At 54.0% G+C, this 103,063-nt stretch overlaps 5 protein-coding genes across 5 annotated transcripts; 3 read left to right on the plus strand and 2 right to left on the minus strand.

Moving 5' to 3' along the window:
- Positions 1–306: 306 nt before the first annotated feature.
- On the minus strand, positions 307–3,488 carry ODF3L1 (outer dense fiber of sperm tails 3 like 1). The gene is made up of 5 exons (XM_037835077.1): positions 3,368–3,488; positions 3,237–3,320; positions 2,468–2,578; positions 1,475–1,588; positions 307–901 (listed from the first exon to the last, which is right to left on the minus strand). Exons 1-5 carry the CDS (start codon positions 3,486–3,488, stop codon positions 420–422), a joined length of 912 nt encoding a protein of 303 aa, XP_037691005.1. The 3' UTR covers positions 307–419.
- A 9,648-nt stretch (positions 3,489–13,136) lies between these two features.
- Positions 13,137–48,892, plus strand: CSPG4 (chondroitin sulfate proteoglycan 4). The gene is made up of 10 exons (XM_037833344.1): positions 13,137–13,276; positions 32,155–32,318; positions 33,788–37,324; positions 38,605–39,087; positions 39,408–39,584; positions 41,045–41,243; positions 41,354–41,488; positions 41,628–41,794; positions 45,685–45,868; positions 46,163–48,892. Exons 1-10 carry the CDS (start codon positions 13,189–13,191, stop codon positions 48,007–48,009), a joined length of 6,981 nt encoding a protein of 2,326 aa, XP_037689272.1. The 5' UTR covers positions 13,137–13,188; the 3' UTR covers positions 48,010–48,892.
- Positions 48,893–63,335: 14,443 nt separating this feature from the next.
- Positions 63,336–75,223, minus strand: SNX33 (sorting nexin 33). The gene is made up of 3 exons (XM_037833345.1): positions 75,052–75,223; positions 72,575–74,613; positions 63,336–64,944 (listed from the first exon to the last, which is right to left on the minus strand). The coding sequence occupies exons 2-3, from the start codon at positions 74,043–74,045 to the stop codon at positions 64,691–64,693; spliced, it is 1,725 nt and encodes a 574-aa protein (XP_037689273.1). The 5' UTR covers positions 74,046–74,613; positions 75,052–75,223; the 3' UTR covers positions 63,336–64,690.
- Positions 75,092–88,386, plus strand: LOC119532753 (translation initiation factor IF-2-like). The gene is made up of 3 exons (XM_037835078.1): positions 75,092–75,302; positions 75,363–76,095; positions 88,182–88,386. The coding sequence occupies exons 1-3, from the start codon at positions 75,092–75,094 to the stop codon at positions 88,282–88,284; spliced, it is 1,047 nt and encodes a 348-aa protein (XP_037691006.1). The 3' UTR covers positions 88,285–88,386.
- Positions 88,387–92,439: 4,053 nt separating this feature from the next.
- IMP3 (IMP U3 small nucleolar ribonucleoprotein 3) lies at positions 92,440–93,621 on the plus strand. Its single transcript, XM_037833346.1, has one exon. The coding sequence runs from the start codon at positions 92,510–92,512 to the stop codon at positions 93,062–93,064; it is 555 nt and encodes a 184-aa protein (XP_037689274.1). The 5' UTR covers positions 92,440–92,509; the 3' UTR covers positions 93,065–93,621.
- The last annotated feature ends 9,442 nt before the right edge of the window (positions 93,622–103,063 follow it).

The raw sequence follows: 103,063 nt of genomic DNA on the forward strand, positions 1-103,063 counted from the left end.
ACTCGGTCCAGAGGGCAACCCTGAAGCCCAAAGAGGGGCAGGAGTTGCACAAAGTCACACAGCACATGAGTGTCAGAGTTTAGGAATCAGATCTCCACACTCACCACCCAGGGTTCCTGAGAGGACATGCTGCTGCCTCCCCCAATGGACAAACACAAAACTCCTCGAGGACAGAGACCCACACAGCGCCTCCCGGTATCCCCCCTCACCCAGGGCAGGGCTCAGAGGAAGCAACTGTGAGCATTTGCGAAATGAAGGAATGAATGAATAAATAAATAAATATATTTATTTAGTGACTTCCATGTGCTAAACACCCAGCAACACCAGCTCTGCTACTCCACATTATGGTCAAGTTGTTCAATTCAGTGTAGAAAAATAGTATCTGCAGGATGAGGTGGGTGAGTGCCCCCAGAGGGCCCTCAGTCCCGAATGTGGACGACCAGCAGGCACAGGTGGGGCGAGTGCTTGACACCCATGGTGAAAGCGGGGATGCGGGGCTTGTGCAAGGTGACCTGCTGGACCTCGTGGGAGCCGGGGCCGGGCCGAGGTGTGTGGTCCACCGGGTAGGCGAAGCGTTTGGCCAAGCTGTAGCTGGGGCTGCGGTGCTGGTAGACGGACGGCTCGGGCCGGGCGTGCGTGGCGGGTCCAGGGCCCCCAGCCACATCCTCCTTGTAGAACCAGTTCTTGTCCGGGGAGGACAGGCCATAGCCAGGGGCGGCTCGGTTGGCGGGGACTTTGAGCCCTAGCAGGAGCGGCAGCTGGTAGTGGTTGGGGGCTGGGTTGGGGTCCTTCACTCTGTATGGGCACCGGTAGCCAATGGTGTAGCAGGGAGCCCGGCGCTCCCCAGGCGGGGGGATCTTCTCCAAAAAGTAGTGGGAGGGGGATGGGGTGGGGCTTATGCCTGAAAGTGGGCAAAGGGAGGGAAGGGGTCTCAGGGCTGGGCCAGGCCACACCCCCTGGCATCCAGCTGAGGTCCTGTCTAGACCGATGGACTTCAGTAGAACCACCTCAGACTCAGGGCAGGGACGTCACGACCTCTGCACAGGGCCATGGGACAGCAGGGTGGTGGCTTAGGCCATCCTGACATCAGGATTCAAGAACCACAGGTGTCACCATAACATAACCCCAAGGCTGTCCACATCCTGGCATCACCCCGTGGCAGCACCATGAAAGCATCCTGAGATCACTATAGCTGTGTCATGACAAGACCATGACATGAGCCCCGTGAAATTCTCATCATAACATCACCCTCATGACATAAATATCATGACGCTGGCTTCAATCACAGCATAGTGACATTGGTGTCTTGATGTGACATTGCAGGAAGAGGCCAGCATCCACAGATACAGCTGGGGAAGGTGGTTGTGACCCTTTGCCCCTCTCTCTGGTCCTAAGAGTGAGCCCCCATGCCCGCCCACCCCCCCATCACCGCTGCACTCCCCTCGCTCCCTTCCCAGCCCCAGCCCCATCTTACGCATGTTGGAGAGGTGCGCCCCCATGGGAACCTGCGGGCAGCTGGACATTCCAAACCGGGTTATTTTGGGATCCAAGGAATAGCAAGGCCCAGGGGTACACACATCTTCAATCCCTGTAGGGTGGCCAAGGAGAGGGTTGGGTTGGCCCCAGAGGCCACCCCATGGTAAGCCTACCCTTTCCTTCAGGCAAGATCCCCCTCCTTGTGAGGGAGGAGTAAGGGCTCCCTTCTGATCCCTTTGGCTCTTGGGTGTTTGGGGACCCTTGATCCCCTTACCTGTAAGATGAGGCTTTTAACAGATGACCTGCCAATCTCAAGAACTTGTGCAGAGGAACAGACAGCATTTTGGTCATCCGCCCACCCCAGCAGGGACTGATGCTAAAGGGTGACAGCAGCCACTGCAGCTCCTGTTGTTATTAGGAAGAGGCCTAGCCGAGGGCAGGGCTTCACCTGCCGAGGGAGGTGTCTCCCCAGGGAGGGGCTTGGCAGGCACTCAAGACCTAAGGTTCCCAGATCCACACCTCCCTGCCCAGCCTCTCCTCTCCCTGGCCTTGGCCAGCAGCCCCTGCTCCTCCCTGGCCCCTGCTCCCATCCCTCCAGAGTGTACCTGGGAGGCAACTCACCACCCTCCATATCTGCCAGGTATTCCTGCCCAGCCACTGTGGCAAATGAAGCCAGCACACATGGTGGCCAAAGGCCAGACAGGAAGGAGACCCTGCCTCTGCCAGCCGAAAGGAGACAAGCATCCTCTCAGAGCCCCCTTGTGAGGTCTGATTGGGAGATACCCACAGTGATGGCTTCGGAGGGGGTGGGTCACTTGGGAAGGCTTGCCGGCTTCCTTCTGGACCCAGGAGACCTCCCGAGTGCCCCACATGGGACAGGCCTTGGTCCCTGGAGGTCTGTGTTACAGAGAAAGGCGCCATGCCTCTCACCGCCCCCACCCATCCTCACCACACCACCTCCAGGGGGACAGTGGGTGTGGCAACCACTTACGCTTCTGCGAGTGCCGGATGTGCAGGGTGTAAGCTGGCTCCTGGAACATGGAGCTGTCATGGTCTACGTAGCCGGTGCAGGATGGCCGGAGGTACTTGGCAGGCCCCGGACCTGTGTAGAAGGACAGGGCAGGCTTCAGCCTGGGCGCACTGGACCAGAGGCAGGGGAAGCTCCACACACAGTGCACGTGAGAACTGTGGGATCTTTGCTCCCACTGACATCACATTGTCACAAATCCCACCACTGAGATGCTTCCTTTGGGGGAAGCAGCATTCCCAGATAAACTTGCAACTTCCCTTAGACAGGCCATGCATAAGGATAAAGGCAAGAGTTACAATTAACTGGGAACTTACTCTGTGCCAAGTACTTTGTGCCAAGCATTTTATGTGGTTTATTCCATTTAAGCCTCCTAACAACCGTATAAGACAGATACTATGGTTTTCCCCATCTTACAGATGAGAAAAGGGAAGTTTAGAAATACTGATTTGCCCAAAGTCACACATGTCGGTAAAGTGAAAATCTGAGACCATCGACCAGTGGAACCCAAGCATTCAATCATTATACTAAACTACTTCCAACTTAGAGCAATAATCAGTCATTAATAACATAGTAAGAATCACTTTGTCGACTCTCAGCTGAGAGTAAGATGCAAGGGAAGTCAGGAGACCTATGCTAAATGTTCCACGGAAGTCCCTGGCTTTTTTCCACAACTGTCTTCATTGCACACCCTGTGCCCCTACCCCCTCCTCACACCCCCCACCACCACCACCAATAAAAGAATCCCAGCAGCTTCTACTGTCTGCAAGTTCCAGCTCAGAGGCGCAGGTCTTTGCAGGCTTCAAGTCTGCAGGCGCTTTGGAGGAAGCAGCACTTAGCCTAGGACAGGGGTTCTGCTCTCACCTTTGATCGTTGCCATGACGGCAGGAGTCTGCTTTATCTCCTGCCCTGAGGGCAACTGCACTTTCTTCTCTGGGTGCTGCCCATAGAACACAGGGTTCCTGGTGTCCTTGGGCAGCTTCATGGCTGGGGCCGTGTGGGGGGAAGGTGGGCAACGGGAGCTCCTGCAGGATGGAAGAGGCAGGCAAGGAGCTGGGCCTGGTAGGACTTACATGGGGTCTGCCTGCCCCAGGCCCCTCTGCCCACTCTCTCTCCTCAACTCTAGGGGCCCCCTGGGGGCTGGGAAGGAAGAGGGTCCTCTAGCTTGAGCAGCTGAGGCCGTCTGGGATGCAGCCAGCCACAGGGCCTGGCAGGCTGGAGCAGGGATGACGTCAGGGCAGAACTTGGACGGTGAAGCCTGGAGTGTTTATTTGCGCCGGTTGCCGTGGCGCCTCAACTGCATGTAGGAATTCTATACTGGGAGCTCCGTGGTGAAACTCTAAGAACCTGGTCCCCCTGCCTACTGCCCCCAACCCAGCTAAACAGCCCAAGGGTCCCTGGGACCCTGGGATGGGAGAGAGAAAGGGAGAAGTGTAGTGACGGACAGAGCCATAGGTGCCCTTAGATTGACGAAAGGGATAGAAAAAGTGGGTATATCATCAGGAAAGGGTTTCTGCGGCCGGCACAGCCCCTTTGGGGGCTCTCTACACCAGTGTCTCTCCCACCTATCTCCCCAGGCTCTGTATATGCTGTCCTTTCTATCAAAGTCTGTTTTTCCTGGGGAAAGGGGCAAGCCAACTATTTCGCACTAAGGTGTGACTGTCTGACAGCACTTTCCCAGGCTCCTGTCCCAGGGCATAGTATCTTTAGAGACCAATGACTGGATGAAGGGAAGTTTGCCTGCTGGTAGCATTTCAGACAGGAAATGGATGCAAGTAAAGAGAGACGGAGGGTGGTGCTGAGGCCTCAAGAGGCCACTTCTGTTTCTGTGGCCCAGATTATCCCTCTGGGGGGTGGCGTGGAAGTGTGGGAGAAAATGTTGAGAGTTAGGGAAGATGCCCCGTCCCCATATGATTGATGGGCAGACCCTAGAACTGAGGGATCTCTGGAGATCCCTTCACCCTCAAGAACCCGGGAGCTATGGGGTCCTGGAGCTTGCTCACCCCCACCCGGTCAGCACTCAGACTGGGAACTTGATCTAACCTGAGAAGGGGAGTTTCTATCTTGGGAGGAGGATGACTGCCGGCTTTACTGAGAGAGTCACTAGCAGGTTATACAGATAAGGAAACGGAGGGCCAAAAAGGGGGAAGATCTTGCTCAAAGTCTTTCATTGCATCAGTAGCAAAGATGAAACCAGGACACAACGCCTGCTTCAAAATCCAGGGCTGCCTCCATTGTCTGAGCTAAGAAAAACCAAACAAGACTGTGAACTCATTTCATCCAGCAGGCAATGAGGACTTGGAGAACTGGACTGGTGAGGCCTGGTGTGAGCTCTGGAAGCCCCTCGAGGGACTGAACGGCTCAGAAAGTTGGGCAGGGTCCCCCTCCAGTGGCAGTAGACCCTCCCGTTCCTCCAACCTTCCCAAGGAGCAGCCAAGCTTCTGATTTCTGAGGAGGGGAGTGGAGAGCAAGTTTGGGATTGGCCCAGCTTCAGTAGGCCTTGGGCCATGGGCAGTGCTGCCTCCTCATCCCCTTCCTCACCAACTTTTCCAGCCCCAAGCCTGGATCCCTATTGGTCCCCCTGTCCTAATAGGAGACAGATCTGTGCCGGGACACCCCTGCCTCCCTGTCTGGTGGGACCTCCAAGTATTTCAGGCCCAGAGAGCCTCCTTGATCCACTACCTGCACTGCTTCTGTCTTTTGTCTTTGTGCATGGTTCTCATGGGGAAACTGAGGCACTCCACACTCCAGCAGGTCACCAGCCACCCCACTTCTGCTCCAAACTCTCTCTTCCCTCTGGCTTTAGCAGGGACCTAACTCACCCCTAAAGATGGCCCTCAGCCCTCTCCAGAGCTGACTGTTCTGTCACTCATACCCCTCATACCTCAGAGTCCAAGGTAGCATGGGTCATGGCCTCCTTGGTACCCAGACAATGCCCCCTTCCTGTCAAAAGCACAGCTCCTCTGGTGGTTACAGTATCTAGGCACGTCCTTCTTCATCTTCTCGGGGCTGTCATCCACCCCTCACCTGTAAATCTGGTAGCCTTGGCCCACAATCTTCTCCCCCAATCCCTGCCTTTACCCAGGGGCCACCCACCAATCCCCTGCCTCCCCACCCAGTTACAAGACCTACTTATCTTCAAATATCTCCTCTCCATTCCTGAATCCCACCCCCCATCGTAGAACACACTGGGCTCCTCACCCACCGCCATAAACCTCCCTCTGGAACGCCATCTCACCTTCCACTTCTCTCACTCTAGTGCTCTTGCTGAAAAAAATTACCTTCTAGCACTGAGACTCCCAGCCACTGACATTTCACTTTCTCCTCATCCTCACTCCCCCCTGCCTTCTCTTCCCTCCTGAGGGTCCAGCTTCCTTCCTGGTGAAGCCCAGCCCAGAATCACCCAGGTCTGCTTCAGCCACTGCACTGGGCGGTAAGAGCTGCTGGGTTCAGGCACCTGGCCCAGACCCAGACTTGGTCTCCGTGCTGCCAAACATTGCTCAGTCCCCCCTGTATATCTTGCCTCCTCCTCAGCAGAGAAAACAGAGGCTGTCAGAACTGGACTCTGATTTGAGCCCCTCCTAAGCACACCCTCCAAGCTGTCTGCTGCTGCCTGCTCCTGCTTCCCTCCTGGGCTTGGGGGTGCCAAGACCATCTCCCACCCCATTCTGCCTCTTCAACAGCCTTTTGCTATCGATTGCCCTCCTCTCCTTGGACTTTAACCTCTCATCTGGCTCCTTCCTACCAAGCTCTAGATATCCTTAAGTCCCTTCTATCTATTAAAAACCATCTCCCTGGACCCACACAACTCTCCCTCTCACCCCCCATACACCCCAGTCACAGACAAACTTCCCCAAAGAGGGATTTTCCCTGATGGTCTCTATTCCTCGCCCCCTTTCATGCTCCAGCTCACCTCTGGTTTGTGCCATTCTATCACTCCACCTACACTAGCCTCGACTGGATTCCCAACAACCTGTGTGCAGCAGCTGCAGCCAACGGACCCTTCTTGTCCTCATCTCAGTTGGCCTCTTGGCAGCACTGGACCCAAATGATGAACCGCCTCCCTCTTGCTGATTCCACGATATTCTCCTGGTTTTCCTCCCATCTCTCCAGCTGCTCCTTCCCAGGCTTACTTCCTGGCTCTTCTTCCTCAACCTGACCTTTAAATGTTGGTGTTCGCTGATTAATGGCAAGGGGAAAAACAGGGGTTTTGCAATGGAGAAGCCTGTCAGGCACCACCTCAATCAAGCCATGCGAGTCGGCAGCAGCAACAGATGGGACTGTGATGGCCACGGTGTCACTTCCAGGATGCTCCCACAGAAGATGCATGACCTGAGCCCAAGCACGAGGAGACATCAGACAAACCCGAACCGAGGTTCACTGTGCAAAATAACTGGCCTGTACTTACCAAAACTGTCCATATCACGAAAGACAAAGCAACATTGAAGCATTGTTCCAGATTAAGAGAAACTAAAGAGGTATGACAACTAAATGCAACGTTAGCCAAGATCTTCTTTTGCTTTAAAGTATCTTATTGGGAAAATCGGCAAAGTCTAAAAAAGGCCTATAGATTAGTTAAATGTATGGTACCAACGTTAATTTCTTGATATTGATAATTGCACTGGGGTTATGAAAGAAGGCTCTTGTTCTCATGAAACACACTGAAGTATTTAGGGATAAAGGAGCATTATGTCTGCAATTACTCTCAAATGGTTCCAAAAAATTAAACGTAGACATAGAAAAACGTGGTAAAGCATTAACATTTGGGAAATGCAGGTGAAGCATATATGGGAAGTATTTGTAACAGTTTTGCCACTTTTTTGTAAATCTGGAATTACATCAAAATAAAAAGTTAGGAAAAAACGTTGATGTCTCAGAGCTCAGTTCTGGGCCTTCCTTCCAGCTCACACCCTCTCCCCTCTCTTGGGCCATTTTAGGCTTCAATTCCATTATTAGTACCCTGACTATTCATATATATGTGTGTGTGTGTGTGTGTGTGTATATATATATATATATATATATGTATATTCCTCTGGCCCAGACTGTCTGAGGATCTTTACATCCATGTATCTAACAGCCTGCACGACATCACTGAGGTTTCCCACAAACACCTTAAAATCAACATGCCCAAAGCTTTTCCTGTGACATGCCCCTTCGCTCCAGTCTGTCTCAATCAAAGGCACCACCAACCATCCAAGTGCCCAAGCCAGAAAACTGGGCTTGCCCTGGACACCTCCCTCCTCCTCACTCCCCACATCCAACCAAAACTGTCTCTCTGGGGAGTCTTTGAGCTCCCCAGAGGCAGGGCTCCTGTCTGTTATTCTCTGCTGGGTCCCAAACCCCCAGCATAGTGCCAGACACATGGCATGTGCTTAAGAAATATTTGTCAAATAAATGAATTAATTGATCCATTGATTAAGAAAGAAACACCTCTTCTCCCCACAGGGGCAGAGTCCCATTTTCTGAGTCCCAGACACATGCCCAGCCTGGCTCATGGAACTGCCATTTACACTTGTGTGGGTTTGTATCAGTTATCTATTGCTGTGTAACAAATTTCCCTCAATACCCAACAGCTTAAAACAACAATATACATCATCTCGCACTGTGTCTCAAGGTCAGCAGTTTGGAAGTAGCTTATCTTGGTGACTCTGGCTCCAGGTCTGTCCTGAGTTGACAGTCAAGATGCCAGCAGGGGCTGGAGTCTTGTGAAGGCTTGACTGGGGCTGGCAAATTCACTTCCAAGCTGGATCACTCACACAGATGGTGAGCTGGTGCCGGCTGCTGGCAGGAGGCCTCAGTTCCTCTCCACCAGAGCCTCTCCATAAGCTGCCTGAGTGTCCTCATGACATGGTGGCTGGCTTCTCCCAGAGCAAACAATCAAAAGAGGAAGGCACAGGCCATAATTTGTCTTATGAGTTTGCCTTAAAAGTCACACTCAATCATTTATGAAATACCCTACTAGCTACACAGGTCAGCCCTATTCAACTGTGTGGGAGGCGACCACATAGAAAGAGAGGACCTTTGAGGGCCATCTTAGAGGCTAGCTACCCAGTGACTTTTCACCATACAAGGGCACCTAGCCAACGGGATCAGCAGGGGCTGAAATCCAAGCTGTGTGTTCTTGTGTAGGGTAGCATTCCCCATTAAGGGCCCTAGGGCTGGTGGTGGCCCTGCAGGCTTGGTCTCCAGCTGTCTCTTGGTTGTCAGTCTTGTCTCTCCTCCAAGGGACCCCTGGAAGGCTTGCAGAGAGCAGGACCTCGGCATAAACAATCGCCGTCATCATAACCACCAGCCACTGCTCTTCATAAAGCCCCAGCACCTCTGTCGGAGGCCACGATCCTGGTGCCATGGTAGTTCTACACTTTACAGATGAGGAAAAGGTGACGAGAGGTGGGGTGATTCGCCTGAGGCCACACAGAGAAGGCTTGGCAGGCCCGGACTTCTGGCTCCTAATCCCACATTCTTTCCACTGCCCTACCCAGCCGCCAGCTGAGACATACATCTCCTGACACCCACTGCAAGCCTCACTCCCAGTCCTAAGCTGGTGTTTCTCGTCCCCTGCCCCATGCTAGACCCTAGGCAGGTAAATTTTCCATCCCGACTGGGACGCGGCATGCCCTCTTCCAGAGGCTCGCTCTATGGCCGGCCAGATGTTCACCAGCAGGGCACAGCAGGGGTTAACAGCATGAACTAATATTTAGAAATAGCATAACCCCAAGAAGAGTCAGCTGTAGCCAGCTGGTCACAGCCACTGAAGACACAAACCTTTGTGGATATGGTCTGGGAGACTAGCGCCTGCTCCCGGGGACATAGGCTCAGAGAAGAGTCCTCCAGCACCCCCAGTGCCCTGACTCCCCAGCCCAGCTTAGCCAGAGCCTACCCCTGGCTAGGGCAAAGTCCTGCCACAAGCCTCCCATCCACAGCTAGCTCCTGAGGGCAGCAAACATAACTTTTCAGCTCCTGAATTGTGTAATTGTTGGGAATAGCTGCTCCTGCCCCACCTCAGCCTGGCTGCCTGCACTTGGAGGAGCCCTATAGACACCTCCTGCCAGAGCTTGGGACCCCCTGGCCATGGAGCTCCTGGCCACGAGATTGCAGGGCCCCAGGGCTGGGGCCTAAAGCCCGCGGCCTCTCACACAGCTGCAGGCTGGGTTCTGTGTCCCTCGTGGCAAAGGGCCAATTCCCAGAGGGCAGGGCCTGGGCAGCTAGAGTGTGCCCCTGCTCAGGCACCACCCCATCTGGGCATAAGCCGGCAAACTAGCTTTGGCCACAGGCTCCTTGGGTGGGGCCCAGGCAGTCAGGGTACAAAACAGAGCAGCGTTCAGAGTACTGGGCCCTGGCCAAGGGCAGGGCTGAGCCATAGCCATGCCCAGAGCGGGCACTCTTGATCCAAGAAGCATCAGGGGTGTGGGTGACCAGGAAAGCCTGGGCAGCCCGGCCAGCCTGCCTGGCTGAACCCTGCTGGCAGGGAAGGGAGCGTTGCAGTCTCTCTGTTGTCTTTTCTCCCAGAGGCAGATCACTTGGAGAAACTGAGGCAGCACACACCACAGACTAATTCTAGTTTAGCGTCAGAGAATTTTAACCCTCTTATTCCCCCCGGAGGCAGGAACAGCACCCTTCTTTATTCTTCAAGAGTGTTCTGACTGTCCCTCCTCCCCCACCCCTGGGCACCCTGTCCAGTGCTCGGCTGGGGAGGGGTCAGAGGAGGAGACGCTCCCTTCTGGGGGGCAGGGGAGGCATTGACTCACACTGCCCAGCCCCGTTAGGCGTGCCCCAGGGGACACAAAAGTACTACAGAGATCAGTCCTCCAGGGAGTCTGTGGAAACAGAGGTCAGGGTATGGGAGGACTTCCTGGAGGAAAGTGAGGTGTGGCCAGGGAGGCAGGGCAGTCAGGATGGTCACCTAGAGATGCCCAGCCAACCCCAGCCGGAGAAAATCATGGCAAAGGTCATAAGGTAAAAGGGAGAAGGCCTGAGCCACGCCAGAGGATGCCAGGAAGGCCCAGTTGGCTCTGTTCAGGGATGGGACTTCAGGACCTGAGGGGAGCTTGCCAAGGAGGCTGGAGAGGGGACAGTGGCCTTTGCTCCGAGACAGTGGAAAGCAGTTGCAAAACAACACAGGGGCTTCAAGTTTCTGCCAGTCTGCCTGGCATGACTGATGATCTCTCTCAGCATCAGCCTGAGGTTCAAGCCCTGGGCTCTGCAAACTGAACAAAGGCTAGGCTTGTGCACACCAGGGCCCCAGTACCCCTTTTCCACTGAGAGCCTCAGTCTCTTCATCTGTGAAAAGGGAACACTGCCCCCAACACGCACTTCCCAGGGTCGTCAAGAGACCAGGTGAATGTTTTGTAAACTGGGAAGTCCCAGCAGAGGAACGCACACTGGGTTATTCCTGCCAGCTGCCATTATTTTTCCGGCCCGTGTTTCTCTCCCCAGCTAGCAACAAGGCCAAGAGAGGCTCCAAGCTGATCTGGACTTGAATCTCAGCTGTGGGCGGGAACTGTCTGGAGGCTCCACAGACAAACGACTCCTGATGGTGGTGGGTAAATCTGCGTGGGTGGGGTCAGGGAGGATGGGAGACGATTGAAGGAGGGATGGGGGTGGGGGTTGAGGACAGTGGAAATCTCCACCCAAGTTTTTGATTCATAAAGAAGCAAAAGCCTTCCCCTCGCTTCTTTGTTCATTACTAAAAAAGAGAGCACTTTTCCTCCAAACTCAGCCTTCCGAGCAGCGCTCCCCCACCCCCCACCCCAGGGCCCATTTGGCTAGTAATTAGCCTCTAACGAGGACCAGGTGCCTTGCGGATGTTGGAGAATGAAAAACAAGGGGCAAGCTGTGGAATCAATGGCTTTTATTGCCACTAAGGCCACCTGGGCACAGCCCAGCCCCCAGTGCCCCAAATCCCCACTGAACAGCAGCAACTGGCTTCTTATTCAATCCCAGCAGGCATTTATCGAGCACCCACTGTATGCAACTGCCTCTGGGGGGGAAAGTTAAAGTCAGGCCTCAAAGGTCTGACTTTCCATCAAGGGAGGCAATGTGTGTGAAGCTGTATGCAAACTGGGAAGCACTGGGAAGATGTTGAGCATCTGCTGTATGCCAGGTGCTGGGCTAGGCACTGGAAGTACACTAAAACATTTAATCCTCACAAACCCCATTTCACAAGTGAGGAAACGGAGGCATTGAAAGGTGAAGCAACTTGTTCAGGGTCAGACAACTAAGTAGGAGAGTCGAGATTTGAACCCAAGTCTGTTGCATTTCAAGACCAGTGCTTTAAAACCACCACACAGATGGCCCCATCACACCATGCTGTGGACCTAGCGTCAAAGACCTGGGGCAGGGCTCAGGTCCACCCCTTAGGCGCTGTGCAGACTCAATCAAGTCCCTTGACATCTCTTAGACTCAGCTTCTTCATCTGCAAAATGGGGCTCAATTAGGTAGATAATACAGATAAAGCAGTTGCAAACTGTAGAGTCCTGTGCATATTGTGGGACTGTCACTGGTGATGGGGAGGGCCTAGGAAGAGGATGCAGGGGGGGTGGGCTGGAGCAGGCACGTTTTCAGCAGAGAGAAGGGAAGGGAAAAAGAAAGGAGTGGGTGAGCACTCCAGGGAAGCCTTCCACCCATTCGCTACAGGCAACGCTGATGCTGGAGCAAGGCAGGGTGCAGGCAGAACCTCTGGGCGCTGGAAGCTCTGAAATAATATTGCCCTTTCCCCTCCTGTTTGGGACAAGGTTGATGTTGCTTGGGAGGGAGCCAGACGGAAAAGGGCCCCAGCATGAGAACCGTTAGGTAGGAGCTAAATCCAGGGCCAGATTTCTAGGAAGCAGCCTCAGGAAGTTGAAACACCCGGATTCTGGGTCCCTCCAAATGGCCGGGGACCTACTCTCAACCTAGGGCCTCCCAAGAGCCCTTCCAGCCCTGAGCCCCACTGTTTCCTCCTCCATAAAACAGGGAGGGGAGAATGCCATGGTTGCCCACCTGGCGTGGCTTCCCCCCACCCCCCACCCCAGGCAAATGATTACATGGAATTGAGACTCCCTCCTGCCCTGTGGAGGAATCCAGAGCAGCGGATTGAGGTCCTGCACGGCAGAGAAGGTCCAGGCCACAAGGTGGTGGACACAGAGCACTCCAGAACCCTAGGCTGGCGCAGCTCTGCCCCAATGGGGTCCTGCCCAAGCCTGGGGGGCAAAGCAGTCCAGGACCCGCATCTATCTTTTCTCCTTGGTCTGGAGTGTGCCTCCCTCACCCCCAGCAATCCTCCCCCAAAACGGGAAAGGGAGGGGGCTGTCCTAGCTCCGGCATCCTTCCAAAAGGGGTCTCTGGGAATTCCTGGGGTCAAAGCTCAGGAGGTCTGAACTCACTGACTTTTCGCTCAATTTCTTCTAGGGCTTTTGCCCCAAATGTCCGGGGTGGGGCCAGATCTAACCGAGACACATAACGGTCCCCTCACCCCTGCCCCGGGGAGGAGCAGCCCAGCACGGGCCCTTTAAGAAGGTGGGGGCCGGGGGGTGGGAGGCGGGCAGGGGGGAGCTCTGGCCTGAAACCCGAGCAGGCGGGTCGGCGCCCGCCCCGCCCACGGAGTTAAGTTAAGCCCCCGCCCGCCAGCAGTGCCGCGCTCCCTTCACTCCTGACTTTCCCTGTGCCGACTCTGAGCGCGCTCCGCTCCTCGCAAGTCCGCGGCGATGCGCTCCGGCCCGCGGCCCCCGCCTCCCGCCCCCACCCTGGGCCTGGTTCTGACCCTGGCCGTGCTGACCAGCGCCGCATCTGCAGGTGAGTGAGGGGCCTGTGCAGAGCTGAGCTAGGGAGAAGGGACAAGAAGGGCCGGAGGTGGCTCCCAGACCGGGAGATGAGGGTTGGCGCTTCTCCCACCTCAGACCGAGGTCTCCAGGAGTTCGACCCGGGGATGGACCGCACCGAAGGCTATCGATCTCCGGTTATCCGGACTCGAGTTATCCGAGGTTGTCCAGCTCGGAGTGTCCAGGAGCACCAGGCTCCAACTGCTCAGGGCGTGGCTGTGCACGCGTGGATTGTCGGTGACACCCAGCGGGCTGTCCCAGCGCCGTCAGGGCTCCGTGCACCCGGCAGGCTTGGAGTGACCCAGGGACAGCTGGGAGCACGTACCCCAGCCTCAGATGCCCCAGGCCAGGCAAGAGGGGTGCGGCAGGGCAGGGATTGGAGAGGGAGCCACCCTGCCCCGCTCTGTGTGGGGCCCACACACACTGGTCCTCTATCCCCTCCAGCCTCCTCTGCTCAAGGGTCCCCTCCCCTTCTCTCCAGGTGGATTTGTCTGTCTAGACTCTCTGCCGCTACCCTCCTCTCATCCTCCTCCTTGCTCCTGTCTTCCTCTTCCTCACTGAGAGAGCCTGGCTGGTGACAGACACAACCACCCACCCTTAGGCCTCCTGGAGGAAGGGCGGGGACCCTCAGGGATCCTGCGCCCCAGCAGGGACTTGTCCTTTGACAGCACTGGACAACTCCCTGCCACCCTCCCTGTCCATGGCATTGGTGCCTGTCCTCAGCAGAGACCGAATGGAAGTTTGCCTTCTGTGAGGCACTAGGGCGTGTCCCGTCTCTGTCACTTGGCCAGAAACCCCACCATCACAGCACTCTCCTTCAGTTAAGGCATAGTCTAGTTAAGCCGCGAGAACTGGGGCCTCGGGGCCTACCAGTCATTACTACCCATGGATGAATCAGTGCTTAACCTACATGTTTCGGGACCATTCCCAAGAGCAATTTTGAGCAGAGGAAGAGTTTGAGCCTCCTTTCCAGGAGCCCAGGCCGCACCCTTTTCCCCATCAAATGGGGAAGCCAGCTCTAATAGAGGGCATCACGAGGTACCCAGAGGGGAAATGAGTCAGGAGAGGACCCCCCACACACACTGGAATGAGTCAGGGCTGGATCCCTGGGTTCCCAGATCTTCTCCCCAGGTATCCCACCCCCCAAGGTCTCAGGACCTAGGTGATGGGATGGGCCTCCGGAGAGGTGGGAAGCAGGTGTCTGATGTGACTGGGGAGGTCAGCTTATCCAGCCCCAGCCCCCAGCCAAGGAGAGATCCCACCATTCCCACCCCCTTGAGCTCAACTGAGATCCATTCTCAAATAACTTCTCAGCGCTAACCGTGTGCAGGCATTGTGCTAGGCAGTGAGAGGTGCACAAAAATGGACAAGTGAACTTGGACTCATTCAGAGGCAGAAAAGCAAATTAAAACACAAACAGTAGTTCTTGATTGTGTCTGCAAAGACCCAGGTGGAGACTATGGAGAAGAGAAATTCAGGGGCCAGCCAGGGCACGGTGGGCAGTGGATCCAAACCTTGGAGGAAGGAAAGAGGGTCAGTACTCCAGGCAGGGGGCTCAACCTGAGCAAAGGCTCTGAGGTAAATATAAGCAGAGAGATGTCAAGACAGAAATGCCAGCAGCCTGACTAGAAGGCATATTTTGAGCACAAGGACAGGAAGAGCCGTTGGGCTGGAGCACAGAAACCCTAAATGGGTGGCCGAAGCCCACAGCCTATGCAGTGGGGAGCCAATGAAGGGGAGCAGCATGGAATTTGGAAACGGGGAGGGAGTGGGATAACTGGTGTCCTCTGCCCCTCCCAAGCAGAGCTCCCCTTCAACAACCCATCTCCATCACCACTCCTGAACTAGTTCCCTGTCCTGGTCTCTGCAATAGGGGCAGCCCCCACCCGAGGAAGAATCACTCCCAGCCCCAAAGGCCCTCAGGATTTCAAGTACCTGAGTGGATCACAGTGGGATGCTTTCCCTACTCTCATCAGTATTCCAGAGCATCCAGGTCATGGAGCCTGGGAGTCCAGTGCCCATCTGGGCTAAACTTTCTGTTGTACAGATAGAGAAACTGAGGCCCTGGAGAGGAAGCAAAGTGCTCTAAGTCCCACAGAGCCCTCAGCCCTGCTTTAAGGAATTGCTTAGGAGGCTGGGCTTAGGCCCCATGACGGTGAGAATAATAAGTGTGGTGACCAGCTCCTTTCTGAGCCCTAGGAGATGCCCTCAGCAGAGGGAAAGCATTGGGGGAGATGAGATTTGAGCTGATGCTTGAAAGACAGACAGGCAGAGATGAAAGAAGACACGCTCCAGGCTGGGGAAACAGCGTGAGCAAAACCTGAGAGGTCAGAGAGAGCCCAAAGCATGCAGGGACAGTGGCTCTGCACCTCTTCCCTGGTTGACAGAGCTGACTTTGAAATGTGAGGGGTTGAAGTGAGCCTTGGACGGAGTACTTGGCAGGGAAAGTTCATGTGTTACCTGAATTGGGAGGAGGGGTTGTCTTAGCAGCATCGGGGGACATGAGGAATTGAATCTGGATTGCTTCTCCTGCCTCTGAGGATGGTTTGAGGGGACCGATGGTGCTGGGGACTGACTCTGAGCTTTGTGTGTGCGCCTTTGTGCTACCCGTGGCCTCTAGGGCAGGGCAGGGGCAGGGGCTAGGCCCCTTGGCCCAGCCCACCCGGACTCTGGAAAAGCTGTTCCAGAACCAAGTATGACTGAGCACACACACCTCCCCCCGACGTCCGCCCGCCCAGGCAGGACAAGAAGGGCCTTTCAGGGCTGCCCGCCTGGGGCCGGGGGAGGGGGCCGCGCCAGGTGGGCCCGGCGGCTGGGCTGGCGAGGAAGGCGGCTGGGGAGTGGGGTGCGTGTGGAGCTCGCAGAGGAAGTGTATAGGCTCGTCTGGGAACTGGGCGTGCTGCCCAGGAGGGGGCAGGCGGGGGAGGGGGAGTTGGAAATAGCCCTGACGTTCAGGCTCACTTGTGCACCCAGATGCGGGTACACGCGTGGATATGCACGGACTGTGCACACAGCCACTTACAGGCTGGGACGAGGTGGCTGGGACCGGGAGCTCTGGGTGGCTGCTGCTTCACGCCTTTGAGCTCACTGACCTAGGCTGGGTGGTGCTTGGGGGAAGGCCGTGAGGAAGGAGGCGGGAGGGGGTGATGTGCCACGGCCTCTAGTCATTGCCAGGAGCGAATGAACAAGGAGGTCTGTGGGTCCGATGGGACTGGTACCGGCTCCGTCCCTGGTCCCTCTGCTCCTTCACCTCCCCTCCCCACCCAGCTCCCCTCTAGCCTCCAAAAGGCCGCCCTGCCCCATCCTATGTCCAGTTTCTATAGAGCCTTCTAGAGTTAGGACTCCCTCCAAGCACAGGCTTAAAGTGGGTCCCAAAATTACTGTTAACCCCCCTGGAGTTGTATGAACAAGCTTGTGCTGGGTCCTCCCTGGGGTAGGGGTTCTGAGCTCTCTCCGCCTCTCAGGATAATTCCAAATGGGAGAGGATGGAGCTATCTTGTAACTGAATTCCTGAGACACCCCATGGTGGATGCTACCCACATCATCCTGCAGCCTCTACAGCAGCCCTATGAGTCAGGAAACATCCCCATTTTACAGATGAGGAAACCAAGGCTCAGAGAGAAGCACCAACTGCCTCCGGTCACTCTTTGGGCTCATAGGCCGTGGTGTTCTCATTCACCCCAGCAATAGCCAGCCCTCTCAGATCACGCCAAGTGGGCAGCCACCCACCAGCACAGCTCAGGGACCCCAGCAAGGGAGAGAGACAGGTCTCCAGCCTCCTTAGCTCCCTGAGGACTCCACATCTCCATTCCTGCCTCCCCATTCTCCTCCAGCAAGGCCACCCCATTCCGCCTCTACAAAGTCGCCCCACTTTCTTGCAGCATAAACCAATCTCCTTTTCAGGAAAGCCCTTCACCCTCCTCTGACAGCTGGGGTACCAAGTAGAGGCACATTTGTCTTCAATGTAGCATAGTGGCTCTGGGGGCTGCCAGCAGGGGTGTCTTGGTGGCATGACTCACCCATGTTCTGGAGGGGGCAGTGATGATCCTGCTGACCATTTCTTTCTCCCGCTGAACTCCTGCCCACGCCCCAGCCAGCCCCCTGCCTGTGGAGGAGCCGGCTCTGGTGTGCGTTGGCCGGGCCTCCAGCCACGGCTCATGCTTAACCGTTTCAGCTTGTGTGTCTCAGGGTGTGTCCATGAAGCTTCCCCTCCCAGGCCTTACTGCAGAGTCCCCCACCCCAGGCCAGCCCCCCAGGGTTCAGAGGGAAACCAGGACCAAAAGAGGGGTGGCAACTTGCTCAGACTCCCACAGAGAGTCCTTAGCCTCCCTGCCCTTTGCTCCTGTACCTGGTTTGGGCCATGTGGCCTTGGCTCCATGACCGGCAGCTCCCTGAGAACAGACATCCCTTCTGCTATTCTAAGGGGTCTCCACCAGCTTTTGCTGAGCACAGGGCTGGGCCCGTAAAGGGGCATAGAAACCGCTGAGCCCACCGGAAGAGGATTTTTCAGACTGGCCCAAGGCTTCACCCCTGGAGGCTGCTGAGCCTGAGAATATGGGATGCCTGCCCACCCCAGTTCACCCGTAGCCACTCCGTCAGCATATGTTTATAGATTGGGATTTTGTGTGTGTAAGAAGCAGTTTTGATGAAGGATTTTCTGGCTTAAAAAAAAACTTTGAAACCAGTGAATTACTTTGAGCGGAAACAAATTGAGATCAGGGGACACTTCGGTCAGATACAAGGAAGGACTGCTTGGCTTTCAAAGAATAGATACCAAGATTATACCAAGGACCCCTGGAAAATGTCCTCCAGCTGGAGCAGGTTCTGGGGGAGCTCAGCACAATCCCAATGTTCTCCAGGACAGGTAGGGACTCTGTGGTCTCTCCCACCTTACCTTCCCACTCCTGCCCCTCCTGGTACCAGACAGGACATCCCTGAGCCTCCAGGTGGGCAGGGGCCTTGCGGAGCCATCCACCTGCAGACCCAAGACACCATTATTGTGCTGTATCCTTCTCGTCCCCCAGAATGTCAGCCTCCACTTTCAAGGTGATCCTGGGTCCTGGCCCACAGGCTGGCTGCTGAACTAGGCCATCAGATAACCATCCAGAACAAGCCATGAACCCTGGCACCCTTCCACCTTTGCTCAAGCTATTCCCTAACATTGGCCTTCCCTTTTTCTCCCCATCCTTCAAGATTCAGCTCCAGCACCAGCTCCTCATGGGGGCCTTTGCCAACCAATGATTGCTCTGAGGACCCTCCCAGGGCCCTGCCCTCCATCTCTGTGGGGTTATAGGCCTTTGTCCCCCCTGGTCCATTATGTCAGCACTCTGACACCTCATAGGTACATCGACATACACACTGTTGTTCAGGAGCCTGGCTTGGGGCCGGGAAGGAGGATGTCCAGCCCCTGAGCCAGCAGCCCTGGGGGAAGCCCTCCACTCAGCCCTCCCCCGGCAGAGCAGGGCTCTGGGGGTCAGCCCACTCTCGGGGAGATAGACGGGCCTGGGGAGAGGAGATCAACTTCCGTTCCCACCTAAGAGTCACCCCTTCCCCGCCCACATGGCAGGAGAGGGCAGCTATAAATATCAGGAGGCCCAGGATGCTGATTCCCACGGCACTGCCCCCCACCCCCACCCCCTTCGCTTGTGCACAGCCGCTTTCCTGCAGCTGGAGGCCGGCCAGCAAGGCAAGCTTCGGGCCCAGACACACACACACACACACACTCCATCCTGGCCAGGAAAGGAACAAATCACCCTTTTTGGGTGTCTGGGAGCAGTTAAGAGTGAGCCTCCCTCCCGCCCCTCAGTCCTGACACAGGCCCCACCTCTCCCTCCTCCTGAGTCCTTGGCTCTGGGAACCTCTACAGGAACGGGGGAGGCAGGGAGGCTGGGTGAAGGGTGATTAAGAACATGGATTCAATTCCAGCTCAGCCACTTATTCATTTTGTGACCTTGGCAAGTGACCCGGCCTTTCTGAGCCTCAGTTTCCTCTTCCCTAAAATGGGAGTAAATGATTCCTTCCTTCTATGTATGCTGAGGCTTACACAAGATACCATAAAGCACTTTGCCTGGAATAGATGCTCTGTAAGTGCCTGCTTCTGAGGCTGCTCTTATTCTGTTCCCATCTTCTGGGGTGGGGACAGCTAGCAGGATGGGGCTCCCTGCTTGGGAATCTTTGAGAAAGGTTCCAAGGCAGCGGATTGGACATGGTGGCCCTGTGAGAGGATCTGTGTGGGACAAAGTGGAGGAAGGCAGCTGGGCCCCCCAGGGGTGTCGGCCGGCTGCTGCCCACCAGCCCCTGGCCCTTCAGAAAGGGGGGCATGAGGAGGAGGGTAGGGTTCTGCTGAACTGCCTGAGGTCCACATGCCTCCCAGCCCGCCCACTCCCAGGCCTGTTTCCCCAAAGCCAATAGCACCCCCAGTGGAGATCACTGAGCCTGGCATACGGCAGGCACTCAAGAAATACGTGCTGAATGAATGACCAAGTGAAACTCAGACCGGAACCTGAGAGCGGGTGGGAGGGGAGGAGGAGAAGGCACAGGCCCCAGGACCTTTTATGGGAGGGAAGAGCCTAGAAGCTGGTCTCCTCCCTGCTCTCTGCCAACCCCTCCGGGGCCCCTCTCTGGAGGTCGGACTGGAGGCCGGGGCCTGGCAATGGGAGATGAGATGACTCAACTGCCAGAGCTCCCAGAGGGCTGTTAGCACCACTCATAGGGCAGTGGAGGCTGCATGCGGAGGCACAGAAACCCAGACTGAGGGAGGTGGGAGACCTCTGCCCTGGGGGTGTTGATGATGCCTGAGGCTCATGTATGTGGGAGACGGGGCAGGAGGAGGTGAGGGGAGCTGAGTCTCGGGAGATAGATGCAGAGCCAGGGTGAGTAACCTGGGGCAGGGCCAATGGAGGGGGTCTCTGGGGTCAGGGGCTGGCCAGAGCCTGGGTCCCCAGGTCAACATCCCAGTGTGAGAGCACCCTCAGCCTTCACCCCACAGACGTGCCTCTTCTCAACAGACCCTGGGCAGGGCCCAGCTGGCACCCCAGATATGTGCTAATAGAACCCAGGGGCCTTCCCAAGCCAGGGATCCATGTCCAGTCATCTGGGGCCTGTTTCCCTGCAGCCATCCAGCTGGAGCCCAGCCGAGCTCCTCCGGGGCGGGTACTCAGATGGGAGCCTGTCCCTGCAACGGGTGACAGCCCTGGGGAAGGGAAGATGTGGAGACCTGAGCCAGCTGTGCAATGACAGTTGTGTGGCCTTAGGCAAACCCTTGTCCTTGTCTGGGCCCCTGGGTGAGATCTTCAGTCTCCAGAGTCAGCTCTAAAATTCTAACCTCAAGCCTCTTGAGGACAGGACAGGGGACTCTACCGCTGTCCAGAGAAAGCCAACTGCTTGTCCTGGGCCACAGAGTGTGGCAGGCTGGGCCTAGAATGGGGTTGACAGGCGCCCGGCCTGCCAGGGCTCTCTGGCATTGGGAAACTGCTTCCCTAAGTTGTCACAGAGCCCTCAGGCTCTCTGGGGATGAGTGGTGACTCCTCTCCACCCCCGGTTCCCATCTCCCACCCCCTGGCCCCAGCCCCGCCCTGCCAAAAATAAACCCAGACCACCCGATCTCGTACCAGCCAGACCCACCCAGCCCCTCCAGAGACAGTTGAGTCACCGCACGGAGCGGCTCCTTTTTTAACTGTCTGAGTCACCAGTTGTGGCAGTGGGTCCTTGACACACGCCCCAGGCTAAAAGAGCCTGCCTGCCCAGTGCCCTGCAGCCACCCCGCAGCCCGCAGCGGGCACAACCAAGAGAGTGACCTGAATAGTCGCTGGCTGCAGGTGGGAGTCCAGCTTGAACCCGTCCCACCTGGGCCTCCCACCCTGAATCCTGAGACTGCCAAAAACAGAGGGCCTCACGGCATCCAACTCAGCCTCCAGCCGCTCTGCAGAGGGTCCCGAAGGCTCTCTCTGCCTCACCAACAACCTCTGCAAGTCGCCCTTGCTTCTTCTATCCCCTCTACTCACAGTGTCAGCTGCCTGCCCATCTCTCTCCCCTTCCCCGTCCCTCCAGCTCTCTCCCCCATCCCCCTTCCTCCTCTCCTCCCCCTTCCCCTTTCTCCGTTTCTCTCTTCCCCATCCTGCCATGTGTCTCCCCCATTCTTGTCTTTGTCCATCTCTTCTCCATCCCTGTTTCTGTCTCTCTTCCCTATCTCTCCAGCCTGCTCTTTTCTCTTTTCCTCACCCCTTTACCCAGGCTCCATAGCCATCCATGGTGCTCCCTCTGCGGCCAGAGCCCATCCCCCTCACCCAGGTCCTTCTCTGCCTTCTCTGTGGACATATGGACCCTCACCTCAGCACATTCCCACTGGGTACTCTGGGCCCCAAGGGACCAATCCAAAGAGAAATTTTCCATCCGCATCACTTGAGTCCTCCTCCCCAAAGCAGGCTACATCCTGTCCCAGGGAAGCCAAGATCCCCCAGGCACTTCCTTGGGGCCTGAGAAAAGGGGGGCAGGAGGCCTGGGAATAGCCCCACCCCCACCCCTACCGGGTGGGAGCCTGCACAGCCTCAGACCCCAACGGCTCCTGTCTATGGCTGTGGCCTCCAGCTATAAATAGGGGCTCCAATTCTATTTTCTTTAAAAACAAGCACCAGACTCGGTCACCACAGGCCCAGAAAAAGCATTCCCTGTCTGGGGCAGTCCCCCAGCCCCACCCAATCCCTGGCCAGGCCCGGCTCCCTACCTCTGGGCACTGGGGCCTGGAGGGCAGACGGGGTCTGGAAAGGAGCCTGAGGTCAGACAAGATGGGGGTAGCTCCCAGACGCAAGCCCACCCAGCCAGATCACCTGGGGAAATACGGCCCAACCCCCATGTCCTGCCGGGCCCCTGCCTCCCTCTTCCCACCTCCCCTCCCCAGTCAGGGCCAATCTTGGGGCCCAGAGTCCCGCCCTGAGGCTCACAGTGTTGAGGAAAAGAAGTAACAGTGCACAACTGCCCCAGCCACCTTTGAGTGTCTGCACCCCACGTGCAGAGAAAGTACTTTGGGCTACAGGGAAGGGTGGGGGAAGACATCTTCCCTGAAGGGGCCTGAGAGCGTTTCACAGCCAGAAAGGAGAGACGAGCCTGCCAGGCCAAAGGCCCAGCCTGAGGGAAGGCAGGGAAGTGAGAACCTGTTGGGTGGAAAAAGCCCAAGGCCCAGTGAGGCTGTCACCTGGATGCCCAACAGGGGCAAGGTCACCCGGGGCCCTCAGAGCCATGCTAGGGGGTTGGGTCTTGATCCTGGGGCAATGGGGAGCCATTGAAGGCTTCCAAGCAAGGGAGGCTGATGGAGCAACTTTCCTTTTAGAAAGTTAATTCTGACTGCTATTAGCAAATAGGAGGCAGGAAATTCACTAAGCCAGGCAAGGGAGAACTGAGGGGCAGGACTAGCAGAACAGGGTAGTTAGTCAGTGGTGGAGAGGGAGAAGGGAGAAGGGTCTGGGAGGACTCTCATGTTTCCACCCAGAAAAGGGGGATGGGGAGTGGGTTGGGGGAGGGATGGCCCTGAGTCTAGTTTGGGAGGGGTAGGATTTGGGGGCTCCTGGGGAAGTTCTGTCTAGATTCTAGGGGGCATTGGGTAGACCCAGAGCCCTTGAGAGTTGCTGTTGGAGACAGAGATGTGGGTACCATTAGCAAAAATGCAGGGCCTGAGGCCAGGGTCGGGGGATACGGGGAGACATAACCTGGAGAGAGTGTGCCCCGGGTGGACACAGCTCCGGAGGAGCTCACAGGCTGAAGGGGTCTGAGGAGATGGCAGGTGGGACCACTTCCCGGTCCATCCTGCTCTGCCTCTTGCTGGCACACCACCAGAGCCAGAGAGCTCACTGCTCTGCCTGAGAGAAAACCCCTAATAGGGAGCTGAAGCCACCTCGTTTTGATCCTTTGCTCCCTTAGATGCTGATGTTTCCTCCATCCGCAGCTGTTTATGGGCCCCCTGGATGCACAGATGCCCCGGGTAGGGGGTCGGGCCGTGGGTCCTGTCCTCGAGCACTTCCAGTCTTGGCTGGGCCCATGGCCATTTGGGTCAGAGGAGGCTCTGCTGTACCCTCTGTAGCAGCCACACCCCTCCACTGGCCACTTCCTGCTGGGCTGGGCTGAGCTGGGCTGGGCAGGGGCCAGGCATATGTCTGTCTCCCCATACAGATGGGAAAACTGGGGCCAGAGAAAATGCAAGAGCATGTGGCTATGACTGGAGTGTGTGTGTGTGTGTGTGTGTGTGTGTGTGTGTGTGTGTGTTCTGGGGGAGTCTCTGCTGCTCCCAGTCTCCTGGACAGGGGACTTCTGCTGTGGGGTCATTGCACCCCTCTTCCCTATAGTTCGTATAGGGGAACTGAAGTCCAGAGATAGTGGTGGCTTCTGCAGGGCCCATGGCCTGTTGGACTCACAGCGGCCCCCCCCGGTCCAGGCCTCTGGCCAGACTGACAGTCATCGCTTCCACCACATCCCCCCACCCCCACCAAGGTCACACACTCACTGTCTCCGAACCCAGCCTGCCAGGCAGGGGGTGGCCTCGGGACAACTCCCCAATGGCCCTGCCCTTAGCGGTTTCTCATTTCTTGTCTCAGAACTGGGGGCGGACTTGGAGGTACGCAATGGGCTTCCCTGTTCTGGGCTCTGCCAGGAGAGGGCCTGGCCCAGCAGCCTCCTGGGGGCAGGCTTCCCCGCCCTGGGCAGAGCCCAGACCCCCGCCTTCCACTTCCCGCCACCTCCTGCCCTGGCCGTCAGTCCCCAGCGGGCAGGGCTGGCGTCTATGGACAGCTCCTGGAACATGCCATCCCCAGCCAGCCCCGGAAGAAGCTTCCTCCCCAGAGCCCCAGTCCTTCCAGCCGTACTGGGAGAGGCCGAGAGGCCGGGTCTGCCAGACTACGCATCGAAAGCAGATGCTTCTCCCTGCCTTCCTCCCACCCTCCCACCTCCATCTCTGACCCTGACTGAGGAAGCCCCAGGAGGAGAAGGGAAAAAGCGAGTCTTCCCCAGGCGGGCGGCCAACCCTCACACCCTCCTCCCACTTCCGATCTGCATGTAGCAACCAAGCCCCCCCACTTCTGTGTACACGCACACTCATTGCACCATTATCCTCACCGATGCCCACCACACCCAGCTCTGGGACCAGACCCACTGGGGCTTGAACGCCAGCTCTGCCACTGCTCTCTGTGCAGCTCAGGGGACTGCCCTTGGAGCCTCAGTTTCCTCATCCATAAAACAGGGGATCCCCCACAGGGCCCGTGCAGGGGCTGGGGGCCTGGGCAGGCCCAGGGTCCGATGAAGGTCCCTTATTCTTGTGTCTTCCCTACCAGAACCCCCACCCAAGCCAGGGCCCATTGAGGGGACGCTCCCCCGGCCCCTCTAAGGCCTGGAAAGCCAGGGGATAGGGAGTGAGGAAAGGGCTTGGAAATCCAGCTGTCTCCCTGTACAGAAGGAAAATTATAAGGTAGGGAAAAGCCTCTTGGAACTGCTCCCTGCCACAGCAGCCCCACCCCTCCTCGCCTCGGGCCTGGGGAGCAGCAGGCTTTCCACAAAGACTCTATTGAGGCCCCCCGCTTCCTCCCGCTCCCACCCCTCCAGCCTGGGTGGACTCTGTGGGCTCCTTCTTCCAGCAAAACCTCTCATTTTCCCTCCCGCTTCCTCTGTGCCCCACGTGGCCCCAGGGTTGGAACACGTGGCTGGGAGCCCAGGATACCAGCCCTGCCCCTGTCAGGGTCTGTGGGCAAGCTTCACCTCTCCTACCCCGCCTGCCCCTGCTTCCTCTCCAGGAGCACTCAGCTTCCAGAGAGGGCCCCTAGCTTGGATGTTTTCCCCAATCAATGTCCCTCCACAGGGGTGGCCTCAAGGTACTCAGTAAGAGGCCCAGTAGCTGAGGCCAGTGACCAGGGTCAGGGCTCAGCCAACAGCTGAGAAAATCATTTTCCTGCCCTGGCCTCCTTGGCCTTGCAAGGAACCAGAAAGCCAACCAAGCAGAAGGTCAAGTGCTCTGAGTGGGAGACGCATGGCTCAAGAGTTCTTGTGACAAGAAGGGACGGGACCACCTGACCCTCAGGCAGAGGTCTCTGGCGTTTGGATGTGGAGGCCATTTGCCCGTGAACGCCACGTTCCACCTCTGGAGTACCCTGTGCTGGGATAAGGTATTGTCTCCTGAGAGAGGCAGCTGCTGTTTCAAGCTCTGTGTGATTTTGAACTAATCCGCTGTTTGCATGACGGCTGTCACTGGACTGTTGGGACAGTCTGGTTATGCAATCCCAGACTGCACTCAGAGAGTTAGGCTAGCTAATGAGCAGTTAGTCCTGTGGGGTCTGCAGGTGTGGGGAGCGTCTCCCCGGCAGCCAGCCCTGCGAGGGAGGCATGGGCCATCTAGCTTTTGCTTGCATGACCCCAGTGTCACTGCTGGGCAGGTAACTTTGGAACTTTGGTCTGAGCTAAGTCTGTCCCCTGTAACCTCCTTGCCCCTTGTGGCTGGGGTTCGGCCCCCACAGGGCTGGCCATCCACTGACTTGTCCAGTCAACTAGTATTTATTGAGCATGTGCTATAGTCAGGGCTTGTGCGAGGCAGAGGGTCTCTGCCCCCGGGAAGCTCACGGTCTCCTGGATGAGAGACACACACAAAGACCACAGCTAATTACAAAGCAGGGGGTAGGTGCTTCAATGGGAGACCTCCAGGCTGCTCTCAGAGGATGCAGGAAGGGGCCTAACACTGGCTGCCGAGGGTGGGAGTAGGGCTGGGAAGTGGTATCCACAGTGAGAAAACGATGAGACGTTGAGTGAGCGCTGACAGGACGGAGCTCCAGGCGGAGGAGACAGTACATGCAAAAGCCTGGAGGCCGGAGAGCACGGCTCGTTTGGGGAGATGGTGCTTATGGGCAACATGGGGCGAGGAGCTGAGGTTGGGGGCGTGGGGCGGCCAGGACCTTCCGTGCCTGGGTTCAAGAGCGAGCCGCTGAAGCATTTAAGCAGGGAGTGACATCCTTCAGCTTGTTCCCTTCCCTTGGACGTTCCCTCTGACTGCTGTGTGGAGAAAGGACGGGAGGAAGGTTGGAGTCTGGGGACCAGCGAGGAGGCTGCCAGTGATGGTGGCCTGAGGACTCGGGGTGACTGCAGAAAGGTGGCCACCCCTAAAGGGTGATATGGAGGTAGGGGCAGCAGGCCTTGGTGTCAGCCTGGCTTGGGGGGTTGGGGGCTGGAGGGCAGCAGGGGTGGGGAGAGTGGAGCAGACAACACCTGGTTTCCCGCCTGTGGAGGCCGAGTGGATGGATGGGAGTGCCCCCAGCTGAGTGAACGGGGAGGGGGCACAGAGCTGGGGGAGGTGACTGCTCTGTCTGAGATGGCTGAGCCTTGGGGGGACAGTGGGACGTGCTGATGGAGGGTCTGTGGGAGCAGTGGCATCTGAGCAGCACACAGGACAGCTTCTCCCTTGCCCGGGGAGCCCACATGGCTGGGGAGGGGGCTCGCAGTCACGGTCATGTCCGGACCCAGACTGTGGGCCCCACACGCTGCATCCCCCATCCCACCCCTGCCCCACACTCACTCGGACACCCCGTGTGTATACACGTGACACTGAGCCCCACTCTCACCTACACCCTGCCCTCCGGGGCCGTGCAGGGGTCTGGGGGGTCTCCCGTTCACACTGCTTTGCTTTCCGAGCTCTAAAACGGATAGGGGCATGTACAGACATTGAGCCCCACCGCCCTGGGGGCTGTACCTCCGGTTCTAAATCAGAGGGACCATCCCACCTCACCCCACCCACCCCATTCTCTTCAGAGGTGCTCTGGCTTGGGGGCAGAACACAGTAAAGAGAAAAGGAGTGCCTTGGAGGCACAAAGGAGGGACATGGTCTGAGATCTGCAGGGGGCCCCGGTGGCCTTGGGAAAGTCTCTCACGCAGGGCCGGCATTCAGTCCCTCACACACCCACGAGGGGAGACAGAGCACCCTTCCCTCCTTGCCTCTGCCCTCCCAGAACACGCCCCCCACAGCCCCCCTCAGACTCCCTCAGGGGGCTCCCCCAGCCTCGCCCTGCCTGCCCAGACCTGGAGCCAGGATCTGCCACCCCAGGTGCCAAGCCCCAAGGGGCTGTGGAGGAGACCGACTTGGCTCCAGAGCAGGGTCCCCTCCCCTCCCTCGCTCCTGTCCACAGCAGCAGGTTCGCTGCCAACATCCTGCTTTCTCTGTCTCTCTTGGTTTTTCTCCTTCATCTCCTTCCTGGGCCTTGGTCCGTATCCCCAGGTGCAGGCTTTGAGGAGGAGGGAGGGTTTTATTTCTCGATATCTTTCTCAGGCTTTCTGTCTCTTCCTGGTTGCCTCTTTCTGTCCAACCCTATCTCCACATTATTATATTTGTGATTGATTGAGTGGATGGATGGAAGGAAGGAAGGAAGGATGGAATCGGGCCCCCCTTTCTCTCCCCACGCACCTCTCACCTCCAGCGCATCTCAGTGGCATGGGTGTACCTCCCCCAGGCCCAGGTCTCCCACCCCTGACCCTCACTGTGGGTTCAGACACTCCCACTGGCCGTCCCACCCAGCATCTCTGGGCTCCCAGACTTTCTCCCTTATAAAGTCAGGCGGCAGCAGACACCCAGGAATGCTGCCGTTGCCCATGACGCATGCCGGCTGAGGGCCGCCTGGATGCCCCCAGCAACCCGGAATGTGGCAGGAGCTGGGCACGCAGGGATGGACTGCCAGGGAGTGGGGCGGGGCGGAGTGGGGGTGCCGAGACGGTGGGCTCCGACAGGTGGCGGAGGCAGGAGTAGCGGGCTCTCTTCTGCTTTTCTCTGTCAAATCACTTCTCTGGAGCCTCAGTTTGTTCTGTCTGGAAAGTGGAAGCCGAGTACCCTGCTGAGGCATGGGCTGCAGAGAATTTTGAGATTGTGCCTGGCTTCCAGACTGTCCTGGGGCAAGGAGTGGTGCTCCCAGACAACCAGGATGGGAGCAGAGAGGAGGAGAAAGAGACAAAGACAAATAGGAAGACAGGGACAAGGGACAATAGAGGCAGGGACAGGCAGCAGGGATAGCGGACAGACAAAGACAGAGAGATGGTTTGGGTTAGCCCCTAGGTGTTCTGAGGACTCAGGAGGGGCAAGGTCTGCACCAGCCCCACCTACCACCCCAGCCCAGATTGGAAAAGGCACCTATGCTTCAGACCTGCCCTAGCCAGGCTTGGAAGGGTGTGGGGTGCCTGCTGGGCAGAGCTGCTCACTGCACAGTGATTCTTTTCCCCAAGAACCTACTGACAAGCAAAGGGGTGGGTGTCATCATGGGCTCATGCAACATGTTTGGGGTCTCCCGGGGCAGGTCCCCACTCACGCATACCCCGGGAGTGCCCCCCGGGAGCCAGGAGAAGCCAGCACCACCAGTGGCACTGCTAGGGGACTTGCTGGAGGACCTTGGCCTCAGCCCCATCCTCTCTGGGCCCATCTCCCCATCTGTGAACGGGATTGGCAGGGCAGGATGCAGGCTCCTTCTGGGTCCCCAACTCTAAGTCTCAGGAACCACCCCACCCCAGGGCCCAGACAGCAGTGCCCTGTTCCCTGTTCATGGGCAGGAAGGGTGGGAAGCTGTAAGGCCTTCTCCACCTTCAGCAAACTTCTCAGATGGGCACCGGGCGAGAGGGGCAGGAAGCCTCCAAGAACACACGCTTCTTTCACAGAGCCAGGCCCAGACGAGTAACGGCGGGCGAGCACAGAGGGGCAGGACAGGCCTGGACACAATTACTGCTCTGTCCCGGCAGCTCCCAGCCCACACGCGCGCACACACACAGACACACAGCCTTACGCAAACCCAAAACACACCCACCAGCCACCCACACACTTGCACATGGACACATACTCATGGACACAGCCCTATACACTCACCTACATACCTTCTTCTAGACAGAGAAACTTATGCATGCCGGCACTCTTCCTCCCCCCTCCCTTTGTACCCCAGACCATTTGGGGCATCCTGATCCCCGCTCTGCTGAAGGCAGGGCACCCCCTGGGCAGTGCACACCATTGACCCTCTGCACGTCTGTATTTCGGAGATGAATCCCTGACCTGGAAGGGACCAGGACTAATCCCCGTAGACATGAGGAGGAAGGGGTTGGGAAAGAGCACCCATTTTACAGAATGGTAACACTGAGGCCTGGCCTGAGCCCCTTCCTCTGGCCCAGATGGCAGCCCACACAGCTGCTGCAGGCCTGGCCTGGCATTTTGATAAATTGTGGACTTCCTGAACCTGGAGTCCAGAGCAGGTTCCCAGCCCCCCTCTTCCAAATCAGGCCACCAAACCTGGCTTGGTCCTTGCTCCTTTTCCATCTATTCCTTTGCCTTCAAGTTTTCCTGAGCCTCCAGGGCATGAGGGGATAGCACTGCCCCTTTGCCCATCCATGGGGGACCTGTGTACCCCTGCCAGTCTCTCACTCAGCCTTCCTGCCCCCCACTAAGACTGCCTATTCCCCTTCCTCTCTGCTACTCTATACCACCCTTGCCTCCCCCAGGAAGCCCTCTGGGATTGACTCGTGACTCATTCCTGCTTTCTCCTGTACCCCTTCTCCAACTAGTTCCCCCAGGACAGGGATTCTGGGTTCCTGTAACTGCAGCCCATCAGACACAAGTAAGAGAGTCAGAAGGAGGTGGGGGAGTGGCACTGTCAGAGTTTCCAAAGCCGTGGCCAGGGAAGCCTCAGAGCCTTTGCCGGGGTGAGGGGGCTGCCTGGCCTGCTCTCTCTCTCTCTCTCTCTCTCTCTCTCTCTCTCTCTCTCTCTCTCTCTCTCTCTCTCTCTCTCTCTCTCTCTCTCTCGACAGCACAAGGCAGCCTGTGTGAGCCCTTCCCGCCCCGGCCCCACAGGAAACAGCAGGGCCCAGCCCCTCAATGAGCCCATTCAGACCCCAGCTCTCTGGAAAGTACCTCTGCTTCCTGCCACCCTCCCACTCTGGCCTCGTGAACCAGGCCAAACAGATTGCTACTCTCTCCTGCCGGGAGAGGCTTGGAGGCAGGTAGTCCAACGATTAGGACCAGCCACCTATTTCAGTTCCTGTCTGGTCAGACCGCTGACCTTGACCATGCCCCAACAGGTTTATATACACCCTTGGTGCAAGGGAGGGTGGATGGGGGTGCGGTCACTCCTGCACAGGGAAGGGGCATGTACCCCTTTCCCCATGGGGAGTAGGTAGGTAAATGTTTAACAAGATTCTGTCTTGGGGGAATGGAGGCCCTGATTTGCCCATCTTCTTTCTGTGGTATAAATATTCCCACCACGGGCAATGTCACCCAGCTCACAAAATTCCTGAACATTTAACAATCCGCTTTTGCAATAGAAATGAGGCCCTGTAAGCCAGCTCCGGGGAACCACAGTGGGGGGTCCACCCTGCAGGGGCTGTGCACCCCACCCCCTGTGCTCAGGCAGCCCTCAGTTTAGTGTGCTGGGTTGTCCCTGCAGATAAGGTGCCCCTGCACATGCCTGCCACCCACCAACTCCCTGGCCTGTCCCTCACTGGCACGGAGGTTGCCAGCCTGCTGTCCCTACCTGCTCAGACGGTTTTGCAGTTCTCATTTGATTTTTCTAGCTTCCCAGACAAGTTTCTGGTGTTGCCAACAAGTGCTGGCAAGACAAGATAACTAGAGGGGATTCTAACTGAGCCCAAGGGGAAAGCATTATCTTTCTTGGACATCCTTCCCAATGGTGTTTGCTGCCCTTAGGGCTTACACGTCTCAGATGCTGCTTTCTCAAGGTGGATGTGCCAGCTGGCTCAGGGCGGTGGGGGACCACACGTGGCTCATGCCCACCAAGGCCATCGCCTCCGCTTACTCACATGGGGTTTAGGGGGAGCAGGAAGGGATGAATCACCTTTTTAACCCCTTCCTGTTTTCCTCCCAGTGCTGGATCTCTGTGGGACAGAGTCAAAGTTACAGTTGGCCTTAACCTCTGCAAAAGGAATGGACCAACAGTAAATTGAAGGACAAGGAAAGCTAATTTTGAGAAAATGCCTCGAGGACATGGCAGCTTTAAAAGGAGCCCAGTGTGGGACCAAAGGGGCTTGCATGGTGACCAATGCCCCTGGTCAAACTGAAATACAGCCTGCTGCCTGAGAGGCCCTCTCTGCCCTGCCCAGGCGGCCCTCAGCCCCTCAGGCCCAGTCTTCAGCCTTAAGTCCTGGGGGAAGCAAAGGCTTAGCTGTTCTCATCCTTGGCTCCTTAGCCCAGCCGGAAACAATGGGGCCGGATCTGACCACTCACAGGGGCCATTAATAGCTCTACAGCAGGAAGCAATTGGGGGCAATGGAGGAAGTTTCAGCCCATTCTGGGTCCAGCACTGCATATGGTCTCCATCTGGCCTCGGGACCCTTCTCCTCACAGGTTCAGGCCAACAAGCTGCCGCCCTCACTCCCTAGGGCAGCTGGGAGCACGGCCTGGAGAGAAGTGGGGCTGGGTGGGCTGCCTGTCTAAGCACAACCACTGGGCACCAGCTGTGGCTCCAGCCAACCCCTGGAGGTGGGCATGGTGTGGGCTGTGGGTGGGTGGGCTGCTCAGGAGCCAAGAATAAGTGCAGTTAGGAGAAAGAATTTGAGAGGGGCTCAGTTTGGGATGGGTGTAGTTCTCCTGGAGCTACAATGCTGGGGCCACCAGGCCAGGTAGTCAGTGGCCCAAAGCCAGTGACAGTTTTGCTTTGGGCCAGGGAGGTAGCAGACCCAGAGGAAAATCCCAGAAGGAGACCTGAGTTTCTGGGAATTGCTAGGTTCTGGCCTCCTTCATAGCCAAGGTCTGGACTGGACACAAAGCAAGGCTGTGCCTTCCTTCTGAAGCCAGAACCAAGCAGGTACTTCCAGGTGAGAGGCCGAGCCGTGACCACAGCTCCCTCTCTCACACAGCCTCCTTCTTCGGTGGGAACCATCTGGAGGTTCCTGTGGCCACAACCCTGACCGACATCGACCTCCAGCTGCAGTTCTCCACAGCCCAGCCCGAAGCTCTCCTTCTCTTGGCAGCGGGCCTAGCTGACCACCTCCTGTTGCAGCTTTCCTCTGGACGCCTGCAGGTCAGTGACATCCCCCCAAGGTCAAGGGCAGGACCTCTTTTCTAGCTTTGAAAAGCCTTGAACAGCCCCCACCTGGCTGTGTGACTGTGGGCTCTCAAGTTCTCACCAGTGAAATGGACAATACTAGCATCCCAGAGAGTGAATCCTTATGAACCAGCTCTGTCCTCCCATGCTCTTCAACCTCATTTCTCACCACAGCCCCAGCTGGCCCCTTGGGCACTGGGCACCTTGGGGTGTCTTGCCACCAGGCCTCTGCTCACTCACTCCTCCTGCCTGGCGTGTGCCTCATGCATTCCCTCCGCCTGTCTAGCTCCAGCCTCTCCTGAAATCTCAGCTTGGGCGTCCCTTCCTCCAGGAAGTGTCCCCTTGGCACTCACCTGGATTGGGTTCCTCTCCTGGGTTCCACCCCCACCCGTGCATCCCTCTGGCTTAGCACCAGTCACTCTGGATTGCCATTAGCTCTCGACGACGGTGACAGCGCCTGTACAGCCACAGCTTCCTTATTTGTCCATTTCACCGTTCAAGTCACTACGAGCCTTATTAGCCAGGAGTCTTCCTGTTCCCTCTTGAGGCTTACCCCTAACCGTGAAGAGTTTGAGGACCCTGGCGTCTTGCCTGGTCCAAATTTAGGGGACCCATCTGCTTCCACACCCCACTGGGTGTGACCTGATCATCGTCTGCTGCCGTTGCTTCTCCCTGCCACTAGGGGTCACTGTCGGGGGCTTGCCCGGGGATGTCTGGCATGAGGCTGCTCCGTGGCCAGGCTTGGCGAGGCCACACCCTCAGGGAGGTGCACTCCCGCGGATCCTGGTGCTCATGCTCTGCTCTTTCAGTGCCCACACTCTGCCGCCTCCCAGGCCACCATCAGGCTGTGGGAGCTTTGCAGCAGAGCCATTGTTGTGGAGACAGAACCCCATCCCACTTCTCTCCCCAGTGACCCCTCCCTCCCCAGGCCAGAATGCTTTTATCTATGAAACCTTCAAGCACAGATAATCGGATTAGGCTCCCCGTCCCCAAAGCGGGGACGTGGCTGCCCTCCGTGACCCCGGGGTGCTGTGGCCTACTCAGGAAAACTCACCAGGGCGTTCCCAGGGTCCTGTTATTCCAGGGGTGGAATCTTCGGGGTTCCAAGATGACTTTCTGGCACCTCTTGCCAAAGGAAAGAGGGGACGCACAAGAAGCCATAAGCTGAATCTCCAGGAGGGCATCTTGCTAAATGTCAGCTCCTTGTGGGCAGGGACCACATCTGATGCACACCAGGGCGCTCAGAGACCGTCCAGGCCCTTGATTGACTTTGTGAGGGTCTTGGGGATGGCGGGAGGGAGAGAGGGTGCCCTGAGAAGCCCTTGTCCTGAGTGCTCTGCTCTGGGGGTCCCCAGCGTAGGAGACTCCCTGTGCTTTTACAGGACAAGTGATGGGTTCAAGATGCTGCACACACACCCCACACCAATGTCCCCTTCTCTCTCCAGGTCAGACTTGTCCTGGGTCAGGAGGAGCTGAGGCTGCAGAGCCCGGCAGAGACCCCACTGAGCGACAATGTCCCCCACGCTGTGGTGCTCACCGTGTTGGACGGCCGGGCTGTGTTGTCCATTGATGGACTCCTCAACACCTCAGCCCCTGCCCCAGAAGCTCCCCTGGAGGTCCCCTATGGGCTCTTTGTGGGGGGCACTGGGAGCCTTGGATTGCCCTACCTGAGGGGAACCAGCCGACCCCTGAGGGGTTGCCTCCACGAAGCCACCCTCAACGGCCGCAGCCTCCTCCGGCCGCTGACCCCAGGCGTGCTTGAGGGCTGTGCCGAAGAGTTTTCCGCGGGTGACGACGTGGCCCTTGGCTTCTCTGGGCCCCACTCGCTGGCTGCCTTGCCCGCCTGGGGCACTCGGGACGAGGGTACCCTGGAGTTCACACTCACCACGAGGAGCCAGCAGGCGCCCCTGGCCTTCCAGGCGGGGGGCCGGCAGGGGGATTTCATCTACATGGACATATTTGACGGCCACCTGCGGGCCGTGGTCGAGAAGGGCCAGGGCACCGTGCTGCTGCACAACAGCGTGCCCGTGGCCGACGGGCAGCCCCACGAGGTCAGCATCCACGTGGACGCGCACCGGCTGGAGATCTCCGTGGACCAGTACCCCACGCGCACTTCCAACCGGGGGGTCCTCAGCTACCTAGAGCCACGCGGCAGCCTCCTCCTCGGGGGCCTGGACGCGGAGGCCGCCCGCCACCTCCAGGACCACCGCCTCGGCCTGGCGCCCGGGACTGCCAACGTCTCCCTGCTGGGCTGCCTGGAGGACCTTAGCGTCAATGGCCAGAGGCGGGGGCTCCGGGATGCCATGCTGACGCGCGACATGACCGCTGGCTGCAGGCTGGAGGAGGACGAGTATGAGGAGGACGCCTATGGCCCCTATGAGGTGCTCTCCACCTTGGCGCCCGAGGCCTGGCAGGCCCTGGAGCTGCCTGAGCCCTGCGTGCCTGAACCGGGGCTGCCCCCCATCTTTGCCAACTTCACCCAACTGCTGACCATCAGCCCCTTGGTAGTGGCCGAGGGCGGCACAGTCTGGCTCGAGTGGCGGCACGTGCAGCCCACGCTGGACCTGAGCGAGGCCGAGCTGCGCAAATCCCAGGTGCTGTTCAGCGTGAGCCGCGGACCACGCCACGGCGAGCTGGAGCTGGACATCCCGGGCGCCCAAGTGCGAAAGATGTTCACCCTCCTGGACGTGGTGAACCGCAAGGCCCGCTTCGTCCACGACGGCTCTGAGGACACCTCGGACCAGCTGGTGCTGGAGGTGTCAGTGACGGCTCGGGGGCCCATGCCCTCGTGCCTTCGGAGAGGCCAGACTTACGTCCTGCCTATCCAAGTGAACCCCGTCAACGACCCACCCCGTATCGTCTTCCCGCACGGCAACCTCATGGTGATCCTGGAGCACACGCGGAAGCCACTGGGGCCCGACATCTTCCAGGCTTACGACCCAGACTCCACCTGCGAAGGCCTCACCTTCCAGCTCCTTGGTGTCCCATCCAGCCACCCTGTGGAGCACCGAGACCGGCCCGGGGAGCCTGCCACTGAGTTCTCCTGCCAGGAGCTGCAGGTGGGCAGCCTCGTCTACGTCCACCGCGGTGGCCCCGCACAGGACCTGACCTTCCGGGTCAGCGACGGGCTGCAGGCCAGTCCCCCAGCCACGCTGAAGGTGGTGGCCGTCCGGCCCGCCATCCAGGTCCGCCATAACACGGGGCTCCGCCTGGCGCAGGGCTCCGCTGTGCCCATCTTGCCCGCCAACCTGTCAGTGGAGACCAATGCCGTGGGGCAGGACGTGAGTGTGCTCTACCGCGTCTCCGGCGCCCTGCAGTTCGGGGAGCTGCAGAGGCAGGGGGCAGGCGGGGCGGAGGGCTCCGAGTGGTGGCCCGTGCAGGCCTTCCACCAGCGGGACGTGGAGCAGGGCCGCGTGAGATTCCTGAGCACTGACACACAGCACCGCGCCGAGGACACCGTGGAGAACCTGGCCCTGGAGGTGCAGGTGGGCCAGGAGACCCTGAGCAACCTCTCCTTCCCAGTGACTGTCCAGAGAGCCACGGTGTGGATGCTGCGGCTGCAGCCTCTGCACACGCAGAACACCCAGCAGGAGGTCCTCACCACGGCCCACCTGGAGGCCACCCTGGAGGAGGCGGGCTCAAGCCCCACCACCTTCCACTATGAGGTGGTTCAGGCCCCCAGGAAGGGAAATCTTCGGCTACAAGGCACACGGTTGTCGGACGGCCAGGGCTTCACCCAGGATGACCTACAGTCTGGCCGGGTGACCTACGGGGCCACGGCACGTGCCTCGGAGGCCATGGAGGATAACTTCCGCTTCCGTGTCACAGCTCCACCACACTTCTCCCCACTCTACACCTTCCCTATCCACATCGGCGGCGACCCTGATGCTCCTGTCCTCACCAACATCCTCCTCTTGGTGCCCGAGGGTGGCGAGGGCGTCATCTCTGCTGACCACCTCTTCGTCAAGAGTCTCAACAGTGCCAGCTACCTCTATGAGGTCATGGAGCGGCCCCGCCATGGGAGGTTGGCGTGGCGGGGGGCACGGGATAAGACCACCATGGTGACATCCTTCACCAACGAAGACCTGCTCGACGGCCGACTGGTCTACCAGCATGATGGCTCTGAGACCACAGAAGATGACATCCCATTTGTGGCCACCCGCCAGGGCGAGGGCAGTGGTAGCATGGCCTGGGAGGAGGTACGGGGTGTCTTCCGCTTGGCCATCCAACCTGTGAATGACCACGCGCCCGTGCAGACCATCAGCCGCGTCTTCCATGTAGCCCGGGGTGGGCAGCGGCTGCTGACAACAGACGACGTGGCCTTCAGTGATGCCGACTCAGGCTTCGCTGATGATCAGTTGGTGCTGACCCGCAAGGACCTCCTCTTTGGCAGTATTGTGGCGGTGGATGAGCCCACACGGCCCATCTACCGCTTCACCCAGGAGGATCTCAGGAAGAGGCGGGTCCTGTTTGTGCACTCAGGGGCTGACCGCGGCTGGATCCAGCTGCAGGTGTCAGATGGGCAGCACCAGGCCACTGCGCTGCTCGAGGTGCAGGCCTCAGAGCCCTACCTCCACGTGGCCAATGGCTCCAGCCTCGTGGTCCCTCAAGGGAGCCAGGGCGCCATCGACACAGCTGTGCTCCACCTGGACACCAACCTAGACATCCGCAGTGGGGACGAGGTCAGCTACCAAGTCACAGCTGGCCCACGCTGGGGGCAACTGCTCCGGGCTGGGCAGCCAGCCATGGCCTTCTCCCAGCAGGACCTGCTGGATGGGACCATTCTCTACAGCCACAATGGCAGCCTCAGCCCCCGCGACACCCTGACCTTCTCTGTGGAGGCGGGGCCCGTGCACACAGATGCCACCCTCCAAGTGACCATTGCCCTGGAAGGCCCACTGGCCCCACTGCATCTGGTCCAACACAAGAAAATCTACGTCTTCCAGGGGGAGGCAGCTGAGATCAGAAGGGACCACCTGGAGGTATGGGCTTGGGGAGTGATGAGCAGGGGTACAGACTGAGGAGAGAGGGCCCTTTCAGCGCCAGCTGCAGGCTTTGTGCATGTGCATGCATGCATGTTTGGGGCTGAGACTTTGATTGCTCCTGGAATGGGTGTGTGTACATGTCTTGGATGTGCACCTATACGTCTGCAAGGGATATGCCTAAGAGTTTCTGGGGAGTTTGTATGTTGTACATACATCTGCCCATGTGTTGTGTGTTATTCTGTGTATCCTGTACACATATGGGTCAAGCTGTGGCTAAGCATGCAGATTCCAGGGCCCACCCAGATACAGGGGATATCTTAGGTGGAGCCAGAGCATCTGTATTCTAGTAAGCTCCCTAGAGGATTATCGTGGGCACTAAGCTTTGGGGACTGCTGGCCCTGGAGACGGGCCTAGCTGGCCCCACACCAGCTCTTTTCCCAGACCCCAGACATTGGCTGAGGGGGTCAGGCCAGGGCTGCTGAGCACCCAGGAGCAGCCGGCAGCCCCACTGCCTGGACGTGTGACCACGTGCCAGTCCCCTGCCCTCTGTCAGCCTTATTCTCCTCCTCTGTCGATTCCTGAGGCCCTTTGGGTTCTGGCTGTCTGGACTTTGGGGACTTCCTGGAGTCAAGAAGTCTTTGCCTCCAAGGAGGCAGCATTTGAGCCAGGCTTTGAAGAGTCTGGGATGGCGACAGCAGAGAATGTGGGTAGGGGATGGTATTCCAGGCAGAGGGAGCCGTCCAGGCAAAGGCTGAGAACCAGGAATCTGAGTGGGGGCTGCTGTGTGGGCTTCCGTGGCTGGGTCATCAGGTAAGGGAGCACTTGGCAGCCTTTGGGCTAGACCCCGTCTGCGAACTCCATGGGGGCCACTGTGTGGGAGCCTGTGCCTCCGAGAAGGACGGCGCCCTCTGGAGGTGAGGGATGGCAACAGCAGGGGCATGGCCAGGGGGTCTCAGCAAACCAGCCACGGGGTTGAAGGAATCCCTGCTGTGTAGACGTGTGTACACATGGGTACATGTGTGACATGCATGAGTGTGTCCACACATCAATGTGTGGTGAGATTGTGTCACTGGGTCTGCGGATAGGTGATTGTGAGTCTCAGAGGCTGGGACCACACCTCTGACCAGCCTGGGGTTTGGGGGTGTGGACCAGCGTGCCTGTCCACGTCTAGCAAGCAGAGGTGTCTAATGCCTTGGGCACTCCCTGGCGGAGGGTGGGGGGATGCGAAGACAGAGCCCGTGAGCCCCCGCGAGTCCCTGCGCCCCTCTGTTGACCAGGCAGCCCAAGAGGCAGTGCCACCGGCAGACATTGTGTTCTCCGTGAAGACCCCACCGAGCGCCGGCTACCTGGTGACGGTGTCCCACGGCGCCTTAGCGAATGATGCGCCCAGCCTGGACCCCGTGCAGAGCTTCTCCCAGGAGGCGGTGGACGCGGGCAGGGTCCTGTACCTGCACTCCCGCCCCGACGCCTGGAACGATGCCTTCTCCCTAGATGTAGCCTCGGGCCTAGGAGCAACCCTTGAGGGCGTCCGCGTGGAGCTGGAGGTGCTGCCCGCCGCCATCCCACTGGAGGCACAGAACTTCAGTGTCCCCGAGGGCGGCTCCCGCACCCTGGTCCCCCCGCTGCTCCGCATCCCCGGCCCCTACTTCCCCACCCTGCCTGGCCTCAGCCTGCAGGTGCTGCAGCCACCCCAGCATGGGACCTTGCGGACGGAGGAAGGGCCTCAGGACAGGAGCCTTGGAGCCTTCTCCTGGAGAGAGGTAGGGCCGCCAGGGAGGCCGTGGGGGCGCAGCTGCTCTGAGACAAGAGAGAGGGGAGCCCCAGGGATTCCCAGTCTGGGTTTGGACAGAGAGGAGGCAGGGAGCTCACATTTAGGAAGCACCTCTGTCTTGGGTGCCTTATCTCATGTCACGGGCACTCAGGGAGGTAGAAAGTGTTGTCCCCATTTCCCTCCCGTGGAGACGGAATCCCAGAAGGAGTCCATCTCCTCCCACACCCAAAGGAGAGCATGAAGGTTGCTGGGCCTGAGACCGGGGCGGTGCCCATTGGGCCTGACCGCCAGCCCCGGGCCTGCCCGTAGGTGGAACAGCAGCTGATCCACTACGTGCACGATGGGAGCGAGACGCTGACAGACAGCTTCGTCCTGCTGGCCAACGCCTCGGAGATCGACCGCCAGAGCCGCCCCGTGGCCGTTACCATCACCATCCTGCCTGTCAACGACCAGCCCCCCACCCTCACCGTGAACACAGGCCTGCAGGTGGGAGCATCCCTGGGACCACCCCCATTCCCACTCCCCCACTTCCCAGAGTGTGATCCCCCCTGTACGCCTCCATTTCCTCCTCTGTAAAACGGGGACACTGCCATTCGCCTCACTAGGCTAGCAGGAGGGAAGAGGAGCTGGTGCTCTGAAAATAGACTACATGTGTGAGGCGTTGATCCTGGACACTTGTAAGTGCCTGGGCAGCCTTGTGAATGGCCATGCAGGGCCCTGCTGTTTCCAAGACTTATCCACAGCAGACTTTTTCTCAGGCTCAGGACCAGAACTCCTTCAAGCCCCTCAGGGTGGGCTCCTGGTGGGGAGCGGTTAAGCTCCCCACTTCTATCCCCAGCAAACCAAGGCCACAACTTAGTTCCTACTGTGTCCCTTCTCGGCAGAGGGGGAAGTTGAGGCCCAAAGTGGTGATAGAACTTCTCCACGGTCACAAAAGTAGTTGCTGGTGCAACACATTGTGTGGCTTGACCATGTCCTTGCAGCACGATGGTGGGGGAGAAGGGCCTTAAATGCTGGGCTTTGGGGTATAAGAAAAGGACTGACTTGGGCTGTCTCTGACTTGGGGCACTGGGGATCGTTAGTGGTATGGGACATGCCTGCGGAGAGAACCCCAGAGGTGGGGAGGCGGGCATGGAGGTGGGGCAGGGGCCAGACAGACAGGGCCTGCTATGCAGAAACACTGTCACCAGGTGGCGCCATCCACCCACATTTGCTCCAGGAGCCCAGCACCGAAGACCCAGCCTATGCACTGTGGCCCCTCCTTCTATAGCTTTACCAGGGGTCTTACCGGGACTGGGGAGGAAAGCCCAGGAATCCCAGGGTGCTCGGTTTTTCTGGCATGGGAGCCCCTCCCAAACACTGGCCACAAGTTGCTGACCAGGACCAGGACCCTGGCAGGTGGGAGGCAGGAAGAGGGCTCCCCTTCACTCTGAACATGGGGAGGGGCTGCCCGCACCCGGCACCCCTCCCCCACCTGCTGGGACCCACGTCCCAGAGCTGCTCCTGTGCTGCATGACTCTCGGGCTCTCCATGCTGCTCACCCCCTCCCTCAGCCAGAAGGACAGTTTCTGACCATCCCGGGCAGGGCAAAAACCAACATACCCATCGAGTGCCCGGCCCCCTGCCAGATGCACAATGGAGAGGACTGAGGGGACACTCCAGGCCTACAGGAAGACAGATCCTGATTAAGCAGCACTGTTGGGCAGGGCAGGGGTCTCTGGGGAGCAAGAACTCAGTGAGGATAAGACCTGGGGGCTTCCTGAGCTGGCCTTGAGGGACAGGCAGCATTAGGGCAGTTGGAGAGAAGGGAGGCTGGGTCCCAGGGAAGGTGAATGGGGTGGAGAGGCCTCTGTGCAGGGGAGCCCAGTCCCACGGTCCCAGGACGCCGGAGGAACCGGGTGGGTGAGCACAGTGCGGGCAGAACTTTCACAGGCCTGTGTCCCCAGATGTGGGAGGGAACCACTGTGCCCATCCTGCCCGAGGCCCTTAGGGGCACAGACAGCGACTCGGGGCCTGGGGACCTGGTCTACACCATCGAGCAGCCCAGCAACGGACAGGTAGTGCTGCAGGCAGCACCGGACACTGCGGTACACAGCTTCACGCAGGCCCAGCTCGACGGCGGGCTCGTGCTGTTCATACACTCAGGTGGGTGCTGGGAGGGTTCCCCGGCCCCATTCGTGCAGCCCACGAGGGTGCCCCGAGGATGGCAGGGGCCACCTCAGGCCAGCAGGACCCAATTCCACCCCTGTCCTCAGGAGCCCTGGAGGGAGGCTTCCGCTTCAACCTCTCTGACGGGGAGCACACTTCCCCGGGCCACTTCTTCCATGTGATGGCCCAGAAGCAGCTGTTCCTCTCCCTGGAGGGCAGCCGGACGCTGACTGTCTGCCCAGGTGGGTCTGCCAAGCACTGGGCATTCCTGCCCGTACGGTGGTTGGGGATAGATCTGACGGGTGGCTCATGGCCCCTCGGGGGTCAGAGGCCTATCTGGCCCCCAGTCACAGGCTAACATGCCCCTTTCGCCTCTCGCAGGGTCTGTCCAGCCACTCAGTAGCCAGAACCTGAGAGCCAGCTCCAGCGCAGGCACAGACCCCCGCCACCTGCTCTACCACGTAGTACGGGGCCCACAGCTTGGCCGGTTGTTCCATGCGCAGCAGGGTGGCCCTGGGGAGGCCCTGGTGAACTTCACTCAGGCCGAGGTAAGGGCCCAGCTCCCTGCAGCCATCCGCTCAGGCTCCGTCCAGCTCAGGTAGCGCCCTGTGCCCATGGACACACATGGACACGGGCACTAAGCTCCAGCATCATTGGCAGCAAACCCTCCCTGGGCCTCCTACAGCCTCGCCCCTCATGCCCAGCCCTCCAGGAGCCACCAGGCAGGTAGGGCAGATGGGGGCTTAGTGTTCTGGGGAGCCCAGAGCGGGGATCGGGTCCTGGGGCTTGGCCGCCAGGGCAGCTTTCAGAAAGAAGCCACCAGAGGCCCACAGCCAGGGGAAGGGGCAGAATGCTTGGCTGCTGAGATCACAGGGCTCTCTGTGCTGACTGCCCCAGTAGGGGCCAGCAACCATCAGTTAAATTAACTCCCCTTCTAAGGGCAGGAGGTGCCATAAGTCCCAGGACAGTCTTGGTTCTCCCCAAAGGCAGAGCAGGAGTTATCCCAGGATGGGTCAGAGAAGGCAGATTCCTTCCTTGGGCCTATCTGAGAAGGCAGTGAACCTAACGCTCTGATCGAGAGGCCCTATGGGTGGCAGACCAGCAGATGGCCAGTTTGTTCTGGTGGAAGGGGCCTCGGGTAGGCCCAGAGCTGGCTCTGCCACTCCAACTCCAGAGTGCTCTGAGGACACAGGAAGGGTCACCCTGGCCCTCGAGCATGGCGAGAGCCCACCCCTGGGCCCTTTCCAGCCTCCCCTCCGCTCATGGACCTCAAGCCTGGCATGCTCCTTCCCACCCCATCCAGGGTGCCCACTCCCTCTGAGAAATGCTGATAAATGGGGCAGCTCAGCAAGTGCAAAGCTGAGCCCCCACCCCACTGCAGCAAGAAGTCCAGATGGGGAACTTTCAGGCCTCTTGGGGCGTGGGGGTAGGGCTTGACCAGGGCAGGAAAATGTTTCTTGGGGCTTTCACATCGATAAGATCCAGACCTAGGTTCTCTGTTCTCCTGGAGCCACAGCATCTGCTACGGCCCCCTTCCTGCCCTCAGCCCACAATGAAATAAATATTCAGCAGGCTGGTGGCTGCAGCGGCTGAGCACCGAGTTGCTGGGCGACTTTGTCATCGGATTCCCAGGAAGGGGGAGGGCCAGGCCTTCGGGCCTCTCCTCCACCCCGCAGGCCCCACATTTAGCACAGAGCTCCCCCCACACACAACCCCAGCTTTAGGGTGGACTGAATCAAATGGCCACCAGGGGGCCAGGCTGGCAGTGCTGCCCCGAGAAGGAGGAAGAGGGCGCATTGCAGGAAGTGGGCAGGGCAGGACTGGGAAGTGCCTGGAGAGCACCACTGTCCCACAACTCTCCGAGCTGGGCGGGGCAAGGACCAGTGTCCCCATTTTGCAGGAAAGGAAACAGAATCACAGGGGTCAGGTAACTGTATCCAACATGTTGCTAGTAAAAGGCAGAGCAAAGACTGCTTTCTGGCTGCTAGTCCAGGATTTCTTTCCCCAAAGGACACTGCTTGCTCCCCTAGAGCTTGAGGACCCCTCCCCACATTGCATGTTTTGCCTTACCCCCAACTAGACCTCCTCATGGAGGCTCCTGTACCCAGGCTCCCAGCCTCCCACTCCCATACCCAAGGGTCTCAATTTCTTCCCTACCTACCCTTCAGCCTGGGTCAGACATAATAAACTGGCAGTCCTTACAGGCCACATCTGGCTCACAGATGTGTTTAATTTGGCCTGCACAATGCGTTTAATTTTTAAAAATTAATTGTCAACATATAACCTTTGGGAGATTTCGTATAAAAACCTGTGTTCTTAAAAAGCCTGTGTTCTGCTTATGGCAATCAGCTGAGGAACAACTGTTTCCTTTAGACCAGACTCTCCTCCCTTTTCAGAACAGATACTGCCCCACCCCTTTAGACAGGGCTCTGCCCCTCTGTATTGGTCAGGGTTCTCCAGAGAAGCAGAACTGACAGAATATATATGTGTGTAAATGTTATGAGATTTATTATAGGAATGGACTCATGCAATCTTGAGGCTTGGCATGTCTAGATTCCATAGGGCAGGCTGCAAGTTGGGAACTCGGATGAAGGTGTCCGTGAATTCCCCAGGAAAAGCTGGCTGGCTGAAGTAGAGTTAGAAATTCTTCCTTCTGACTGCTGAAATCATCAGTTCCCCCTTTAAGGCCTTCAACTGATTGGATGAGACTTCTCTCTTTGGGGGAGGCAATCTTCTTTGTTGATTGTGGATGTAATCAGCCTCAGATGCAATTAACTGACTGATGATTTAAATCCACAAAATATCCTGACAGTAACAATCAGGCCAGTGCTTGCTTGGCCAGACAACTGGATGCCATAGCCTGACCAAGGTGATACATGAACCCAACCATCAACCCCCTTAGACAGGGGATCCCCCTTCAGCCTGGGCTCTACCCCCCCTTTAGACAGGTGGTAACCCCTTTAGGTTGGGCCATGCTCCCCAATTTCCCACAGGCCCCACTGCTCCCAGAGTCTCCTGCACAACAAAGACCCCAGTCCGTTTCTTATTTTTACACAAGTCTCGTTTTTCTGAGAGAAGGAAAATAGTTCCCTGCATCTCCTAAAAGAGAAAAACAAAAGATAAGCCAAGAGGACACAATTTGATTAAAGGGGGGAAGTAACATATTTCTTTATGGAAGTGCAGAATATTCCTTGGTATTTAATATGCAAACAGCTCTCAGGACAGCAAGTGTGGCTGGGGTGGAACCGGTGTGGGGGAGCGTGCAGGAGGTGAGGTCAGCGGAGTGACGGGTCGGGAGGGAGCCTTTGAGGTCTGACCGTGAGCCACACAATACCGAGCAAGAGGGACCTCACCTGACCTGCATCTCAAAAGGCTCACCCTGACTTCTGGGTTAGGAACAAAGGGCAGTGGGAGAGGGCAGAGGCCGAGCAGGGAGACAGGAGGCGCTGCAGTAACGCCGGGAGAAAGAAGACTCGAGAATGCCTCCAGGGTTTTGGCCTGAGCCCCCAGAAGAACGCAAGTGCCATCCACTGACATGGGGAAGGGGCAGGGCGGTCGGGAGTCGCGTGGGGTGCTGGGTGGAGAAGCCCCTTGGTCATCCCCGTGGAGCAGCGGAGGGTCTGGGGTCCAGGAGCGAGGGTCCCAGCCGCAGGTGCGTCAGCCTCGATGGCATTCAAGGCCACCAGACATGGAGTATTGGGGAGAAGAGGGGGAGCCGACAAAGGGAGGTGGGAGGGAAGGGAAGACAGTGGATGTCTGGGAGGAAGGTCCACCCGTTATGTCCGATGCTGCCATGCAGTCAATCGAGACTGAGAACCTAGCAACGTGGTGAGTTCTGGTGGCAACGTGGGGGCAGAAGCCTGGACGGAGTGAGCTCAGACAGTATGGGGGGAGAGTAGAGACTGTTCTTTTGAAGAGTTTTGCTATGGAGGAGAGAATAACAGGGGGCAATTGCCTGTAGAAAAAGTGAAACCAGAAGAAGTATGGAAGAAAGAATAGCATGTGTGTACACTGACGGGAATGAGCTCTTAGAGGAGGAGATCTTTTAGGGCAGAGGAGGGAGTCGTGGGAATGGCGTCTTCAGTGGCAAGAGGGGACAGGATCCAGGGCAAAGGGGGAAGGACTTGCTTTAGACAGAAGTGAGGACGCAGGCTCAGAGAGCTGAGGTGATTTTGCCCACACGGCAGAGATGTGATTTGAGCCCCAGGCCCAGCTCTTTGCTGCCCTCCATTGCCTGGAAGCGTCCAGAGAGTGGCAAGGGACGCAGCCGGTTACCGACATGGAGCTGGGCACGGCTGGGAGAGCCCAGAGCAGAGCGGGGCACTGAGGGGGTGTCAGGGAGACCCACGTGCCCAGCACCCGTGCCAGCCTGGGGGGAGGGTCCTGGGCACCACGGGCCAGACCTGCCTCTCACCCTCAGCGATGGGGTCTCCCTCAGGTGTATGCTGGGAATGTTCTGTACGAACACGAGATGCCCCCTGATCCCTTCTGGGAGGCCCACGACACCCTGGAGCTCCAGCTGTCCTCACCCCCTGCCCCCGACGTGGCCGCCACCTTTGCTGTGACCGTGACCTTCGAGGACGCCTGTCCTCGGCGCCCCAGCCGCCTCTGGAGGAACAAAGGTGAACACTTTGAGGGGCTGGCAAGGTTGGGGGAACAGGAGAGAGGCCCAGAGAGGAGGGGACACAAGGCCAGGGCAGCAGCTGCTGTCCCCAGCTCCCAGGACCTGAGGAGTTATAGGGAGGGTGGTGAGTGGGTGGGACGTCTTTGAGGTCTGAGGGGGTCACAGTCCTGTCCTCCTGGTGGCCTTGGATTGAGGGGGCAGGCACAGACCTCCCCCAAGTCCCATCCTGGGGGCTGCAATCCGAGGATGTCCTCCACAGACTGGACCTTCACAGCCTGTGTCCCACCCCCAGGTCTCTGGGTCCCCGAGGGCCAGCGGGCCGAGATCACCGTGGCCGCCCTTGACGCCTCCAACCTCCTGGCCAGCGTCCCGTTGCCCCAGCGTGCAGAGCACGACGTGCTCTTCCAGATCACACAGTTCCCCACGCGGGGCCAGCTGCTGGTGTCCGAGGAGCCCCTCCACGCCAGGCAGCCCCACTTCTTGCAGTCCGAGCTGGCCACTGGGCAGCTGGTGTATGCCCATGGCGGTGGGGGCACCCAGCAGGACGGCTTCCGCTTCCGCGCCCACCTCCAGGGTCCGGCCAGGGCCCCCGTGGCGGGGCCCCAAACCTCGGAGGCCTTCACCATCACCGTGCGGGACGTGAATGAGCGGCCGCCTCGGCCCCAGGCCTCCGTCCCACTCCGCCTCCCCCGGGGCTCCCGCGCCCCCGTCTCCCGGGCCCACCTGAGTGTGGTGGACCCAGACTCGGCCCCTGGGGAAATCGAGTATGAGGTGCAGCGGAGTCCCCACAATGGCTTCCTGAGCCTGGCAGGGGGCAGCCCAGGGCCTGTAACCCGCTTCACGCAGGCCGACGTGGACGCGGGGCGGCTGGCCTTCGTGGCCAATGGGAGCAGCGTGGCGGGCATCTTCCAGCTGAGCGTGTCTGACGGGGCGAGCCCACCCCTGCCCATGTCCCTGGCCGTGGACATCCTGCCATCTTCCATCCAGGTGCAGCTGCAGGCCCCCCTAGAGGTGCCCCAAGCTTTGGGCCACGCTGCCCTGAGCCGGCAGCAGATCCAGGTGGTTTCAGATCGGGAGGAGCCCGAGGCCGCGTACCGCCTCACCCAGGGGCCCCAGTACGGGCACCTCCTGGTGGGCGGGCAGCCCGCCTCAGCCTTCAGCCAGCGCCAGGTGGACCAGGGCGAGGTGGTCTTTGCTTTCACCAACTTCTCCTCCGCTCACGACCGCTTCGGCATCCTGGCTCTGGCCAGGGGAGCCAACGCGTCAGCCACAGTGAATGTCACCGTGAGGGCTCTGCTGCACGTCTGGGCAGGGGGGCCGTGGCCCCAGGGGGCCACCCTGCGCCTGGACCCCACCATCCTCGATGCAGCTGAGCTGGCCAACCACACGGGCAGTGTCCCCCGCTTCCGCCTCCTGGCGGGACCTCAGCATGCCCGCGTGGTCCGCGTGCCACGGGCCAGGACAGAGCCCAGGGGCACGCAGCAGTTCACCCAGCTTGTGCAGCAGTTCACCCAGCGGGACCTGGAGGAGGGGAGGCTGGGGCTGGAGGTGGGCAGGCCAGAGGGTGGGCCCCCTGGCCCCACTGGCGACAGCCTCACCCTGGAGCTGTGGGCCCGGGGTGTCCCACCCGCCGTGGCCTCGCTGGACTTCACCACTGAGCCCTACAGTGCAGCCCGGCGCTATGGCGTGGCCCTGCTCAGCCTCCCTGAGGCTGCTCAGACGGAAGCAAGGAAGCCAGAGACCAGCACCCCCACAGGCCAGCCCAGCCTGGAGCCACCAAGCCCGGTGCCCACAGTGGCCAGGGCAGGGTTCTTGGGCTTCCTAGAGGCCAACATGTTCAGCATCATCATCCCCGTGTGCCTGGTCCTCTTGCTCCTGGCACTCATCTTACCGCTGCTCTTCTACCTCCGCAAACGCAACAAGACGGGCAAGCACGATGTGCAGATCCTGGCCGCCAAGCCCCGCAACGGCCTGGCCGGGGACGCCGAGACCTTCCGCAAGGTGGAGCCGGGCCAGGCCATCCCGCTCACCACTGTGCCTGGCCAGGGGCCCCCGCCGGGAGGCCAGCCCGACCCAGAGCTGCTGCAGTTCTGCCGGACAGCCAACCCCGCCCTCAAGAACGGCCAGTACTGGGTGTGAGGCCCGGCCTGGGCCCCGATGCTGATCGGGCCAGGGACAGGCTTGCTGAGGCCCAGACCCCATTGCCCCCAGGCCCTGGTGCCCTCTGGGTATCTCCAGAGCAAGAGACCCAGAGACACTGGGGGTGGGGGATGCCGGGAGGTGGTCCGAGGGGTCCAGGGTGGAGTGGAGTCGAGAGCTGCAATCTCCCCTGCTCACCCCATGTCTGGGGAATGAAAAGGGGGTCAAGGCAGGAGGCAGGCTCAAAGTCGGTTTCCCTGCCCTGGAGCTAGTTTGGGCTGCCAAAATTGGGGTGACTCCTGAGTGGGTCAGTCCCCTGGGTCTTCAGTCTGTGACCTTGGGTAAGTCACACCTGGCTGCCAAGAGGGCAAGGAGAAGAGTGGGCCCTGGGGAAGGAAAGGACAGACTGGGAGAGTCCAGGTTTTCCCAACCCCCAACCCAGGCCACCCTTTTTCTCTACCCCTAGGTTGAAGGGAAAAACTCCATCTCCCTGATTTTTTAGGGAGCAGAGAGCAGAAGAGAGCACCCCTCTACTCTAGAAGGCGTTAGCCAGTAGAATAATATATTCAACGTGCAGGGGTGGGGTGGCTTGCACTGGGGATGGGTTTATTTAAGGGAGATTGCCAGGAAGCTATTTAACATGGTGCTGAGCTATCCGGGGCGGATGGAGCCCCTGGGGCGTGGGATGAAGTGGGTTGAGGCCAGTTCCTCCCAGGGCCTCGTCTTGATGAGCCAAAGGCTGGGCAAGCCTCAGTGGGCAGCCCAGGAGCAGGGAGCGAGCGAGGCCTCAGGCCAGCGTGTGAGGCCTGAGCGCCGGGTCACGGCTGTAGGGGGCACTGGCTCCACGGGGCCTGGATAAATGGTGCTTTGAAGGCTCTGGACAGCTGTGTGGTGTTTGTTTCTGCACTCCGGGCCCTCAGCAGCGGCCATCCACCCACCCTCAGCGGCAGGGGACATGGCCTGGAGGCCCCTGCGTTTCCATTCCTGGGACCTTCCAACTCTCCCTCTGGGCCAGGCTTTGCTGGATGAACCAGAGCCCCTCGTAGAGAGAGTATAGTTCGTCTACAAGGAACTTAAAAAAAAAGCTAAAACCAAGAGATGTTAAGAGCTCCTGTTTTGGTTTGCTAAAGCTCACAAAATACAATATACCAGAAATGGGTTGGCTTTTACAATGGGGATTTAGCTTACAAATGTATGTTCTAAGGCCTTGAAAATGTCCCAGTTAAGGCATCAACAGGACGATACCTTCTCTGAAGACAGGCTGCCGGCACCCAGCATCTCTGTCACGGGATGGCACATGGCTGGTGTCTGTTGGTCCTTCTCTCCCAGGTTTCGTTGCTTTCACCTTCTGGCCTCAGTGGCTTCCTCTGTGTTTTCTGTGGGTCCTCTCTTAGCTTCTCTGGGGCTTTTCTCTAAACTTCTCTTTTAATTTCATCTCTAATAAAGTACTCCATTAAAAGGATTAAGACCCACCTTGGGGCAACTCCTCAATTGAAATAACCTAATCAAAGGTCCCACTCGCAATAGGTGTGCACCCACAGGAATGGATTAAAAGAACACAGCCGTTTCTGGGGTATGTAACAGCTTCAAACCAGCACAGCTACCAGCCCCAGATTTCTTATCCTGAGATTTGGCCCCTACAGCTCTGTTCCTCCCCACCCACCTCTTAAGTGGTTGGAGCAACAATCTGAGGAGAATGTGGGGACTTGGGGACCCCAAGACTGGGACATGGTGATGAGGGGCTGCCCTGGGACCCTCCCCTCTGCTCTCTGGGAGTTTTTACAAGGAATTCTGCTGGTCTGAGCCCTTCCAACAGGAGGACTGAGGATGTTCCTTCTCAAAGGCAGAGTGAGCAGCAAGAATCTGGAAAGCCCAGGGTGCCCTTGTGTTGCCTGAGAGCCCATCATTTGGCTGAAGACGGATGATGAGACTACAGCCTCTCCAGAAGGCCCCTCTATGACTGAATAGCTGAGAAGCCACCACCCCCTGGCCCTTCCGCTTTTGAGAGTCTTCCAGGGTTGGGGGCAATGGGGACAGATTCTGGGTCGTGGAGGATACTCTGGGCCCTGAGAGGAGGTTGAAGTCCTCAGAGGGAGAGAAGTGTGAGAGGTGTGCATGCCCTGGGGGGGTAGTAGGGCAGAGCCTGGGGACTGAGCTGGGGGAAGGTAGGAGAGGGGTGAGCCCCAGCCAGTCTTAGGCAGCTGACCTGTGTCTGGGGAGCAAGGGCCACCCCTTCCCTGTGCCCTGACATCTGAGCCAGGAACTAGGACAAGAGGAGATACCCTCCTGCCCACTGTCTTGCCCCTGGAGCAACCCCCATCCCATGATGTCACATCTTCTCAGAATCTGGCCTCCCAGATCCTCCTCATTCTACTCTCTCAGAAAGTTTGGGGCAGGAGAACCAGAATCCCAGGCATGGCTGAAAGGGCCTTCAAAGGACCAAGGGGAGACAGAATCAGAGAGGGTAAGAGGGTTGCCCAGAGTCACACAGCAAGGTAGCAGTAGAGTAGGCAAGGCCCCCAAAGCCCCTTGAGGCTCCTCTTGTCACCCTGGGAGGTACTGCCCATCTGGGAGGGTGACCAGGGCCCTGTAGGCTTCTGGCAGCTCTGAACCTGCCCCTAAGCTCTGAACCGACCCAGCCAGAGGTCCTTGACAAGCCTGGCACCCACAGGCCAGCCACATACAGAAGCCCTACAAAGGGCGTCACTATGCCACACCCCATGTTCTACCCTGCCACCCGGAGGAGCTCAGGGCTGAGTCCTCGGGGCCCTGATATCTGGGGCGAGTCTCCACCTAGGGTGACCAGTTTCCCTGGAAGTGTAAGCTGACAGAAGGCGACAGACCTGCCAGGTAGGATCTGGCCTTGTCTCGGATTTCCCCCAGAGGACTGACGACACCCTCTCTGTTCACGCAGCCTCGCCTGGCCTGCCCTGCCCCCAGTGAGCTGACACAGGCCGACACGGCTCCACTCCTTCTCCAAGCCTGTGCTGGCCAGTGGGCTGGCACTGAGGGTATTGTACAGCAGCTCCTCCAGGCCCTGGGAGAGGGTCTTTCCCTGGCACACCAGAGCTGGGAACCCAAACTGGATGCAGGGCCTCGATTTATACAAATCCCTTGAAGCTTGCAGATATGCACTTGAGGCTTAAGGGGATTGCTATCCACTTTACAGAATAACTCACCCTCCCCTTCCTTTAAGGAGCCAATGCCTCCCAGGTGCTGAAGATGGGACCCAACTTGTGTACACGTGTTCAGGGAGGTTTGGAAGCCTCCGACCCTCTTCGCACGCATACGCACATGCATAACCTGCACTGTGCACACAGCCGTGTATGTGAACACAGGCTCACACACACCCTTCAGATGCTGGCACAATGCAGAGATAACGTACCTGCCTACGTAATACACACATGCACATGTATCAGCGCGCACAGACTTCAGGAGGACGTGCTCCTCTCTGACGGCCCTCCTACAGACTCAGGAGCTGCACTCCAAGGGCCAGGATTCCCTGCCCAGCAAGGGCCTCACCTGACATCAGCAGAGCTGGGAAGTGGACCCACAGAAAGCAGGATAGGGGTTGCCAGAGGGGTCCAGATTCCCGGGTCCCCACCTGGGAAGTCCTGCCACGGCCCCGAATGGCTTAGCCTCTTAGGCTCTAAAGAAGGGGCTCCCTCTGAGTCGCTCTCCTCATCCTAGAAGCTGGTCCTTTAAGTGTAACTGCTATGGCAACCGTGGAACCCAGAGAGCTGGAGCCATCACCCTCCAAGGGGAAGCCAGAGAAGTGCCCTCCCCAGACCTCTTCTTACCTATAGGAACAGCCTAGGGTGTTGGCATCTTCCCCTGGGCCCTAAAGAGGCCAGATCTGAAAGGGTTGGAGGTACATGGGCAGCTCCCCAGAGCTCCTGGTGTAACGTGGGGCGTGACCTGGGAAGTGGGTGGAGCCGGGATGGGACACCAGACCTGCTGGACCCCTCCTCCACAGTCCCCGCCCTACCCTCGATCCTTTCATAATCATGCCATCCCTGTCACTGTTAAGGTTAGTCAGGTACTGGCAAGGCATTTTGTGCCAAAAATGCTGTAGGAAATGCAGATGGGGATCCACCCAGCCCTTCCTGAAGAGCCTCAGACATGCCAATGAGTAACTACCAAACCATGGTGTGAGCCTTAACCAAGAGCATAAGCTAACTGGTGAGGGGAAGCCCAGAATGGGAGAGCTGGCTGGCTCTGTCCACTTTCTTTCTCTTTTTGGGAAGCACTGGGCCTTTCCATGGAATGGGCAGCCAGGCAGTGGCTAAAGCTGAGCATACTCAACCTGGTTACCTTTCCATTCTCAGTGTAGTGAGTTACAGTATTTAACTGATAGCTGCTGTCCTCATTAGGGGTGTTAGCACCGCCGAGGGCCTCCTGTGGCCACCAGAATAATTGATTGGGTTGTGCTGTGTTCCTTTACACTTCTCATGTCTTAAGAGGCCCAAGAGACAGAAGCAGCCCTTAGTTAAGTTGTCCAATGGACAAGAAGGGACTTTTCTACCCAAATACAGCCTCAGCTGGCATCTGGAGGCACTCCCCACTCTTCCCCACTACCCCATCACCTGGCAACTGCTAGCTCTGTTAGCCCAGAGCCTGGTGCTAATCCCAAGTCTTCCTTCTGATGCCTTGTGAAGTCGCAGATGGCTCAAGGGGCCCAGGCTCTGAGTTTTCAACATCCAAATTAGACAGGTTGTCTAAGTCCTTCTACTCAAAGTGAGGTCCTCAGACAAGCTCATTTGGGAGCTTATTAGGAATACAGACTCTTTTGTTCCACCACAGACCTGCTAAATCAGATTCTGCATTTTAACAAGGTGCCCAGGAAATAGATATACACAACAAAGTTTAGGAAGCACTGATTCAAGTCATCTCCTTCAATCTCTAGTTGGGGAAACTTAGACCGAGAGAGGCAGGAACCAGGCCAGGATCACGTGGCAAGTCAGCGTTCCAGGGTTTTGTCTTCCACGTCACACTGTCTGTCCTTCTCCCCTACACTTTATGTAAAGTCCACATATCCTCCACAGATTCGAGGTTAGGGTTCTGACTGTAGTGTTTCCTGCCCAGGGGCTCCAGTGAGGACAAGAGAGGGAAGTGGAGAAGGGCCGAGGCCGGCAGCCGGGTCTGATCCAGTGCTGGAGTCTGCAGGAAGCACCCCACTCCCATCCATGGGTCCCTGCAGAGTGCAGCAGCCCACCAACACCCTGCCTTCTGCAACCCAGCTGCTCTGCCCTACCCACCGGTCTGAGTCCTGCCCGTCAGAGGACGGGGCAAAGGGAAGTGTCTGGTCAGAGTCACTGGTCAGCACCTGCATCATGCACCAGGGCCCAACCCAGGGAGGAGCAGCCACGGCCTGGAGAGAAGAAAGGGGAAGAAGCTGCCTGTTAGACCTGTTCGTGGAGAGGTCCTGCAGAGGGTAGGAGGCCAGGGAGGTGGACCCAGGCCACCACACTATCCATGCCTTCCACCCTTCCCTTACCCCCTCCTTGGTGGCCAGGAAGGAATGTCCACTGCATTTCCAAGCCTGGGTGTGGCCCTGGTGCTGGGAGTACCTTTGGGGCCCCCAACTCCCCTTCTCTCCCAGGCAGCTAAGACCCCTAGCCTGGGCAAAGGACCCCACCCCCAGTCCCTTGTAGTAAGTGTTGTTCAATACGGCTGTGCCTCGTGTCAGGTACGTAGTGGATGCTGAGTAAACATCTGTTGCAGAACACAGCCCCTCCCTTCCCTCAGAGATGCACTCAGGATTGGCAACCGCTGCCCCCTAATGCTCCCCAGACACCCTCTCCTGGGTTCCAACTCAGCTTCTCCTGGCTTCTCCGATCCCTGGGGGCTGGCTGGGTTCTGGCCCTAGATCCCTGTTGGGGTCTGCACTGACAGGCCGCAGTCCCTGAGTTTCCGAGGAGCAGGTTTAATCTGCCCTGCCAGCCTCTTCAGAGCTCATGACTCTCTCTCTCCATGCTCACCTCTGGCTCCCTCCAGACTCTTACCACAGATGACATCAGAGGTGATTAAATGGAGCAGGAGGAGGAGGGAACCCTGAAGTCCCTCACGCTCAGCACCTCCTTCCCCCACAGCCCATCACCCCCACCCCCACCCCCAGTGGAACCTCAGAGCTCCACTGGACCCTGTACCAGCTGGTCTAACCACTCGCAGTGTCACCTGATCCTAACCATTACCTGGCCAAGTTGACACATGAACCTAACCATCACACGGCTTCAGGACCCAAGCCTTAGGCCCTGAGAAGCGACTTACCCATAGACACACAGCAACTCATGGACAGAACTGGGTCTCTGGGAGACTCAGAAGCTCTCCAGATGCCAAGGATGCAGCTCTCAGTAGGGATTCCAACAGAGAGGCATCTGGGCAAGTGTGGGTGGGCCAGGGTGCAAGGCATGCTGGTCAGGCGGAGGGTGGTGGGTAGCTCTGCTGGGTATTGTTGGGGAAGGCAGAGCCTGAGCTAGGGAAGGCCTAAAGGGCCAATGGGCGGCCGAGCGAGGCTGGCACGGCCTGAGCACTCCTGGGAGGCGGGTGACTCAGGGTGGAAGGGCCCCTCTGAGTCAGCCCTGCTAAAAGATTGCCTTGTGAGTAGAGCGCCTGAACAGACAGGCCCGGGGACCCCAAGAAGGTTTCAGGCTCCAGGACCTCAGTCCCCCTGCCCCATGATCTGCCCTGAAACCCTCAGAGTCTGGGGACAAAATCCTGAAGCAAAGGAGGGAGGGCAGGGATGGTGTCTGTGTCCACCTGTTTTAATTCAGAATTGGGATGATTCCAGAGTATGGAGCTGGGCCTGGGGACTCTGTGCCTGCTTTCTGCCCAGAGCCTCACTTCCTGTCTTCACCTCTGCCCCATTTCCCGTCCCTAGCTGGCTCCAGCCCAGCCTCCAGCCCTGAGCCTTAGTTAGGACTAATTGAACAGTGCTTCTGACCAAGGTGTCTTTTCAAAGGGTCCATGTTGTGGCAAAGCTTGTAGGACAGCATCTAGCATAGTAAGTACTGAACAAATGTTGACTATTAGTATTAGAGCTGTTGTGATGGGTGTTAACTCTTAATATGCCAAGCATGCAGGGCTGGAAGATTGTGGGTGCTCAGTCAATGTTAGAAGTTGGCCTTATGACTCTTCTTATAATTTTATTACAGCCATTGCAGTGCCTAGTGCACAGTAGGTCCTGAACAAATGCTCGGTCCTTCTCCTGGAGGGCCAAAGGCATGCATTTCCCATCTGGAAAAGGGGGAAGTTGGGACACTCGCCTTTGCTGGGCTGGTGGGAAGAGCGAGGTGGACAGCAAGGGGTCAAGTTTGGATGCATGTAGGAGAAGCTGACAGTCCCACTCCAACCTCCGCCCGCCATCCCCCTCACCCCACTGGTTCTGATGAGGACCCTCTCCCTGAGGCGAGGGTTGGGGGGAGAGAGACCATCTGGCTTAACTTGGAGGAGGCTTGGCCCCGGGGACCCAAGAGGGAGGAGCCCCACTGTCACCTGCCTACCTGGGTGGAGGAGGGCGGGGTGGGAAGGCTGGCCCCGGAAGGGCCACATGAAGGAGCTTCCTGGCGGAGGATCACGGGGCTAGGGGGAGATGAAGCAGAGCCAGAGAGGTGAGGAGACCGGGTCCCCTGGAGTGGACAGGGCCCCTGGGGTCTGGGCTGGGAGAAGCTGCTGTGGAGCCCTGGACCAATAGGGAGTAGACACAGGGACTAAGCTTGGTCCTGGGTGGGGAACATTCTTTGGCCATTGCCCACCTTCCAGAGGCAACCCTTTAAGATAAAGAACTGGGGCTGCAGAGCCCCCGGGCCAGAGCGCTGCACCCAGTCAGCCCCAACTGAGTGACCTCAGCTGCCCACCGACCCAGGGGTCACCTAGGAGCCTTGGGAGCTGGCAGGGATGGGACACCCCCCCATACCTACATACCCCACACCCCATCCAGCTAATGCCAGCCCAACTGGACTGGGCTTCAGGGCCAGGGAGGGAGGAGGCTGCCTGCTCTGCCAACTGGGACAGCAGGGACTCCTGCTAGCCAGGGAAAGACAGGGAGGGGCTTCCTGGGCCATGCCTAACCTTGAACCCAACCTCCAGAAAGCTGAGCAGTGACTGGTGCACACCTCCCTCTCACCCTTTCACACCCCATGCCTTGCTGACAAAGAGAGAAATAATCCCCAGAGCGAGTCACTGTGTCCTGAGGGGCGTGGCAGATGACATCAGGGAGGAGGCACTCATTCAGGCCACCCAGCTGCGGTGGCCACAGACACGTGCACATGCACGCAGATTCACGGGATGGACACATGCAGCCGTGCACACAGCCCAGATGTGTGCAAAGCAGAACCTGCACACACACTCTCCCCAGAGACCCGCAGGTATCCAGAGTCACCCAGTACGGGCCCTGGGAATAAAGCAGTGAGCAAGAAAGCAAATACTACAGCTCCCCTGCAAGTTGCTTTCAACTGGGGGAGCCAGGCCAGAAACAAATCCATTAGAAAGTATAACTTTCTGTACTGAAATATTTTCAGGAGAGATTGTGGGATGTCTGGAGTTTACTGGAAAGCAGGGAATGTAGAGGAGTAAAATATTGGCCCAGCTGGTCATCGTTAAGGCTGAGTGGTGAGCACAGGGGTTTCCATTATGTGAGTCTCTGTCTTTGTTTATGTTCAAAACTCTCCATAATAGAAACTTAAATACATGCATGTGTATGATTGGCAGTTGCTAATAAGCGAGATGAAGAAAAATACAGCAAGGTAAGAGGATGGTCAGGGAGGGCTTCTCAGAGGAGGTAACCTTTGAGTAGAGACCTGAATTAACCAAAGGTGCGAGCCATGCGAACATCTGGGAGGAAGAGCATTCCAGACAGGGTAATAGTAAATGCAAAGTTCCCCTGAGTGTTTGAGGAACAGCAAGTGTGACATCAGGGTCCAAGGGACATCAGAGAGGTCACCAGAGGCCTGGCCATGAGCCTGTAGGAGTTTGGAATCTATTCTAAGTACGGTGGGGAGAGTAGGGAAGGGATATTATTTGATTTAGAATGTGCTTTTAGAAGATCACTCTGGCTCATGTTAGACTATCAGGGAGAAGGAGAGAGCACAGAACACCATCTTGGAGGCTACTGCAATAGTCCAGGCAAGCGTGGTGGTGGCTTGGACCCAGGTGGTGAGGGGGTGAGAGGGTCGGATTTGGGGTCTCTTTGAGGAGCTTCCAAGGCTTATTCATGGATGGGGTGAGGAGTGAGAAAGAGAGGGGCTGGCCTGATTCCAAGGTTGGGCCTGAGCTTTGGGGTGAGAGGGGTTGCCTTTTCCAAGCTGGGGAACACAGGGAAAAGCATGTGTGGTGGGATAAACACCAGGCGCACCCTCAAGCACGCGTGGCATGGTGCAGGCACAGCGGGACCCTGAGACCCCACCCCAGGGACTTACACTAAGCGGGCGCAGGTGCTGTCATTGGCAGGCACTCAGCAGCCATACAGGAAAATGCACAGTCCAGACAGCAGCTGCAGGCAGAGACCCCGTCACCCCCCTCTGCCTGCCCCATCCTGACAGCCCCCACCCACCAAAGCCCCAGGGCCAAATCCCCCCATCATCCTCTCCAGCTCAGCCTCAGCACCCCAGGACCTCCAGTCTCAGCCTCTCCCCACCAACTCTCCTTCCACGCCATATTGGCCCGGGGCAAGGACGCATCTGACTCAGTTTCCTCTCAGAGACCAGAGTCCTGCCCCTGACCCCAGCTTCCTGCTCCTGGCCTTACCTGTCCAGCCTCCTCCTCTGTAGCCAGATCTTCTCACACCACAGCCCGAGGCCCCACAGAAAATGATCACTCAACAAATATTTGCTTGGCACTGTCCACGGACCAGGACTTCTGCCCTTCCTCCCAGCTGGCTGGCTCGAAAACACAACAGCCACCTCCACCCAACACCAGCCACCTGCCCTCTCCACTCCTCCCCTGGATCCCCAGCACTCCTGCATCCACAGCCCGCTGCTGTGGGGAGACCAAAGCACAAAAGGCAGGCCCCCCTCAGCCAGGTCCTGCCACTGAGCAGCTGCACAATCTCACAAGAGACTTGACACCACCGAGCCTCGGTGTTCTGGAAAATGTTGACAGTAAGCATTCCTACCTTCCTGGTGGTTGTGGGCCATGAGAGAAGTCATGGCAGGCACCAAGGCCAGTGCCCAGCCCCGAGTGGGGTTCAGGAAATGGTAGCCATTATGCACTCAGGCCCATCCCTGCCTTGTGGCCTGTGTGGCTTGAGGACATAGCACACCTGGAGCAGTGATGATGCCACCCCTGTCAACTTGTAGCCTGTGATAATCTTCTCTCTTGTGCTGTTGGGGGAAACAGACCCAGAGTGGTGGCCTTGCCTGAGCTCAGCCAATGAATCTGTCCATGGGAGGCCTGGGAGGTGGGACTTGGTCTCTCAACTCTCGGGCCATGCCTCCCCACGTGTGACAGCACATGTGTCAGCCAGTGGCCCAGTAGCCTGCCCTTGGCTAGCAAATACTGTGAAGGCCTGGAAACCCCCGGAGTTTCTGTGCGGGGCTCTGCTCCCCATGGAGACAGGGTGACAACACAGGGCAAGGCCCAAGGCCTGGGTGTGTTTGGGGTCCTGGTCCCAGGCCCAGCTCTGCCATCTACACTGCATGGCCTTAAAGAGCCTGCCCCAATCTAGGGCTCAGTATTCTCATTAAGAAGTGGGGGTACCCATATTCCAAGCCCTGCCTCTCTCCAGGGCTGCTCTGAGGCTCCACTCAGAGGCTGATAATCCCAGTACATTTTCCTGAGCACTTCTCTGTGCAGGCATGGTCCAGCTGATGTGATTTGCTCATGTAACCCTCCTAACAGCCACCAGGACCGCCACATTATAAATGGGGAAGCTGAAGCATGGAGCAGGAGAAACATGCCACAGCAAGTAGGTGTTGAGCAGGATTTACACCCAGGGGCTCAGCTCCTCTGCAGTTCTGCCTCTGGACAGGAGAGGGAAAAGAGCCAAGGGGAATGGTGCTATCTGAGGGGTACAGGGCTATGTGGGGGAACCCTTGTTCTCACCTTCCATCAGAGCACTCCTGCCAAAATGGCAGCGAGAAGGATCAGGTCAGCCCAGAAGAGGCTCTGGGTGCCTAGGGAGGCCCTGGCTGGGCTGGGCCTGCTGAAGCTGAACCCCTCAGCCAAGCCCCATCCCCTACCCCAGGGACAGGCCATTTGCCTCTCGGCACAGTGGCCCAGGCCCGGATACAGTGTCTCACACACTCTCATGCTCCCAGGGCCCACTCCCCTCGCCGGGCCCATCTCCTTATCTTTAAAATGATGTTGATAATCTCTTGTAAACAGGGTGGTTATGAAATAACAGCTGTTCGGGGTCCATCATGCACTGTACTGGGGGAGGGTAGAATCCTCAGAGAGGCTGGGAGACCCAGGAGCAGTGGGGACTTGTACCTCTTCCCAGGTCGAGCCCCAAGGAGGCAACCAGGCCCCAGATGAAAGGGTTGCACGGGGTGTCTGAGCAGCCCCTGAGAGCTCCTTGTGCTTGAGCATGAGGTGGGAGCCGTGGATGGTGACCATAAGCCCCAGAGGGGGCCTCTGCCGGCCCCTGAGGTTCCCCAAAGCCCACTAGGAACAGGGGCAATGGAGGAAGCCCTGAGTGCCCAAGAACAGAGAAAGCGCTGGACACACAGGGATTTCAGGATGGGGATCAAGAGACCAGGCAGCGGGAATGCAGGGGCCGGGTGTGGGGTGGGAATGACGAGCAGAGGGCCCGATGCTGACCAGGACCATGCTGGGGACCACGGGCCCCGTGCCAGGGTCTGGGAGCTCTGCAAGGGCCCACAACAATGTTTGCAACCAGGGGAAAAAAATGTAGGAGCCCCAAAACACTAGAAGAAAAAGGCAAAACCAAAATGCATAACATTTAATCAAGTATCTACAAAACAAGACAATGTCAAGTAGTAAACTGAACCCAAGTGAAACAGTTATATATAAATTACCTTTAATATGGAATGTAGGCAAATTTTAATATGTTTCATAGGGTGTGGGGCTCAGCCTCTCAAATTCAGAGTGCCAGGGGCCTGCCCAAGGTCTTCAAATGTGCCCACCCAACCTACATGCACCCTGGTGGGGAAGGGTTCCCAAACTGATGTGAGATTGCCTGTCTACCACATGGGGAATGGAGAAAAAAAAGAGGAATTCAGTTCGGTTTCAGAAAAATGAAGTTACGTTCCTCTCATTCATTTGCGAACCAAGATCCCAAGCCACTGCAGACGTCACCGTGCAAGACGCTGCCAACTTCTTCATCCCTGGGGGCTGGTGGGACTCATCCCACCCTCACACTCCCCTCCCCTTTCACCAGTTGCTTTTGCCAGCCTTGCCTTCTTCCACATCTCTGGAGCAGAGACCGGCCAGCCCCTCACCCCTGGAGCCTAAATGGACTCGTGAGACTTTAAGGGATGGCAGCAGAGTAGCCAGTTCCAGCCCAGCTCGCCGGGCCTCGCCTGGGATGCCCTACAGTCCCATCCTCCCCTGGAAGCCTGGGTCTACTGGACCGTGACATGGAACCTATCAGGGCTGCTGTGAAGGCCCAGGAGGCCGAAGCTGTGCACTCAGGAGGCCATTCGACTTTTTAAACAGACCGGACCGTCTTGGGACTGGGCGGGGGTGTGGGGGTGGGGGTGTTTGACTGGCAAAACCAAACCCAAAGGCAAGAGGTTTGTGCTAAGCTAGGTTGAACCCCAGAGCTGGGTTTCACAATTGGCCCTTCTGAACCATGTCTGGAGGAGGTGAATTTTGATTTTTCTCAATGGTGTTCTTGCCAGGGCTTGCCTTCTCCTCCCAGCCCAGCCAGTGGAGGAGGAGCCGGCGCTGAGCTGCTGGGGCAGCAGGTGGGGTAGGTGGGTGGGTGGGGAGCGAGTGGGCGCGGCTCCTGGAGGCCTGAGTCAGCGGGCGGGCAGGGAGGGCCCAGTTCCCACATGCTTGGGAGGAGATGGTGCAGGAATGTTCCCCCACCCAGGCCTGGGCCCTGCCCACCACATCCTGGCTCCTGCCCTCGTGGACACTGCAGCCTTAGCTCTGGCTGACAGCCTGGAGCTGCGTTGGGTGGTTTCAGCCAGGGGCTTTCAGAGGCAGCCTGGTGCTGAGGGCTGGCCCAGAGGTGGGCAGGTTCAGGCCAGAGCCTGCCTGGAAGCTGGGCCCTGGCCCTGGAGCATCCCCCCCCCCCCCACTGGGTGATGCTGGCCAGCCGCCACCCCTGCCTGGACCTCAGTTTCCCTGTCTGCGCAAGAGTTGAACTCAGTATTGTTGGACCAGCCCAGCAGGCTCCCCTGGGGACTACTCCCCCTCAGGGACATGGCTCTCGGGGCTGCTTGTCCCTCAGAGTTCTCCTCCCAAACCTCCATCAAGCTGGGCTTCAGAGCTAGGGGCTTGAGACGCATTGCAGGAGCAGTCCAGACACAGCTACACAAGATGCTTTTGTTTCGTGCTTGTGTGACTTTGTGGCTGTGTGTGTGTGTGTGCTGACGATGTGGCTGAGACTCTGACATTGAGCAGATGATGGCACATGTGGCCAAGTGTGGATGTGGCAGTGAATGCATGACAGTGTGACAACGTGGCTCTGCATGTCTAAGTGGGACCAGGTGAGGTCTCTGTGCCTGTGGGAGGTTGTGCGACTGGGTACAGTTGTCTGCTTTGGGTTGAGGTTCTGAGACTGAGTGACTGCATCTGTGAATGCGTGGACCTGTGGGTGACCGTGTGGCTGATTGAGGGGGCAGTGCTGGCCGGTGTCATCTGGCTCTCCCATCCATGACACAGTGGCTCACAACTGTCCCATGTTCAGGAGACGACTGGGTGCAGGATCTGAGGGCCCCCTCTACCCACAACCTCCACATGTTGCCGGGTAAGACAAAGCAGCCACCTTCTCCTGGGCTGAGCCAAGACTGTGGATCAGGGGTCCCCCACCACCACCTCCAGGTCCTGGAAGCTGCCCGGGACAGAAAGAGAGGCTTTATTTTCCAGCCCCCTCAGAGCAACGTCAGGAAGGGAAAGGGGGGCAGCCAGGCCCAGCTCAGGCTGGAACATCTGCCTGGCATGTGACCAAGGCCAGTAAGTCCTATTGCCACCAGGATGCCCCTCCAGCCCCACAGCCCCCACTGGGGCTGGGACCTCCTCACCCCACACCACACATCACCCCTCCCAGCCTGAAGACCTCAGGACTTGGCTGGACGGTTCCCGACCCACCTGGCTCCAGCTTCCGATTCTCCTAGGTCCACGCTCCTCCTGAGGAACGTGTCAGGCGGCACCCTCAACCTGAGGATGGGCAGGGTGGGAGGTGGCCCCCTCCCAAGGAAGAGGCACGAGGGGTGCAATCTTTATCCCCAGGGCAGGAAGCATTAAGGGGGATTTCCAGGCACTGTGGTTAGGAACGCGTTCCCACAATCCCCACCCAGGCTGGCCTCTGGAAGGAGACCTCACCCCGGGTCAGAGCCCCCCTCTGCAGAGGGCCACGTGGAGGTCAGAGCCGGGAAGAGGTTCAGGGCAGGAAGGAAAATGAAGGAAAGAGAGCCAGGAGGAGGGAGGTGGAAATTCCTCAGAAAGTCCCAAATCTGACCTAATTTTTGACCCAGGGCCAGGGAGACCCATTCCAGAAGTTCCTCTGAGGACACTTTGCGCTGAGCGTGGAGCCGCGCCAGCCCCTTCCCCATCTCCTCCCCTGAGCTCCTGCGCCTGGCCCTTGGAGCCCTCCCTTCAAGTCCCCGCTGCCCCCGGAAGAGAACCACAGTTGTAACAATCACTCTCTTTCTGTGTATGGACCGAGCCCTGTTCCTCCAGAGTGGGGCACCCCCAAGGGCACGGCCGGAGGGTCCTCCCCAGTCTTCCCGGCTTGGGCGCCACTATGGGGCTGAGCACCCAGGACTGCTTGGGGAAGGCCGCAGTTTCTAAGTTTCTCCCCGTCCCTCCCAGGCTGGGGCTCTCGAGGGCAAGGCCAGGACACACCTTCCAGGGGAGAGGGAACAACCTGAAGTCGGGCTGTCCTCGGCAGGCCTCTCAGCCCCTCACTCCTAGATAGCAGACCAGCACGGCCTACCCCTTGGGCAGGAGCCCACCCATTTTAGAAAGGAGGAATGTGGGGTCTGGAGAGGGCATGCACCCAGGCAGGGGCCCGTGGCTACCTCTAGCCCCCCAGGACAGCACCTCCCACCAGAACGGCCTTCCTCCCAACTTTTGGGGTTCTATAGTAAAGACTTGCCCCACCGTGACCTCAGAATCTGGTCTAATGGGTCCCAGGGGCAATTAGGGTTCTGTCTTCCCCCAAATCCTCACCCACTCTGGGATCCAAACAGAAAAAGTCATGCTTTCATTATTTTAATTGTAAAAGGTTTATCAAGGAAAAAAAAAGAAAAGATTCAAGCAGCAGCAGCCAGGAGCAGGCCCTGACCTCCTGGGGGTGGGGGGGGCAGCAGTGTCAGCTTCCCCCATCCTGCTGCTGGACCACAGCCTGGCCTGGGGGTGGAGGCGGCGGCAGCCCCCTCGAGGATGTAAACGTAGGTCGGAGACAGCACAACCTGGCCTGGGAGCACCACGGTGAGGCTGGCTGTGGGAAGGTGGGCCAGGACCCCTGGGGATTGGCCTGGCTTTCTCCCCTTGAGTTTGCCACTGTGCAACAGAAAGGATTCAGGAAGACAGTGCCTGGGCTCGAGGACCCTGGGAGCCTGGAGTACAGGCCTGCTCTGGAGTGTAGGGACACACTGCTGGTGAAAAGCATCAGGCAACTTTTGAGAGTCCCCACCAGGAAGATGCCAGTGGGGCTCTGGGGTCCACAGTTCATCTCAGCACCTGGTGCCCAGGACAAGGAGGATGTTGCATGGTCCCCTAAGCAAAGGAAGCTGGGGCTCAGCAGGTGGAGGGGCCTCAGAGGCCCACAGGAGGGTGCTGGTGTACAGCCTCTCCAGCAGGGGCAGGGGGCGTGACACAGGAGCAAGGAAGATCCTGCCAGTCCCCACTGAGAGGGCACCCAGCTTGTCTGGGAAAGGCAGAGAGGAGGGCATTGCCTCTGTGCCTCTGCACCTTTGCCCATGCCACTCCTCTCCCCAAAATGGCCTCCCCATGGCAGGCTCTCTGTCATTCTTCAAGACACTGCTCAAACGTCACCTACTCTGTGAGTCTCCTTTGACTGGCAGAATGTGGTGGTCCCTTCTGTGAGCTTCCAGGAACCCCTCATTTAACTATCGATCCCACGGCACTGCCTTTGTCCGTTTCTGTACCGATCCCCACCCCCCACCACCGACTGGGGGATTCCTCGAAGGCAGGCATGTGGCAGCCCTCTGTGCGCCCAGTGTCTGGCCCGGGACCCGCCTCCCAGCAGGCCTCTGTGTCCGCTGAATGACAGGACCGGGTGGTGGCCACGGGCTCTGGGGGAGCAGCTGACACCCCTGCCTGGCTCAAATCACTGACTGGCAGCCCAAGTCTTGGCCTGCAGGGTTCCTGGCCCCACTCCCCTGCCATGCTCCCACCTCTAAGATGTGGGGGGACACCCCCCAGGGGTACATATGACTCCTCCAAAGTCCCTTCTCCCAGGCGGTGGACAGGTCGCTGACCTGCCTGCCCACCCCTGAGCCCCCAGGCCCAGATGCAAGGAGGTCAGGAGAGCAGGGTGCACTTGGCGACCAGGCCTGGGGGCAGGGAGCGGGCCAAGGGTGCACAGTCAGAGGTTGTCGTACATGCGCAGGGTCTTCTCCAGCTGCTGGCCTACCCGCTGGTAGAAGAGGATCTGCTGGCGCAAGTAGCTCTGCATCATGTGCTTGAAGTCGAGCTCACGGCGCTGGTGGAAATGGTTCATCTCGGCCTGCAGGGCAAAGCCCACCACGCGGCAGCGCCTGCGAATGCCATCGGCCTCGTCCTGCACCATGCGGCCCTCGTCACTCATGCGCTGGCTCTCTTTCACCTTGGCGAAGGCGCCTGGCACGGGCATATTGGGTACAAGGCAGGTTAAGGCTTGGGTCTCCCCTATTTGCTCCCTACACCCTCCTTGAGCCCCATCAAGGACAAACAGCACCCTCATCAACTCAACTCAGACCTGGCTTCTGAACTCCAGACCCTTGTTCCAGGCACCTGGCTGTCTCCACCAGGCAGTCCCCTAAACCCTCACCTAAACTGAAAACACCTTCTTCCCTCCAAACAGGCAGCAAGGCCAGCAGCCCACACCAACCAGTCACAAGTCCCACTAGATGTATTTATTTCCAGGACTGGGCTGTCCCTACCCTCTGCAGGCCTTGTCGTCTCTCACACTGGCTCCTGGTTCAGCTCAGAAATCTCCTCCTCCAGGAAGCCTTCTCTGCACTCCCGCTGGCTGAGGTACCTCTCTGATGCTACCAGGTTCCCTGGGCTTGTTCTCTCTACCACAGCTCCTCCCTCCCGCTGGGGTTTCTCTGGCTGCCCCCTCTAGTGCGCTGAGCTCAACCAGGACAGGGACTGTCCTCGTCCTCTCGGTTTCTCCAGCACCCAGAACAAGGCCTGGCCCACAGCAGACCCTGAGAAGTGTCCGCTGACCTGACCGAACCCTGCTCCTCATTGGAATGCTGCAGCTCCCCCACCCAACCCCAAGTATCCCTGCCCTTGGCTGTAGGCTCTACATTACCCCAAGAACAAGCCTGGCACCCCCTGCTCCAAACTTTCCCTGGTTTCCCACGGTCTGCAGACCGGTCCACACCCACTCACCTGGCCCATGAGGGCCTCAGGGACTTGGCCCCTGCACACACACCACACTGACCCCAGGTCAGGTGGATTTCCGCTCAGCAAACTCACCCTGCTCTTTCCTCCCTCCTCATTTCTGCCTGCTGGATCCCTATGCATAATTCAAGGCCCCTATCAGGTGCCACTTCTGCACTGGAGCCTCCCCTGTCTCCCCTCTCTCCAGCTCACCCCACCCCCCACTGCAGGTTCTGAAACACTTCTCCCAGGCCACCTGGAGTTTGCTTTGTGTGTATCTTCCCTAACACGCAGGCCCTGCCCCCTCCTCACCCCAGGCCCCAGAAGACTAGAGGAGGCTATTGTAATAACCAGGGTGACAGATGGGGAATGGGGGCTGAACCTGAGCTGGGGACCCAATTGGAAAAACGGCCAATGAATCAACAAGCAATTGGTGAATGAATTGAAGTCCTGAATTAAAAAGTGCTTGACGAATTCTGCATTCAAGCAGGAGGGAGGCAGAGGCTGGGGAGAGAGGGCAGCCTGCCTGCACTGGCACTTACTCCTCTCAGGGCTGCAGGGAATCCACAAGACAAAGAAGATTCAGGTGTGGGGAGGGTTGGTGCGGACAGCACTCTCTCCCAGCACATCAAAGGCAGCCCCCCCCTACACACAGTTAGGGTGCTCGTTACCCATGCTTGGCACCTTCTCCTTTAAGGAAGACTCTTCAGGGACTTCTAGATGGTATTTTTACCCTCACTTAAGTTGCCAGTACATTCAAAATGCATTAATTCAGCACTTATTATATGCCAGGTCCCAGGCTCTAAATGCCAGAATTAATTCTGCAGCTTCTTTGGTGGGGCCTCGAATGTGTGCTCACAGATCAGCCCCATGGCCTGGGCATGGCTGCCCACAGTTTGAGCCATGTGAAAAGGGAAACGGAACAGGCCTTCAGAAAGAGCACGGGCTCTGGGTTCAGACAGACCTTGGTTCAAATCCTGGCTCTGCCACATACCAGTTGTGTGATCCTGAGCCAGTCATTTATCATCCCTGGGCCTCGGTTTCCTCAACATGGATGGAGTGAGAGAACACCTGGCACATAATTAAGATGCAGTACAAGGTGTTTCCCCACCCTACAGGGCCAAGAGCCAGCAACTGTTCCCGGAGAGGCAGGGGACCCCAGTCCCCAGGTCCTCCAAGGTGATTGGAGGTGAGGTGGAGGGAGATGTCTGCCTTTGGGCTGCACTACTTCTTGGCTGGTTTGGGTTGATCATTTCCATGACTATGATGGTGATGATGACGATTGGTCCTGTAAGGACTCAATCCTTCCAACAATCCTGTGAAGGGGGCTTTTTGTTTCTGTTTCACAAATGAGCAAAGTGGAGAAACCCACAGGTGGCGAGGCAACCTACCCAAGGTCAGCCAACTGGAAGTGGGTGCGCCTGGCTCCCAACCTGAGCTGGTGTGACTGGAGCAATGTCTACATTCACTCCCACAGACCCCACCCGATCAGCCTTTCTCATCCACTACAGAGCTGCGGCTCCTGGAGGCAGGGCTGGGCCGAGGTTCAGCCCACACGTTCCCAGCACCTACTAAAAGTCCAGAGACCAGGGAGACAGAGGGGTTAGGACACTGAAGCTCAAGGGAGTCTCAGCACCAAGCTGAGTCCACCAAGAGGACAATCTGGAAGGCTTCCTAGAAGAGGGGACCCTGAAGACAGGAAAGATTTAGAGAGAGCAAAGAGATGGCATTCCAGGTAAGGGGAACAGCACCAGCAAAAACAGAGCAGAGTAAGAAGTTCAGGGGCCACTGTGGACAATAGTTGGGAGGGGGTCTTGAATGAATGACAGGCTGAGTCTGGATTTTAGACGCCAGGCAGTGGAGTATGGAGTGTTCTGAGAGTGGCCTGGGCTTCCCTAAACACCTGCTCCAGGCTGGCACAGGAGACCTGGTCCTGGGGGCCTTGGGTGGTCACCTTGGGAGATGACACTGGCCGGACTCTCCACATGACCCTATACTGAGGGCCACCCCCAGGCTGGGAGCTCCTGGCCTGGCACACAGCCTCATCTTGCCTCCATCTCCTCCACCCTCAGTCTCAGCATGGAAGGGACAGGTGCTCTGGGTTCTAATCCTGGCTTTCCTTCCAAGGCCTGGGCATGTCACCTTGCTTCTCTGAGCCTCACTTTTCTCCTCTATGACATAGTGACAACAGTCTGGCCCAATCCTTCAAGGCCAAGCTCCAGGCCTCCTCTGTCTGCCCTCTGGGGCCGTGGGAGGGAGGGCCTCCTCTCCCCAAAGGGCCACAGGGGTGCACTCTCCAAGGGCAGCACCCATATTAGCTAGCAAGTATATGGCCAATTGGCTGACAACAGCATTTTGGGCAGACAGACAGACTCAAGTTTGGAAAGTCCCCGGGGCTGCTCATAGGGCACCCAAAAGCAATCTGCAGTTCCCAGCCCCTAGTCCTCTCCCCACCCTCCCTGAACCAGCCCCTGCCTCCTGCTCTATCCCTCAGCCCCAGCTTCGGGCAGCAAAAAGGTGATCACCTCAAGGCACAGGAAGGGGAACCCTATAAGAGACTTCAGAGCTTGGGAAACCCTAGAGGCCAGCTGTCCAACCTCACCTTTACCCCCACCCCACTACTGTACAGAGGAAACTGAAGCCCAGAGGGGGCAGGGACTTGCCTAGGTGCCTAAGCCTCCTTCCTGCCCCCTAAGTGGAGGGTGCCTGGCCCAGAGGTCTCCTCCACAGCTGGGGAGTGGACACCACTGTTGCAGGGATCCCACGGGTGGGGTAATAAGGGAGGTGGCATATGCGTGGGGCCCTCAGACAACAGACCGAGGGATTCAAGACGGTCCCAAGATGTGGGAAGGGCCATAAGAAGAAGAAAAGTAGGAAACAGAAGGTCAAAGAAACTGAAGTTATATTCATCAAGAAGGACCTAAATGAAGCGGGGGCACTCAAGTAGCCTGGATTCCACCTAACTGAGAAGGTCTAGGTGTCTTGGGGAAGGAGGTGGACCCTCCCCTTGACCTGGGAGGAAGGACAGGCCCCTTTCGGTGATGAGGAGACTTCACCGAGGCCCAAAGAGAAAGAATGAACTTACTGCGACTGCTAGGTGTCCACCAACAAGCAGGGGGCTAGGGGTGGAGGGCAGGGCCCGGGAGTGGGGAGGGAGGACCCACTCTTCTCTCTGTGGGTCCACAGACTCCGGGACTCAGTTTTGGGGTCAGAACCAGCTGACACACCCCACCCGAAAGGCTGGGGGTCAGAGAAGGAGGGCGTGGGGCTTCGGCCTGCCCGGCATCCCCCCTGCATTCCACCTGGGACTCGGCCTGAGAGCAGAGGACCCAGGACTCCCTTCCCTGGGAATTCTGCAGGCAAGATCCCGGGAGTAGGCTGCAGAGCCCCAGGGTCCCAGGTACATTTGCTCAGCTCCTCCTCTCACCTCGATCCATCCTGCTCCACCTCTTGAAGGTAGAGTTACCACTCACCCCAGGTTGGGAGTGGGGAAGGAGGTCTGAGTCCTCGTCCCAGCTCTAGCAAGCCACTGTTCCCTGCCTGCGCCGCTGACACTGGACTAGGGGTGATGCTGTTGACAACTGTTCACAACAGTATAGTGCTTTAGAGTTTCCATATCTCTAAATCGGGATAATAATAGTACCCGCCCTATAGTACAGTTGAGTTTAATTGAACTAATATGTATCAAGTACTTAAGAGCACACCTGGCATAGAGAGCTCAAAATGCTTTGTGGAACCGTGTTCAAATGGCATTTCTATGAGCTCAACCAAGTACCAGCTGGCGGTATTACTCTCTGATTATGAAGCCTGGGAGGGGAGGTAGAGGGAGGGTTAGATGTGTTCCCAGAACACACAGAGTGGGAAGGAGTTGATTGTCCCCCAGGCAAGGGCTTGCCTGTGTAAAGGCCACTTTGCCATGGCCGATCTGCAAGCCCCGTGCCCAAACCCCCCCAGATGCTCTGGGGTCCTGGACTTGCCTCCAGCCGACTGGGGACGTATGCTGAGGTATTACTAGAGCACCCAAGCCTCCCCTCCTCCTCTTTCTCCTTCTGTCTCACCTACTCCCTTGGGGAGCCCCTGACCCTACTGTCTGGCACAGTGGAAACAGCCTGGGCTGTGGAGCCAGACACCCTTGGGATGCAAGTCCTGCTCTGCATAGCATCTCACTTCACTGTGCCTCAGTTTCTTCATCTGTAAAATGGAGGTGACACACTGACCTCCCCAGCTTGGGATGAAACTTAGGAAGGAGCCCAAGCCCAGAGTCCTGCCCTTGCTGCCTCTCAAGTAAGGGTCCACAGGTCCCAGCTCACCCCAGACAAACATAGTTTCCCCTTGTTGTCCCAGGGTAATTATCACTAGGGCCCCCTTTCACTCTCCAAACTGCCCTGGTTTGAGTGGTTAATTGTCAGGTCGCCCTTCTCTCAGGAGACCCCTGGTTTGAGCTCCAGGGGCTGGGCCAGTGGGCAGACCAGGCTGGTGGACCTCATTCAGCTCCAACCAGACTCCGTGTCCCATGTGACCAACATGGGGACTGAGGGGGAAAACTCTCCCCAGGTTACCTCAGAGGCAAAGTGTGTCCAATTCCTGGTCTCCGAGGTCCCTGTCTGAGCTTCCCATTTTCTTCCTTCCACTGCCCCCCAGGCCCACCCCCACACAGCACTCCCTCCGTTCAGTTGTCCATTCAGGCTGGACAGAACCCTGGGACCCAGGACCCAACTATCTTGTTCCTTCCTCTGAGGAAGCGGCCCCCCACAGGGCCGGAGGGGGAGCCCCCAGTCAGGCTGTGGTCCCAAAGCTGCCCAGTTCTGCCTCAGCCAGATTCCAAGCTCCCCTCCCTAATTCCCCCAGCCACAGGTCTAGGCAGGGCCGTGCAGAGCCCAGAACCTAGAGTAAGACCCAACAGGGCTGGCTTGGTGGGGAGGGGCCTCCAGGTGAGAGAGGGTGGGTCAGTCTCTGCCTGAGCTTAAATGTGTCACATCACGGGCCTGGAGGTCTCTGTTCTTAGGCAAACCTCAAGCTAGACTCAGAAATGGCCTTTCTCGACTCTTGTCTTCCTAACCCTGGGAGCAGAAAGGCCAATCTGGCCTCACTCCCTCCTGCATCCATGTGAGCCTGGGAGCCCTAGGTATGCGGTCAACTTCCTGCCCCCTGTCCTGACCAATCACTGCACCTCGCCTCTCACTGCCCACACAGAAATACACCATCCAAAGAGCTGGTTGAACCTGCTTTCCCAGGCCCTAGCACATGACTCCACTTCCACACAGGAGACACTTGCCCCAGTGGCCCCCCAGCCACCTCCCCTGTCCTCCCCTGGTCCTGGAGCTCAGAGCCAGCTCTCAAGGCATCACTGTTCTCAGCCAGACGTTCTCCAGGAGTTCCTCCCAGCCTCTCTTGAAGGCCTGAGAGTTCACTGGATCCCTCCCCCTTGTTTTATATAAATCAGGAAACTAAAGACCAGAGAGGGGAAAGTGCTTCCAGGGACACAGAGCAAATTGGAGCAAAGCCAAGATCAGAACTTTGGTCTCATGTCTCCCGGAGCTGAAAATAGAGGGAAACAGGAGAAGAGGAAGGTAGAGAAGAGAAAAAAGGGCAGAGAGGAAAGGAAGAGGAGGAGAAAGTGAGAAGAGAAGGGAGGCTGGAAGCTGGAGAAGTTCCAGAAGTCAACTCCTGGTAAAGGACTGCAGGACTGGACTGGCTTGCCCCAGCTTCTTCCGGGTACAGAGGTTGGCAGGAGATGGGGGGAAAGTTTGCTGTCCCCCAGGCTCAGTCCAGAGGCCTGCCTCCTAGACCCACCCACAGTATAACTCCCCACTAAGCCAGGCCTGACCTCAGGGCCTAGGGGCCAGGGAGCCAGCCCCCACGCCCTGCAGACGTTCTTCCGGAGTTACCAAGCAGCCCCAGGGAGGGCCACGCCTCTCTCCTGATATCTGCCCTCCCTGTTGTCCCTGGGACTCAGCCACCTGCCAGGACAACCCCTGACTCACTCTTCAGGCAAGAAGACAAGCCAGGCTTGGGAAGGGGGAGTTGGATGGAACCACGTGGGCAGTGCCCTGGACCCCTGGTTCCGCTCCCCCGGCCCAGCCCAGGCACCCGTGTGTGACCTGGGATGAGTCATTTCCCTGGCAGTTCCTTGACAGCCCCAGCAGTAACAGGCAGGGGCCCATCCTGTCCCTCCCCTCGAGAGGGGCCACGAGAACTGAAAACACACTGGGCTTGGGAGGCGGCCAACACAGACGTGTCCTTGGGGAGGTGGCTGGAGGAAGGGACAGTCTCAGCTGGGCCACGGTCTCTCTGTGCAACCGCCCTTCTCTGGACACCAGCTTCTTCAGTTTGCCAAATGGGGGCAGCTACCCTTCCCACACAGATAGAGAGCTCCCGAGATATGCAGAGGGTGAGCACAGGCTCCGAAGCTGCAAAGGGTAGGAGACGGGCTTGGGAGGAGTGGGAAAACAGGTCCACACTTTGTGCTCCTGTTATCTGGGTCTGAGTCTGGGACACCCATGAGCCTGCGGATTCAAGGGCAAAGCTTGGGCCTGATCATCCCTGTCTTCCCAGAATGCAGTTCAAGGCCTGATGGTTAAAGGAATTAATGAGACAGAAACAGAAAATGAACAAATGAAATGAAAGAACTGAACAACAAGGTCAGCAGTGAGCTCCATGAGAGCAGGGACCAGGCCTGTCCACAACAATATCCCTGCCTCTGGAACAGCACCTGGCACATAGTAGGTGCTGAACACCTTTGGAGAATGAATAGTGAGGCAGAGATAGAAAGACTAGCTGAGCTGCTCCATCCTGCCTGGGCATCTCCACCTCCCCAGTGCCAAGGATGCCCAGCAGAGTGCACACTCAGTAAGGGCTTCCTGCCTGTCCTGGTTCTTACCTTTCTGCAAGTGGATGATGTCAGGGAAGTTGGAGAGCAGGCCCTGGTAGAGGGACAGTGTGTCGAGCATCTGGAAAAGATCATTCTTGGGCTGCTCGGCGAACATCTCACCGACAGCTTCGTAGGTACGGCCCGTGTGAGAAATGGCGCTGTTGAGGGCTTCAGAGCTAAAGGGGGGGTCCATCTGGAAGGCATGGCTGATGGCCTGGAAGGCGCTGCCCAGCTTCTGGAACTCCTTGCGGAAGCCCCCCACGTGCTTGCGCACCAGCTCCGAAGCCACGGTACTGAGCTGCAGGACGCTGTCGTCCATCTTCTTGCTGAAGGTCTTGAAGATGTCCACACGGTCCTCCACGTCCTGCAGGTCCTGGTGCTCCGTGGGGATCTGGAAGGTGAGCAGGAAGCTGGCGCCCACCATCTCGTCCTTCTCCGCCCGGCGTTTGCCCATCTTCCACTGCTTGTCGTCCAGGCAGCTGAGGAAATGCTGGAAGCCCTCATACTGGGAGAGCACGGGGTGGCTGGTCATGTGGTCCATCCAGAGGACGAGCCGTCGCTTCCGCTTTTCAATGAAGTCCTCCTCGAAGCGGCCTGTGGCCTGCTTCTCGGGCAGGTGGGGCACCGAGATGACCGTGAACTTGTGCAGCAGGCGGTTGTAGAGCCAGTCGAAGTGTTTGTAGCGCCGGTAGACGGGTGAGCCGGCATGGGTGGGGGTGAGCTTATAGGAGATGTAGCTTTTGATGCCCTTGAACTTGGTCTGTTTGGTGGGGTCCTCCACGGAGCAGGCAAAAGGGTGTGGGTTGGCCTTCCATTGGGGACCACGAGGGCCCATTTCAATGGAGTAGGTCTCGGCGATCTTGGCCATCATGGGCACATCCCCCAGGATGAAGGCCTCCACTCCGGAGCGCACAAAGCAGGAGAAACGGTTGAGGTTGCGCCCCACCACGCTGCCTCGCTTGGCAGATGCCAGACTGTCCTGCCGCTCCAGGGGTGGCTTGGGCCTGAAGGCCATGTGCTGGCTGGGGTAGGCACCTGGGTAGGAGAGGTTGAGTGGGGGGTGCCCGTTGGTGCCCAGCCCACCACCCCGCGGCTCCTCCACCACCGTGCATCCATCGTCCCAGTCATCCCAGTCATCATCATCATCCTCCTCGAAGCTGCCCTGGTTTGAGAGGAAGCCACTGCCCCCGCCACTCCTGGATGGGCTGGACACACTGGGGCTGCTGCACAAGCTCACCTGGGTACTCGGAGAGGCTGCAGGGCTGCTGGAGTAGTCGGCATGGTTGGAGCTGGTGCCTGAACGAATGATCTCCACGTAAGAGGCAGGGAAGAGCCCGGTCTCACCACGGCTGTTCTGGCCCTGCAGCCAGCCATCCAGTGAAGTCTCGCTGAAGATGACCAGGTCCTCATCCTGCTGGATGCTGATTTCCTCCTTGTTCTCACTGCGGAAGTCATAGAGGGCTCGGCCTTTCAGGGCCATGGCTGGGCTGGGTGGTGGTGGGATGGGGAAGAGAGAGTCCTGCCTGGAATGTGGGATGCTCAGGCGGGTGGCTGAGAAAGCACCAGTAACTCGGCACCTGTCCCAGCAGCTCAGTCCCTCAGCCCCTTGGGTGGGGGTCTCGGCACCTTAGATGCTGTCCAGCTTCCCTCTCTTCAGAGTAATGTCCATGGCCCAGAAACTGCCCTATCAGGTCTCTGGGCACAGGCCTGTGTGCAGAGAGGGCTCGTGTCCATAGTCTTCCTCTCCGCCCTCAGCAGCCCCTGGTGGGGGGTGGGGGGTGGGGGGTCTCTCTTCTCCCACTCTCAGAAGAACTGGGAGAAAGCAAGCGACTCCAGGAAACCAGCTCGGTGAGGGCAAGAGTTTCACGCTTTCCAGTGGAACAATATACTAAAATAGAAGAGAATCACTCGGAAACCACCGTTCCAGAAATCCAGGCAGGGCTCTGCCGACGCTCCAGCACCCAGCTCCTTCTTGCTGCTCTGGCTTTGGGAGGCTCTGGCATTCCTCTGCAGATCTGCTCCTTCCTCTTCCTCCTCCTCCTGAGCCACTGGGTTTTCCAAATCCCAGAAAATCCAAAAGGGGCAAAGAGAAAGACAGCAGCCTCCTGAATCGATTCCAAGGGTGGATGTGTCCGGCTTCACAACGAGCCAGGCCGGGAAAACAAGGACTGAGGCTTACACAACAGGCCGCCAACTCCGCGACCCCAGCGGCGCAGCAGGCCGGGCCCCCAGCCGGCTCAGAGCGCCCTCCCCCCGCCCCCCAAGTGGTCAGTCCCCACCCCGGGGAAGGAGAAGGCGCGACGAGGCGCCAGACTCTCTGGCCACTCTCTGAGCAGCCTCTTTTGTTTGCCTAATTCCTCAGCAGTTCCTGAGCCTGAAGCTGACCCTGAGCTGAGTCCAAGGACCCCTGTCCAAAGGTAACCCGCGCGGTAACCGGTCCCAGCGCGCGCGGGAGGTACAGACCCCCACCCCTCGCGAGTACGCACACACTCAACAGGAGTTGGGAGAGTGAGCTTCCGCGAGCAGATGGCACGGCAGTCCGTCCGTCCGTCGGTCCTTCCTCTCTGCCCTGCCGGGCTAGGCCAGTGGGCGGCGGGCTGTGCCCCCAGCCCGCCTTCTCCGCCCGCGCTCGCAGCCTCTCTGCGCCGCCCGCGAGTAGCTCGCTCCAAAACAAACAAAAAAAAAGGCGATTCCGGGAGGTGGCGTCCCGAGGAAGGAGGGAATAGCCGAGGGGGAGGTGAGGGGTGGGGAGAGGGAGGGAGGAAAAGCAGGCTAGGGAATTGGGCGAACTCCACAGCACTTCCGAGCGTCGGGACTGGGCAGGGACGGCCCGGCTCCGCCCTCCCGCGGGTCTGGGGCGCTGGAGCTGGGGCCCCCGCCTACTCCTCACTCCTTTTCGTCTTGCCGTCGCCCTCACTCGCTCGCGTTGTCCGGGATGCGGGACGGAGGGAGGAGGCGACCCTGGAAAAAGGGGGCCGCGAACCTCCAGGACTGGTCCCCGGGGCAGCCGCACACTGCCCCCCGACCGTCCGCCCTCGCCGGGAGACACCTATCGCCGGGAGGGGTCTGAACGCCGCGCGGGGGAGCGCGCCAGCCGCCGCCGCCTTCTCGCCTCCTGTGGTCGGTCACTGCTGCCTTTTCCGTGACGCAAGTGGAAGAAGACTCCACTCGCGAAAGTTTGCAAAGTTCGAGGTTGCTCCCCCCGGCGGGACGCGGCCGTGGCGCCGCTGCGGGATTATTTTCCCTAGTGGGCCCCGCGGGCGGCCTCGGCCAAGGCCAGAGGCGTCCTCACTGAAGCTTCCGAGTCCCGGGCGCCCAGCCTGGGATCCTGGTCGCTGCTGGTCCCAGGCTCCTCGCCAGCCAGCACCGAGAGCATCACTGCCCTCGGAGACGTCATTCAGCGGGAGGACAAGACCCCACACCTGCAGCGACAGGGAACAAGCCCAGGCACGACCCCGTTCCGTGTTGCTTTGTGCTGCCGCTGGGGCTGGGTGTTCTGTCCTGGCAACGAGGAGAGAGCGGAGGTCCGGGTAGGCTTCCCGGAGGAGGAAGTGGGGATGTGACCCTTGGTCAGTCAGTCCAGAATACTTTGGGCACTGACTCTGCCATGCACTGCATGCACTGCACTGGCACAAGGGAGTGGGGTTCCTGCCCGGGGTGGGGTGGGGCTTACAGTTCCCTCTCTTGTCTTTCATTCATTCATTCAGTCTCAGTCTCATTCAGGCATGCATTCAAGAAGCATTAACTGAGTACCTACTGTGTACCATGCACCCTGGGATACAAATTAAAAAAAAAAAAAATGAATAAGGCATTGTCCCTACCATCCAGAAGCTCAGATGTGTGGTAGCCGTGTTCCATGCCCAGATAAATACAATGAGGGCACCCACCCCAGCCTGGGTGCAGCAAGGATCAGGGAAGGCTTCCTGAAGGAGGGAGAGTTACCTAAGGAGAAGCGGTGGCTTTCAGGCCCCAACCCTGCTTCTTGGCTATCCCCTCTAGAACTTCTCCCTCATTCTCACTCTTACCACTTGTTGCAGATTAACTCACATGAGCTAGTGCTGCTGAAAGTGGGCACTTTGAGCTACTTTGAGGAGTGTCATTCCCAGGCCTCTGGCTCCAAACCTCAATTTCATTGGTGCAGTTAGTGGAATTGACTCCTGATGCAGGGCTGCCATTGGCCTGAGTAAAAGCTAATGTAAAAACCCCAGAAGTCCAGATATTAAGTTGCACAGACAACTGTCAGGCAGACCTGAATTTTTACAGCAATAGGTCAAGGCAGCTTTGGCCTCTCCTTGGAAAGCCCGGCTACCAGAAGTTTTTCCCTGAGAGCCTGGAACCCCCAGGAGGTGAAGAAGATGATGGAATGACAAATCTCTCAGCCAAGGAAGCTTGAGATTGTGTTCCCCACCATAGGGGCAGCTTTGATGTTAAGGACTCAGATCAGCCCAGTATCTCCAAGCCCAGAGCCTGAATATGTGTCTCCCCAAGTTGCTTCCGGACCACCTCCACCCCACCCCCTTCCATGATCTCTCTTTTGTTCATATAGCTTTCCTCCAAGCTGGGTTTAACAATAGCACCTACTTCCTTGGTGCTCACTGAGTGCTGGACACTGCTGTAAACACTTTACCTTTATTAGCTCATTTAATACAGTTGATGAGATTTCCATTCACCCAATTATGGTCCTATTCCAGCCCCATCCCCCTAAGGGGCACCCAGCCTCCACCTTGATAACCTTAGTTGGTTCCCAAACACTTCAGCCACACATTTACAGACCAGCCATCTTGTGATTTACTCCCACATCCATTCAGGGAGGTTTTTCTAACTTTCAAGGGACATCCTTATTTCCAGGTTTTGGGGGAGAAAGCCTCAGAGATTTTCAGAACCTGTATCTTCCCCTCTCTCCCCTCCAAGGACTCTCTTCAGGCCGAGGGGTGATAAAATTATATAAAGACCTGGAGACCCCTCAGAGCTCCTCCACCCCCCAAAAAAAACATGCCTTACTTCCTTTTTTGAATGCCTTCTTGAGTTTCCTCTTGATCTCTTTTGAAGTTTGAAATCCCCACCAAGGCAGATGACTCAAATCAAGCCCCTAGTTCATTAGTTTGACCCAATACAAAATAAAGCCCACCCAGCCAACTCATTCCTATAAATCTGACAAACCCTTGTCCAATCAATAGGAGTCAAGCTAACTTCCTTTTTAAATGTCTATAAAAATTGTTTGTGTAGTATGAAACATTAATTCAATAATGAGAAACTTCTGCTCTTTTATTCTAGACATTTTGATTAGAAATGAAAGGATTTATGGGATATTGACAACCAAGCCATTATAATTTGCAATATGGATGCCCAAGTGTTTCATTTCGTAAATCTCTACTAAGAATGATTTGAGGTGGTAATTTACAGGGTATAAAAAAAATCATTTGCTATCCCTAGAACTCTGAAGTTCCTTTCCATTCTTGCAAGTTCTGGCTTTCTTTACTGCAGCAAAACGTTGGTGTCCCAAATAAAATGCTGTAGTCAGCAAACTCGACTCCAATTTGTCTTTTGACAAGTTTGGAGGTCCCAAGATACAGAAGGTGCCCTCGGGGGCTGTGGGCTCCAGCGACAGGTGGAGTGCCCACGACAGACCCCTTTGTGTGTGCTGTTCAATCACTGGATTCCGCTTTCCCCAAGTAAGCCCTTCCTGTATCTGAACATGGCAATTTGCATCGAGTTCAATTGCCTTTTGTTTGGGTCTTTGGTTAGATTACCTTTGGTTTGGGTTTGGTTTGGGTTCTATCGTCAGAACTTCCATTTCATTTCATTTCATTTCTCTCTCCAGCACTCGAATGTTCTGTCTCTCTTGGAGACACAATTTGAGAATCCATGAGGCCTGATAAGCCAACCCCAGCCTGGGTCACATGGCAAGCAGTCTGCCAGTCCTCTCACTCCTATGCAGTGTCTTCTTTTCTACCCATCATGCTGTCTTTGTTCAGTTCCAGATGCCCATCTGGAACTTCCACTCACCTGCTAAGGTCAGAACAGTATCTGAGAGGCTGAACCAAAAGGCCTGGGGCCCAAACAATGTCTGACTGCTGCACAATAGGACCTTCTTGCTCTAAATCTCCCTCTCCTCCTCCTGCTCAAACTCCTGCTTCTTATATATGCTGGCAGTATGTGACCTGTGATTTGTCTTTGTAGTGGACACTTTTAAGAGAAACTTAATAGAAAACAAAATTATACACATGAGAGACCCCTTAGAAAAAAGGAGCGGGGGTGGGGGGGAGGAATCCAAGATTGGTATTTGGAGACTGCTAAGGGACAATCTGCCTCCACAACAGAAAAAGAAAAAGGCCGTAAAACAGAGCAAAGGGGAATGATCTCCAAATGAAACCGATAGCTCCCCCATCTTCCTGTACCCAGCTCTTCCCCCAAAGCTGTCCTAACCTGTTCCTCTTGAACCCCTGAGGGAAAATTATTCAATCTAGCCCCCTTCAAAGATTAAGTCTTCTAAGGAAACTGGCTGCCAGCTAAAGCAGAATTTAAATCTTGGACTTTAACTGAATTAAGAGCTATAATTAAAGATTTCCCCAAATAAGACCAGCAAATATTCAAAGAAGAATTTAGAATTCTTTTGGGTACATCTGATCCAGGGCTCCCTGACCTCTGTCACCTTGTACATATGTTGGTCAGAACCTCAAATGCTCAATCCTGATGGCAAAAGCTGGTTGGACTGACCCCGAAAGGGACCTACGAGAGTCCTCTTTCCACAATCAATCTGAGTCAATCAGGCCTGAGAAATAGGGCAAAGTTTCTGTAAGATTATAGATCAGGGCAAAGAAAATCTTAAGTCTTCTCCACAAATTATGATGGGAAAGCTTTAGCCCTCATACTAAATAAATAACCTCAACTTGTCCCATCTGCTAAGAACAAAAGTTGTCATAAAACTGTTAAGAGTGGGGCAAGGAGAGAAAGCCAGCTCTTTTAAGTAGAAAAGCTTTGTATTTCTGTGTTTCTATGTCTGACTCATGGTTGAAAATATTTTAGTTGATGCTATAAGCTATTTGTGACTGTCGGTATGTTCGATATCTATTTTCCCACCTCTGGATATCAAATTAACTTACAAAAATCCTTAAATGAGCTCTATTCAAATTGTTTAAAGATATGTAAGCACTTATATTTAAATTAATATTCCTAAAGTCTCAGAAATCAAGGAAACTGAATTTCTAATACTTGGGATGTTAAAAATATATATATATATATTTGTAGTATTAAATCCAAATTTTTTAATTCAATTTTATTGAGATATATTCATATACCATACAATCATCCACAGTGTACAATCAGTTGTTCACAGTATTTATATAGTTGTGCATTCACCACAATTTTTGAACATTTTCATTACCACACAAAAAAAAGAATAAGAATAAAAGTTAAAGTAAGAAAGAACACCCAAAACATCCCATACCCCCCATGTCTCCCTATTATTCATTTACTTTTTGTCCTCATTTTTCTACTCATCTGTCCATACACTGTATAAAGGGAGTGGGAGCCACAGAGTTTTCACAATCACACGGTCACACAATGTAAGCTACGTGGTTCAAGAATCGTCGTCAAGAATAAAGGCTACTGGGTTGCAGTTCAAGAGTTTCAGGTATTTCCTTCTAGCTATTCCAATACACTAAAAACTAAAAAGGGATATCTATATAACGTATAAGAATAACCTCCAGAATGACCTCTCAACTCTATTTGAGATCTCTCAGGCACTGAAACTCTTTTTTGTTTCCTTTCACCTCCCCCTTTTGGTCCAAGAAGGCTTTCTCGATCCCATGATGCCAGGGCCAAGCTCATCCCCGTGAACCATGCCCCACATTGCCAGGGAGATTTTACACCCCTGGGAGTCATGTCCCATGTAGTGGGGAGGGAAGTGAGTTTACCTGCAGAGTTGGCTTGGAGAGAGAGGCCACATCTGAGCAACAAAAGAGGTTCTCTGGGGGTGACAGTTAGACACAATTTTAAGTAGGCTTAGCTTCTCCTTTGCAGTAACAAACTTCATAAGGGGAAGCCCCAAGATCGAGGGCTTGGCCTTCTAAGTTGGTAGTCTCCAGTGCTTGTGAGAATAGCATCAATTCCCCAGGTTGAATTCAGGTGCACAGAATCTAGGTAAACCTTTGGCAAACAGGACTAGTTTAATATTGTTAGTTAAATAGTTATGTTTTCAGAGTTATCAATGTTAAGCACAATACAAGCATACAATTTTATTCTACTTGGATGTGTTCTTCCTAAATTCATACAGGTTTACTGATCAAATAATCTAGCATTATATCTACTAGGTTTTTAAAATTATGAAAAATGTAAAGTTGTGTTTAACCATATCGAGTTAATATCCTGACCAACTTTATTTTAAGAGTTGTGTTTTGTAGGATGTAGGCTTAAAGGCAATTTCCAAGATCTTTCTGGGAACTTAAGTATGTAAAGTATGCAGGATTTTTGTTAAGGTTTCTGTTAAGGAAAAAGAATAGTTTTGTCCTGAAGTAAATTGTCTAGGTGTTGAAGAATGAAAAACAGGAAAGCATAGCACAAAACCTAAATGGATAAAGAAGATGTAGAAGATTTGTGGAAATGAATTTTATTTAACATGGTCAACGCTGACTAATATTTATAAGATTTTTTTTAAGAGCTTTTGCATCAATCAGTATATTCATGCAAAACCAGAATTTGATTTTCTCTTTGTTGAAATGATGACATTTTCTTGGATTATTGGTCTGGTCTTAGTGAGAGGTTATAAAAGGTTTCTCTTAACCATCTGAATAATCTACCTAGAAGGCAAAGGTTCTATATCATATCAGAATAATATCCTCACTGATATTTTTATTGACCTTATCATCCTTTATTAAGAGAATGTCTTCTTACTTTTAAAAGAACTAATTTTTGTTTCCTTTTTTTCACATTTATGTTATCTCCTGTATTTACTTTTAAAATCTTTTATTGTCACTTTGGATAAGTAGGTAACCCACTATTGTTTATCAGTGACCTATGACCCTATTTAGCCAAGTGTTCAAACCTCTTAACAACTTTTGACACTTTGCCTTCTCAAAATCACATGATTTTTATTGACATAAAAAGGAAGTTAGCTTGACTTGATTGGACAAGGGTTTTCCGTTTTATATGGGTGGGTTTAGGGCAGGTGGGCTTTGTTTTGTATTGGGTCAAATGTAATGAACCAGGAGCTTGATCGGCTATCTGGGTCAGCTGCCTTGGTGGGGATCTCAACTTTCAAAAGAGATCAAGGAAACTCAAGAGGGAATTAAAAAAGGAAGTAGGGCATGGGTGTTTTTTTGTTTGTTTATTTTGTTTTTGTTTGTTTTTGTTTGTTTTTGTTTTTGTTTTTTTACTCTGAGGGGACTCCAAGGCTTTCTCTAATATAATTTTAACAATTTCCTCCCTTTCGGTCATTTCCTTAGTTACAAGGGCTTGGCCAAAGATGTTGTTAGTCTCTCACTCACCACTAAAAGTCTCTCATGGTTCATTGCAAATCTCATGGATTAGCTGAAGTTCAAGATTTTCTTTTTCCCATTCACACTGATTTTGTGTCCTCAGTTATATCACTGGTTGAGTTAGTGGCTGCATCTTACCATTTAAGAGTAGAGAGATCAGACAATGAATGATGGATATTATGAATATGATTAAGAGGATAAGTGCCTCTATTAGGACATCTCTGAGCCAACGATCCCCATGACACTAAAAGCCAACCAAAAAGGGACTCAGGCCAATCCAATTCTGGACGTGTGAAAGCTGATTTGGCTGCTTCTTTGGCATCACAGCATGGCACTCTTGGTAAACTTCCTCTTGACTGTCATTTACAAACACACAGCACTGGGTACCCACTAATGCAAGCATCTCTCCTTGGGAAGTCAAAATGTAGTCTCATGCTAATCAGATTTGTAAAGACGTCTTGTCAAGTTCCAATACTTCATTGTCTAGTGAGCTGATGGCCTGCCCTAAATGGGAGATAGATTTCTCTAACTCTAAAGCTATCTTTTCTAATACCATCTGTGATCTTATAGTGTATCTTCCAATATAAGAGATAGCTGCCCCAATGACAAGGGGAACAATACCAAGAACAAAACACCCCCTGAGTATTGCCTGGGTCAATAGGTTTCTCCATGATCCATTTAGGGCTATCTCTAGTCTGACAATAGTCTCTTCACAAGTTTCTGTAGTACGGGAAGAAGTCATATGAGCCCTCATGTTTCTAATTTTCCCTTTTGGAAGTTTATTGCAAATAGACGTTTGGGGAATAGCATAAGCCATGAAACAGGAACTAACTCAATTACAGCTAATAATTCATGTCTTATGTCCACAAACAAAATAATGTCCTTGAAGAGCTTAATAAGGGTATCTATTCCCTTTAAGGAACAGGATATTGGCGTGTAGAGTAATCGGGTATAAACTCTAAAAGAAGAATTAACCATCATAATCTTCATTGTTATCTGATATCTTAGTCCCATTTAACCAACAATTTCCTTTGCCTGGGCTTTTAGCCCACCAAAAATGTGTATCTTGAGTGGAATAAGTTCTTATGTTATTAAAATCTTGGGGTACTTGGGGAAAAAAGGTGTCTCTAAAGGGGGTCTGGCTCTTACAATGTGCTCTTGGCTCATGAAAATAAAAGGAGTCTTGCCATATAGAAACTGTTCATTTACTATGGGGAGGCCATTTTTACCTGTCTGGTTTCTAGTAAAAATGCCATGTTCCTTGGGATAGTTAGGCCACATCAAAATCCCAGTCTTGGAGTCTCGTAAGGCGCAGACCAGAATCATTCCAAAAAGGAGAACTATCTGATTGGTTATCTGATGTTTCCTGTCAGGGCCAAGTCTACACGTGTAAGTGGGATGGTTATTAGAAGAATACCTATTTGAAGACTAAGTGGGGGGTGGGCACAGACCCAGCAGTTACTTGGATTGGTTTCATTTGTTATATGGCGTGCTAGGACAAGGAATTGTGTTCAAAGTGAGAGTACATGGGCAGAAATAAGGAAAGGGGAGATCAAAGAAAATCATGATGAGGGTAGGGTATTATTGGGGATGAAGATAGGGCATTTTAAGGGGTATAGGATGAATAAGAATGTTTAAACAGGCAGTGAAAAGGAAGAGACAGAGAATAAGAATTCAGGCATGTCTTATCTGTGTTCTTGGGCATCATCTACTCGTTCCAGTGTCTTGGGCAGAAGCTGAATATATCAGATGCTGTTGGCTTCTGGACTTATGTCCATTTTGGCTTGAGATCCAAAATGGAAGTAATCTCCCAAGGGCTTGGAGCACATTTTTGTTGTGATACATGGCCCCGGGGGTCAATTCCCTGTGGTTTTATTGCTGTAGTAGTGGTCAATAAGACTTGATAAAGTCCTTTCCATCTAGGTTCTAAAGTAGTCTTTTGTTGATGTATCTTCCAGTATATCGAGTATCCGGGTTGAAGATCCTATAGAATCTCCTATAGAGGAATTTTGGGAAAGGCAGCCTGAATCTGTGAATGGTGGACGTGGGTATATGTGATTAGTCCCTTACAATAATTAACAGTTCACATTGTAATAGGTTGGAGTCTGGCAAAGTAGGAGAAATAATAAGCCTCATTGTCTTCCCATTATGATTTCAAGGGGGGTTAGCTTTTGTTTTCCTGATGGGCTAGATCTTATGGACTTCAAGACCAAGGGAAGAACACTAGGCCAATGCAGAAAGAGGGATTCAAATAATTTAGCTAATTTAAGTTCATTCTACTGTTCCTGACAATAGATTGTAGGGACAGTGAAGCTTTAGGTTGTTGGGTGAGACCTTGCCAAGTTCCTTGATTACATTCCAGTAAATTAGGAAACTCAATTGCTTAAGAAAATAGCAGAAATTTTCCAGGTGGGGAAAACAAAGTCTAACAGTTTTTTAGCTACTGTAAGGGCAGTAGCCTTGTGACAAGGAAAAGCCTTTATCCACCCAAAAAATCGACATCTGATAACAAGGACATATTCATGTACTATAAAAGGGGTAGCTGTATAAAGTCCATTTGAAGATGTTGGATGAGGAATCTGCCTGTCCCACCTTTACAGTTTTGCCAGAGTTATGTTAATTGACAAGTAGAACATAATTTATATACTCATTTTGCTTCTCCTTTAAAGTCTCCCTTCCCTTTTATTTATTTATCTATTTATTTATTTAGGCTGAAAATGAAGCTCTGACCTGTACTGATTGCAATCACTTTCAGAGAAGCATCACAGTAAAACAACTAATTGACAAGGAAATTTGGCTGTTTTTGTGGCATGTAGCATTTTTTTTAAAAAGAAAAACTAAAATTATGACCAGTAATACTATACTGTTGTCTAATATCATGCAGATCATATGATATGTCCAGGACATATAATGGACAATGATAACACTGTCAAATCTCTAGGAATTTTATATAATCTCTAAATATTTATCTGAATAACATTTTATCCATACAAATTTAGCCAACAGAAGGTTAGAAAATCCCTTTTAATTTGACAGTGCTTCCAGTGCAACTCATAACATATCAAATGAACCTAACTATTCTAATACCCCTCTTTTTAGAAGACGAAAGAATAAATCCTTTATGATTTTTGAGTGGCCCTCTGGAAAATCCCAAAGACAGTTTGAAATAAAAAAGATATCCTTTGCCACCCCTAGAACCCCAAGACTATTTCCATTCCTGCAAGTGATCTGGTCTCCTTTACTGCAGCAAAACTTTGGCATCTGGAATAAAATGCCGTAGCCTATGAACTCGACTCTGATTTGTCCTCTGACAAATAAAAGAACCCCGTGGCTACCAGTCTCAGGAAACTGCACTAACCTCTGCGGTTTCCCTGCACCCTGTCCATTCCCTTGGAAAGAGTCCCTTTATTAAACTCTCCTCAAACTATTCTAATTGCCTTGTGTTCTCTCTTCCTGCTGAGACAGACACATACGTGAGCAACAGCATCCATCCCCCCCGTGCAGCCATTAGACTTTCAACCTGTAGGAAAGGCAAAGTCAGTGAGGGAAAAGTGTCGCCAGTGGTTTCCAGGCTGACCCTGCCGTTGGCAGCACGGAAGACACACTGGACTATCACCGTAGTAACACAGGCAAGAGACGATGAAGGCTGGTGGAAGGGCAGGGTAATGGGGCTGAGGAGAAGTAAATCTGGGAGAGTTTTTGAAAGTAAAATAGACTGGATTGGCAACCAAAAAGATGTTGGTATTGAGGGAAGAGTCAATGCACATCTTTAAGGAAATATATACTCTTGACTCCACTTCCTTCACCAGCTTCTGCCCCATTTCTGTGCTCCCCTTAGCGGCCAAATCCCTTGAGACAGCCATCTGTACTTGCTGTCTTCCAATTCCTTTCCTCCCTTTCTCTTCTAAACCTCTCTAGCCAAGCTTTGACACCTATATTCCACTGAAATTATTCTTGTTAAAGTCATCAAAACCTCTGTGTGGCTGGATCCTGGTGGTCACTTCTCAGTCTGCATCTTACTCACCTTCTCAGCAGCCTCTGACCTGGTTGATGACTCCTTCCTCCTGGATACACTTCCTTCCTTTGCACTGAGGACACCACACTCTCCTGGATTTCCATCTACCTCACTGGTTCCTCCTCTTCTCTCTGATAATTCTGAACATTAGAGCAACTGCAGTAGAGTGGTCTTCTTGTCTTCTCCATTCTCACTCCTCTGCTGGTCTCATTCAAGCTCATGGCTTCAAGTACCAACTATATGCTGATAATATAGCATATTCCCATCTAGAGGCATTTACACTGACTGTTGCCTCTTCTTGGAATGCTCTTCCCTAGACATCCATATGACTACCCTTACAAAATATAATCTTCTCATTTGAAAGCATTTGTACACCAATGTTCATAGCAGCACTATTCACAATTGCCAATTCATTTTTTTTTTTAAATCTCCATTCCAGACCTTTCTCTAAAACTCCAGATTTCATAATTTTTTCTCCTTGACTTCTCCCTTTAAATGTCTGGTAGACATTGCTAATTCAACATGTCCAAAATTGAATTTCTGATTCTGCTCCCAAATCTTTTCTACTTGCAGCTCCCACTATCTCAGGTGATGGCAAGTACATTCTTCCAGTTGCTCAGGTCAAAAACCTGGAGTCATCCTTGACTCTTCTTTTCTCAGCATCTCACTGCTGCTCTCCTGGTCCAAAACACCATCTTTCTAGCCTGGATCATTGCTACAGCATCCTAATGGTCAGTGTGTGTCACCTACCACCTCTGCCTACAGTCTGTTCTCAGTGCCCTTGGAGTGATCCTGATCCTTTTAAAACAAGTCACATTATATGAATCCTCTTCTCAAAACCCTGCAGTGTCCCATCTCACTCAATGTAAAAGCCAAAATACTCATAAGGGCCTATCAGCCCCTATGTTATCTGATTCCCCTTTAACTTCTTCCTTTCTTCCATCCTTGACCAGACAAAATGATGTTCCTGCTTTCCTGACATGCTAGGCACATTCCCATCTAGAGGCATTTACACTCACTGTTGCCTCTTCTTGGAATGCTCTTCCCTAGACATCCATATGACTACCCTTACAAAATATAATCTTCTCATTTGAAAGCATTTGTACACCAATGTTCATAGCAGCACTATTCACAATTGCCAAGAGATGGAAACAATCCAAGTGTCCTTCAACAGAAGAGTAGATAAACAAATATGGTGTGTGTATGTGTGTGTGTGTGTGTGTATATGTATATATGTATATATATATATATATATATATATATATATATATATATATATATATATATATAGTGGAATATTATGCAGCAGTAAGAAGGAACAAGGTCCTAAAATATATAGCAGCATGGATGAACCTTGAAGATACAATACTGAGTGGAATAAGTCAGACACAAAAAGAGAGATATTGTATGTTACCGCTTCTATGAACTCCCTGAACAATGTAAAATCAATGTCTTATAATGTAGAATATTGGGGACCTAGTGATAGGCAGAAACTAGTGAGGGGGAATGATAATCTAATATGTTCAGATATGTTAACAATGGTGAATTCAAAGGTATGGAATGGATAGGGGTGATGATCGCTTGTTAATGGGGATTATAAGTAACAGAGTTGTGTTGAAGTTGAATAGGATTGAAAGGTGTTGTTTAAAGGCATGTATCCCACAGATCAGCACCACAAATTTAGATAGGTGCCTGCATGATATACCTCTAAGGTATGACACAGGTACAGAGAATTGACAAGAGTAGCATATGAGAAAAATCTACTTATTGCATACTAGGGACTATAATTAATAGGAATACCATACTACTACCATACAAATACTAGAGACAAATAAGGGCTGAAAAGAGCTACGAGGTGTATCGGGTCACAACAATTGTTTAAAATGGAGAGTGATGAGGATTATAAAGCTAAGTGATGATAATGTGAGATACTGATTATTGTGGACGTAATATATGCTACATGAACTTAGGAACCCCCTACTTTATAAGCGAAGCCCTTGATCTTGAGGCTTGCTCTGGTGAAACACAATTGTAAAGGGGAGGCTCAGCCCACCTATAATTTTGTCTAGGAGTCACCGCCAGAGAATCTCTTTTGTTGCTCAAATGTGAACTTTCTCTCTTTAAGCCTAACTCGGCACATAAATTCATCAGCCTCCCCCCAACGTGGGACAGGATCCTTCAGAGGAATGAGCCTTTCTGACGACGTGGGACACAGATTCCAGGAATGAGCCTGACCCTGGCACTGAAGAGTTGAGAATGCCTTTTTGACCAAAAGTGGGGAAAGAAAGACAACAAAGTAAGGTTTCAGTGGCTAAGAGAATTCAAATAGAGTCAAGGGGCTGTCCTGGAGGTTACTCCTATGCAAGCTTCAGCTAGATTTGCAAATGACCACAATATAAGCCCAAGTCAAAAGTAGTCCTGAAAACCTTAAAGAATACCCAGATGCCTGAGCCTCTATAAAAGTTTCAATCACTAAGTTTATTCTTCAGAAACTTAAATCCTCCAGAGAACTCCTATGCAGCTAAGTTCCAAAACAGAGGCAATAGCCTCTTCAAGAACATTAACCAGATGTGTCACTTTTTCCCATAATGTCCACACCCCTTTTCAACATGAACAAGTTAGGATGGTCACTGCCTAGACATCCCTGAAGATTGAGAAAGTGATTAAAGTAGAGGAAGCAATAGCAATAGACAATTTGGAATTTAAAAAAGGATTATGAATACTGAATCTCTATATAATTTTCTTTTTAGTTGCTAGGGTATTAGAATAGCTAGAAGGAAAGAATTGAAATGGTGGAACAGTAACCCAAAGCATCCTTTGAAATTTGTTCTATAACTACTTGTTAAATTGTAATTTGAAAGTTATCACCTTTTTGTATATATGTTATATTTCACAATAAGGAAGTAACTGAAACTATGATACAGTAACTCATATAATATTTTTGGAAATTTCCTGTATAATTACTTGTTAAAACACACTTTGAAAGTTATCACTTTTTTGCATATGCTATACTTCACAATAAGGAAATAACTTGAGACTGTGGAATTGTAACCATAACATTCTTTGAAATTTACTACTTGTTAAATTGCACTTTGACAGTTATCACTTTTATGTATATATGTTACATTCTACAATTTAAAACATTATTTTATATATATATATCTCCCTCTCAATAAGGCCTACCCTGACACATCCTATTTAAAATTACCGCCTATTCCCACCTCTGGTCATCTTTATTTCCTATATCCTGCTCAGTTTTGCTTCATTTCAGATTATCACCTGCTAACATATATAATTTACCTATGTATTGTTATTGTCTGTTTTCCTCCCCTACTGGAATATAAGCTCCATGGGGCACGGCTTTTTGTCTGTTTTGTTCCTGATGAATCCCAAGCACCTAGAACAAAACCTATTACATGATAGATGGTCAATAAATCTTTACTGAAAGAATGAATGAATGACTGCTTCTAGCTCAAAAAAAAAAAACAACATTTTTTTTTTGAAAGAAAAAAATGGTTTGGGGAAAAGATGATTTCACTTTTGCACATGTGCAGTCTAAGTAATCAGGTCTGTAATCAGGTAATGGTCTGTAATCAGGCACTCATCCCACATATCAGCTCTGTGACCCTAGGCACATTATTAACTCCTCTAAGCCTCAGTTTCCTCACCTATAAAATGGAGACAATACCTTATAGGGGGTTGTGAGTACTAAATGAGATAATTCATTGACGCTTAACTGCAACTTCTGGCTGTTAAGAGGTAGATTATATGGTTGGAAATATGGATCCAAAGCTTAGGAGACTTCTGGCCTGGACTTAAAAATTGGAGAGTTGTGAACTACACTTGGTTGAAGCCCTGGACCTGAACTTCAGTTTAAACTAAGTTAGAGAAGCTGGAGAAGAAGAAAGTTAACCAAGAGACATGCAGCAGGCCTGGTGAGCAATGGAAGAGAGTGAAACTGGTGGAATCTGAGAGGTGGGGATAAAGTGCACCCTGAGGGAAGATATTTGCAATATATAGAACTGATTAAGGATTAATATACAGAAAATATATTAAAAAAAAAAACACTTTCAAATCAATTTGAAAAATGGAAGCAATTTGTATTAGTGTCATTGCTGGTGTAACAAATTACCACATATCCAGTGGCTTAAAATAACACAAATTTATTGTCTTAACAGTTCTGGAGATCAGAAGTCCAAAACAGGTCTCACTGGACTAAACGGAAGGTAGCAGCAGGAATGTGCTCCCCCTGGAGGCTCTCATTGAAAATCCATTTCTTTGCCCTTTTCAGCTTCTAGAGGCTGCCCACATTCCTTGGCTCCAGGCTCCCTTTCATCTTCAAAGTCAACAATCACATCACTCTGACCTCTGCATCCATTTGTCACATCTCCTCTGAATCTCCTGCCTCTCCCTTTTTTCATTTATAAGGACCCTATAATTACACTGGGCCCACCACCCGGATAATCCAAGATAATCTACAGGTCTTAAAATCCTTAACTTAATCACACATGCAAAGTCCCTTTTGTCATGTAAGGTAACATTTTCACAGGTTAAGGGGATTAGGATGGATCATTGTGGGGGGGGGGGAGCGGGGGGGATTACACACAATCCAGTGGGAAAGTAGACAAAAGATATGAACAGGCATTTCACACAAGAAGAAACACATGAAATCTTTAGTCATCAGAGAAATGCAAATTAAAATCACAATGAAATGTCACCAGATACTCACCAGATTGGCAAAAATTTTGAAAACTGCCAACCAAGCATTGGCAAGAATGAGGAGCAAAGAGAACTCTGACACACTGCCATAGGAATATAAATTGGTATAACCCCTTTGTAAGACAATTCAGCCATATTTAGTGAGGTTGAGCATACATACATCTTTAAAGCTAACCAATTCTACTCTAAGATGTATACCAGGAACTCTTGCATATATGCAACAGGAGACAAGTACAAGAATGCTAACAGCAGCACTGCTAAAAATAGCCTCTCCAAAATATCCAACTTAATAAACTAGATAGGAGTCAAACAATGGAATATTATGAAACAGTAAAAAACAAAAAACAAAGCAACTACAGCTACATGTAACAAACTTCATACAGTGAGATGTCATCTATGCAGCACTTCCTGGTGTGCACACCTGGGAGTCTTGTTAAAATGCAGATTCTGATTCTGTAGATCAGCAATAAGACCTGAGGTTTTGCATTTCCAGCAAGCTCTCCACTGGTCTATTGGCTATACTTTGAGTAAGAAGGTTCTACAATATATTTAGGGATGCATGTACAGTGATATAGTGATTAAAAGATAAAAGGGAATAAACACAAAATTCAGGAGAGTAGATACCTTTATTTCTGGGGGAAAGCAGGAGCTGGAATAAGTAGATGGAACAGTCAAGGGTGATGTTATTTTTCTTAAACTGGCTGTAGTGTTCATGAACATTCATTATACTTTATAACCTGCATATGTTCCAGGTATATTACATGCCAAGTATGGAATGTTATATTTGTAAAAATAATGAAAAGCATGCAAAATACAACAAAATGAACGGCGGAGAAGCTAGATGGTGTCCAAGGCCTAGGCAAACAAAGGGGTGAGACCAGCAACGCTACACACAGATGAAAGTTACAGATTTAACTAGTCGAAAAAGCTTTAAACTTGTTAACTCAATACTCGGTGACCGGAAATCCACTGTCAGGCTAATTAGCTTGGGCGTAAACTAAAGGGTTAAGACTTGTACTCACAGTCCAAGTTTCTCAAACTTGTTGAGTTTTAAGAATCACTTGGGGCTCTTGTTAACGATATAGATTCCCAAGTAGCTCCCCTGTAGATCCCGATTTTTACGTCTAGAAAACGGGCCGGGAATAAGTATTTAATAAGGCCGGTGCCGCCCAGCCCCACTCGGCAGGAAGAAAACGTCCCGCCACCCGGTGAAGAAGGACCTGACTCTGGCGGGCGGCGGGGAATACCGGTGTGTCCCCGGGACGGCCGGCTCCGGGAAGCCCCCCACAGGATGGGAGGAAACCAATGGTCAGCAAGCACTATAAACCCAATCACACATGTCCGGCAGTCACCCCTCTTCCCCGGAACTGGCCTCTTCAGCTCTAGCGGGGAAGATTTCTCGTGAGGGTTCCGGAAGGGCTGAAGTCAGAATGTGCGGAAATTAGCCCGGTACTACAGGCTGCACTGTTGGCTACTAAAGGCCATGGAGACTCCCGTCTCAGGCTTCTTCCCCGTCTCCCTCCGCGAACGGGAAGAACAGAAAAAACGCGAGATAGAAATGCGGAAGCGTGGGCACATTCCAACCAATGGAGAGTGAGGGCGTGACTTTGAGTCCTTCTTTCATTGGTCCGGAGTTCCGAGGGCTGTCCGGAATCCTTGAGCAGAGGCGGAAGTTGCGCAGGTACGGGAGGTCGGCCCGCAGTTCCTGGTCTGGTCGTCCCCGTTGTTGCCATCATGGTGCGGAAGCTTAAGTTTCACGAGCAGAAGCTGCTGAAACAGGTGGACTTCCTGAACTGGGAGGTCACCGACCACAACCTGCACGAGCTGCGCGTGTTGCGGCGTTACCGACTGCAGCGGCGCGAGGACTACACGCGTTACAACCAGCTGAGCCGCGCCGTGCGCGAGCTAGCGCGGCGCCTGCGCGACCTGCCGGAGCGCGACCCTTTCCGCGTGCGTGCCTCGGCCGCGCTCCTGGGCAAGCTTTATGCGCTGGGCTTAATACCCACGCGCGGCTCGCTAGAGCTCTGCGACTTTGTCACGGCCTCGTCTTTCTGCCGCCGCCGCCTACCTACCGTGCTCCTCAAGCTGCGTATGGCGCAGCATCTCCAGGCCGCTGTGGCTTTCGTGGAGCAGGGACACGTGCGCGTGGGCCCCGATGTGGTCACCGACCCCGCCTTCCTTGTCACACGGAGCATGGAGGACTTCGTCACTTGGGTGGACTCATCCAAGATCAAGCGGCACGTACTGGAATACAACGAGGAGCGAGATGACTTCGATCTGGACGCCTAGAGGAGACTCGCTCTCCGCGGCCGCATTTTGTAGATGGGATTGCTGAGGACTCCTGGTTCTGGAGATACTATGAGAGCGCTCTCTCCTGGAGTGTGTCATCCTTTCGTCGCTTCCCTCCCACTGTTGTTAAAGAACTTGGCTTTACAGCCGGAGGCCACACACGGTGCACTCCTGTTTATCAGGAAATTTTTCCAAGAAGGTGAACTACAGAGAATTAAATGTCTTTACCTTAGGACGCAGTCGGAAGCAGTTTTATGCTGCACTGGGGAATTGTTAGCTTCTTGTGCCCGAAAAATTATGAATTGTAGTGTGAAAGCAAGAACTTTTCTTCTCCTCTCCCCAGCTTTCCCTTTATCTTCTTGAAGCAGGACTGTTTGGTTCAATTTATTTTACTCGAATTCTTGTCCCTGTTCATGACTAAGCTATATACAGACGATGGAGAGTTTGACCTCAAGTTTCTATAAAATGGGTGAAACTTTAATGTTCAGGTCTCCCCTCTCTCTTTTAAAGGAATGCTTTCCTAATCCAATAAATGGTCCGACTATTTTGTAAGTGTAGCTTTTTGTCTGTCTGCTTTTTTTCCATGAGGTTATATCCATGGGTCTCCCAGACTCAGGAACCCAGAGAAGAGGAATGGGATTAGTAGCAACTTGGCTGTAAGTGAGGTCTGCAACAGCTGCAGCATTGCAGAGGTTGCAGGATGTTGGGCAGGGGCGGGCAAGTAAACTTGTCAGTTTACCATTCCTTTTTAAATCCCTAACACATTGTGAGTGTTTTGGCAGAGCTCTTTCCCCACAGGACTTCCTGTTGATATTCCAGCTCCAGGAAATGCCTTATCAGAGGGCTGAAGTGTTTGCTTGCCTAAGGAAATAATCACCCTGTAGCTTGCCCATCTACTGGTTAGAAGTGACCAAGAAGGATATTCTTGAAAATTTACATGTTCTTAAAAATGGTAGAGAATAGGGAGACTACCTTGTTTTACCCAAAACTTCTAAAAGGGGAGTAAATAGAATGCTGAGACCAGTGAGTTGGCTTTTAAGTGTGCTTTCTCCACTTGCCAGGTAGGAGGCAGCATTTGATGGAGAAACGTGACAGAGGAGTGACACTGTACATGATAATAATAGCACATGCCTCTACATGTCAGGCATAGTTTTAAATGCATTACGTATATTAACTCATTTCATCCTCCTATCAATCCTACGAAGTGGGGGGTCCAATTATTCCCTGCTTTCCAACTGATGGAACTGAGGCACAGATAGGTTAAGTTATTTACCCAAAATTGCATAGTCCGTTACTGGGGTTATATGCTCCCTTTAAGAGACTGTCACTATCAACACAGCCAACCCTGTGTGTCAGGGTTGAGAGTCCCTGAACATGAGTGCCCAGGCCAACAGACAGAAGATGCCTATTTCGAAAAGAAGCAGCACGAGGCTGTACCACTGGTCCCAACAGGATGGTGTATAAAGATTTCAACTGGAAGCAGACAATACTCAAGTTAGGAGAGGGAACCTATACTCATTGAGGCCCTGACTATACAAGGCTGTCACTTAACGCTTCCTAACAACTCTGTGAGGTGTTGGTGGTATCCCCACCCTTCAGACTAGGAAATAGATTTCGGACAAAAACTTGTCCAAGGCTGGGGTTCAAATCCAGACTCGTGACTCCAAAGCCTGTGTTCTGTGTCATCCTTTTAGGAGTGGAAGCCCACAGAATCCCATTCCCCAGCTCTGGTGAGTGGGCACAGACTGCCCATTTGGAGGTGAGTCCTCAGGACTCCCCAGGGATGGAGATCTCATGGGGAGGTGGGGTAAGATGGCTCTGGAAGGTAGGAACCCCTGCTCCCCTCCAGCTCCCATCAGATCCCACAGAGCAGGTAGATCAGTCCCTTTGGAAGAGTAGGAACCTGCACCTACGGCCCAAGCAGATAAAACTTCAAAGTTCTCTTGAAGGACACTGGGTATGGGAGCTTAAAAATTAAATACAAGTTTGTTTAGCAAAGTCTTTCTTTTTGGGAAAAGTGTGAAAGAAATGACTTACCAGAAACAGGGCTTAAAAAGATTATCTTAGGCAAGACAGGACAGGCAGTGATTTAGAGAGCAGACCCTGAAACCAGACTGCTGGTCTGAATCCTGACTTAATTAGCTGCTTAACTAGCAGTGTAACATTGATTATTATACTTAGCTTTGCTGTGCCTCTGTTTTCCTCATACATGGGAGTAATAGTAGTACTGACCTTAAAAAATTGTAGGGAGGCAAGACGAATGAGTCTTCCTGGCATGATGGGACATGGATTCCAGAAATGAGCCTGACTCTGGCATCAAGGGATTGAGAGTGCCTTTTTTGAACAAAAAGGGAGAAAGAAAGGCAACAAAATAAGGTTTTAGTGGCTAAGAGAATTCAAATAGAGTCAAGAGGCTGTCCTGGAGGTTACTCCTATGCAAGCTTCAGCTAGATATGCCAAATGACCACAGTATGATAAGCCCAAGTCAACAGTAGTGCCGGAAACCTTAACGAATACTCGGATCCCTGTCTGGGACTCTATAAAAGTTTCACTCACTAAGTTTATTCGTCAGAAACTTAAATCCTGCAGAGTGCTCCTATGCCAGTTAAGTCCAAAACCCAGAGGCAATAGCCTCTTCAAGAACATCACCCAGATATGTCCCCTTTTCCCATGATGACAACACCTGTTTTCAACATGAACAGGTTAGGGTGGTCACTGCCTAGACATCCCTGAAGATCGGGAAAGTGATTAAACTAGAGGAAGGGGTAGTAACAGACAAGATGGGGTTTAACAAAGGATAGTGAACACTGAATCTCTATATAATAATTTTCTTTTTCTTGGTTGCTAGTGTGTTAGACTAGCTAGAAGGAAAGACTTGAAATGGTGGAACTATAACCCATAGCATACTTTGAAATTTGTTTTATAGCTACTTGTTAAATTGTAATTTGAAAGTTATCACTTTTTGTATATATGTTATATTTCACAATAAGGAAATGACTGAAACTATGGTATTATAACTCACAACAACTTTGGAAATTTTCTGTATATCTATTTGTTAAATCATGCTTTGAAAGGTAAAAAAAATAAAAATATAAAAAATAAATTGTAAGGAGGATTAAATGAGTTAATTCCTACGAAAACTTAGAAGAGTTCTGGCATGTGGTAGCTCTCCTGGCCCCATCCCACTCTACCCCCAGGCCCCAAAAGAAATACACATGGAGTTACCCCCCAAAAAGCCTCAAAGATTAAAAAGATTAAAAAAAACACACAAATGGGAAGAGTATAAATTGGTATAGCCTCTCAGGGGAGCAATTTAACAATATCAAGAACCTTAAAAACATATATTACATAGCCTTTGACCTAGAAATTCTATTGCCAATAATTTAACATAAGTAAGTTACAGATATTTGCAAAAATCAACTACAGGGATCTTTGTCACAGTGTTTATAATAGGGAAAAATTGGAAATGTGTCCCAAAGGAACTGGTTAAATGACTGTATTTCCTTATAATGAAACACTACACAACCATTAGAAATTTTTGTAACAGGATATTTAAGAACTTGAAAAAGTTAACACAGAGGAAAAAAGTTATAAAATGGTACCAATAGTATCCCATTTTTCTGAAGATGAATGTAGGTATAGATGGAAAAATAAATGGTTATAATATTGTCTCTCTGGGCTGGGGTATTACTGGTGAGTTTAATCTTTTTCTCTGTGCTTTTCAGTATTTTCCAACTTCTCTATAAAGACCAAATATTACAATAAGATAATAAATAGTATAATTTTGCATGGTCTGAATTTATCTGAAGCTTATGCATGTGACAAGTTTTGGGAAAAGAAACATTTAGCTTTAAAAAGCTATTTCCTTAATCAAAGAGTAATAAAAATGGTCTCATTAAAGGAGAAAAGATTGTCACTAAACTTGTTACACTCAGAGAGAGGCTTAGTCAAAGGGCCCAGTGAGCAGAGAATCATTTTTTCCCCAAATCCAGTGACTCAGAGAAGATCGACTTTCCTCAGCATCTGGAAGCCTGGTGTGCCATCCTAACTTGGGCCAGCATCCTAGAAGGGTTAGATGTACATAAGTAAAACAAAGTTTTATGAAACTGCTCACCTTTTCTATGAATGATGCTTTCTGAAGTTTTCCATTCTTTTTTCTTCTTCTTTTTTTTTTTTCCCTTCTTCTCTTTTTTTTTAATGCTGGTCCTAACTCATTAAACTCATTTCACAATCCATTAATCGGTCAAAACCTTTTGTTGAAATTTGAAAAAGTGCCCTTGAAGACATTTCAGCCTTTTCCAAATTACATTGGCTTTTTAACTTGGAATATTTAAGAAATTGCTGTTTCTAGCTGTTACATCAGAGCATTGACTCCACTGTTTACTACTATTCGATCTCAAACAAGTTACTTCCCATCTCAGAACCTATTTGTTTATCTGCAAAAATGGATAGTAATGTGAAGATTAAGTGAGATAACAAACAATACTTGGCAGCACGTTTTAACACAAAAAGTGCTCAATAAGTGTTTATCAAAAACAAAACAAAACCTTCTGGAAATAGTGGTGATGATTGCACAGTACTGTCAATATACTTAATGACAGAGTTGTCCCCTTAAAATGGTTAAAATGGCTTTTATGTTCTGTGTATGTTGGCAAAGTTAAAAATAAATAATTTAAAATGGGGGGAAAACATACCTTGTGAGACCAGTGCTTCTTGCAAGCATGCTTTGAGAAGTGGTAGTCAGGGGATGGCCCCCTGACTCCTCAGGGTGGCATTCCAGAGCCTCCAAGATCCTGCCTGTCCCACACTTCACCTCTAGCTACCTTCACTTCCACCCTCACACCCCTTCATCTGTCAATCTGAACTGTCAGTCTATGCTTTGCCATTCTGGCAATCTTAAGCCCCAACACTGCCTCCCGTTTCTATAAAGCCTTTTTTGCTCTCTGCTGTGTGACATCATTCACGTGCCTCCTTTATAGAACACGTCTCCTGGGTCTGTGACTGTTTGCCTTGTTCCCAAGGCTGTAAGTTCCTCCAGGGCCAGGGACCTAAAAACCACATCTGACTCATCTTGTGATTTGCAGGGTGCCTGGCTCATTTATTCACTCATTCACCTAGTGTTTATTGACCTATTATGAATTATTTATTCACCCATTATTTATCACTTATTATATCCCCATGCTTGACACACAGCAGTGAACAAAACAGACCTGGCCTCTGACCTCGTATAGCTTACAGTCAAGAAAGCTGGAGACTATAAGAAAGAGTCACATAAATAGAACTCTAAATGATATCAATGCTATGGAGGTAAAAATGCAGAGTGGTATAAGCACAGGGGGATCTGCTGTACCTGAAGAAGTGACATCTGAAATGATGTCTGACAGATTAGGCAAAAGATTCAGAGGTGGTGGTGGTGGAGTGAGCTTCCTGGAGAAAGTGAAATTTAAGGCCTGGAGGATAAACATGAATCAGGCAGAAAGTAGGGAGAAGAGCACACCAGGCAGAGAAAATGGCATGTATTAAAGCACTGAGGTAGGAAAGATTGGTGCATTCTAGAAACTGAGAGAAAGCCAGTGTGGCTTGGAGCACAGTGAGTGAGGGGATGAATGGCCCAAGGTAAGCAATGACCAAATCCTGCAGTACCTTGGAGACTTGGCAAGGACTTTGGATTTTATTTTCTGCACTGAAGGGCATGGAAGCAACTTAATAAGACTAATATATTTTGAGGGTCACTGGCTACTGTGTAAAGGCTGAGTTAGATGTGGAGCTGGGTGGACATGTGGGGAGCAACGAGAAGACTTTTGAGTCTTCCAGGCATGAGACAATGGTGGCTTGAACCAGGATCGTGGTAGCAGAGCAGAGAGAAGTAACTGGCTTTGCAGTCTGTTCAGGAGGCTGCAGTGGATGCTGTTGGGACCCCACCCCTATCTCCGTTACCCCCAGCAGCTGTGCGTGTTGGCTGCCTCCCTTTGCTGGAGAATTGCCTCAGCTGACTTTGAGCCACCTCATCTTAGGTTTCACCCACACCTCTACCACCACTCTCCTGTAGCCATCAGAAGGCTGAGCCCCCTAGCCTCGGGTCAAGACAAACCTGTGGCCCAGAGCCCCCGGTGAGTCAGGCCAAGCATAACTTCATCTGAGACCACTTCCTTGCTCTGTTCTTTCTTCTTCCCTGTCCTGCTTCCCTCACCCTTTGAGGATTTTGCCTGAAGAGCACACCCTTGATAAATCCCATGCACTAGAATCCTGTCTCAGGCTCTATTTCTAGGGAACCCAACCTAATGCAGAGAAGGAGGTGACTGAACTAGTGGTGAGTGGTTGTGGGGGCTGAGGCAGGTGACAAGTGGGTGCCCCTTCCTCTATCCAGTTGTTCAAGGCAGATAGCACATGACCAACAAAAGTCCAGATGCCCATGATGATATCACGGAGACTTCTCATGAAGTTATGTGGTCAAGGGGACTCCTGGGCAGGCCTTATTGCCTAATGAGGTCCAAGTGGGAGAATCAAAGTTATAGGGCTGGATGTCTTCCAGTCAACCAGGCCTGGGAGCATTGTGGGTGAAAGCAGGTCCTAGGCTGCCATCCTGCCTGAGGCCTGCTGCCTCTCTCACCAGCCTCAGGATTTTGCATGTGAGCTATCTCAAGGTAAAAATCTTTCTGATCACAGCAGTCACTGGCAGCTGAGTGTTCAGAGCTGAGGAGGGCTCGAGCTGAGCAAGCCAGAGGAGCAGCCAGCAGAAGGGAGGAAGGGAGCTTAGGCCTCCGTCTATAGGAATTATGTCATAGCCCTTGGCAATGCCAGCTCCGTGCCCACCCATTCACATACATCTCTGGTCTGCCCAGTTTCTACCGGTTATCTATTGCCTCAATAATGCAGTATAACAAACCACCCCAAAATCAGGGCTAAAACAATAACCATTTTTTTAGCCTCACAAATCTGCAGGGTCAGCTTGTCACTTTAGGCCTCCGCTGAGCTTATGGTTTTGTGGTCAAATGCATGTTGGGTATGTGGCTCTGCTGATCTTGACTGACCTCTCTCCTAAGTCTGGGAGTAAGCAGGCTGTCAACTTGTCTGCGATGCCTGGGCTGGGACAACTGTAGCAACTTGGCTCTGATGAATGCATTTGTCTTATCCTCCAGCAGCAGTTGATATGCATTCCATTTTCATATTACTCTCAAGATGCTTGGGATGAGTATGTTCACCCAGGAGGGTGGCTCAGGGGAGACTGGAACCTAGCTGTGTCCCCAGAGTGTCCCACAGGATGAGGCTTTGCATATAGTAGGCATTTAATAACTTCTAATTCATCCTCCTTTGATGGTTCCATGCAGGGCAAGGGAAGGAAGTGCCTAGGGCACTTGCATGATCCTGAGAGTGAATACCTCCCAAAGTTTTGCTCCCAAGGTCCCTCCCTTGCATCTTCCTAGTCCCAGCCCTGGTGCTCAGCATAGTGCTCAGTGCTGGAGAGACAATTCCAGAAAAGATAACAGACCCTGTCTGAGAGTGCAGGAGACTAGAGTGCCAGCTGCCTACAGATGGATGACCTCTGGGTTTCCCCTCATTCTTACATCTCTGACATCTAGGACTTCCAGAAGGCTTAGAACAGCCAGCGCAGCCAGGCCTCATGCAGTGTTTCTCAAGGTCCAGTTATTCTGAACCGTTACGGTATTTGCCATAGCCACTTATGACCTGTATGCTATTTTCTTAGCTATTTTCTTTAAATCACCTCACTTTTCTTTCTACTTAAATTTATCTTAAAAGGAAACTATCCAAGGGAAACCTTTAAGAATATTAATCTTTTAGAGTCACAATTACAGTCAGGCCTGAAAGAGAAGTCAAGACAGATCACCTCGATGCCTTTTGACTTAAAAGTAAATCAAAGGCATTCTAGACCAGTGAAATTACAGAGCAGAGTCACTGAAGTCATAACAGATGGGTAAACATATTTCCCCTGGTAATATCTGCTCAAGGTGAAGGACATATTCCACAAGAGATAACTATAAGCTGTAAAAGTTAAGATGTCTCCAAGGAACTTCTTGAAGACAAATTAGCCAGGCCATTTTCATGAAAACTGGACAAGTGAATAAGCACACATGGAACAGAATGGGTCCTTCAAAATAATACTGACTACTTTTATTGTAATCAAAGCAAATGTACTTGACATTTTCTAGTTCTTTTTTTTAATAAAGCTTTTCTTTTAGGATGTTTTAGTCTTAGATTTACAGAAAAAATGCAAAGATGATATAAGTGTTCCCATATACCCCACCTCCATATGGTCTATTTGCCACAATTAATATTGATACACTGTTATTAATCAAAGTCCATATTTTATTCAAGTTTTCTTGGTTTTTACTTGACATCCTTTTTCTGGAATTGTGAGAAACAAGCACCATTCCTAAAAAGGAATAAACACTCACCCGATTGTGGAGAAGAAAAGAATTTATTCACGTTCTTGTGAGAACAAGCGCATAACCAAAATGTGGGGGGTTGGGGCCCAGAACAATAGACCCAGCATATTTATTCCCTATGCTGAACTTGCAAGTCCCTCCCCTGTTTCTCCAGTGGCTGGATACTTCAGAGGTTACATTCTATTTGACAGGCCTAACTAGCCAGCACAAATCTGAAACATGCAGCCTGCCCAAATTGGAAACCTTTGAAAAAAGTCTTCAGAGTAAACTTGAAACATTTGAAACAAGGAACATTTGAACAAGTCTCCACCCCTCTTTCCTTTGTTTTTTAACTGCAGAGCCAGTCTGAGCTAGTTTGGTAACAAGTTATAAAGCTATTTTAGGAACCTCTACTCTTGAGTCTCCACCTTGCAAGGATACTAGGCGGATAAAGAGGAGGACTGGCTACCGATTACAGCTTGGCTTCTTGACCCTCTTCCATTCCCCCGAGCTGTCCCCACCCTGTGTGAAAGCTAAACTTAATCTAATTCTCACAGTTCCAAGATTCCATCCAAGATGCTGCATTATATTTAGCTGTCGTGTCTATTTGGGCTCCTCTTGGCTGTGTGACATTTCTCAGACTCTCCTTGTTTTTGATCATCTTGAGAGTTTTGAGGCATATAGGTCAGACATTTAGTAGAACGTCCCTCAATTGGGTTTGGCATTTTCTGTTTTTTATCCTGATCTAACTAGATGTGGCTGATCCACCGGGGCCTGGCTTCCTCAGAGCGTCTGTGTCAACACTGCTCTGTTCAAGGTTCTTTACGGACTTGCACTCGATACTCACAGCCCCCAGCTCCACTTTGATCTCTAGCCAGGGCTGAATTGAGGGAGGTGGGATCTATCATTTTCTCTTTCTGCAAAACTTTCTATCACTATGGTAAATGGAAAAGCAGTTACAGTTGACACAAATAGGTAAAACCAAACGCAGTGAAAACAGAACATTATTCAATATTTGGCTACAATTGCCTGCTGAAGGCACGCGCCCAAGGTCTGTTGTCTTTGTTGAAAAGGGGGATTAGTAAGTGTTGGAGGGGACTGAGGACTCAGCACAGGTTTGTCAGCGCCCTTCGCCAGGAAGCAAAGCAGACCTGCTGCTCTTACTGAGGAAGCTGAGCCTGGAGCTGAGGCCTGGGGGGCACACGACCCATTTGTCTGCCTCTGCCACGGGCACAAGTCTTGGGCCTGGCCTTCTCTACCCAACTCTGGCCCTTACCAGGCTTCTTCCCACATTGTACTGCCCCACCTCTTTGCTGCTCCATCCTGGGTCCTTCAGGCCTGGTGCTGGTCCTGCCTCCTCCAGGAGGCCTGCCCTGACTGCCCCAGCCTCTGAGCTGTTAGAAGCTGGACTGTTGGTGGTGCTTGCCCTGGCCTGGCAGCTTTCTTACATTCAGCTGCTAATCACTGCCTCAGTTCTAAACCCTGGTGGCTTAGTGTCATCGGTGGGGCTTTTTCAAAGTAGGGATCCCGGGCCCACCCCAGAATTCCCAAATCACAAAGGGGTGCAGGCATGTGAATTCTGAAAAAGCCCCACTTATGACTGTGATGAGCGGCC

Source organism: Choloepus didactylus, chromosome 4 (genome assembly GCF_015220235.1).
Source record: "Choloepus didactylus isolate mChoDid1 chromosome 4, mChoDid1.pri, whole genome shotgun sequence".
Lineage (NCBI taxonomy): Eukaryota > Metazoa > Chordata > Mammalia > Pilosa > Megalonychidae > Choloepus > Choloepus didactylus.

Excerpts from the sequence above, each read along its gene's own strand:
- CSPG4 (XM_037833344.1), top strand. The coding sequence starts at position 13,189 with ATGCGCTCCGGCCCGCGGCCCCCGCCTCCCGCCCCCACCCTGGGCCTG. Across the intron at positions 32,319-33,787 it reads TTTCCTCTGGACGCCTGCAG|GTCAGACTTGTCCTGGGTCA; the intron begins GTCAGTGACATC and ends TTCTCTCTCCAG. Across the intron at positions 37,325-38,604 it reads TCAGAAGGGACCACCTGGAG|GCAGCCCAAGAGGCAGTGCC; the intron begins GTATGGGCTTGG and ends TCTGTTGACCAG.
- LOC119532753 (XM_037835078.1), top strand. The coding sequence starts at position 75,092 with ATGGCACGGCAGTCCGTCCGTCCGTCGGTCCTTCCTCTCTGCCCTGCC. Across the intron at positions 75,303-75,362 it reads AGGGAATAGCCGAGGGGGAG|CACTTCCGAGCGTCGGGACT; the intron begins GTGAGGGGTGGG and ends CGAACTCCACAG. Across the intron at positions 76,096-88,181 it reads AGGAGAGAGCGGAGGTCCGG|CCTAACTCGGCACATAAATT; the intron begins GTAGGCTTCCCG and ends TCTCTCTTTAAG.
- IMP3 (XM_037833346.1), top strand. The coding sequence starts at position 92,510 with ATGGTGCGGAAGCTTAAGTTTCACGAGCAGAAGCTGCTGAAACAGGTG.
- SNX33 (XM_037833345.1), bottom strand. The coding sequence starts at position 74,045 with ATGGCCCTGAAAGGCCGAGCCCTCTATGACTTCCGCAGTGAGAACAAG. Across the intron at positions 64,945-72,574 it reads CATCATCCACTTGCAGAAAG|GCGCCTTCGCCAAGGTGAAA; the intron begins GTAAGAACCAGG and ends TGCCCGTGCCAG.
- ODF3L1 (XM_037835077.1), bottom strand. The coding sequence starts at position 3,488 with ATGAAGCTGCCCAAGGACACCAGGAACCCTGTGTTCTATGGGCAGCAC. Across the intron at positions 3,321-3,367 it reads CGTCATGGCAACGATCAAAG|CGCCTGCAGACTTGAAGCCT; the intron begins GTGAGAGCAGAA and ends CTTCCTCCAAAG. Across the intron at positions 902-1,474 it reads GGCGCACCTCTCCAACATGC|GCATAAGCCCCACCCCATCC; the intron begins GTAAGATGGGGC and ends GCCCACTTTCAG.